General features: G+C 38.0%; 1 protein-coding gene across 1 annotated transcript; it reads left to right on the top strand.

Moving 5' to 3' along the window:
* The first annotated feature begins 17174 nt into the window (after positions 1-17174).
* Positions 17175-77688, top strand: LIPI (lipase I). The gene is made up of 9 exons (XM_088837304.1): positions 17175-17554; positions 19867-19975; positions 24899-25000; positions 36452-36541; positions 37636-37803; positions 39531-39635; positions 48211-48322; positions 53094-53270; positions 77450-77688. The coding sequence occupies exons 1-9, from the start codon at positions 17243-17245 to the stop codon at positions 77535-77537; spliced, it is 1263 nt and encodes a 420-aa protein (XP_088693430.1). The 5' UTR covers positions 17175-17242; the 3' UTR covers positions 77538-77688.
* Positions 77689-144179: the final 66491 nt, after the last annotated feature.

Genomic DNA, 144179 nt, shown 5'->3' on the forward strand with positions numbered 1-144179 from the left:
GCAGGAGAGCCAGCTGAGCCACAATGTACAGTAGTGGTACCTTAATTTGGAAAAATTCTAAAGTATAGACTCCTATTCTTTGTGTCATATCATAGTTGACATCATTCTACATCAATACCATGTTAGACTTTCTCAAATTGTTGCTTTGATTAGTAGATAGGAAGTTGTTCTCAATTGAGAAAACACAGATATGATTATAAAGTGTGTTTCTAGCTCAGTCGACGGAAATAAAATATCAGACCTTTTAGATATTAATAATAGTAAATAAAAAATAAGAAAAATTAAAAGATTTGCTGAGTCTTAGAATCATACTTAACCCATGCAAGTATTCTCTCATTTTATATAAGTTCCTACCTACCTAGGATATTTTGTTGAAATTTCTGTAATTTCAGATAAATATGTTTTTATTCAAATTATACATGCTCTTCCCTTCTCCACTAGAGGTTCTGAAATATATTTTTCAGAGAGCATTTCTTACACTCAACATGAGGATCATTACAATTCCATCTGCTTTCAGAAATGGAAAAACATCCTGAAAAACTGGGATTAGTCAGATCATTTCAAAACTTTTAAATAGAATCAAATAGAAGTAGAGAAGTAGCTGAACAAACTATATACAAATATATATGTATGGGCATATATATTTAAATTATATGCATATGTGTTCTTAGTACACTTTTGAGTCCTAGTATCTGCTGAAATGGTGGTTGTGGCTGTTACCATTATTACTATAGCTAGTGTCAGCAAATATTTCTGTAAAGGGCCAGATAGTGAATGTTTTAGGTTTTGAGGGCCCTACATTCTTGATTACATCCTTTCAACTCTGCTATCATGGCATGAAAATAGCCATAGACAGTTCGTAAACCAATGAGTCTGGCTGTGTTCTAATTAAAATTTATTAATGGACACTAAGGGCTTCCCAAGTGGCTCAGTGGGTAAAGAATTTGCCTACAATGCAGGAGATGCAGAAGGCACAGTTTTGTTCCCTGGGTTGGGAAGATACTCTGGAGGAGGGCGTGGCAACATACTGCAGTATTCTTGCCTGGAGAATTCCATGGGCAGAGGAGTCTGGCAGGCTATAGTCCACAGGGTCACAAAGAGTTGAACACGACTGAAGTGACTGAGCACGTATGCACAATGGACACTAAAAGTTGAATTAGCAAAATTTTCACGTCATAAAATATTCTTAAAAAAATTTTTTTAAGTTGTAAAATCATTCTTAGCTTGCTGGTCAGATTTAGCCCACAGGCCATAGTTTGTCAACTCCTATGCTCCAGTAACTAATAGAAGAGATGTTAAAGATAGGTTAGTTCATCTTTCTCATTTTACAGGTGAGGAAAATGAGATTTGGAAAGATGGAATCATTTTTTTAAGATGATAGAACTTAACAGTTCTGTACTCCTGGACTCCTGGGCATTGTGTTTAAAATGGAGATTCTTCTTCACAAGATGGAGGGTGAAGTCCAAGGTTCTGCAATTTTAATTCACTCCCAGTTGATGCCCATATGTATGCAGACCACACTTTTAGTAGTAAGAATATATTTGTAGAACCTTACTGAGTGGACTGTCTATAGGGCAATAGTCATTCCAAAATCTATGGAATTGTGAGCCCACTGACTCAACAAAGTCATCATTATTTTTCTCTAAACTTTATAAAAATCTTTCTGATGTGATTAGTAGTCTATTTCTATTGATTTACTAACATCAAATGTCCACAAACAACTTTGTAATTTATTATACCAAAGTTTCTTTAAAATAAGGGTGTTATGAAAGAAGCTGGGATTTACAGTTAAAAGATTCAAGTCTGGTGACTGTTCTCCCAGGCCAAATCATTTAACTTCCCTGAGCATCAGTTTCTTCATTTTTAAGTGGAAGTAAAATTTATAATACCATTTCAGTGCATTTTCAGGCTCAAAGGAGATAACATAAATGAGTGATTTGGTTCATTTTAAGCAATATAAATTAGGTTAGAATAATCTGTTTTCTTCCAGGTGCATTTTCTCTTTAATTCTCTGAGATTGATTTCCAGCTGTAAGACTTCATGCTGTAACCCTTGTACAGTTATGGAAGAATTATATGTACTACATGTATCAGAATTCCCTGAGTTGTGCCTTTAAAAATGTAGATGTACCTTCCAAATCAGAATCTCTGGGCCTGGCCCAAGAAACCACATTTGAATAAACTCTCCTTGTCATTTTTTATACCCATTTTTAAACTCATGCTTAAGAATTCCTGATCAAAGACTTATCAGTCACCTACTATATTTTGCTTGTTTGGTCAACTGTTAGTGTATTTTCAACAGCTTTTCAAATATTTGCACAGTTGAAAAGTTATTGATTGAATATTTTGATTTCTTATTACATGTTAAATAAATGCATTTTCAAAATGTGCTTTGCTCCAGAATCATAAAATTAAGCATACTATGTCACTCTCTTCTGGAAGCCTTCAGGGGTTTTAAAGTTCTGCCTAAAGTTTTGTGTCTCATCTGGCTCTATAGCCATGTAAACCTCTGTCTTCAGTTTGGTCAGTTGGCTCATAGTATCAAGTTGGTGGTCAGTTAATTTTATCTGGAATTCTAGTGGCCCCTGAAAGTCTTCATTCTTATCACCTGTGAATAAATAATCAAGCTAGTGAACTCCTGGTAGAGTTTTATTAATGTTGCGCGACAGTTTACATAATAACTTACACCATAAATAAGCTCGTGCTTTTCAGATCTCTCCCAAAAATGTTGTGTTGCTTCTGTATACTTGTATATATATACAAATATATTTGTATATATATACAAATTTATGTTTGTATATATATACAAATTTATATTTGTATATAACCTTCCACAGGTTATTTAATCTTTTAAAATTTCACTTTCTTGAGGAAAAAGATAGCAAATATAAAACAGTACAATGCCTGACATGGAGTGATTGCTTAATAACCATAAGCCATCATTAATATTATTGCTGTTAACAAGGACAGTTTTGCTTTTAGAAATGAAGAAAGAGAAGGAAGTATATTTTGCCTTTAGAAATGAAGAAAGGGAAGGAAGGAGGTTTTCATGCAGGCTTTTTGGGGTGCATGTGTGTTTCAGAGGATTATGAGAGGAAGTGAATCTTTACAGAATGTGTTAGGATTGGTGATTTTTTATGACTGGGTTTTGAGGACTCTGTTATTCACTTTGTCAGTGCTTAAAGTAGCAAGACAGACTAATTTGTGTTCAAGTGGGTTTGAAATCAAAGAATATTAGAAAAATAGAAGTCATAGGGGACGATTTATTTCAACTTCTTCCATTTAAAGAAACCGAGGCCTAGAAATGAGAGCAGAAAAAACATTTGCTCAACTTCACAAGAGAAGTTTGAAAGAAATTGGAGGCATTTGGGTCTCAGTGGTCCATGTCCAGGGTGCTGTTCACGCCTCTGAACTCTGTCAGTTTGGATCTCCTTGTTCACTTCTTCACAGACATTGCAACTATAATGGAAATATACTTCAGAGTTAGAGCTGAGCAGCCTAGAATCATTATTCCTGATGTCATATGTCTTTGATATTTTTAAAAAATTTACTGCTTCTGTAATTTGAAACCTAGGAAGATTTTCAGAATTCTTTCTCAGTGCACTGCTCTGTTGAGATTATTGCTAGAGTCATTATCTTTCTACATATTTGATAATGAAATCCCGTATTGTGCCCTTGCTACTGAATTTCTAATGAGAGTAATTTAGGCTAGTCCCCAGAACCTCAATTTGTTCAATTTTCAAACAACATCAATACTTATTTTTCTTTTCTAAATATCTTTATCTTTCAGCCAATAACATTATTTGTTATCACTTTTTTTTATCAACTCAAGTCTATTTAAACCATTTCTCCTTCTTGTAACACTCACAAATAAGTATGTTAGATTTAGAGCATTGAGAAAATATTAAAATTCAGGAGGGAGAAACACAGAGAAAATATAAAAAGATAGACAAAAAATCTAATATTATCATCACCACAAACTACAATTATGATAGTGGTTTATTTCCTACCAGTTCTGATATAATAAACATGTGTGTATGTGCACAAATGTGAGTTAGAGTTTACTGCATATATACTATGTATTATAGCTAAAATTAGGACTATATGTGTATATTTATAGACTATATAGATTTCTTCCTTGCTGCATTACTATGGATACATCATAATTTATAGACTCTGCCATGTATTTAGTTGATTCCTAAATAACCACTTTAAAAATGATGTGACATATATCGGTGTTAATGGTCATGGTATAATGGTAAAAATGATACAGTGATGTTATTTTAATTAATCTTTACTAGTTTTTAAGAATATTGAGCACATTTTGATACATTTACGTTTGAATATTTAATTTTGTAAAATGTCTGTATATTCTTCACTTGGTGTTCACTTGGGGCATTCTTTTTCTTCATTAATAGTTCTTTATGTATATTAATTCCTCTTCTACTTTGTATTGAAAATATTGTCCTAAGTTTTTTTTGTGTGTTTCATTTGGTTAGTTTATAGTGTTTATGTTGTTGTTGTTATTGTTTAGTTCCTTAGTCATGTCAAACTCTTTTGTGACCCCACAAACTATAGCCTGAGAGGCTTCTCTCTCCATGGGATTTTCCAGGCAGGAATACTGCAGTGGGTTGCCATTTTCTTCTCTAGGGGATCTTCCCTACCCAGGGGTCAAACCTGCATCTCCTCCATTGGCAGGTGGATTCTTTACCACTGAACCACCAGGGAAACCCGTAGTGTTTATGTACAGAAGTTTTAAATTCACCTGCTGTGAAATCTATTGGTCTGATACTTTATGGTTTCTTCCTTCTTTTAATGCTAAAAAGTCATTCCTCAATCTGAGATGATATTTGTATATGTTAATTGTATTCTTCTTCTAGTTCACATAATTTTACTTTTAAATGGAATGTTTTTATATAACTCAAAACAAATAATTATCATAGTAATTATTATATTTAAAAATCCATTACCTTTGACTACTGATGATGTTGAACATCAGTTTTGAGCCTAGTGGCCATTAGACCACTCTCTTGTGAAGCGCCTTCAATTCTTTTGTCATTTTGAAACACGTATGTTGTCATATGTGAAATGAATCACTAGTTCAGGGTCGATGCATGTTATAGGATGCTTGGGGCTGGCGTGCGGGGATGACCCAGAGGGAGAATAAAGGGAGGAGGGAGGTGGGAGGGGGGTTCAGGAGGGGGAACTTATGTAAACCCGAGGCGAATTCATGTCAATGTATGGCAAAACCAACCAATATAATATTGTAAAATAATTTGCCTCCAATAAAAAATAAATTACTTAAAAAAAAAATAAAAGTAACTTTTTAATTTTACGTATATGCATATGTGTACTGGAGAAGGAAATGGCAACCTACTCCAGTATTCTTTCCTGGAAAACCCCATGGATGGAGGAGCCTGGTGGGCTACAGTCCATGGGGTCGCAAAGAGTTGGACACAACTGTATATGTGTATACAGGGCTTCCTAGGCGGTGCAGTAGTAAAGAATCGGCCTGCCAATGCAGGAGACACAAGAGATGCAGTTTCGATCCTTGGGTAGGGAAAATTCCCTGGAATAGAAAATGGCAACCCACTTCAGGATTCCTGCCTGGAAAATTCCGTGGACAGAGGAGCCTGGCAAGCTACAGATCATTGGGTTGCAAAAAGTCCAAAATGACTGAGTGACTGAGCACAAGACAGCACATGTGTGTATACACACACATAAAACATATATACATAATATATATATATAATATATACACACACAGATACACATATATATTTGGGATATAGGTACTTTTTCTTATGTACATTTTGCAAACCTGAACATTCACATTCTTGCTGCTGCTGCTGCTGCTATCACTTCAGTCGTGTCCGACTCTGTGTGACCCCATAGACGGAAGCCCACCAGGCTCCCCCGTCCCTGGGATTCTCCAGGCAAGAACACTGGAGTGGGTTGCCATTTCCTTCTCCAATGTGTGAAAGTGGAAAGTGAAAAGTGAAAGTGAAGTCGCTCAGTCGTGTCCGACCCGTAGCGACCCCACGGACTGCAGCCTACCAGGCTCCTCCATCCATGGGATTTTCTAGGCAAGAGTACTGGAGTGGCTTGCCATTGCCTTCTCCGATTCACATTCTTACCAGTGTCTTTTTAGGAGCAGACATTCTTCACTATGGCAGTTTCCAATTTATTATCTTTATGTTTCATGTTTACTGTATCATATCTTGCTTACGTCAAGATTGTTAATATTGTCTCTCAATAAATCACACAAGGCTGTGGTCTGTGTGATCAGATCGACTAGTTTCTGTGATTATGATTTCAGTGTGTTTGCCCTCTGATGCCCTCTTGCAATACCTACTGTCTTACTTGGGTTTCTCTTACCTTGGTCGTGGTGTATCTCTTCACGGATGCTCCAGCAAAGCGCAGCCACTCCTCCTTACCTTGGACAAGGGCTATCTCCTCACGGACACCCTCCTGACCTTGAACGTGGAGAAGCTCCTCTCGGCCCTCCTACACGCTATACAGTTGGCAAAACAAGACCGGAGCTGACTGTGGCTCAGATCATGAACTCCTTATTGCCAAATTCAGACTGAAATTGAAGAAAGTAGGGAAAACCACTAGACCATTCAGATATGACCTAAATCAAATCCCTTATGATTATACAGTGGAAGTGAGAAATAGATTTAAGGGACTAGATCTGATAGAGTGCCTGATGAACTATGGACAGAGGTTCGTGACATTGTACAGGAGACAGGGATCACGACCATCCCCATGGAAAAGAAATGCAAAAAAGCAAAATGGCTGTCAGGGGAGGCCCTACTAATAGCTGTGAGAAGAAGGGAAGCGAAACGCAAAGGAGAAAAAAGGAAAGATATAAGCATCTGAATGCAGAGTTCCAAAGAATAGCAAGGAGAGATAAGAAAGCCTTCCTCAGCGATCAGTGCAAAGAAATAGAGGAAAACAACAGAATAGGAAAGACTAGAGATCGCTTCAAGAAAATTAGAGATACCAAGGGAACATTTCATGCAAAGATGGGCTCGATAAAGGACAGAAGTGGTATGGACCTAACAGAAGCAGAAGATATTAAGAAGAGGTGGAAAGAATACACAGAAGAACTGTACAAAAAAGATTTCCACGACCAAGATAATCACGATGGTGTGATCACTCACCTAGAGCCAGACATCTTGGAATGTGAAGTCAAGTGGGCCTTAGGAAGCATCACTAGAAACAAAGCTAGTGGAGGTGATGGAATTCCAGTGGAGCTATTTCAAATCCTGAAAGATGATGCTGTGAAAGTGCTGCACTCAATATGCCAGAAAATTTGGAAGACTCAGCAGTGGCCACAGGCCTGGAAAAGGTCAGTTTTCATTCCAATCCCAAAGAAAAGCAATGCCAAAGACTGCTCAAACTGCCACACAATTGCACTCATCTCACATGCTAGTAAAGTCATGCTCAAAACTCTCCAAGCCAGGCTTCAGCAATATGTAAACCGTGAAATTCCAGCTGTTCACGCTGGTTTTAGAAAAGGCAGAGGAACCAGAGATCAAATTGCGAACATCCACTGGATCATGGAGAAAGCAAGAGAGTTCCAGAAAAACATCTATTTCTGCTTCATTGATTTTGCCAAAGCCTTTGACTATGTGGATCACAATAAACTGTGGAAAATTCTGAAACAGATGGGAATAGCAGACCACCTGACCTGCCTCTTGAGAAACCTGTATGCAGGTCAGGAAGCAACAGTTAGAACTGGACATGGAACAACAGACTGGTTCCAAATAGGAAAAGGAGTATGTCAAGGCTGTATATTTTCACTCTGTTTATTTAACTTATATGCAGAGTACACCATGAGGACCGCTGTACTGGAAGAAGCACAAGCTGGAATCAGTATTGCCAGGAGAAATATCAATAACCTCAGATATGCAGATGACACCACCCTTATGGCAGAAAGTGAAGAGGAACTCAAAAGCCTCTTGATGAAAGTGAAAGAGGAGAGTGAAAAGGTTGGCTTAAAGCTCAACATTCAGAAAACTAAGATCACGGCTCTGGTCCCATCACTTCATGTGAAATAGATGGGGAAACAGTGGAAACAGTGACAGATTTTATTTTTTTGGGCTCCAAAATCACTGCAGATGCTGACTGCAGCCACCAAATTAAAAGACGCTTGCTCCTTGGAAGGAAAGTTATGACCAACCTAGATAGTATATTAAAGAGCAGAGACATTACTTTGCCAACCAAGGTCCATCTAGTCAAGGCTATGGTTTTTCCAGTGGTCACGTATGGATGTGAGAGTTGGACTATGAAGAAAGCTCATCGCCGAAGAATTGATGCTTCTGAACTGTGGTGCTGGAGAAGACTCTTGAGAGTCCCTTGGACTGCAAGGAGATCCAACCAGTCCATTCTAAAGGAGATCAGTCCTGGGTGTTCATTGGAAGGACTGATGCTAAAGCTGAAACTCCAATACTTTAGCCCCCTATATGAAGAGTTGACTCACTGGAAAAGACTCTGATGTTGGGAGGGATTGGGGGCGGGAGAAGAAGGGGACGACAGAAAATGAGATGGCTGGATTGCATCACCGACTCGATGGACATGAGTTTGAGTGAACTCTGGGAGTTGGTGATAGACAGGGAGGCCTGGCATGCTGTGATTCATGGCGTCTCAAAGAGTCGGACAGGACTGAGCAACTTAACTGAACTGAATATTTCACACATGTTGTCTGCCAGAGAATGAAGCCAAATCGAAGCAAGCAGAGCTGAAAGAATGAGGAGAAAAGATGGGCCGTAGTTCTTTTTTTACTCTAGAGCTAGTTTAGCACCATTGCAATAAAGTCTGACCCATCTAGAGTCTCTACTGAATGTCTTTGATGTTCATTAAGTTTTCTCTACTCTGGCTGGTCAGAACTGCTGTGCCTCTTAGCAGGCTGTGTCCTTTGAAGTTGTTGAGCTTACAGCTCTTTGTGGAGTTTCACCCTGTGCAGGCACATGTTTGTCTTCAGCAATGGATTTGAAGGGACTACTCTCAGAATTTGGAGCTCTGCCTCTGCATAGCCCCCTCCTTTGCGGTACACTTTGATACAAATTCTAGTAGATTCAACTTCTTCAAACTCCAGTCTTTGTCCCCAACTTGGCAAAACCGCCATGTTTTGTTGGGTTCAACCCTCCTGCACTGAAGTCTGGAAACTGCCTCCATGTAGAAAGGCATTAGCTATAGGGTTCAAATAATTTGTTTACCTTTTTAAAGATACCTTAGCAGTGTGCTTTTTATTGTCCAATGTGTAAACTTCGTTTTCATATATTTTGTTAAGTGTTCTAGCTGCTTAGAGAGGTAAAGTAAGTGTGGAATCAGATATCCATAATATAATGATGGGAATTCGATTCTGTAAGATGTTTGTTTTTGTTTTATTGTTGTGTGTGTGTGTGTGGTCACATAGTCATGTCCGACTCATTGTAACACCATGGTAGGTCACTCATTGTGACCCTATTGGGCTTCATTGACCCCAGTGTAGACCTCCAGGCTCCTCTGTCCATGGGATTTCCCAGGCAAGAATACTGGAATGGGTTGCCATTTCCTTCTCCAGGGAATCTTCCCAACCTAGGGATCAAACCCAGGTCTCCTACATTGGAGACAGATTCTTTACTGTCTGAGATACCATGGACGCCTTTTCTATTTTGGTAAGACATATATTAAAAATTACCATTTTAAGTGTATATTTCAGTGTTATTAAGTGCATTCACACTGTTGTGCCACCATCACCATCACCCATCTCTAGAACATTTTCATCTTCCTAAACTGAAAATCTGCACCCCATGAATGCCACATTTACGACTTTTCCCTCGGCCCTTGGCTACCATTGTTCTACTTTATGCCTTGATAAATTTCACTCCTTAGGTACTTCATTTTAATGAATCATATAGCATTTATATTAATATTTTGGTGACTATCTTATTTCATGTAATATAACATATTTAAAGTTCTTCCATGTTGTTTCATGTATAAGATTTTCCTTCCTTTTAAAGGCTGTGTAAGGAACATTCCACTGGACATACACACCGGGTTTTGTTTATCCATTCACCTTTACTGGATACTTGGGTTGCTCCCACCTTTCGGCTATTGTGAATAATGCTGCAGTGAACACAGCATCTGCACCGTTCAGCAGTGCGCACAAGTTCCAATTTCTCTACATTCTTGTCAACAATTGTTTCCTGTTTTTCTTCTTTTTTTTCTATAGTAGCCATCCAAATGGGTTTGAAGTGTCATTTCTTCCTTTGTTTTTAGTTGACTGTTTTGTTCTGACACATTTTGATCTCCTTGTCTTTTTTTGTTGTATATTCTATATATATCACGGGGATTATGTATAACATCTGAAGTTATGACAGTCTACCTTAAATTGATACTAATTTAGCTCCAATAATGGCACTAAAGACTTCAGTAAAAACTTTTACTTAAGATACTCGTTTAAGCTCCCCTTCACTCACTTTATGTTATTGATGACACAGTTATATCTTTATATATTGCATTCCCATTGACATAGATTTGTAATTATTTGTGTGCATTTGTCTTTTAAATTCTATGGAAAAAAGTGGAGTTACAAATCAAAATTTCAATATTATTTCTTATATTTGTTCATAATTTGCATTTACCAGAAAATTTTACATTTTATATGATTCTAAGTTATTGTATAACACTCTTTCATTTCAACTTGAAGGGCTCTCATTTGCACTTCATATAGAGCAGTTATAGTGTTAATGAATTCCCTCAGCTCTTGTTTGTCTCATTCACACAAAAAATGTGTTAGTTGCTCAGTTGTGTCTGACTCTTTGCAACCCCATGGGCAGTAGCCCACAAGGCTCCTCTGTCCATGGAATTCTCCAGGCAAAAATATTGGGGATCTTATTTTGGGAAGGGGATCTTTCCAACCCAGGGGTCAAACCCCCGGGTCTTCTGCATTGCTGGCAGATGCTTTAATGTCTGAGCCATCAGGGATGTGTGTCTGGGGATATCTTAATATCTCACTTTTGAAGAACAGTTTTGCCTGATATGGAATTCTAGGTTGAAAATTTTCCTCTTTAACCACTCTACATATATTATCTACTGCCTTCTGGTTTGCAAAGTTTCTGCTGAGAAATCCACTGATAATTTTATTGAAAATCCCTGTAAGTATTACCTTACTGACAAAGGTCTGTCTAGTCAAAGCTGTGGTTTTTTCCAGTAGTCATGTATGGATGTCAAGAGTTGGACCATAAAGAAAGCTGAGCACCAAAGTATTGATGCTTCTGAAATGTGGTGTTGGAGAAGACTCTTGAGAGTCGCTTGGACAGCAAAGATATCTAACCATTCCATTCTAAAGGAAATCAGTCCTTAATATCCACTGGAAGGACTGATGCTGAAGCTAAAACTCCAATACTTTGGCCACCTGATGTGAAGAACTGACTCATTGGAAAAGACCCTGATGCTGGGAAAGATTGAAGGCAGGAGAAGGGAATGACAGAGGATGAGATGGTTGGATGGCATCACTGACTCGATGGACATGAATTTAAGCAGGCTCCAGGAATTGGTGATGGCCAGGGAAGCCTGGTGTACTGCGGTCCATGGGGTCGCAAAGAGTCGGACACGACTGAGCAACTGAACTGAACTGTTAAGTATTTGATTTCTAGAACTTTTTAAAATTTTTTCCTATAATCTACCAGAGTTGAGTCAGTTTGGTATTCTTGAAGAGCTTTTCAGTACACTAGTTTGACCTTTTTGTATCATTTGAAAAGTTTTGTTTTTCTTTATCTGCTATTAATATTATTAATGAAATTGACTATGTGTGCGTACATGTTGAGTTGCTTCAGTTGTGTCTGACTCTTTATAACCTTATGGATGGTAGCTCGCCAGGATTCTCTGTCCATGGGATTCTCCAGGAAAGAATAGTGGAATGGGTTGACATGCCCTCCTCCCTGGGATCTTACCAACCCAGGGATCAAACCAGCCTGTCTTATATCTCCTGCATTGGCAAACAGGTTCTTTACCATTAGCGTCACCTGGGAAGCCCAAAATTGACTATTAGTTCAGTTCAGTTCAGTCGCTCAGTCCTGTCCGACTCTTTGCGACCCCATGAATCACAGCACGCCAGGCCTCCCTGTCCATCACCAACTCCCGGAATTCACTCAAACTCATGTCCATCGAGTCGCTGATGCCATCCAGCCATCTCATTCTCTGTTGTCCCCTTCTTCTCCTGCTCCCAATCCCTCCCAGCATCAGAATCTTTTCCAGTGAGTCAACTCTTCGCAAGAGGTGGCCAAAGTATTGGAGTTTCAGCTTTAGCATCAGTCCCTCTAATGAACACCCAGGATAGATCTCCTTTAGAATGGACTGGTTGGATCTCCTTGCAGTACAAGGGACTCTCAAGAGTCTTCTCCAACACCACAGTTCAGAGGCATCAATTCTTCGGCGATGAGCTTTCTTCACAGTCCAACTCTCACATCCATACATGACCATTGGAAAAACAATTGCCTTGACTAGACGGACCTTGGTTGGCAAAGTAACGTCTCTGCTTTTTAATATACTATCTAGGTTGATCATAACTTTCCTTCCAAGGAGTAAGCGTCTTTTAACTTCCTGGCTGCAATCAGCATCTGCAGTGATTTTGGAGCCCAAAAAACTAAAGTCTGACACTGTTTCCACTGTTTCCCCATCGATTTGCCATGATCTTCGTTTTCTGAATGTTGAGCTTCAAGCCAACCTTTTCACTCTCCTCTTTCACTTTCATCAAGAGGCTTTTTAGTTCCTCTTCACTCTCTGCCATAAGGGTGGTGTCATCCGCATATCTGAGGTTATTGATATTTCTCCCGGAAATCTTGATTCCAGCTTGTGCTTCTTCCAGCCCAGTGTTCCTCATTATGTACTCTGCATAGAAGTTAAATAAACAGGGTGACAATATACAACCTTGACGTACTCCTTTTCCTATTTGGAACCAGTCTGTTGTTCCATGTCCAGTTCTAACTGTTGCTTCCTGACCTGCATACAGGTTTCTCAAGAGGCAGGTCAGGTGGTCTGGTATTCCCATCTCTTTCAGAATTTTCCACAGTTTATTTTGATCCACACAGTCAAAGGCTTTGGCATAGACAATGAAGCAGAAATAGATGTTTTTCTGGAACTCTCTTGCTTTCTCCATGATCCAGCGGATGTTGGCAATTTGATCTCTGGTGCCTCTGCCTTTTCTAAAACCTGCTTGAACGTCTGGAATTTCACAGTTCACATATTTCTGAAGCCTGGCTTGGAGAATTTTGAGCATGACTTTACTAGCGTGTGAGATGAGTGCAATTGTGTGGTAGTTTGAACATTCTTTGGCATTGCCTTTCTTTGGGATTGGAATGAAGACTGACCTTTTCCAGGCCTGTGGCCACTGCTGAGTTTTCCAAATTTTCTGGCATATTGAGTGCAGCACTTTCACAGCATCATCTTTCAAGATTTGAAATAGCTCAACTGGGATTCCATCACCTCCACTAGCTTTGTTCGTAGTGATGCTTTCTATGGCCCACTTGACTTCACATTCCAAGATCTGTGGCTCCAAGTGAGTGATCATGCCATCGTGATTATCTTGGTCCTGAAGATATTTTTTGTACAGTTCTTCTGTGTATTCTTGCCACCTCTTCTTAATATCTTCTGCTTCTGTTAGGTCCATACTATTTCTGTCCTTTATCGAGCCCATCTTTGCATGAAATGTTCCCTTGATATCTCGAATTTTCTTGAAGAGATCTCTTGTTTTTCCTATTCTGTTGTTTTCCTCTATTTCTTTGCATTGATCACTGAGGAAGACTTTCTTACCTCTCCTTGCTATTCTTTGGAACTCTGCATTCAGATGCTTATATCTTTCCTTTTCTCCTTTGCTTTTCGCTTCTCTTTTTTTCACAGCTATTTTTCAGACAGCCATTTTGCTTTTTTGCATTTCTTTTCCGTGGGGATGCTCTTGGTGCCTGTCTCCTGTACAATGTCACGAACCTCCGTCCAGAGTTCATCAGGCACTCTTTCTATCAGATCTAGTCCCGTAATTCTATTTCTCACTTCCACTGTATAATCATAAGGGATTTGATTTAGGTCATATCTGAATGGTCTGGTGGTTTTCCCTACTTTCTTCATTTAAGTCTGAATTTGGCAATAAGGAGTTCATGATCTGAGCCACAGTCAGCTCCTGGTCTTGTTTTTGCTAACTCTATAGAGCTTCTCCCTCTGTGGCTGCAAAGAATATAATCAATCTGATTTCGGTGTTGACCATTTGGTGATGTCCATGTGTAGAGTCTTCTCTTGTGTTATTGGAAGAGGGTGTTTCCCATGACCAGTGTGTTCTCTTGCCATAACTCTATTAGCCTTTGTCCTGCTTCATTCCATGCTCCAAGGCCAAATTTGCCTGTTACTCCAGGTGTTTCTTGACTTCCTACTTTTGCATTCCAGTCCCCTAGAATGAAAAGGACATCTTTTTGGGGTGTTAGTTCTAAAAGGTCTTGTAGGTCTTCATAGAACTGTTCAACTTCGACTTCTTCAGCATTACTGGTTGGAGCATAGACTTGGATTACTGTAATATTGAATGGTTTGCCTTGGAAACGAACAGAGATCATTCTGTCGTTTTTGAGATGGCATCCAAGTACTGCATTTCGGACTCTTTTGTTGACCATGATGGGTACTCCATTTCTTCTGAGGGATTCCTGCCCACAGTAGTAGATATAATGGTCATCCTAGTTAAATTCACCCATTCCAGTCCATTTTAGTTCACTGATTCCTAGAATGTCGACGTTCACTCTTGTCATCTCCTGTTTGACTACTTCCAATATGCCTTGATTCATGGACCTAACATTCCAGGTTCCTATGCAATATTGCTCTTCACAGCATTGGACCTTGCTTCTATCACCAGTCACATCCACAACTGGGTATTGGTTTCGCTTTGGCTCCATCCCTTCATTCTTTCTGGAGTTATTTCTCCACTGATCTCCAGTAGCGTACTGGGCACCTACCGACCTGGGGAATTCCTCATTCAGTATACTATCATTTTGCCTTTTGATACTGTTCATGGGGTTCTCAAGGCAAATATACTGAAGTGGTTTGCCATTCCCTTCTCCAGTGGACCACATCTATCAGACTTCTCCACCATGACCCATCCGTCTTTCTGTGGCCCCACACGCCATGGCTTATTTTCATGGAGTTATACAGGGCTGTGATCCATATGATCAGATCAACTAGTTTTCTGTGATTATGATTTCAGTGTGTCTGCCCTCTGATTTTAACCTTAAGCTATTGTTTTTGCCTCAATAAATTTTCTCTTAATACCCTCCTGTTTTTGAGATGTGTTTTTTCCTTGCTTTCTAATGAGAATTCTAAAGAGTTTCCTGCAATTATTTCTGCATCTGGTAATAGACAATAGACTTTTCTGCTGCTTGTTTTAGGTGATTTCTTTCCCTTATTTCATCACAGGGATTTTGTTTTCATTACTCATTCCAGGGCCAGGTAAAATCTACCTTGGCTTTAGTGGACCAGCAGTTTGGATATATCAATTGCATTTGGACTTCTCAGAGTTCCAGCTGGTGGGAAGGTGGATAAGAACAATTGTCTACCCTATTTTTACTCTGTTAAGCATTGATATTGCCTTGAGGTTTAATTTATTCCTCCTCTCCACTTCCTCATTCCTTTGTACTTAGAACAAATGAAGTATGAAAGTTTTTCACTTGTCCAGGTGTCTCTCAGCTGTTAATCTGGGAATTCTATTTCACTTCCTTCCTTCTTTGTCTTCTTCTGAATAATTATGATAATATCACATATATAATTTCCCAACTAGAATGATTGCAACTAGTGCATATTATTATGTATTTTCCAAATATATTTGTGTATAAATAGATGTATAGTTTTAAATGTGTATTTATATATGTTAAAATAGATAAATTTATCAAATATAAATATATGTAATGACTTGAGCACATTATTTCTGGGCATTTAAATTACCTCTATTTCTCCAATAATCAAATAATGTATATTCATTTTTTATGTGTTTTCAGACAATTTTCTTGGTGTAAATTCTCAGAAGTGTAATTACTGCATAAACTTTACTAACACTTTTGTGAATTTTTGGTATGTATTGACAATTTTTTTCCAAACTCTTCTTACCAAGTTAAATTTCCTGAAGTAGTACAAGCATATGCTCTCATTAAAAATATTTTGAGATTGTATCCTCATTTTCAAAAAATTACAATTCTTAAAGATTATGGAAAGAAAAAACAGCCATGTTTCACTGCCTAGTAATGACCATTGCTTTGGTTTGTCTTAGATATTTCATTTTCTGCTCTGCTTTCATCTAGGATGGATGGCTGGATAGGTAGACATGTAGGTATATAGATGAGAGATAGATAGATAGGATGCTCACATTGATGAAATTACATATGATGATAACTAAGCTGTTTTAAATTTTTGTGTGATTATGCATAACCCTATAATTAATATATTTAACACAGTGCTCATTTCATTAATGTAACTCTAGAAAGAAAATCAGGAAGACTAAATATTTTTAATATTTTATATCTGTGGTATACATATATACACATATACAATTTCAAAATGATGTATCAACTTTTGCTGTCAGCATCCATATATATGAATCTTTGTTACATTTACCCTTATAAGTATTACATATTAAAAGGATTTTTTCATTGTGTTTAATTTGATAGGAAGAAATTGATATATTTTTGTTTTTATTTGATCAGGTAAAATATATTTAGTCAGGTAAAATATATTTTTCCTAATGCTTATTATCTATATCTTGATATTCTTCTGCAAAACTGTTAAAGTTCATATTCAACTTGTGGACTTTTATTGGTGTGTATAACACTGTCCTTATTAACAATATTAATGATTTCAATCACATCATTGCTATTTTATACTGATAAAACTATTCTTAATTTTTAGCTAGCCACATTCATTTCTATATTTCATTGTAAATTTTGAGTACATCTAGTACATCTAGTCTGCTTAAGTAATCAATGAATTACTTTCAACGTTGCAGTTGCTCAGTATATTATGTTAAACTGCTAACAAAATGAAACCCTCCACACCCTCCAAGTTCAATTATTTTCTTTGCAGCAGTGACAGAAATAGAATCAAATAAATACTATCCCAATACTCAGCTTGACTGACTTTTTTTTTTAATTTCAGAGAATAAGGCACCATGCCTTGAATTCTCTCAGCTAAGTTTAAAGGATTCCTTCAGAGATCTGTTTAATCCCAAAATGGAGATATCTTTGATGTTGTATACAAGGAATAACCCGACCTGTGCTAAACCACTGTTTGAGAAGAATGACTCACTTAACGTTAATTTCAACACAAGCAAGAAAGCAGTCTGGCTGATTCATGGATACAGACCACTGGGCTCCACTCCTTCGTGGCTTCAGAACTTTGTGAGGATTTTGTTGAACCAAGATGATATGAATATAATTGTAGTAGACTGGAACCGAGGAGCTACAACTTTTCTTTACGTTAGGGCAGTTAAAAATACCAGGAAAGTTGCTGTCAGTTTGAGTAGGTACATTCAGAATCTTTTGGTAAGTCTGGAATTTTATGGCTTATATATGTTATACAATAAATGGTGGCTTTATAATACTACAAAATGGTAAGAATTTGTTAATCAAGAATTACTGCACAAGTGTGAATTATTGTGTTGATGTGCTTCACATATACAGCCATTTTTCTTTTGTGTTAATGGATAATTCTATACCTAAACATGACCTATCTTAATTTTTAATGTTATCTTAAAGACTCAATTATTGTATTTTATCTTAAAATATTTTAAGATTTTTGTTTTTTTAACTCTGCTTATGCTGACTTCAGGGTTAGTTAGTGATTTTATGTGGAGAGAGGAAATAAACTATTTAATCATTAGACTTTTTAGTTGTAATTTCTAAGATATGTCTAAAATGACAAAGTGTACGTTGGTCAAAGTGAAAAACAACTTGAAAAGTAGCATACTTTGCCACCTTGGAGGCAGATCTCAGTTCCTTTTAGGCTTATCCAGTTTAAATGAAGTCCAGTTAAATAAATTCAGGCCAGTTCTAGGTTCATCTGTGTTTCAAATGATCTTTAAGTCAATGTATATGGAGATCTAGAGATCTATGTCTGTTCTAGAGAGAGGTCGTAGTAATGGTGCTTGAGAGAAAGAAAGGTGATAAAAGACTTGGGGTCATTCTTGAGCTTGAAATCCACCTTCAAGTTGTGTTATGCTGGACTTCCAAGCCTCTGCTGAAATTCAGCAAGCATCATAGGTCAAAAAAACAGTTGTACGTAGTTGTTAGAAGTCAGACTGGAAGGATTCAAAGACCACCAAATCCACACTGTCAGTGTGAGTCTGAGCAATAGCTTAACCATTCTGCCTCATTTCTGTCTATTCATTTGGGATGACAAAACTTTATAACAATATTTTATTTAAGTGTTATGGGAAGTTAATTCTTAGCCAGTGCTTGTTATGTAATAACCATTGAATGAAAGCAGCTATCATTATTATTTTTACATCCACAAATTTGGACAAAACCAAACCATCCCTCTGGAGAAACAGAAGGCTATTGATTCACTTGTTCTTACTGATAGCCTGAAAATTGCATAATTAATTTTTCCTTTTTGCAGTGGTCTTTTCTATAATTAATACATATGTATGTCAAAGTGTGGAACTTGTGAATATTAAATACAGAAGTTTAGGAAAAGTCTAATGTTAGATAAATTTCTAACAGTGTTTTTGCTTGCAATGGCTGCATATTAATAAGGAAGGATGAAAAATTCAGTAGCACTAAAATTGAAAGTGATACTCCCTGGAGATTGCAGGTACTGGTCTGAGAAATTTTGAAGAAAATTATCACCCCATGCCTGGGAAATCAGAATCTAGTTTCTCATTAAAATAAATGTTCCGTATCTTTCTATCAGCCATCAGATGTGTCTGGGTAGACTGGACCATGACCTGCTTCCTGAGAGTGTAAGAGAATATAATAAGAGAAATTCTCCCTTGTTTAAGCTCCTAATGTCCCCATACCCCTCTCCTGGGCTGTGAGTCTAGGAGGTGATCAAAACTTGGGCTTGAAAAATCAGACTCCATTGTTCTCCAGCTTGTAATCAGAGGAAGTCACTTAAAATCCCTGCATCTCATTTTATCATCTCTAAAGTTAAGGGTGGATATTCACATTGTTTAGTCTTCCTCAAGTTTTTGACACAATTTGCAGATAAAACAAGGAGGCAGGTTAGTTTATATTTTTAAGTTAGACCTGGACTTGAAGTCTATCGTTTTCCTTTATAGTAATAAGTATATATGACTTTGGGCAACCCACTATAAAACAATATTTATTAAGCATTTAATAGGTGCCTGGGAAAGTTTTAGGCAATAGACAAAAATAAGTAGCTCATAGGACTTTGTGAATATTAAATATGAGATTTATAAAGCACTCAAGTTTGAGTGAACTCCGGGAGTTTGTGATGGACAGGGATGCCTGGCGTGCTGTGATTCATGGGGTCGCAAAGAGTCAGACACGACTGAGCGACTGAAATGAACTGAACTGAACTGAACTGATCAAGGTCACTAGCACAAAGTATCCAAATATGTTTTATTTTTATTATTACAAAATATGTAAATATATTATTTTACATATGCTTTTCTAGATAAAAATTTAGTGGTATTAATATGTAAAGAAAAATAATATATTTTATGAAAAAAGTTGAACGAAGATATAGTTGTTTGAAATTATAAAATTGCCTTCCCTGTCTCCCAGAAGTGGACTAAACCAGAAAAAATAATGATTTTTAGAACACTGATGCAATGAGGCATAATTTGTGACTTTCTGAAATGAAAATTGTAACACTGCATTTTGAATTGCAGAAGCATGGAGCATCTCTTGATAATTTTCATTTCATAGGTGTGAGCTTAGGGGCTCATATTAGTGGATTTGTTGGAAAGATATTTCATGGTCAAGTTGGAAGAATAACAGGTAAAATATTTTAAAATTATATTTATTTATTTTAAATATTTTTTATAAAATTAATGTTTTAGTATACTTTTAAGTTTCAGAAATTGTTACTTTATTTAACAAGGGCAATATTAAGCAATGGAAACAATGCACAAAAAAAATGTCATCATTTTTCCATATTAAATTCAAAGGCTGGTCTTTGTTTTAGTTAGACTCTTAAGTCTTATTTATTTCTTAACCAAACTTAAGTTACCCATATATAAATGGAAGGAAAATTATTTTTGCATGTGAATTAATTGTGCATGTGAATTTTAAGGAGACCTTATTGTAACAATCCTGAGAAAGTTTTATCCATTAGAACTTTTACACATGCAAAACTTTTTTCATGTATTAACCAGTAATATAACCTGTTATCATATATTTAAATTTTAGAAACTTTGGTATAAGTTAATTCTTTTGAAATTTTTAATTGAACACCTGAAGAGAGAATCAGGAGTTGTTATTTATACCTGGGAGATACTGGCCCCCAATTCTCATTGTATTTCCTTAACAAAGTTACTGCATTCACAAAGCTTAGTAACTAAATAATGCTGACATGAATTTTCAGGCCTCCCTTTAGGAATGTCAGTGATTTTAAAACTAGAAGGATAGTATCCTTTCCCAGTTAATTTAGCTTTCTAGAATTATTGAGATCTATTCCAAGAAGAATTATAATAATTTCAAATGTTAATACTAGAGTCTTAAGCAAAGGGGGAGGGGAGAAGTGAATAAATTTTTGATATATATTTAGAGTCTTTAAAGGCCTTAAGTATACCTTACTTGCATTGATCTATCTTAATTTTATCTTCCTTATAAAGGATGTGAAAATTGAGGTTAACTGAATAAATTCAGGAGGGTCAAGAATTTAGTAACATCTAAGCCAGGATTTATACAAAGATCTCTGGCATCCAAAGCCTATTCTCTTTCAACCACCATACAACTCAGTTTGAACTGTTGGTCAGCCTAGTTTATTTTAAGATGTGTTTATTCACATATTAGTTAGAATGGCTCCATATGCCAAGCAATCATTAGGGTTTAAAAGCTAGCAAATGTGTTGGATCTACATCAGGGCAATTTACAGGAAGAGAGAAATTTCTGCTTCATTCAGTCATGTGGGATCTAACAACCATTGGATCATAGAAAAACATCTACTTCTGCTTCACTGAATATGCAAAAACCTTTGTCTGGATGGATCACAACAAACTGAAAAATTCTGAAAGAGATGGGAATACCAGACCACCTTACCTGCCTTTTGTGAAACCTGTATGCAAGTCAAGAAGTGGTAGTTAAAACAAGACATGGAACAACAGTTCAGTTCAGTCGCTCAGTAGTGTCCGACTCTCCGTGACCCCATGAATCACAGCAGGCCAGGCCTTCCTGTCCATCACCAACTCCCGGAGTTCACTCAAACTCATGTCCACAGAGTCGGTGATGCCATCCAGCCATCTCATTCTCTGTCGTCCCCTTCTCCTCCCACCCCCAACCTTTCCCAGCATCAGAGTCTTTTCCAGTGAGTCAACTCGTCGCATGAGGTGGCCAAAGTATTGGAGTTTCAGCTTTTCCTTCCAATGAACACCCAGGATTGATCTCCTTTAGAATGGACTGGTTGGATCTCCTTGCAGTCCAAGGGACTCTCAAGAGTCTTCTCCAACACCACAGTTCAAAAGCATCAATTCTTTGGCGATCAGCTTTCTTCACAGTCCAAGTCTCACATCCATACATGACCACTGGAAAAACCATAGCCTTGACTAGATGGACCTTTGTTGGCAAAGTAATGTCTCTGCTTTTTAATATACTATCAAGGTTGGTCATAATTTTCCTTCCAAGGAGTAATTGGCTGCAATCAGCATCTTCAGTGATTTTGGAGCCCCAAAAAATAAAGTCTGACACTGTTTCCACTGTTTTTCTATTTCCCATGGGACCAGATGCCATGATCTTTGTTTTCTGAATGTTGAGCTTCAAGCCAACCTTTTCACTCTCCTCTTTCACTTTCATCAAGAGGCTTTTGAGTTCCTCTTCACTCTCTGCCATAAGGGTGGTGTCATCTGCATATCTGAGGTTATTGATATTTCTCCCAGCAATCTTGATTCCAGCTTGTGCTTCTTCCAGCCCAGCGTTCCTCATGATGTAATCTGCATATAAGCTAAATAAGCAAGGTGACAATATACAGCCTTGACGTACTCCTTTTCCTATTTGGAACCAGTCTGTTGTTCCATATACAGTTCTGACTGTTGCTTCCTGACCTGCTTACAGGTTTCTCAAGAGGAAGGTCAGGTGGTCTGGTATTCCCATCTCTTTCAGAATTTTCCACAGTTTATTGTGATCCACACAGTCAAAGGCTTTGGCATAGTCAATGAAGCAGAAATAGATATTTTTCTGGAACTCTGTTGCTTTCTCCAAGATCCAGCGGATGTTGGCAATTTGATCTCTGGTTCCTCTACCTTTTCTAAAGTCTGCTTGAACATCTGGGATTTCACGGTTCACATATTGCTAAGCCTGGCTTGGAGAATTTTGAGCCTGACTTTATTAGCATGTGAGATGAGTGCAATGGAACAACAGACTGGTTAAAAATTGGGAAAGGAGTACGTCAAGGCTGCTTATGGTCACCCTGCTTATTTAACTTATATGTAGAGTACATCATGCAAAATGCCAGGCTGGATGAATCACAAGGTGGAATCAAGATTTCCATGAGAAATATCAACAACCTCAGATATGCAGATGACACCACCCTTATGGCAAAAAGCAAAGAGGAAGTAAAGAGCCACTTGATAAAGGTGAAACAAGAGTGAAAAAGCTGGCTTAAAACTCAACATTCAAAAAACTAAGGTTATCGCATCTGGTCCCATCACTTCAGTTCAGTTCAGTTGCTCAGTTATGTCTGACCCTTTGTGACCCAATGGACTGAAGCACACCAGGCCTCCCGGTCCATCACCAACTTCCGGAGTTTGCTCAAATTCATGCCCATCAAGTTGGTGATACCATCCAACCATCTCATCCTCTGTCATCCCCTTCTCCTCCTGCCTTCAATCTTTCCCAGCATCAGGGTTTTTTCCAGTGAGTCAGTTCTTCACATCAGGTGGCCAAAGTATTGGCGTTTAAGCTTTAGCATCAGTCCTTCCAATGAACACCCAGGACTGATCTCCTTTAGAATGGACTGGTTGGATCTCCTTGCAGTCCAAGGGACTCTCAAGAGTCTTCTCCAACACCACAGTTCAAAAGCATCAATTCTTTGGTGATCAGCTTTCTTCACAGTCCAACTCTCACATCCATACATGACTAGTAGTAAAACTGTAGCTTTGACTAGAGACTTTGGTCATCAAAGGGATGTCTCTGCTTTTTAAAAGGCTGTCTAGGTTGGTCATAGATTTTCTTTCAAGGAGCAAGCATCTTTTAATTTCATGGCTGCATTCCCCATCTGCAGTGATTTTTGAGCCCCCAAAATAAAATCTCTCACTGTTTCCATCGTTTCCCATCACTTCTTGTGATCTGGTCCCATTACTTCATGGCAAATAGATGGGAAAACAATGGAAACAGAGACTTTATTTTGTGGGGCTCCAAAATCACTGCAGATGGTGATTGCAGCTATGAAATTAAAAGATGTATGCTCCTTGAAAGAAAAGCTATGAGCAACCTAGACAGCGTATTAAAAAGCAGAGATATCACTTTGCCAACCAAGATCTGTATAGTTAAAAGCTATGGTTTTTCCAGTAGTCATGTATGGATGTGAGAACTGGGCCATAAAGAAGGCCTAATGCTGAAGTATTCACTGGAAGGACTGATGCTGAAGATGAAGCTCCAATACTTTGGTAACATCATGGGAAGAGCTGACTCATTAGAAAAGATCCTGATGCTGAGAAACATTGAAGCCAGGAGAAGGGGATGACAGCGGACCAGATGGTTGGATGGCATCACATCTACTCAATGAACATAAGTTTGAGCAAACTCCCAGGGATGGTGAAGGCCATGGATGCCTACTCTGCTGCAATCCATTTTGTCACATAGAGTTAGACATGACTGAGTGACTGAGCAACAACTATTCAATCATATGGGCCAAATAAACTCGGGTTAATAGAATATTGAGATAAGCAACATTATATTTTATTTTTAAAATATCTTTTAAGATAATTATTGCCCTATTGAATAGATGTTCTCAAGGCATTTCATTTCATTTCTTAGCATTTTTTGATACTCTGCAGTAGATCATGAGATTAGAATTTTATTTAGAACTCTGAATACACTAGAAATATTATCTTTTATTACACATTTAATGTATTTTTTTGTGTGCAGTAAACTTTTGTGAGAAATGAATGATAAGCTAATAATAAATATGTTTTATCCCACAGCTTAAATTGCACTTAAAATCATTTTAGACCTTTCAGTAGACCCAGGATAAGCTGGTACAGAATGAGGTTGAAGATAGGACCAGGATAATATTTATTATTTTTTCCCCCTCAGGAGTAGTAGTTCAGTTCAGTTCAGTCGCTCAGTCATGTCCGACTCTTCGCGACCCCACGAATCACAGCACGCCAGGCCTCCCTGTCCATCACCAACTCCCGGAGTTCACTCAAACTCATGTTGGAGTAGTAGTTACTTTCTATTAAATAGAATTTTACTACCAGCATATTCATAATTACTTGTTAAATGAATGTCCTAAAGAAAGCCACAATATTTTGTCAAGGTATGTGTAATGTGGCTTGATACTGAATCATTGATAAACTCAAGATTGGGAATAATGTTATTCAAATAAAACAGATACTTGCTATTCATCTAATTTAATTTATCTTTAGATATGTTTTTGGACAGGTTTAAACTTGTTATGTTTATAAATAATAATGCAAGTGTGTGATATGAACTCTGTAATATAACTTGATTAATATATTAATAATTTTCTTTCTTGAATTTCAGGTCTTGATCCTGCTGGGCCACAATTCTCTGGAAAACCATCAAATGGCAGATTAGATTACACTGATGCAAACTTTGTGGATGTCATCCATACTGATACCAATGGTAACAATGCAGGATTTATTTTTTACTTATTTGAAAATGCAAAAAGCAATGTGGACACTGGGGAAGAGAAAAAAGGAAACAGTAGTGGATGAAGTGTTAAATCTGAAATTATATGATTATTATATTTCCCACAAGCAACATTTCTTAGAGTTAGTTTATTCTCTGGTGTAAAATGACACTCTGCCCTTAGTTTTCAGGAACTGTCAGGTCATCCTAAAAACAGAAATTTGAAAAAAAAATTTACTTCATCCTTTCATTCTATTAACAGTTTTATTGATTTGATCACAGTTTCCCCATGCTTAATATTCCCGATGTGTTTAGGTTATTCTCTCTTCTCATTGTATCACTTTGTTGTATATCAACTCAAACTGGGCACCTATATTGAAGCACAGAAAAAGAATATTTTTCCCTAAAGATTTTAAATTATTTTCCTCTAAATGTCTATTTCCTCTAAATGGCCAGAGTACCTTGGACAACAACTTAAAGAAATATTTTAGATGGCCCTGATCTCCTTCCTGTATTGAAACTGAAACTGATATTGAGTACTTCCTATACATTAATCACTTTATTTATGTGGATTAATTTTGGAATGCTCCTAAGTCCCCATGAAATAAGTAAACATTTTCATCCTTTTTTTGCTGACGGAGAGGCTCGGGTCAAAGTGACAACGTCAGTAAGAGGCAGAGTCACAATTTGAAATAGTATCTTTTGATTCCGGTGTCTTCACTTCACCAATATGTTGCTCAGATTAACTGGTAATTTACATGTGTTATGGTTGGTGGCATGGGAAAGATATAGTGCCATGATACAGACAGGAGAAAGTGACCCAAAGATGGTTCCCAATTCCCTGTTTCTTCAGGTCTATTTTCTCTTTGATCCAGGTAATTTATCTGCTCCTATATTATCCTGAGTTTACTCTGTGAGAATCAGTATCAATGATTTTGTGAGATATAAATGCCATTAATGCAATAGGTGATATGTTTTCAACTTCTGTGACTACATGCCAGTTTGCTGAGCTGTAATCAGAACAATTATGCTCTTTATTTGGAATGTAAGTTAATCGGAGAAGGCAATGGCAAGCCACTCCAGTACTCTTGCCTAGAAGATCCCATGGATGGAGGAGCCTGGTAGGCTGCAGTCCGTGGGGTCGCTAAGGGTCGGACATGACTGAGCGACTTCACTTTCACTTTTCGCTTTCACACATTAGAGAAGGAAATGGCAACCCACTCCAGTGTTCTTGCCGGGAGAATCCCAGGGATGGGACAGCCTGGTAGGCCCTGTCTGTGGGGTCACACAGAGTCAGACACGACTGAAGTGACTTAGCAGCAGCAGCAGCAAGTTCATCTACATCATACAGAGTCATTGTCTGAAGTTTCATAACTCTAATATGATGCCCTCAACCTTTTATGTCTTCCTAATCTCGAGCCCTTTCTATCACCTTAACATTTCCACACATGACAATTCACCTAATGCCCAGGTACTCTGCAGTTCTTTTGAAATTCCAGCTTCAGTTCTGCTTATGGCCTTTTGAATTAGTGTTTCACACATTTTATTGCTTTTTGTTTGGATTTTTTAGTTTTCTTAATAAAATTTTTGGACTGTCTTTTATTCTTAATATCTTTTGATGACTCAGTTTATCAAATATGACTTGCCACTAGGTGCTATAAATTGGAACCTTTAATTGATCTTTTTATGACTATCACCAGTGAGGAGCACAGATTTTTGATACTGCATATTCACTGGTTTCAAGGAATCCCTGAATAAGATACTTGAGGTCAGCAAATAACCTGACAGATTTCTCTTTCCTGAAATACTAACCCACAAGTGCATTTTCTACTTGCCAGTAATTCTTGTCTTTATTCAGTTGTTTATGTTAAAGAAGCTATGTTACCTTTCATAATTGTTGATTAGATAATCTGAATAAATATTCTTTCTGGGATATCAGGAAAAAAATTATCAGTTCAATATCCAGAACATTAAAAAAAAAAAATCAACACTCCAGGGAGGTGAACTGGTCATTTGGAGTCATGGATGGTTTTCTGATGCAGAGAGTACGAAAAGTGTTTTTGAAAGCCTCATAAGATGTTGTAAAACATCTTATGCTATTTTTTTAGACCCCAAAGGGTAGCACTATAGAAGTAACAATAAGGTTGAAAAAAAAACAGACTTTTAATAGTCTTTAGCAAGCTTTCAGTAATTCAATGTTATCCAGAAAAATCTCACATATTAAGTTTTGTTTAAGGAGTTCTTACATTATCAGACCTTCTAGGTAGCTGATAGAAGAAAATGATAGTCCTTTATGTACAAGGATCATGTCATCTGTGGTTTCAAATTATTCTTACAAATATATTTTAAAAAGTCCAGCATCCATTGGAGATAGCCAGGTACACTTGAAGTAAGAAACACATATGAGAACCAAGAAACAACAGTCCACAGAAACAGACCCATAGGTCTCTGACTATTAGAAAATGGCTGAAACATGCTCATTATTTTCAAAGAGATCGATAAGATTGGAAATATCAGCAGAGAATGATATTTAAGTATAAATATGACCTATTCTATTTTATAAATATAATAGTAGTTCTTAACCTAAGAAGTGAGTTAATTGACAATTATTGAGTGAGTTTAACAAAAAATTTGAATCAAGTACAAAGAGAAAGCATGTGACTTGGAAAATCGGTGATAAGTCTGTTTCTAGAATGAAGAAAAAAGATCCAATACAGAGCAAAAAACAAATAAAATAGACAATATAGAGAGGTAAGAGGTTCATAGGATAAATAGCAAGAAGGTCAATCATATTTAATTTAGATTCCAAATAAAAAGAGAGAAAAATGGAACAGAAGTGATATTTAAGGATAATATCTCAGAAGTTCTAAAAACTCAGGAATTATAATCAATCAAAAAATTGAAGTGCACAGTTAATTCCAATGTGAAAAATAGACAAACTCATTGAGACATATGATGATAAATTTACAGAAAAGACCACATCAAAGCATATAACATAAAATTAAATGAATAAAAATGATCTTAATTACAACTAATTTCTCAAGAGAAACAATGGAAGTTAAGAAAGAATAGAGTTATATTTTCAATATGTTGAATGAAAATAGCTTCCTAGTATTGCAATGTGTTTCAGGAAAAAATGAAACTATACAGTTTCAGACAAGTATACACTGAGAGAAATTAACATCAAAAGAAGGAAAATTATCTTTTTATGGCTATTCAGGAAGGAAGAGCACTGAAAATGGTAAAACATTTTTCAGTTTAAATGGATATTGATGGCATAAAACATTGTAATTGTTGTATAGAATTTGGAATATATAGAGAATTAAAATGCATTACAAAAATAGACTGGAAAAGGTCAGTTTTCATTCCAATCCCAAAGAAAGGAAATGTCAAAGAATGCTCAAACTACTGCACAATTGCACTCATCTCACACACTAGTAAAGTCATGCTCAAGATTCCACAAGCCAGGCTTCAGCAATACATGCACCGTGAACTTCCAGATGTTCAAGCTGATTTTAGTAAAGGCAGAGGCACCAGAGATCAAATTGCCAACATCTGCTGAATCATGGAAAAAGCAAGAGAGTTCCAAAAGAACATCTATTTCTTCTTTATTGACTATGCCAAAGCTTTTGACTGTGTGGATCACAATAAACTGTGGAACATTCTGAAAGAGATGGGAATACCAGACCATCTGACCTGCCTCTTGAGAAACCTGTATGCAGGTCAGGAAGCAACGGTCAGAACTGGACATGGAACAACCGACTGGTTCCAAATAGGAAAAAGAGTAAGTCAAGGCTGTATATTGTCACCCTGCTTATTTAACTTATATGCAGAGTACATCATGAGGAACGCTGGGCTGGAAGAAGCACAAACTGGAATCAAGATTGCTGGGAGAAATATCAATAACCTCAGATATGCAGATGACACTACCCTTATGGCAGAAAGTGAAGAGGAACTAAAAAACCTCTTGATGAAAGTGAAAGAGGAGAGTGAAAAAACTGGCTTGAAGCTCAACATTCAGAAAACTAAGATCATGGCATCTGGTTCCATCACTTCATGGGAAATAGATGGGGAAACAGTATCAGACTTTATTTTTTTGGGCTCCAAAATCACTGCAGATGCTGATTGCAACCATGAAGTTAAAAGACGCTTACGCCTTGGAAGGAAAATTATGACCAACCTAGATAGCATATTAAAAAGCAGAGACATTACTTTGCCAACAAAGGTCCATCTAGTCAAGGCTATGGTTTTTCCAGTGGTCATGTATGGGTGTGAGAGTTGGACTCTGAAGAAAGGTGATCGCCAAAGAATTGATGCTTTTGAACTGTGGTGTTGGAGAAGACTCTTGAGAGTGCCTTGAACTGCAAGGAGATCCAACCAGTCCATTCTAAAGGAGATCAGTCCTGGGTGTTCATTGGAAGGACTGATGCTGAAGCTGAAACCTGAAACTCAAATACTTTGGCCACCTCATGCAAAGAATTGACTCACTGGAAAAGACTTTGATGCTGGGAGTGATTGAGGGCAGGAGGAGAAGGGGACGACAGAGAATGAGATGGCTGGATGGCATCACCGACTCGGTGGAGGTGAGTTTGAGTGAACTCCGGGAGTTGGCGATGGACAGGGAGGCCTGGCGTGCTGTGATTCATGGGGTTGCAAAGAGTAAGACTCGACTGAGTGACTGAACTGAACTTAACTGAGGGCTGTTAAATGAAGTTCAAGCATTCTTTGTTCCTTAATTATATGTAAGAAAGTTTAAAAGTAATTGTCAACATTTGGTGTTCATAAATCAAGGCTTTCTGTTAAATCTCTAGTTATTTAAAAAGATAAAAAAGTGTGTAAGAATACCTGACCTCCATGCTAATAGAAGACAAAAATGAAATAGTTGTGTTTAAGTCCAAAAGAAGGCAAGGAGAGAAAGAGTCACATAGAGCAGGCAAGTAAATAGAAATAAATAATGGGAAAATCAAACCGAGCTATACCATTAAATGTAAATATTTCATAAAGGTGGAAGTATAAACAGTAATATTCTCTATAATAAAAGAAGTTAAACTATACATAGATAAGAAAAATATAAGTTGAAAATCCATATATTTATAGAACAAACATAGTTTTAGATAACTAATGAGGGAAGAATAAATAATAATGGAGATATAAAATATTTTAATTCAATAGTATTAAATACATATTAAAATTTGTTGGAGTCATGACTAGAAGTAAATGTCTAGCTTTTAATACAAATATTTTAAAAGACCAAAAAATCAATAATCTAAGCATCTATCAAACCTAGACAATGTGTTAAAAAGCAGAGACATCACTTTGGTGACAAAGGCCCATATAGTCAAAGCTATGGTTTGTCCATTAGTCATATATGGATGTGAGAGGTGGACCATAAAGAAGGCTGAGTGCCCAAGAATTGATGCTTTCCAACAGACATGCTGGAGAAGACTCCTAAGAGTCCTTTGAACAGCAAGGAGATCAGACTAGTGGATCCTAAAGGAAATCAAGCCTTATTATTCACTGGAAGGACTGATCCTGAAGCTGGAGCTTCAATACTTTGGCCACCTGATGGGAAGAGTTGACTCACTGTAAAAGACCCTGATGCTGAGAAAGATTAAAGGCAAAAGGAGAAGGGGACAACAGAAGATGTTTAGATAGCATGACTGACTCAGTGGACATGAATCTGAGCAACTCTGGGAGATAGTGAAGGACAGAGAAGCCTGGCATGCTGCAGTCCATGGAGTTGCAGAGTTGGTCATGACTTAAAGACTGAACACCAACCACAAAAAGCATCTATCTTCAGAAATTAATCAAAAAGCACACCTATAGATATTGAGAAAGAAACTAATAAAAACGTATAAAAATGGAATAAAAAGTCAGTTAGAAGTGATTAAAAAAGCCAAAAATTTGTACTTTACTTCCAGATTAAGTGGTCCTTGTAGAGAAAAAATAGAAAGGACAAGGAGAGAAAACACAGGATCAATACAAGTAAAGGAAATAGTGTTACAGATACTATAGGTATTAAAATCATTGTAATACAATATAGTGAGCAACATTTACAGATAAATATGAAAATATATGACCATATGCTATGATATGTGAAGTAGAAAAATTCTTATGGAAAAGCAAAAGCATTTTCTGACAAATGAAAAGGGAAAATTTGAAGAGTTTTATAATTATTGATGAAGTAGACACTGCAATTTAAAGACTTCCAACTAAATACTCAGGCAAATTTTTTTTCTCTACTAAACATTTAAGTGATAAATAAGACCACTTTTACACGTACTTTCAGGTAATAAAAAGTAAACAGGAAATGGTTTGTAAATGTTTGAGAAGGCCATCACAAACTTAATGTCAAAAGACTGCAGAAAAGATAGTTTGCTGGACATTCTCTGTTAAAAACAAAGATGCAAAAATTCTGTATTAAGTATCACACTAGTAAACCAGCAACATATAAAGTTGGTATTGAATCCCATCCAATTTGGATTTATTATTAAGAAGCAAATTTAGTTTACCATTCTAAAATCAACTTCTTAATTCATCTCATCAAAGGAATAAGAGAAAATTAATTTAGTGATATCATGTAAATGCAGAAAAAGCTCTAGAGAGGAGTTACGTATGACAAAAATTGGCAAATTGGGAACAAAAGTAAAAGTCCACAATCTGGTAAAGCATATCTCTCCAAAAATCAATAGAAAATGTCACATTACCAGTGGAATATGGAAGGCTTTCTTTTTGAGACTGGGTACTGGACAAGGATACCTGTCCTTGTCATTCTGCAGCAACATTTAACTATGTCTTCAGTGCAGTAAGGGGAGAAATGTATTAAAAGATATAAGAGTATAAAATCATTTTCAGATGATATGTTTGCATAAATAGATAACCCTAAAGAATCTCCAGATAATTAATTAGAATTCACAGGAAAAATTAGCAAGGTTGTTGAATATGTTATATATACAAAATTCAGTTCTTTCTAGAAACCAGCAGTAGGACTTAGCAAATAAAATTCTAGAATTATGCCACTGTAATAAAATATAGCATACCTGTAATAACTCAATAAATTGCACAAGCATATTATGCAGAAAACCGCTAAACACTGCAGACCAAAATACTGATCAAAAGAAAGTAAACCACATATACAAATGTGAATATTATAAACATGTCAATTTTTGGCAAGCTAACTTGCAGCCCTAGTGCAATCTTTATTAAAAGCTAATCATTAAAAAAAAATAACCTCACAAGCTAATTATAAGGTTAATGTGGAATGCAAAGGGTCAAGTACCATTGAAGTATTCTTGAAGGAAAAAAGCACAAAGACATATTCTTCCAGTTATCAAATCTTATCGTAGTAATGAAGACAGTGTCATTTTAGTGTAAGGGGAGACAAAAAAGTCAGTAAAACAAACTATAGAGTTATGGAACTTATTAGATTCATTATGATTTTGATACTGCTGGACAGTGAAAATGATTCTCATTTTTTCTGGGTTTCATTTTTTAAATTGAAGAATAGTTGATTTACAATATTGTGTAAGTTTCAGATACACATCATAGTGTTTCTGTTTGTTTGTTTGTTTTACCGATTATATTCCACCATAGGTTATTACAAGATATTGGGTATCATTCCCCACGCTATGCAGTAAAGCCTTGTTGCTTATCTGTTTAATGAATTAACCCCATGCTCCTAGTTTGTCCCTTCCCCTATTTTTTCCCCTTTGGTAGCCCCTTTGGTAGTTTTGTTTTCCGTATCTGTGACTCTGTTTCTGTTATATACATTTATTTGTATTATATTTTAGATTGCACATATAAGTGATATGATATAGTATTTGTTTTTCTTTGACTTATTTCACTATGCATATTCTCTAGATCTATCCACGTTCCTGCAAAAGGCAATATTTCACTTTATGGCTGTGTAATATTCCATTCACTTCTTAATCCAGTAATCTGTTGATGGGCACTTGGGTTGCTTCCTGTCATGGCTCTTGTACATAGTACTACTGTGAACACTGGGGAGCATGTATCTTTTTAAATTAGTGTTTTAATTTACTCCAGATATATACCCAGGAGTGGAACTGCTGGATCAATGGTAGTTCTGTTTAGTTTTTTAAAGGAACTTCCATACTGTTTTCCGTAGTGGCTGCACAAATTTATATTCCCATCAATAGTGTATGAGGGTTCCCTTTTCTTAAGGTCATCTCCAACATTTGTTATTTATAGACTTTTTGGTAAGTGGTTCTATGTCAGTCAGTTGAAAACTTGAAATGAAATAATACATCTCTAATGCCCATAAAACACAGAATAGGAAAATATAGGGAATATATAGGAAAATTCTTTTCCTATGGTGAAAGGTAAAGCAATAAACATATTATGAACTATTATTTTTAAAATATTTGTAACATAACATTTTTCTAAAGTGTGCATGAAAATCCGTAACCCAAATTGAAACATTAAGATGTCTGATTGTATTAAAATTAAGAACTCATTAAAGAAACCTTCATGAAAGCTAACAGCGAACCAAAACAGGAAAACAGATAAGTAAGTCCTATACATCAGTAATAAAGAAAAATGCAACTTGATTAAATCAAGACTTGATCAGATATTTTATAAAAGGGAAATCCCAACTAGGCAATGGAAAGTTCTTAAAATCTTCAGTAAGCAGAAACATGTAAATTAAAACCTCATGTATTACCACTTGCCTACCAGAATGACTAAAATTAAAAAACCTGACAAGACCATCTATTGGAGGGTATGTAAAACAGCAGAGATACTTATATGTTGTTGGTAGTGGTATAAATTGGTACAACCTCTTTGGCAATTTATTTAGGATCATTTATTAAAATTGAATATACTCATATTCTATAACATAGCGATTCTATTCCTAGGTATGTGACCAACACATATGCTTTCAAATATGCATTAATGTGTGTGTTCAAGGATGTTCATAGTATTAACACATATTAACCTTAAATTTGAAATAACATATGTCCATCAACAGAAGAATGGATAAATAAGTTGTGGTGTGTATGTCAATGAAATACTGTATAGCAATGAATGATTACAAATGGGTGACTACATTTATACCTGACAATGTGGTCTAATATCACAAATATACTGATAATTGAAAGAAGCCAGACACAAAAACATGTTTGAAATATGAGTCAATTTATATATATTTCCAGAATGAGCTAATATAAAATGTATTGTTTTGGAAGCATCCTTATAAGGTAAAGAATAGAAATAGGAAAAAGTATGAAAAGAAAAAGTGGTTTTAATTTTTATAGAAAAGTAAGGTGCTGGTTATTGGGTTATTTCCTGACATTGGTTTGGTAGCTAAGTGGCTGTTTGCCTTATATTTATTAATTAATCTTTAGTTTTATGTCTTATATTCTTTTCTGCATGTATGTGTTATATTTTACAATAAAAAGAAAATTAAAAAACCATATCTGCTCTCCCCACCCTTCTTGAAACCAAGAGAATGAATGGCCCAAGCAGACTCAACTGCCCTGCCCCTTCCACCTGATAAAAGGGAAATGACATGCCTGAATCAAGGGCTACTTGTAAGTTAATAATAAATATCTTTTGCTTCTTCCTGATTCCTGAGCAGTCTTCTTAGTTTTGATTCTACTTCAGATGCAGATTGGAGAAAGTGATGGCTCTAAACCTGAAACCCCTAGTTTTAGAACTCTTATGATGAGTTCAAATATGAGGAATTTTTAAAGATCTCCAAAATTATTGGACTTCAAGGGGGTTATATTTAGAAGACTGTTCTTCCTTACTAAAATTCCACAAGCTAAGTGGGTGATGGAATGGAAGGAGGAGTTGGTTAGTTTATCCTCACCACTGTCACAATTAAATCCTACATGTGCATCCCTGGATTCCAGGGGATTCTGAGGAAGTCACCTAAATTGCCTTTTGTCTCTCCTTATATCCTGTATCCCCTTCCCTGTAATGCTCATGCCCAGTGTCCCCATGCCCTGGTAATGTCTCACCAGCTGATATCTTATTCTGATACTAACTAGAACTAAATCAAGTAGCTGCATCTTGATCCTTACTGTCAGACCCAAGTATTTATCTTTGCTGTGCTCAGTCTATTGCTGATCTCTCTCAAGAGTTCATTATGTTGTAGGAAATTTCTTGAAACCCAAGCAAAAACATTGTTATCTTACTTGGGAGTGAGATCACAGTCCCAAATATTCTGAGTTTGCTACCTTTTTTTTTTTTTAATTTCTATTGCTCCCCTAGGTTACAGACCCCGTATTGGTTAATGTACCTAGAAAGTGTACCTCCCCTAATGTCCCAAGGTTCTACAGATACAATTGGCTGTCTATATCCATGAATGTGGAACTTGCGGGCAAGGGGGAATGACTGTGCTGTACCATTTTATATACCGGACTTGAGCATCCTCAAATTTTCGTGTCTCTGTGGGAGAGTGGGAGATGGAGGGGAGTTCCTGGAAACAATACCCCATGGATGCCAATGGATGAGTGTATACAGAAGTTCTTAAATCATAGCTACATGGTTCATGTCACTCTGGCCCAACTTGTTCCAGTTGAAGTCGCATCTTTTGATTTTTCCAGTTAGTGAGTCTAGCATCAAATGCTATGCATTATTATCCAGAATGAGAGTGAATGATCACACCTAAAAAGTCCTAAATGACTTAGCTTCATTTCCTCCAGTGCTCTCTCTCACATGGTATACCAGATAAACTGGATTCTTTAAATAGCCCGTATGCACACAGATATCTACTTGATTCTGCCTCACTCACGTCCTTCACACTTCACATCTTTGTTCAATTCTCACCTCTTCAGTAAGAGATTTCCCAAACTATTTAAAAGTCCAACCTACCACATTCACTGTCCTTTATTCTGCTTAATTTTTCTCTGCAGCACTTATTATTATCTGACATACTGCATTTTTACTTGTTTATGATGTCTCTCTTCCACTAGGATGTAATTTCCACTGCAATGAGAATTTTTTGCTCTTCCTTTTTCAATTGTATTGATATATTCATAGCACAAAGAACTGTTATGGGCCCACAATACACTGATCACATGTAAATGTACTAAATTAATGAAATGTAATTTGCATGAGAAGTTAAATTGAGGAAATAATACCAAAAAAGTCATCTTTTAAAAAAGAATTTTATTTTCAATTCACATTTTGAGTTACTGTCAATGAATATTTTTTTTGTAATTATGTGACAATTCATTTTGCAAAACTTTACTGTTATCATAATGAAATATCCAGGAAATCCAATTTCAGTTGATTACCCTGTTTTTTTATGTCTATTTTTTAAATTTTTTATTTTAATTGAAGGCTAATTACATTATTGTATTGGTTTTGCCATACATTGACATGAATCTGTCAATGAATTTTATAGGAAACTTTGTTTTATATGTGTTGCTGAACAGATTATATATACTTTGTGATTCTTGGGTCTTTTCTTCTCAGGTTTAGGCATTAAACAACCCTTGGGACATATAGATTTTTATCCAAATGGAGGGAAAAAGCAACCTGGCTGTCCTAAATCAATTTTTTCAGGTATACAAAAAGTATTTTAGAATAAATTGTGCATGCTTCAAAAAAATGAAAGAAGATCAGTTTTTTTCCTTTTTAATCTGTGGTCAACATTTTTTTCACCACTGCTCATCATTCAGGAGTTATTGGTGGAAATGGTCTAATTTGATCCTTCTGAGTTCATAAATGTTACCCGTAGACATCTCATTTGATTATGGATGAAACTTATTATCTTATAGTCTCAACATTTTTAGTTTATCAGTTTAAACATTAGAAGTTATGTCAGTGAAGAAGCATGTGTAGCCAAAGTATCATATAATACAAGTTTTGTTTCAGGATTTAATTTTTACCATTGTTGTTGTTGTTTAGTTGCTAAGTTGTGACTGTTTTGTGACCCCATAGACTATAGCCCACCAGGCTCCTCTGTCAGTGGGATTTTCCCAGGCAAGAATACTGGAGTGGGTTGCCATTTTTTTCTCCAGCCATTACCATAGTATTGCTGTGTGTTATTCACAGATTATGAACTCTTGCACTTGGTCATTCTGTACCTAAAGAGCTGAACAACTGCTCTCTGTATGGAATTTGGCTTACTTTAGAGCCACGGTGAGAAATGTCCTGAGATCTACAGTGGGAACTGGTCAAGAACCACATCTTTAAAGGCCACAAAAACTAGAGGAGTTTACTCAAAGGGACAGGAATGTGAGAAGTTAGGAAAGGAAAGGGACATGATAAATCTTTAATGTCTCCTATTTGCACAGGTATCTTTGACATTGAGTAGGAATGTTAGGGGTGAGAGTTTAGAAGGGAGTTATATGTACACTAATCATTAAATATGGTAGCAGTGCATGTGTAATTGTCAAAGTACTGAAATTAAACATTTTGGCTACTTTAATTATTACTTTAGAAAAATTTCTTATATATCTCATGTAAAAGGCATACTATATTTAAGCTTTCAATGGTACCATTTATTAAGTTGCCTGAGATAAAACTGCATTGTAGTCAGCACTGTGATATTCATAAAGTGCACAGCATTAGGTAGAATTTAATCTTTAAATTTTTTTTCTAATTTACTTGAACTTGGCTTAATACATCTAACTGCTTGATTTTTAACACTCAAGGACTTGAATTTATTAAATGTGACCACCAGAGAGCAGTTTACTTATTCATGGCAGCTTTGGAAACGAGCTGCAATTTTATTTCATTTTCTTGTCGTTCATACAAAGATTATAAGACTGGTTTATGTGCGGATTGTGCTGACTTTAAGGAAAAATCATGTCCTAAACTAGGTAAGAGAGATTGTTATAATTACTCTAATTCTTTGTGGAACGTGAACAGCATAATTGTGTTATTATTTTCTGCTGGAACCTTTCATGTTTACTGGTTAATATACTAACATTTTTGGAAAAGTCTTCTGTGGGACAGAGAAAATAGTTCATTTTCTAGTAAATGTTTTTAAGGTTCTTAGTGAGAGGAACTTGGGCAACCTCTTCTGTGCTGCGTGTAGTGTATGCATGTGGTGGCCTCTTGATGGTCCTTGTTCTTAACACACAGAAGGATCTATCATCCATCTATATTTCCACTAAAGAAAGAAACATTCATTTTTAGTGATACTGAGGGTTTTGTTTGCTGTTAGTTTGTATTTTTAAGGGAAGTCTTAAGAAGTGAAGAGGTATGAGCCATCGTTAGCTTTGCATTTGTTAGTAGCAGGCAGATACGAATCACACATGGTTTATACTTTCTAAATCGATAAACTTGGTAAGAACAGTTAAGTATTGCAACTTTTGATTAACTGAAGTCTGACAGTGGGAAATTATAGAGAAAAAAGTATCCACGTAAAAATAGAATTTTAAAGCTGGAAATGAATCTCAGAGGCTGTTTGTTCAGTGTTTGCCAAAGACAATACCAGACCCCAAGTATGTCATGAGCATGTCAACATCTAATCGTATCATGACAGGTCTACTAGAAATGTTTCCAAAGCCAAGTGGCTTCAATTAAATGGGTAGCAATGACAAAGTCTGAATTAAACAGCCTCCTGTGATTTTCTTTCATAAGAGGTATATACTAACATACGTAGAGAATCACTAGAAGAGATAAGCACTCTGCAGGCTTTGCTAGACTTATTTCCTCATAGACCCCTCTGTCTAGAATATATTTTAGTTTATATAATATACGTTAGTGGGATTGGTTTTCTTCAGCCCTCATGTTGGGGATTGCTTTTCTGGTTCTATTGCTTTTCCAAAGTAAATCGTGACCCAATGTGAACATGTGGATTGCTTAAGGGCACAAGGGAAAACTAGAGTTAAATCTCTGAATTTTCAATTCAGTATTCTGTCTACTGCATTCAGATTTCAAATTTGGAGGTAGCAATGTAGAAATAGACACATACATGAAGTAGGAAGCATCTTAGATATGTGTGTGTATTACATATTCTATATGTACAAATAAGGTTTATATCTGAAATATATATTATACATACAATATATAGTATTGTGTGTGTATATATATATATATAGCAGAGATGATATATATTTCATATATAATTAAGGTGATATCTATACTATATACCTTGTATGTATAATGTGTACATATACATGCTGTATCAGCATGAATATGTATATAAGAGAATTGGAGGCTGTGCTCATGGAGTTAAATTTTATGTTCAAGTTTTATCTAATCAGTTTTTTCTGTTGAATTCACTAAAAGGAGTTTCAAGTAAAATTACCAATTTATAAATAAAAACTTTGGCAGATGGACTTTAACCATATGGAGTATGCAAAGATCTGATATGATTTCCAGGGTGTAGATTTATTTGTGAATCTTCAATGTAAGAGTTGTTATAGTTGAAATAAATAGGATGGGAAATTATTTGAAAAGTGATTTTAAGTTATAAAAATCCATAAATTGTAATTATTATTATAATACATTGATCCTTTAGTTCTTTTCAGTAATTAGATATTTTTGTATGCTATTTGATGCAAGTTCAATGACTAATATTCTATTTCTCAAATCTCAGGTTATCAAATTGAGCTATGGAAAGATATTTTAAAAGAAAGGATAGAAAACACAACTCTCAGGACGACTGTATTTTTGGATACTGTTGGAACAAATCCATTCTGTAGTAAGTTAATCTTTTTTAACAAATTAACTATTAGTTTTATATACTAATTTCAATTTTTATCCAAAATTCAAATTTCATAATGTGCTTTCAAGGAACTTTAAAATTTGCTAGAGGGTCAGTTGTACAAATTCAAATAAAATGAGCATATGCTTTGGGTAATATTCTTCCAAAAAACAATCGATGTCTTTTGTTTTCCCCCTCAATTTACATGATTATTCTCCTATGTTTAGTGTTATGTCAGCATATAACAACTCACAGAGTTTAAGACATCTATCTACACTGTTAGCGCCCCTTTGGAAACTGAAACTGAATTATATAAATACAAAATGTGCAAGTAAATAATAATCTTCCCAATTTATTTAGAGTTAAATAAGAAGAGAAAATATGGAGAACAGGAGAAAATCTCAGAAACTTATTAACTAGTTAGATTTATGAAGAAGTATTTAAAAAAGTAAAATTATTCTTTTTAGCAATCAGGAGCTTAAAGTGGTTTAAATAAAGCAAATCCTATTATATGAAAATATTATGAAATATATTTCCATAAGTTTGCCATTCCTGAGGAATAAATATTTGAAATAGACCCAATAAGATATTTTTGGTCAGTTATTGTAGATATTTTGCAGTCAAAGTTGTTATCAATTTTAAGATGTTCTTTAAACGTTTGTGATGCGTCCTGTCATTCAGAATTGTTGTTGTTCAGTCGCTAAATCATGTCCGACTCTGCAACCCCATGGGCTGCAGCATGCCAGGCTTCCCAATCTTTCACTATATCCTGGAGTTTGCTCAAACTCACGTCCATTGAATCAGTGATGCCATCCAACCATCTCATCCTTTGTCACCCCTTTCTCCTCCTACCCTTGATCTTTCCCAGCATCAGCATCTTTTCCAATGAGTTGGCTCTTCCCATCAGGTGGCCAAAGTACTGAAGCTTCATCTTCATCATCAGTCCTTCTATGAATATTCAGGGTTGCTCTTCATTAGGATTGACTGGTTTGATATCCTTGCTGTCCAAGGGCCTCTCAAGAGTCTTCTCCAACACTAGAGTTCAAAAGTATCAATTCTTCAGTGATCAGCCTTCTTTATGGTGCAGCTCTCTCATCCAGACATGACTACTGGAAAAACCATAGCTTTGACTATGTGGAGCTTTGTCATCAAAGTGGTCTTTGCTTTTTGATACATTGTTAGGTTTGTCATAGCTTTTCTTTCAAAGAGCAAGTGTCTTTTAATTTTGTACCTGCAGTCACTGTCAACAGTGATCTTGGAGCCCAAGAATATAAAATCTGCCACTATGTCTACTTTTCCCCCATTTATATACCATAAAGTGATGGGACCTAATGCCATGATCTTAGTTTTTCTGAATGTTGAAATTTAAGCCAGCTTTTTCACTTTCCTTTTCCACCCTCATCAAGAGGCTCTTTCAGAATTCAGAATTGGGCTCATCCATTTTTTTATTAAAATTTTTATTGAATTAAATTTAGATTCACATGCAGATGTAAGAACCAATGCAGAGGGATCCAGTGTGCACTTTATTCAGTGGTAAAATTTTGTAACACTATAGAATAAATATAATATCACTCAATTCAGTCGCTCAATTGTGTCCAGCTATCACATGATATTGCTACAATCCATCTTATGTATATTTCCTCATGTGTGTGTATGTGTGTGTTTTTAGTTCTCTATAACTTAATCATCAAATATAGAGCTCTGTATCTATCACCCTAGTGAAGATATTGAACTGTTCCATCACTATCAGACCTCTTGGGTGGCACTTTTATAGCTATATAATATTAATACCACCTTCATATCCTGCTGTTTCTAATCCTTGACATCCATTAATATATTCCTAAAAATTTGTCATTTTGAAAAATGTTATATAAAGGGAATTATTCACTGTGTTCAGAGAAGGCAATGGCAACCCACTCCAGTACTCTTGCCTGGAAAATCCCATGGATGGAGGAGCCTGGTAGGCTTCAGTCCATAGGGTCTCAAAGAGTCAGACATGACTGAGTGACTTTACTTCCACTTTTCACCCTCATGCATTGGAGAAGAAAATGGCAACCCACTCCAGTGTTCTTGCCTGGAGAATCCCAGGGATGGGGGAGCCTGATGGGCTGCCGTCCATGGGGTCGCACAGAGTTGGACACGACTGAAGCGACTTAGCAGCAGCAGCAGCATTCACTATGTTACTTTTTTACTGGACTTTTTAAACTCAGCATAATTTCTGGAGGTTCATTTGTGTTGTGCCATCTATCAATAATTCATTCCTTTTTATTGCTAAATATTATTCCATGGTATGTATGCACTAAAGTTTTTTTAATCATTCATATGTTGTAGAACATTAGGGATGTATTTAGATTGGGCTATTATATTAAAGCTGCTTTGGATATTTGTATATAAGTTTTCATGTCAATTTATCATTTCTCTGGTATAAAGTCTCAGGAATATAAATATAAAATCAGAAATTAATTTTACATTTAACCTTATAAGAAATTGAGAATTTTTTACTGTGGCTGACCATCTTATATTACCCGCAGCAAAGTATGAGTGATCTAATAAATGATTTCTTACTAGCATTTAGTGTTGTCATTATTTTTTTAAAAAATTATCCTTCCTGATAGTATATAGTGATATCTTGTTAAGGTTTTAATTTTTGTCACCCTAATAGCTTATGAGTTTGCATATCTTCTCTGTATGGTGTACTGTGTGTTTGTGTCCTTTGCTCATTTTCCAATTGGATTTTTTAAACTATTGGCTTTTGAGGGTTCTTCATATATTTTTATTGTAGTCCTTGTTTCCTTGTTGAAGATTTGGTCTGCAAATATTCTTTCCTAGTTTGAAACTTGAGTGTCTTCATCTTCTTCACAAGGGCTTTCACAAGGGCAAAAGGATTTACTTTTGATGAAGTCTAATTTATCTCTTTTCCTTTTCAAGGAACATTCCTTTGATATCTAAGAACTCTTGGATGAGCCCTCGGTCCTGAGGATTTTCACTCAAATTTTTTTCTAACAGTTTTATAATTGTATGTGTTCCTTTAAACATAGACAATCTTGTTTTAAAAGCACATATCTTAGAATATCTAAAATAATTATTCCAAAGAAGAATAAAGAAGAAACAATCGCTTTGACCTTCCTTCTGCCTTGCAACCTTTTTTCTGATTCTCTTCTTCTGTCCTCCTCTTCCACCTTTAAGGTTTTGTGATTACAATCTTTGGAACTGTGTTATGCCCACTTGGGTAATTCAAGATAACCTCTCTCTTCTAAGGGCAGCTTATTAGCAACCTTAATTCCATTTGAATTCTTAATTATTCTTTGCCATATCAGGTAACAGATTCACAGGTCCCGAAGATTAGGAGATAGACATAAATATGTATACTTAACTGCAGTTAAATATACATATGTGAGTTTTCACATTCTACTGGTATCAATATTTACCACTTCAAGTGAAATGTGAGAACTTCACTTCCATTTAGGTTATTTTACGTTCTCCACTTTTTAATATTATTGTCTTGAGTATCAGATCATGTGATAATTTTTATTTCAAGTGTCATATATGATATAAATTCAAAAGGGTAAGGATAATTTATTATGAAAGTGTTAGTCACTCAGTCCTCTGCGACCTCATAGTCTGTAGCCCGCCAGGCTCCTCTGTCCATGGAATTCTCCAGGCAAGAATACCGAAGTGGGCTGCCATTCCCTTCTTCAGGGGCTCTTCCCAACCCAGGGATCGAACCCAGGCCTCCCTCATTGCACGCAGATTCTTTACCGTCTGAGCCACCAGAGAAGCCTACTTTATTGTATGTACCCATATTTTTTCTTTTCCCATTTTCCCCTTTTTGTTTCTGATCCTCCAGAATTATTTACTTCATCAATTCCTCTTTGTTCCTTCTTACAATATGTAAGAATGAGTCTGCTAAAGAGAAATTCTTTGTTTTCTTTGAAAATGTCTCTATTCCTCCTTTATTCTCAAAGTATAGTTTTTCTGTGTATAAGAATTAGAGTTGAGTTCCTTCTTTTAGCACTTGAAAAGTGTTATCAGTTTCTTTTGGCCTCTGTGGTTTCAGATTCATTGTAACTCAATTGGTCGTTCTCCTGTAGATAACGCATCATTTCTCTTTGGCTGCTTTCAGGACATTATTCTTTTTTCTTTTAGTGTTCTGAAGCTTGATTATAATTTTTTTGCTGTAGTCTGACAGATCCCTGGGGCTCTGTCCATTTATTTCTCAGTCTGTTTTTTCTCTGTTTTCAGATTGAGTGGCAGATTGATCTGTCATCCAGTTCCCTGATTTCTGTCCTCTATCATTTCCACTCTGCTATTGAGACTACCCCATAAGTTCTGTGTCCATTGTGGTAGTTGTCATTTATGTAATGTCTACTTTATTTTCTTTTATAGTGTCTATTTCTTGGCTGAGATTTTTCCATTCCTTCATCTTTTTTCAACAGCCTCTGACTCTGAAGCATTTTTATGATGGTTCCTTTAAAATCCTCATCAGACTTTCCCAGCGTCTAATTCATCTCAGTACTGGCGTTAGTTGATTGTCTTTTCTCACCAGTTTTCTTTGTTCTTGGTATAACAGATAATTTTCAGTCACATCTGGGACATTTTCTCTATGTGACAATTCAAATGCTGTTTAAATCTTTTATTTTAGCAGGAGTTACATTGTTTAGGTTTTAGCTTTAAGTATTCTGAAGCTGTGAGTTTTAGCTATATAGTTTCAGGATTTTCATGTTTTCCTGGTGACTTGCTTATTTTTGCTTCATAATTAGAAATGCATCATTTTTTGCCTCACAGACATTTATCAGATTCTGACACAACAACAATTTGTTTCATAGAGGCTTTAAATCTTGTACCCTTTATCTTTAATATTATATTCTGTAGTATTTTATTTCATTTAACAATGAATAATTATTATGAATATTATCATTAATCAAATGCTCACTTATATTTAGCAGTTTCAGTTTTCTACATTTTAACTTGTCTTTTTTTCCCTCCTCATCTCCTTCCTTTTGGACTTAATTTTTGTCTTGCTAAAATAGATCCTTAATAACTTTTTACTAAGTAATGTCTCTCAGTTTGTTTCCCTGAAAATGTCCTTATCATTTTCTTACTCTGGAGTGCAATTTTAGTCCAGAATAGAATTCTACACTGAGAGTTATTTTCACTGAATACTTAAAAGATATTCTCTTGTTTTAATATAAATTTGTATTTTCATTTATTAGTAATCTAATGCAGATAATCTATAGTTTTATTCTTGTTAAACTTATATATGTATAGATTCATTTATTTATTAATCTGTTAATTTAAATAATCTATTGTTTTCTTCTGGTTAAACATATGTATGTGTATATATATTTATTTATTCATCTAATAATTTAGTCATGATTTATTGTTATCGTTTTCTAGTCTCAATGTTCAATCCAAATCTCTATTAAAATTAAATGAAAAATGTTTATGTTATTTCAAAATAAATATTCATGCCACATTTTATCATAGAAAACTCTCATCACTCTGCTCTTCAAAATTCTCCCTTCAGAACAAGGTGGATTTTGTTTTTTCCAGAATTTATGTACCATAACCCTGGAGGATTTTTCATGTAAATTTATGGAGGTCCTTAACCAATAGGGACTTGTAAATTTAAATTCTGTGTTACCTGGAGTTTATTTTAGTCTCAGGGAATTCTTTTTTTTCCACTTAAGACTAATACACAGCCAGTAGGAAGAATTTTCCAAGTCTCTCTGTCAGTGACAAAGCAGAGATTTAAGGTCGCTGACGCTGAGGGTTTTCATTTCGGCTCCATCACTCAGTGTTGCAGGGAAGCTGAACGTCAGTCTCTGTCCCCATTTTCAACCAGTTCTCAAGCCCTTTAGAGACGCAGGGCTTCAATTCCTAAGGCTTGCCTTTAATTTCTCTTCATTGATGCCTCCTAGTATTTGGTCTTTCTTCATCTGTGCTTGGTTGTATATCTAATTCATGAATTTTAACCCAGAATTTCTATGTAATTATACCAGGAGACAGGGTAATTATGTAACATCTCAATATATCATACTTCCAGGAATCAACTGAGCAATGTGAGCTCCCACATTTTTTGGGGTGAGGGGACCAAGATATTTTATCTAATGCTGGGCTATCACTGCAAAGTAAGAAGTGTTCCTTTATGTCTTTTGTGCTATCAGTTGATAAAGGCCAATTACTTTGAGGTGTACGAAGGATCTAAGTACTCTTGGCTGTTTAATAGAAACATTTAACAGCTAACATGCACAATTTTTGTACATGTGTATCTCAGAAGAAAAGTTAATCTATTCCACATTCTGTCTATATACATTGTATTCTAAGAGTTTTGCACAATACTTGGGAAAATTCATAGAGAGTAGGAAATTTCTGTGTAGCCCAGACAATAATGGGTAAAGGGATGAGTTCAGCATCTTTTCCTCTGAAAGATATATCAATTTTTTAATGACATTTTGAAATAGAGACACTATGATCTCACTCTATATAGGATTGTCTAATTTTGTCTGGCTTCCCTGGTGGCTCAGTGGTAAAGAATCCATCTGTCAGTGCAGGAGATGAGGGTTCCATCCCTGGCTTGGGAAGATTGCCTGGAGAATGAAATGGCACCCCACTCCAGTCTTCTTCCTTGGAAAATCCCATGGACACAGGAGCCTGGCAGGCCATGGTCCATGGAGTTGCAAAAGAATTGGACATGCTATAGTGACTAAATAACAATTTTACTGTATTCCTAAACAGCCAGTGAAATTGGGAATTATATTTGTCAAGCAAATTTCAGTTCAGTTCAGTCACTCAGTCGTATCCGACTCTTTGCAACCCCATGAATCACAGCACGCCAGGCCTCCCTGTACATCACCAACTCCTGGAGTTCACTCAAACTCATGTCCATCAAGTCAGTGATGCCATCCAGCCATCTCATTCTCTGTTGTCCCCTTCTCCTCCCACCCCCCAATCCCTCCCAGCATCAGAGTCTTTTCCAGTGAGTCACTTGTCGCATGAGGTGGCCAAGGTATTGGAGTTTCAGCTTTAGCATCAGTCCTTCCAGTGAACACCCAGGATTGATCTCCTTTAGAATGGACTGGTTGGATCTCCTTGCAGTCCAAAGGACTCTCAAGAGTCTTCTCCAGCACCACAGTTCAAAAGCATCAATTCTTCGGCGATCAGCTTTCTTCACAGTCCAACTTTCACATCCATACATGACCACTGGAAAAACCATAGCCTTGACTAGACGGACCTTGGTTGGCAAAGTAATGTCTCTGCTTTTTAATATGCTATCTAGGTTGGTCATAACTTTCCTTCCAAGGAGTAAGCGTCTCTTAATTTCATGGCTGCAATCGGCATCTGCACTGATTTTGGAGCCCAAAAAAACAAAGTCTGACACTGTTTCCACTGTTTCCCCATCTATTTCCCATGAAGTGATGGGACCAGATGCCATGATCTTTGTTTTCTGGATGTTGAGCTTCAAGCCAACCTTTTCACTGTCCTCTTTCACTTTCATCAAGAGGCTTTTTAGTTCCTCTTCACTTTCTGCCATAAGGGTGGTGTCATCTGCATATCTGAGGTTATTGATATTTCTCCCGGAAATCTTGATTCCAGCTTGTGCTTCTTCCAGTCCAGCTTTCTTCATGATGTACTCTGCATATAAGTTAAATAAGCAGGGTGACAATATACAACCTTGACGTACTCCTTTTCCTATTTGGAACCAGTCTGTTGTTCCATGTCCAGTTCCAGCTGTTGCTTCCTGACCTGCATACAGGTTTCTCAAGAGGCAGGTCAGGTGGTCTGGTATTCTCATCTCTTTCAGAATTTTCCACAGTTTATTGTGATGCACACAGTCAAAGGCTTTGGCATAGTCAATAAAGCAGAAATAGATGTTTTTCTGGAACTCTCTTGCTTTCTTCATGATCCAGCGGATTTTGGCAATTTGATCTCTGGTTCCTCTGCCTTTTCTATAACCTGCTTGAACATCTGGAATTTCATGGTTCACGTATTGCTGAAGCCTGGCTTGGAGAATTTTGAGCATGACTTTACTAGTGTGTGAGATGAGTGCAATTGTGCGGTAATTTGAGCATTCTTTGGCATTGCCTTTCTTTGGGATTGGCATGAAGACTGACCTTTTCCAGTCCTGTGGCCACTGCTGAGTTTTCCAAATTTGCTGGCATATTGAGTGCAGCACTTTCACAGCATCATCTTTCAGGATTTGAAATAGTTCAATTGGAATTCCATCACCTTCACTAGCTTTGTTCGTAGTGATGCTTTCTAAGGCCCAAATTAAGTGACCTAAATTCTGATATATTTTGGTTTTGAGACCAGTTAGTATTTACTAATTATTTGACCAACTTTTCACAATACTCATGACTGACTGGCAAGCTTTCATTCCTCATTTTTTCAAGACTAGTTAAAATTTAGCAAGAGGGAAAATCTATTACCTGTGTACCAAATGAGTGCCTCTCAATATTATTTGCAGATATAATATGTGCCTAGATTACATAAATATATATTTAAATGCATATCTTCACCAAAATAAAATTTAAAAATAACATGAATTACATTCCACATTTTTGTTTTGTAGCCTATTATTTTGTTCTCAGTATAATTGTTCTGGATAAAAATATGAAGGATGGCTATGTTACATTTAAATTATTAAACCAACTTGGAATTGTTGAAGAGCCAAGGCTCTATGAGTAAGTATAATTTAGTGTCTCTTTCTTTTGTAAGATATATTTTCTCAAGCATCCACTTTGCAGGATAATCCAAACAGTATAAATTTTCTATGCAGTGAGTCTTAAATTATTGAATATTAAATGGATCTCTGGTTGTCATATTCTAATTCACTCATTCTATGAATGGAGATGCAAAATATGGAAGAAACTAAATAATTTGTTCATGGTATGCCTCTAGCTACTGCAAGAGTTAAAAGAAAAAATTTTCCACCTAATTTTGAGCACTGCTAGGATTTGTTATAATAACTATTGATATTATTCCATAATATTGGGTTGGCCAAAAAGTTCTTCCACATTTTTCTGTAACATCTTGTGGAAAAACCCAAATGAACTTTTTTGACCAACCCAATAGTTTATTACTTTAAATTGCTTAAAACAGTGTATATATGTATATACCCATGCACACATATATGTGTGATTCATTACTTATTCTTATCAGACACATGCTTTGTTAGCTTTCAGATTTACTTATTCAACAAGTGTTATTTAGCACCAACCAAATGTATTCAGGTGTTTCACTAAATAATGGGGATCCAAACGAAATAGCAATGTTACCATTCTCGAGGTGGTCACAGAATACTGGAGGAGACTAATGCAAAATTACAGCTTTGAGTAATAAGTCTTAGAGTAACAGAACACTCATGAGCCACGGGAGTCCAGAGAGAGAAGCAAGGAAATGTTCAAAAGGATGGTATTACTGTCATTAATGGTTGAGGGTGCTTTCAAAGGCATGGAGAGAGAGAGTGGCTGAGTTCAGTAATAGCACACAGACTGCGGTCCTAGAGTGGTTGTTTCAAACTTGTTCAGAAGCACACAAATTATGAGTCTTGATTTCAAAGAATCATGTTCTGTGCAGAACACTATTTTAAATTCTGATGCATTTTATTCAAATACCTAATGAGTACATTTTTCATGAAAAATGTAAAAATATGAAGCCCATACACAAGGTAAATCTGTCCATCTAAGTCTGGACAATGGCTTTCATGTTTTTCTATTAATAATTCTCTGCTAATGAATTGAGTCATGCTTTGGGATATTAACTGTTTTAGATGCCATGGGAGTGAGAGACTTTTAAATGATCTTTTATTTCCCTTTTCAAAATTAAAATAGTATTTTCTTGCTTTAGAAAATCCGCTATACAAGTAGAAAGTGAGAATAGTCTATAATCACATCATGCAGGGATATTCCCATTTACCGGTTGGCTTACAACCATTCCTCTTTCTCCTTCTCCACCTCCTCCTCTTTCTCCTTCCCTTCCACCCCCGCCTCTTCCTTTTCCTCCTCTTTCTTCCTCTTAAACATGCCCCTGTGCATGCATACGTTATTTTTTCACTTAGCAAAATTAAGATATTTTTGCAAATGTGTTCTGCTTTCTGATTTTTATACTGAATGCTATAGCTTTTTTTTTTTTACTATGTCACTAAAAATCACTTACACATTGTAATATGATGCCAAATATATTGATATGCCAATATTGGATTTTAAACTGAGTATCAGTATTGCGTATTCAGGTTAGAATGACTCCTCACATGATGAGTAATGGGGAGATTAGGGTGAAACAGGTGCAGAGTGGTGGCTATCATAATAATTTATATGAAAGATAATGGGGGCTTAGGTCAAGTCAGTGGAAGTGGGATTTTAGGATTTAGAATAGATTTGTTTTTGCGATTAAACGTGAAAGTGAAGGAAAAAGTGATTAGGAGTGACTGAGTTTTAAACTTGGCACCTATTTGAATTATAGTGTCAGCTAGGAGATACAAGGAGAGGAACCAATTTAACCATTCAATAACATTTCTTGTACGGTACTAGAAATTAAGGACAAATTTAGGGAAAATTAGATTTCTGTTCCTCCATACTTTTAGTCTAGTGAGCAGATAGAGTTTACAAACACAGGAAGTTCCCTATGTATGGATGAGTTCTGTTCTGAGAGTGTGTTCATAAGGCCAACGAAGTTAGCTTAGGTACCCACCTAACACAATCGGCTACCTAGTACTGTACTGTAAGGTTTATAATACTTTTCACACAAATAATACATAAAACACAAACAGACACAAAAAATAAAGAAGACATTTTTAATCTTACAGTACAGTACTTTGAAAAGTACAGTAGTACCAGCTACATCACTGCAGCTTTTATACCTGCTTTTGGACATCCTGCTTGAAATAACGATGCTGTACTACCCACTCTGTACAGTGCTTTGGCGTACTTTATTGTGCACAGCTACTTGTAGAAGATTAACGCATGTGACAGTGTACACCAGGCACATGAACTGACATGCGATTGGACATGAGAACACACGTTCACATCTTTGAAACTTTACAACCTGAAGATTCGTATGTGGGGGACTTCATGTACATAATAAAAATAAAATAATGATACTCACAATTTCTGTTTGCAAACAACTTTTAATATCTATATTGAGCTCTGGAGAAGGAAACGGCAACACACACCGGTATTCTTCCCTGGAGAATCCCATGGACAGAGGAGCCTGGTGGCTGCAGTCCATGGGGTCACAAGAATTAGACATGACTTAGTGACTAAACCACCACCACCATATTGAACTAGGCACTATACTAGGAGCTGAATATACTAGGATGAGAAAAACATGATACTACCCTCATTAAAGGACATAAAATAAACGAGTAGTGATAAGATCATGTAAATAAGATCTGTCTGTGAAAAATGTCTAGAGGCAAACCATAGAACATATGGGAACATAAAATAGTGGAGTCACTAAAGCTTTTTCTAAGGATGTTTTATATTTGTTGAGACAAAACTGAGGAGCAGAAGTTGATCTGCTCTGCTGATTCCAGGCAGAGGGGCCAACAAAGGCAAAACTCCTGAAGCAGGAGGAATTGTAGTCCATTTCAGGAGCTGAAGGAACTTTGATATGTCTGAGAACAGAGGCAGGGAAAGGAGGAAAATGATGAGACAGTAGAAAGCACCTAGATTTTATAGGAATTAGAATTTGTAGGACATGTTCAAGGGTTTTTATTTTAGTCACTAGCAAGTGAAAACCAATAAAATATTTGCTTTGGGGCAGTCTGGATAGAGCCAGGACTGGGGTTTTGTTTTGGAAAAACAGTTTGACCAGAGTGGATTGGAGAGTGAAAAGACAGGATGCTGTTGCAAGAACAAAGGCACAGAACAGTGGTGCCCTGAGATAAAGTGTTTTCAGTGGAAATGAAAAAACGAGGATGAGGATGGATGCAAAGAAGATTCAAGATATTCCATAGAATGTAGGCACATAGGATAGATTAGATGTAGGAGTTGAAAGAAGGGATGATCTGAAGGGTGAAGGCTAGTTGTCTGGTATGGACAGTGCATTGTGGTTCCATGTAAGAGTATAAGGAAATTTCTAAGCTATAGGGTTTTTGGTGAGAGGTGGCTGTTGGGGAAGATGTCATTAAATTTGAACTTACTGAACTTTAGGCATTCTTGAGATATCCAAGTAGACATGGTGAATAACAGTTGTCTGAGTCTCATTAGACAGGGCTCAGCTGGAGGTGGAGACATGGTGATCAGGAGCAAACAGTTGGTATTTGGAATGAATGGAGTAGATATGAGTTTTGTGGGGAAGACAGCATGTTTCCATCTGGACACACTGACTTTGAAGTATCTCTGAGAAATCTAGATAAGTTCTTGGACAGAAGTTAGAGATGTGACCAATGACATTACGTTCTGTGAAAGAGGAGGTAGTCACTTTGACAGGGATGGGTTTTGAGGAGAATGATAACAACCTTTTTGGGGTGTAGGTGCTTTGGAGAATCCAAAGGAGAGAACAAGCCAAATATAAGATGGCACAAGTGCTGGGTGTGCCACCGGTTGCTTTTCAGCCATTCTGTGTGTGATAGTTGCCTCAAACAAAGAAATGATTAAAAGATTTTTTAAAAAATTTCCTGTCCTCTACTTTTCCTTTCCTTCCCTCTCCCCCCTTTTCCTTCTTTCCTTCATATCTCCCACGCTTCCTCTCTTCCTTCCTCCTCCCCTTTCTTTCCTCCTCCTCTTCTTATTTTTCCTCCTCCTCTGTTCTTTCCTTTAGAGGCAGGCAGACCCATGATATGATAAAGTGGCACAGAACAGGAAAGGATTATTATTTGTGGGTTCAGTCTATTCAAAGAATGGTGATAGCTGTTCAGGGGCTTATCAGTTCAGTTCAGTTCAGTCACTCAGTCGTGTCCAACTCTTTGCGACCCCATGAATCACAGCACGCCAGGCCTCCCTGTCCATCACCAACTCCCGGAGTTCACTCAAACTCATGTCCAGAGTCGGTGATGCCATCCAGCCGCCTCATTCTCTGTCGTCCCCTTCTCCTCCCGCCCCCAATCCCTCCCAGCATCAGACTCTTTTCCAGTGAGTCAACTCGTCGCATGAGGTGGCCAAAGTATTGGAGTTTCAGCTTTAGCATCAGTCCTTCAGAAGTAGCAAAATATGGATTCTCTAAATCTTAGACAAGTGTAGAATCTAGACACTGAGGCAGAAAGACAAGATGTCCCATTTTTTTCCCTAAAATATTTTCCGAAAATATTTGAGTGTGGGAGTTACATATATTTTTACTTTATCTTGTTTTTAAATAGTTTATATTATTTTAATAAATTTCACATATATTATTGTTTGGCCTTTTCACTGTAAGATTGGTATTTATACTTAACATTGATAAGATTGTATTGATTTTAAAGTTGTATTACATTTCAAATTACTAGTATGATCAGATATCAAATTTTATATTTAGGAGGCACAAAATATTTTACAAACTTCAAGAATTCAAGATTCTTGGTCAATTTTTAAATGATGTTGCAAATATTTCAAGCATTGGTTTGGCATATTTTCAAAGCTCAAATCAGCAATGTTCCACATGCAAATACACTATTCAGCTTCTCAAGGTAAAATCACTTACATATCCAGAAAGGTAAGAAAACTAAATTCTGATTCCAATGTTATCTTCTAAACTTGAAAATATTCCTTTGCTAAGGAGTGGTTTAAAAATTCGTGTACTCAAATGTTTATTGTATATTTTAGATTATATTTATAAAAACAGTAGACAATCTAAAAGGTATATAAAATTTTTTGGCTTAAATGAGATTTATTTTGGAATCACATTACCCAAGCAGAGAAAAAAGATTTGTAATTACTTTACAAGATACAGTAAACATGAAAAAAGTTAAACAAATGTCTGCCTTAGAATTTTAACAGTTATTTCAATAGGGTTCTGGATTGCTAAAAGTGGCTCTTCCTTTGTTGACTGCAACACTTTCTCTTTATTTCTCTTTATGTTCCTATATTTATATACTTGATTTCCCAATTACCTTTTTGTGAATGTTGAACATAGTAAATAAGAATTTTTGGAGAATAAAAATGATCAAAATGGTAAGTGGTAAGAATATTCATTTAGATGAAGTCTGTATTCACAGAGTGGGGCTGGAAAATTCTTTGAAATAATTTATAAATTATTTTGTAAGCTTTTGGCATAAGAATATTTAGTAATTCAAAAGTTAATGAGTGAAAAGTTATTGTGATGGAAAAAAATCAAAGGGTAATTTTATTTTTGCCGTTGACTGAAATACTTATAAAAATATCAAATATGTGGGCATCACCAGTTAGGAATATTAGCAACACCGTTCCCTGACAAGTATATCAGAGATAGAAAGAAACTTTGGTGGCGGGGAGGGCAGTCATATATACAGGACTAGAGCTGAAAGATTTTTAATCTTCCACTGATCTCCATATCTATTATTTTAACTATGTAAGTTCAGTTCAGTTCAGTTCAGTCGCTCAGTCATGTCCGACTCTCCGCGACCCCATGAATCACAGCACGCCAGGCCTCCCTGTCCATCACCAACTCCCAGAGTTCACTCAAACTCATGTCCACAGAGTCAGTGATGCCATCTAGTCGTCTCATTCTCTGTCGTCCCCTTCTCCTCCCGCCCCCAATCCCTCCCAGCATCAGAGTCTTTTCCAGTGAGTCAACTCGTCGCATGAGGTGGCCAAAGTATTGGAGTTTCAGCTTTAGCATTAGTCCTTCCAATGAACACCCAGGATTGATCTCCTCTAGAATGGACTGGTTGGATCTCCTTGCAGTCCAAGGGACTCTCAAGAGTCTTCTCCAACACCACAGTTCAAAAGCATCAATTCTTCGGTGATCAGCTTTCTTCACAGTCCAATTCTCACATCCATACATGACCACTGGAAAAACCATAGCCTTGACTAGACGGACCTTTGTTGGCAAAGTAATGTCTCTGCTTTTTAAAGTCTATACTAAATATAAGAGTAGAAACTATATTTGTCGTGCTCAAAAAATAGATCTTAGAGAGGTCAAGTTTATTGCACCATCATATTCTCCTGGTCTCCTCCATTAATACCTCTCTGAGCCTCAGGATGGTAAATATAAATAAAGAAGTGTAGTTGTTGTAGTTTTACATGCTCTGTTTCTGGCACCCTCACTGTACAGATTTCACCAAATGACTTGCTCATTAAAAATCTCCCATTCTTCAAAGGTAAAGCAAGAGGCCAGCTCCCTCCCTCTGCCCACTTTGTCTAACTAACTTATTCATTGTTGTCATCGTGGTAAGAAAACTTAAAGTGGGATCTACTTTCTTGGCAAAGTTTTAAGTGCACAGTACAGTGTTTATAATAGGCACAAGGTTTAGAGCAGGCAAAAACAAGCAAACAAAAACCTCTTACAAGGCTTTCCTGGTAGCTCAGTAGTAAAGAATCTGCCTACCAATGCAGGAGACATGGGTTCAATCCCTGATCCCTGATCCCCTGGGATTCCACATGCCCGGAGCAACTAAGTCTGTACGCCACAACTTCTGAGACTGTACCCTAGAGCCTATGAGTCACAACTACTGAGCCCATGCAACTACTGAAGCCTGAAGCCCTAGAATCCATGCTCTGCAACACGAGAAGCCACTGCAGTGAAAAGCCTGCACAGGGCAACTAGAAAACAGCCTTTGTTCGCCGCAACTGGAGAAAAGCATGTGCAGCAACAAAGACCCAGCACAGACATTAGTAAATACGATTATTTTTAAAAGGACTGCACTTCCACTGTAGGGGGTGAGGGTTAAAAAAAACAAACAAACTTACAAAAGACAGAAAATCTAACCACAAATTCCTAAAGATAAAGGGGATATGTGCATGCTGAGTTGCTTTAGTCATGTCTGACTCTGTGACCCAGTGGACTGTAGCCAGCCAGGCTCCTCTGTTCATGGGATTCTCTAGGCCAGAACACTGGAGTGGGTTGCCGTTTTCTTCTCCAGAGTATCTTCCTGACCCACGGATCAAACCTGCATCTCTTTTGTCTCCTGCATTGGCAGGTGAGTTCTTTATCACTAGGGCTACCTGGGAAGCCCAAGGGGCTATGTAGCCAGTTGTAACTGAAAATCCCATGGAAGATGTGGCTTCTGGCGTGGCTGCATTCAGTGGATGAAGGATTGTTTGCATGGTATCTCTTGGCTCAGGCATTTACACTGCTTCATTCTCAGTCTCCATGGTGTCAAGTCAGTTGCCCATACCTACTTGATTCCAAGTTCAAATCCCACAGGAAAAGAAATAAAGTTCTAAGATCCCACTGCATCTCACTGGTTTTCATTGGGCAAATTCATATCTCTGAACCTCACACTGTGTTCAGGGAATTAGATTCTTCTGATTGTCCAGGGAAATAATTTCCTTCATTGGTTTATGCTTAACTTTGAGACAAGATGGGATCAAATTTATCCAAAGTGTATAGACTGAGGGTAGAGTAAAGAAAGATGAGGGTATTATTACATGAAAGGGATAGATAGTTGGTGACAAAAATTACAGGCCACTACAGAGAGACTGAAAATATTTTGATATCAGGCAAAACATTAATTAAACATAGATTGTCTTCCTTGTAATGTATCCTGTGTGTGTGTTAGTCACTTAGCTGTGTCTCATCCTTTGCAACCGCATGGACTGTAGCCCACCAGGCTACTCTGTCCTTGGGATTTTCCAGGCAAGGATACTGTAATGGGTTGCCATTCCCTTCTCCGGGGATCTTCCCAACCCAGGGATCAAACTGAGGTCTCCTGTATTGCAGGCAGATTCTTTATCATCTGAGCCACCAGGGAAGCCCAATATATCCTACTAAAGTTAAATATTGATTTTACTAAAACCCATAATTTTGACTGGCTGACAGAGTTAACTTGTGAATGAAAGCAGTAAATGAATAGTTAAGCTAGAGAATGCAAATTAAGATCATTTAAGATCTGGGTACTGCAACCAGTTGGGGGTTCGGTTCAGTTCAGTTCAGGCGCTCAGTCGTGTCCGACTCTCCGCGACCCCATGAATCACAGCACGCCAGGCCTCCCTGTCCATCACCAACTCCCGGAGTTCACTCAAATTCATGTCCACAGAGACGGTGATGCCATCCAGCCATCTCATTCTCTGTCATCCTCTTCTCCTCTGTGGTGCTGGAGAAGACTCTTGAGAGTCCCTTGGACTGCAAGGAGATCCAACCAGTCCATTCTAAAGATCAGTCCTGGGTGTTCATTGGAAGGACTGATGCTAAAGCTGAAACTCCAATACTTTGGCCACCTCATGTGACGAGTTGACTCACTGGAAAAGTTGGGGGTTAGGTTTCTTAAATAGGTATGTTTATGTTTCTGCATGGCTATAATTTAATATTTTGACTGATAAGACAGGTGAGAATAAACACTGAAGTAGCTACTCAAATAATTTACTCAAGTGTCATAGAGGGTTTATGTACAAATTTAGACATTTTTCTTTTTTCAAATTAATTAAACGTTTAAATCTCTAATTTTGTAGCTTTGGCCTCCATGTTTTATTTACTTTAGGGTAACTTCTCTTGTTAATTCAGTATTGGTTTCATTAAATATTTTCAAGGTTCTTTTGAAAAATATAAAAATATTGAATTTATAATATTGAAAACATTATAAATGAAGCTTAGATTTAATGAGATTAAGTATTTGGCTAAGAAGAGACAAAAACTATCTTTAGAGAGTAACCTCAGAAAACCAATTCACAGTTATGCTATTTGTGCCGAAGTCATTAACCCTTCATTTTGTCTTTTAAACTTCCCAATTAAAAGTCCAAGGTACCCTGGGAGAATGTGGGAACTGAAACTCTAGAAATCTGAAGGGTGCTTAAAGGAAGCAATTTTGGCAAAACTATTTCACATTTTTAACAAAGTTTGTTCATTGATTCTGAGACTTGTCCACCATCTTCACTATCCACACCCCATTTTCTTCTGGATCCTCAAATGATGTTCTAGGTCAGTGTGATGTTGAGCGGTGATACAGATTAAGAGCTCTAAACAACGTCAGCAGTGTGAACAGCCACTGTGTGTTTCTATTTATATATGCAATGTAAGCGATGCCTCATACATGAAAAATTGTGTGGCTTTAGGATGACTGGATATGAGCTTTTCACATAACATTAGAGTATTGAACATGAAGGTTATTATACCTAAATGTTTTTAGAAATCCAGTATTTTAATTACCATATTAAGGGACAAGATATTTTCTACTTCTAAAATTGTTTTAGATTAAAGTTTTGTTGCAATTGTATATAATTTTTGAAAAAGTTTGATAATTAGGATAAGTGATTATCTTTATAAGTTGTCTAAAATTATGACATAATTTTACCTGATAATTGTATAATTGGACAATGTAAGCAGGAAGTTTCAGGTTAAAATCCTAAAAACTACAGCACATATATTTTCAATAACTATGCATCACTTCATGGGAAATAGATGGAAAAACAGTGGAAACAGTGTCAGACTTTATTTTTTTGGGCTCCAAAATCACTGCAGATGCTGACTGCAGCCATGAAATTAAAAGACGCTTACTCCTTGGAAGGAAAGTTATGACCAACCTTGATAGTATATTAAAAAGCAGAGACATTACTTTGCCAACCAAGGTCTGTCAGGTCAAGGCAATGGTTTTTCCCGTGGTCATGTATGGATGTGAGAGTTGGACTGTGAAGAAAGCTGATCGCCGAAGAATCGATGCTTTTGAACTGTGGTGTTGGAGAAGACTCTTGAGAGTCCCTTATACTGCAAGGAGATCCAACCAGTCCATTCTAAAGGAGATCAATCCTGGATGTTCATTAGAGGGACTGATGCTGAAGCTGAAACTGCAATACTTTGGCCACCTCATGCAACGAGTTGACTCACTGGAAAAGACTCTGATGCTGGGAAAGGTTGGGGGCGGGAGGAGAAGGGGACGACGGAGAATGAGATGGCTGGATGGCATCACCGACTCTGTGGACATGAGTTTGAGTGAACTCCGGGAGTTGGTGATGGACAGGGAGGCCTGGCGTGCTGTGATTCATGGGGTCGCAGAGAGTCGGACACGACTGAGCGACTGAACTGAACTGAACTGAACTGATGCTTACCCAATGGCTCAGTAGGTAAAGAATCCACTTGCAATATAGGAAACCCGGGTGACACAGGTTCAGTCCCTGGGTCAGGATGATCCCCTGGAGGAGGGAATGGCAACCCACTGCAGTATTCTTGCCTGAAAAATCCCATGAACAGAGGAGCCTAGTGGGCTATAAATCCAAAGGGTAGGAAAGGGTCAGACGCAACTGAGCAACTAAGCATGCAATGCTGTAAGATGCAATTATGCTTATATAAATACCAAGTAATCAATACACACCTTAAAAATATTTGATTAAAAGTACATTACATAAATAAATATATAAATCAAATAGTAACTAAATATAAATGTATTTTACAATCAATCCTCATTCATAAAATAGTTGCTTTTCTTTATATTTTTGCCTTGCAATATGTTCCATAGGTTTTCAGTGTCATTTGTAAAATATATATTTGACTCCTAGCAGATGCTCCATTGGGGGCTTCCCAGATGGTGCTAGGGGTAAAGAACCCACCTGGCAATACAGGAGAGATGCAGGTTCCATCCCTGGGTTGGGAAAAGCCCCTGTAGGAAGGCATGGCGATCCACTCCAGTATTCTTGCCTGGAGAATCCCATGGACAGAGGAGCCTGGTGGGCTACATCCATAGGGTTGCAAAGAGTTAGACACAACCAAAGTGACTTAGCAGTCATGCACACATGCTCAATTTATAGCAGTCCTTTCTTTTCATTTTCATTCCCTCCTCTTGTTGGTCCCCAATTTAATTTTTCTTATACTCATTTTATCTATACACATATTTTTCAAGCAACAGACTAGACAGGTCAATAATTATATGAAAAATATTGGTCTGTTTTGCTGAAATAATTCATCAATAAAATGCTTTGTTCCCCCAAATTCTGTGAAGCTGTGTCTCATTCTGCAACCTCATAAACACCTCTACCTTTTTGTAAAAGTTTCATTCATTGCTAATTTGTAAACTTCTTATCCAAACACTATATTCACTTCTACCATACTTCTCACTCTTATAATTCAGTGATCAGAATAATCCTCATCCATCAGAGTTGTTGGGGATATAGGAAGACTCTGAGCAGAGTTAAGAACTTCAGAAAAAGAAATTTGCATTGATTGCAAATTTATCTGATAAAATGGAATTTATCTTGTGAGTTATTTGCCCTAAAGTCAATTCAAGCTTCTCCTTTAGGGAACGAATATTTTAAAAAGTGTTGGAGAAGACACTTGAGAGTCCCTTGGACTGCAAGGAGATAAAATCAGTCAATCCTAAAGGAAATTAGTCCTGAATTATTCATTGGAAGGACTGATGCTGAAGCTGAAACTCCAGTACTTCGGCCACCTGATGGGAAAAACTGACTCCTTGGAAAAGACCCTGATGCTGGGAAAGACTGAAGGCAGGGGGAGAAGGAGACAACAGAGGACAAGATGGTTGGATGGCATCACCAACTTGATGGACATGACTTTGAGCAAGCTCCAGGAGTTGGTGGTAGACAGGGATGCCTGGCGTGCTACAGTCCATGGGGTTGCAAAGAGTCGGAATTGACTGAGCAACTGAACTGAACTGATATAAGAAAGATTTTTAATTTTTTTCCCAAGGTATATTTTTTTGATGATGTATATGATTTAAGGAAAAATTATTGTATGTAAAAGATTGATGACTTAACTGAAGATTTAGGCATTAAAGGGAATCCCAGAGAAGTTTGGCTTGTTTTACTATTAGTTAACTTCTTATAAGATGAGTAATAGTGGTTAAATTTATTTTTGGTTTTTGTTCAGTTGCTCATTCCTTGTGACCCCATGGACTGCAGCATGCCAGGCTTCCTTGTCTTTCATCATCTCCCAGAGCTTGCTCAAACTCATGTCCATGGAGTCAGTGATACCATCCAACCATCTTGCCTCTGTTGTCCCCTTCTCCTCCTGCCTTCAGTCTTTCCCAGCATCAGGGTCTTTTCCAGTGACTCAGCTCTTCTCTTCAGGTGGCCAAAGAATTGGAGCTTCAGCTTCAGCATTGGTCCTTCTAATGAATATTCAGAGTTGATTTCCTTTAGGATGGACTGGTTGGATCTCCTTGCAGTTCACAGGACTCTCAAGAGTCTTCTCCAACACCACAGTTCAAAATAATTAATTCTTCAGCATTCAGTTTTCTTTAAATTTATTTAGCATCTGCTGCTGCTGCTGCTGAGTCACTTCAGTCGTGTCCGACTCTGTGTGACCCCATAGACCGAAGCCCACCAGGCTCTCCCGTCCCTGGGATTCTCCAGGCAAGAACACTGGAGTGGGTTGCCATTTCCTTCTCCAATGTGTGAAAGTGAAAAGTGAAAGTGAAGTTGTTCAGTCATGTCTGACTCATAGCGACCCCACGGACTGCAGCCTACCAGGCTCCTCCATCCATGGGATTTTCTAGGCAAGAGTACTGGAGTGGCTTGCCATTGCCTTCTCCGTATTTAGCATCTACTATATCTCAAATGCTATTTTTACAATCTTTGCAACAACTCTATGAGTTAAGTATTTTCTTTGTTTTGTTAGTAAAGGAACAGAAACTCAGAGGTTTAAAATAACATGTCTAAGATCTCTTAGCTGAGATTTGCCTTCGTCATGACAGGAAGCCAAACTGTTCTTGTTTTTTTTTATTTGTTGTTTTCTTCATTTTTAGTTGCTGCTATTTTTATGGAAATAAAGCTTTTCACTAATTAATACAGTAAGTTATTCCCATTGTGGGACATTTGGAAAATTTAATTCACATGGAGTCCTGTAACTAAGAGATAACACCACTAATATTTTGTCATGTTTACTTATAATCACACATGCTACAGTTGAATCATAAATTTAATTACTTGATTCATTGTCTTCTTAATCGTGTTTTACATAGACAAGTGTTACATACAACTCCATTAATGGTTAAGTAGAAATAGGGTAAAGTCATTAGGATATGCCACAGAGGAAAAAATAAGCATGTGTGTCGTTTTAATTTTTATGTAAAAATCTAAACTATTTTTTTACATAAAATTTTAATTTTTATGTAAAATCTAAATAATTTTAATTTTTATGTAAAATCTAAAATCGACACTCTAAATAGTGTCATTTTAAGTTTTATGTAAATTCTAAACAGAAAGTCATTAGGATATGCCACAGAGGAAAAAAATAAGCATGTCTGTCATTTTAATTTTTATGTAAACTCTAAGCAGAATTTTTATGTAAAATCTATCTAAATAGATAGACTATGAAAATTTGCTAAATTTATAAAATTTAGATGCAGTTACTTGTACTCAGGGAAAAAACTAAAATACATTTTGTGGGTGGTTAACAGAACTCTTAACATTCCCTGTTGGCTGTGGATGCTAACAGATGCTTGAATGAAATGCGTGCTTTAAGTTTAATTACCTAGATAATTGTGGTAACCATTTCGTTGCTTTTCCTGTTTAGATCTGTCCATACAGATAATGTGCAATTAATGAGAATTAGCACTGCCAAACTACTGGGAGTGTTAGTGATAAAAATGTGATGCCTTATGGTCCAGAATAAACTGTGTATCTAACTCAGTCAATAATTAGCTCTCTGTAACAAACAGTGATGGAGACTACACAAACAATACAGTTCTTTTAAGCCTTTCCAGTAGACTAGCCTTTCAAACTTCGGGACTGAGAGGAATATTTGTAGTGGAGGTACCTGGGTGACTTCCTGAGAAAGGTTGAATTAAATCTACTTTATAATTTTTTCCTTAATAAGTAAAATGTAGTCTTTTTTTTTCTTTTAATTCTTTAAAAAAATTTTTTTATTGGAGGCTAATTATTTTACAATATTATATTGGTTGGTTTTGCCATATATTGACATGAATCCGCCCCAGGTGTATATGAGTTCCCCTTTCTGAACCCCCCTCCCACCTCCCTCCTCTCCTTATCCTCCCTCTGGGTCATCCCCGCACACCAACACCGAGCATCCTGTATCATGCATTGACCCTGAACTGGCGATTCGTTTCACATATGATAATATACATGTTTCAATGCCATTCTCCCAAATCATCCCACCCTCACCCTCTCCCACAGAGTCCCAAAAACTGTTCTATACATCTGTGTCTCTTTTGCTGTCTCGTATACAGGGTTATCATTTCCATCTTTCTAAATTCCATATATATGTGTTAGTATATTGTATTGGTGTTTTTCTTTCTGGCTTACTTCACTCTGTATAATAGGCTCCAGTTTCATCCACATCATTAGAACTGATTCAAATGCATTCTTTTTAATGGCTGAGTAATATTCCATTGTGTATATGTACCAAAGCTTTCTTATCCATTCGTATAATAGCAAGGACATGGAAGTAAAATGTACTCTTTTTGGCATATAGTTCTATGAGTTTTAGTAAGCACATAGAGTCATGTAACCACCACCACAATTAATATAAAGAACATTTTCACCAATCACAAAAACTGCCTTGTGCTGTCCCTTTATTTCCAACTCGCCACACCTACTCTCCGGCAACCTCTGCACCTAATGCCTTTTCCAGAACTTTATATAAAGGAAATCATATGGTATATTGCCTTTTGAATACCACTTCTTTCACTTAGCTTTAGACATTTAAAACTCACCCATGTTCTTGCTTATATCAGTGGAATGTTATTGATACATAGTATTTCATTGTATGTATATACCACAGTTCCTTTATCCTATTTGGAGGAAAAATATAATTTGTTCATAATTTTTTATATCTGTCCAGGATAAAGCCAAAATAAATATTTACCTGTAGCTTTTTATGTGAACCTAAGTTTTCATTTATCTTAAGTACCTAGAGATTGTAAGGTTATACTGTGAGTGTTGGGGCTTCCCTGGTGGCTCAGATGGTAAGAATCTGCCAGCAATGCAGGAGACGCAGGTTTGATCCCTGGGTTGGGAAGATCCCCTGGAGAAGGGAATGGCTACCCACTCCAGTATCCTTGCCTGGAGAATTCCAGGGACAAAGAAGCCTGGTGGGCTACAGTCCATGGGGTAACAAAGAACCAGACATGACGGAGGGACTAACGTGTTCACTTTTCACTTTCATTGTGAGTATATGTTTAACCTTATAAGCAACTGCCAGACTGTTTTCCAAAATGACTGTACTTTTTGCATCCCCACTGGCACTTACCAGAGTTCCATTGCTGTCTTACACCCAAAACTGTACCTTCACCAGTTTTTTGTTGTTGTTTTTGCTATTCTAACACTTGGGTAGAAAACAAAAACACTTTTGTTCACTATGTTGTTAACTTGTATTTCTCAAATGACAAATGATGTTGTTGACCTCTGCCATTTAATTGAGGGTATCTGCATCTTTCAGGATTTGAAATAGCTCAATTGGAATTCCATCACCTCCACTAGCTTTGTTCGTAGTGATGCTTTCTAAGGCCCACTTGACTTCACATTCCAAGATGTCTGGCTCTAGGTCAGTGATCACGCCATCGTGATTATCTTGGTCTTGAAGATCTTTTTTGTACAATTCTTCTGTGTATTCTTGCCACCTCTTCTTAATATCTTCTGCTTCTGTAGGTCTATACCATTTCTGTCCTTTATTGAGCCCATCTTTGCATGAAATGTTCCCTTGGAATCTCTAATTTTCTTGAAGAGATCTCTTGTTTTTCCTATTCTGTTGTTTTCCTCTATTTCTTTGCATTGATCACTGAGGAAGGCTTTCTTATCTCTCCTTGCTATTCTTTGGAACTCTGCATTCAAATGGTTATATGTTTCCTTTTCTCCTTTGCTTTTCTCTTCTCTTCTTTTCACAGCTATTTGTAAGGCCTCCTCAGACAGCCATTTTGCTCTTTTGCATTTCTTTTCCATGGGGATGGTCTTGGTCCCTGTCTCCTGTACAGTGTCACGAACCTCCGTCCATAGTTCATCAGGCACTCTATCAATTAGATCTAGTCCCTTAAATCTATTTCTCACTTCCACTGTATAATCATAAGAAATTTGATTTAGGTCATACCTGAATGGTCTAGTGGTTTTCCCTACTTTCTTCAATTTAAGTATGAATTTGGCAATAAGGAGTTCATGATCTGAGCCACAGTCAGCTCCTGGTCTTGTTTTTGCTAACTGTATAGAGCTTCTCCATCTTTGGCTGCAAAGAATACAATCAATCTGATTTCGGTGTTGACCATCTGGTGATGTCCATGTGTAGAGTCTTTCCTTGTGTTGTTGGAAGAGGGTGTTTGCTATGACCAGTGCGTTCTCTTGGCAAAACTCTATTAGCCTTTGCCCTGCTTCATTCCGTGCTCCAAGGCCAAATTTGCCTGTTACTTCAGGTGTTTCTTGACTTCCTACTTTTGCATTCCAGTCCCCTGTAATGAAAAGGACATCTTTTTTGGGTGTTAGTTCTAAAAGGTCTTGTAGGTCTTCATAGAACCGTTCAACTTCGGCTCCTTCAGTGTTACTGGTTGGGGCATAGGCTTGGATTACTGTAATATTGAATGGTTTGCCTTGGAAATGAACAGAAATCATTCTGTCGTTTTTAAGATTGCATCCAAGTACTGCATTTCGGACTCTTTTGTTGACCATGATGGCTACTCCATTTCTTCTGAGGGATTCCTGCCCATAGTAGTAGATATAATGGTCATCTGAGTTAAATTCACCCATTCCAGTCCATTTTAGTTCACTGATTCCTCGAATGTCTATGTTCACTCTTGCCATCTCCTGTTTGACCACTTCCAATTTGCCTTGATTCATGGGCCTAACATTCCAGGTTCCTATGCAATATTGCTCTTTACAGCATCAGACCTTGCTTCTATCACCAGTCACATCCACAACTGGGTATTTGTTTTGCTTTGGCTCTATCCCGTCATTCCTTCTGGAGTTATTTCTCCACTAATCCCCAGTAGCATACTGGGCACCAACAGACCTGGGGAATTCCTCATTCAGTATCCTATAATTGTGCCTTTTCATACTGTACAGGGGTTCTCAAGGCAAGAATACTAAAGTGGTTTGCCATTCCCTTCTCCAGTGGACCACATTCGGCTGTGGTCCATGTGATCAGATCGACTAGGTTTCTCTAATTATGATTTCAGTGTGTCTGCCCTCTGATGCCCCCTCGCAATACCTACCCTCTTATTTGGGTTTCCCTTACCTTGATCGTGGGATATCTCTTCACAGCTGCTCCAGCAAAGTGCAGCACCTTCCCTTGAACAAGGGGTATCTCCTCAAGGCCGCCCCTCCTGACTTTGAACGTAGGGTAGCTCCTCTCGGCCCTCCGGCGACCACGCAGCCACCGCCTCTTAGACTTGGTGTAGCTCCTCTTGGCCACCGCCCATGGCCTCGGACGTGGGGTAGCTCCACTCGGCCGCCGCCCCAAGCCTCGACCACGCGCACGGTCAGATGCTCTGGAGCCGGGGTCGTCTCTCGCGTCAGACTTTATGTTTTTGGGCTCCAAAATCACTGTGGATGCTGATTGCAGCTATGAAATTAAAAGACATTTGCTCCTTGGAAGGAAAGTTGTGACCAACCTAGACAGTATATTAAAAAGGAGAGACATTACTTTGCCAACAAAGGTCGGTCTAGTCAAGGCTATGGTTTTTCCAGTGGTCATGTATGGATGTGAGAGTTGGACTGTGAGGAAGGCTGATCACCGAAGAATTGATGCTTTTGAACTGTGGTGCTGGAGAAGACTCTTGAGAGTCCCTTGGACTGCAAGGAGATCCAACCAGTCCATTCTCAAAGAGATCAGTCATGGGTGTTCATTGGAAGGACTGATGCTAAAGCTGAAACTGCAATACTTTGGCCACCTCATGCGACGAGTTGACTCACTGGAAAAGACTCTGATGCTGGGAAGGATTGGGGGCAGGAGGAGAAGGAGACGACAGAGAATGAGATGGCTGGATGGCATCACTGACTCGATGGACATGAGTTTGAGTGAACTCCGGGAGTTGGTGATGGACAGGGAGGCCTGGCGTGCTGTGATTCATGGGGTCGCAGAGAGTCGGACACGACTGAGCGACTGAACTGAACTGAACTGAATCTGCATCTTTAAATTTAATGTAATTGTAGGTACACTTCAGTTCAGTTCAGTTCAGTTGCTCATTCTGTGCTCCAAGGCCAAATTTGCCTGTTACTCCAGGTGTTTCTTGACTTCCTACTTTTGCATTCCAGTCCCCTATAATGAAAAGGACATCTTTTTTGGGTGTTAGTTCTAAAAGGTCTTGTAGGTCTTCCTAGAACCGTTCAGCTTCTTCAGCATTACTGGTTGGGGCATAGACTTGGATTACTATAATATTGTAGGTACAGTTGGGTTTAAATCTGCCATCTTGCTATTTTGTTTTCTGTTTGTCCCATCTTTTCTTTGTTCCCATTTTCTCATTGTCTGCCTTTTGGATAAATGAGGAGTCTATGATTCCATCTAGAGTAGGACATGGCAACCCACTACAATATTCTTGCCTGGAGAATCCCAAAGACAGAGGAACCTGGCAGGCTATAGTCCACAGGGTTACTCAGAGTCGGACATGACAGAAGCAACTTAGCACGCATGCTTATGATTCCATTTAATCTTCTTTATCAATGGAAGAGGTTGATTATTAGTGGTTTCTATTGAGTTATATTATAATCTTCATTTTATCATAGTCTACCTCAAGTGAATTTACCACTTCACATATAACATGAGGACATTATAGTAGTATACTTCCATTTCTCTCTTGTGCTGTTCTTGGCATATATTTTAATTATACATATGCTAAAATCTCTATAAAGGGCATGACTTTTCTTTAAAGAGATATTTCTATTAAAATACATGAATTATTAGAAAGTCTTACATATTTTTTCCATACATTTACCATTTCTGGTGTACTTCTAACCCTTATTAGATGCATATTTTCATCTGGAACAATTTACCTTATGACAAAGGAGCTCCTTTAAGATTTTTTTGTTAAGATTTGATAGTTGTGAATGCTTTCAACTTTTGTGTTTTTATGATGTCTTTATTTTTAAAGATAATTTCTCTGGGTATAGATTTCTAGTTTGATAATTGTTTTTTTACTTTCAATACTTTAGGGATGTTACCGTGCTGTCTTAAACCATACATTGAGTTTAATGAGAAATTTATTACTATTCTTCCTTTGTTGCTATGAACAGAATAAAACTCTTTTCTGTGACTGGTTTTAAGATTTTATCCTTATCACAGATTTTAAGCAGTTTAATTCAATGTGACTTTTTGAAATTTTTTCCATACCTCTTTATGATTAGTGTTTGTTGACCTTTTTTGGATCCATGGGTTTATGGATTTAATCAGATTTTATCTAAACTTTTCACTTATTGTGAAATATCTCTTGCTGTGTCCCTACTCTATAGTATCTCCCTGGGGACTCTAATTTGAAATTTATTAGGTTATTTGAAGGTGTCCCACTGTTCACTGACACTCTGTGAATTTTTAAATTTAAATTTAATTTTCTCCCTGCATTTCATTTTGAATGTTTCTCTTGCTATGTCTTAAAGTTCATTATTCATTCCTTCTACAATGTCTAAGCTGCTATTTAACCATTATAGGGCATTTTTCATGTCAGATATTGTACTTTTCACCTATGGATGTTTCATTTTAATCTTTGAATATGTTTCATGTCTCTACTTACCTATTTGAACACATGAAATACAATTATAGTAACTCTTTCAATACCTTTACCATCGGAGCCAGCAGGGGATTGTCATCTGTTGGATCATAGAGAAAGCAAAATTCTAGAGAAATGTGTACTTCTGCTTCATTGACTATGCTAAAGCCTTTGACTGTGTGGATCACAATAAACTGGAAAATTCTTAAAGAGATGGGAATACCAGACCACCTCACCCTCATGTGAAACCTATATGCAAATCAAGAAGCGAGAGTTTGAACTGGATTTGAAACAACAGACTGCTTCCAGATTGGTAAAGGAGTATGTCAAGGCTGTAGTGAATATAATCAGATTTCACTGTTGACCATCTGGTGATGTCCATGTGTAGATTCTTCTCTTGTGCTGTTGGAAGAGGGTGTTTGCTATGACCAGTGCGTTCTCTTGGCAGAACTCTATTAGCCTTTGCACTGCTTCATTCTGTACCAAGGCCAAATTTGCCTGTTACTTCAGGTGTTTCTTGACTTCCTACTTTTGCATTCCAGTCGCCTGTGATGAAAAGGACATCTTTTTTGGGTGTTAGTTCTAAAAGGTCTTTTAGGTCTTCATAGAACCGTTCAACTTCAGCTCCTTCAGCCTTACTGGTCCAGGCATAGACTTAGATTACCATGATATTGAATGGTTTGCCATGGAAACAAACAGAGATCATTCTGTTGTTTTTGAGACTGCATCCAAGTACTTCATTTTGGACTCTTTTGTGGACTATGATGGCTACTCCATTTCTTCTAAGGGATTCTTGCCCACAGTAGTAGATGTAATGGTCATCTGAGTTAAATTCACCCATTCCAGTCCATTTTAATTCGCTGATTCCTACTATGTCAACGTTCACTCTTGCCATCTCCTGTTTGACCGCTTACAATTTGCCTTGATTCATGGACCTAACATTCCAGGTTCCTAATATGCCAGCAAATTTGGAAAACTCAGCAGTGGCCACAGGACTGGAAAAGGTGTTTTTATTCCAATCCCAAAGAAAGGCAATGCCAAAGAATGCTCAAACTACCACACAATTGCACTCATCTCACACGCTAGTAAAGTCATGCTCAAAATTCTCCAAGCCAGGCTTCAGCAATACATGAACTGTGAACTTCCAGATGTTCAAGCTGGTTTTAGAAAAGGCAGATGAATGAGAGATCAAATTGCCAACATCATGCAAAAAGCAAGAGAGTTCCAGAAAAACATCTATTTCTGCTTCATTGACTATGCCAAAGCCTTTGACTGTGTAGATCACAATAAACTGTGGAAAATTCTGAAAGAGATGGAAATACCAGACCACCTGACCTGCCTCTTGAGAAACCTGTATTCAGGTCAGGAAGCAACAGTTAGAACTGGACATGGAAAAACAGACTGGTTCCAAATAGGAAAAGGAGTACGTCAAGGCTGTATATTGTCACCCTGCTTATTTAACTTATATGCAGAGTACATCATGAGGAACACTGGGCTGGAGAAGCACAAAGTGGAATCAAGATTGCCAGGAGAAATATCAATCACCTCAGATATGCAGATGACACCACCCTTATGGCAGAAAGTGAAGAGGAACGAAAAAGCCTCTTGAGGAAAGTGAAAGAGGAGAGTGAAAAATTTGGCTTGAAGCTCAACATTCACAAAACTAAGATCATGGCATCTGGTCCCTTCCTTCATGGGAAATAGATGGGGAAACAGTGGAAGCAGTGTCAGTCTTTATTTTTTGGGGCTCCAAAATCACTGCGGATGCTGATTGCAGCCTTGAAATTAAAAGACACTTACTCCTTGGAAGGAAAGTTATGACCAGCCTAGATAGCATATTAAAAAGCAGAGACATTACTTTGCCAACCGAGGTCCGTCTAGTCAAGGCTATGGTTTTTCCTGTTTTCATGTATGGATGTGAGAGTTGGACTGTGAAGAAAGCTGATCGCCAAAGAGTTGATGCCTTTGAACTATGGTGTTGTAGAAGACTCTTGGGAATCCCTTGGACTGCAAGGAGATCCAACCAGTCAACCCTAAAGGAAATCAACTCTGAATATTTATTGGAAGGACTGATGCTGAAGCTGAAGCTCCAATACTTTTGCCACCTGAAGGGAAAAGCTGACTCACTGGAAAAGACCCTGATGCTTAGAAAGATTGAAGGCAGGAGGAGAAGGGGACAACAGAGGACGAGATGATTGGATGGCATCACTTTTTCAATGGACATGAGTTTAAGCATGCTCCAGGAGATAATGAAAGAAAGACAGGGGGGTTGCAAAGAGTCAGACACAACTTAGCAGCTGAACAATACCAGCAACAATAATGTCTTGCTGGTTTTCACATCTGTGCTGGCTTTTGGTTGATTTCAATCAGTTGCCTTCATATGGGTCAGTTTTCCTGCTTTTTTGCATGCTTGATCATTCTTGATTAAGATGCCAGACACTGTGTATTTTATCATGTTAGCTGCTCCATATTTTTGTATTCTTATAAATATTCTTTTATTTTCAAGATACTCTTTGTTACTTTTAGGAAGATTGGTTCTTTCAGGTTCTGCTTTCAAAGTTTTTTAGGTAGGACTGAAATCATGCTCACTTTATGGGTAATAATCCCCACTGCTAAGGCAAGATTATTCCATTCTCTTTACTCAGTTACCTGCAGGTTGGAACAGATTCCTTTGTTAGTGCTAGGAACCTTATTCTAAGTAAGTATTTAAAAGAACACTAGGTGCCTGGATTTATCTCTGGGCTTTCTATTTTGTTCCATTGATCTATATTTCTGTCTTTATGCCAGTACCATACTGTCTTGATGACTGTGGCTTTGTAGTAGAGCCTGAAGTCCGGCAGATTGATTCCCCCAGTTCCATTCTTCTTCCTCAAGATTGCTTTGGCTATTCGAGGTTTTTTGTATTTCCATACAAATTGTGAAATAATTTGTTCTAGCTCTGTGAAAAATATCGTTGGTAGCTTGATAGGGATGGACACCTTATCTTTGACAAAGGAGGCAAGAATATAAAATGGAGAAAAGACAGTCTCTTTAACAAGTGGTGCTGGGAAAACTGGTCAGCCACTTGTAAAAGAATGAAACTAGAACACTCCCTAACACCATACACAAAAATAAACTCAAAATGGATTAAAGATCTAAATGTAAGACCAGAAACTATAAAACTCCTAGAGGAGAACATAGGCAAAACACTCTCCAACATAAATCACAGCAGGATCCTCCAAGACCCACCTCCCAGAATATTGGAAATAAAAGCAAAAATAAACAAATGGGACCTAATTAAAATCAAAAGCTTCTGCACAGCAAAGGAAACTATAAGCAAGGTGAAAAGACAGCCTTCAGAATGGGAGAAAATAATAACAAATGAAACAACTGACAAAGAATTAATGTCCAAAATATACAAGCAGCTCCTGCAGCTCAATTCCAGAAAAATAAATGACCCAATCAAAAAATGGGCCAAAGAACTAAACAGACATTTCTCCCAAGAAGACATAAAGATGGCTAACAAACACATGAAAAAATGCTCAACATCCCTCATAATCAAGAGAAATGCAAATCAAAACCACAATGAGATACCATTTCACACCAGTCAGAATGGCTGCTATCCAAAAGTCTACATGCAATAAATGCTGGAGAGGGTGTGGAGAAAAGGGAACCCTCTTACACTGTTGGTGGGAATGCAAACTAGTACAGCCACTATGGAGAACAGTGTGGAGATTCCTCAAAAAGCTGGAAATAGAAGTGCCATATGATCCAGCAATCGCACTCCTGGGCATACACACTGAGGAAACCAGAATTGAAAGAGACACATGTACTCCAATGTTCATCGCAGCACTGTTTATAATAGCCAGGACATGGAAGCAACCTAGATGTCCATCTGCAGATGAATGGATAAGAAAGCTTTGGTACATATACACAATGGAGTATTACTCAGCCATTAAAAAGAATGCATTTGAATCAGTTCTAATGAGGTGGATGAAACTGGAGCCTATTATACAGAGTGAAGTAAGCCAGAAAGAAAAACACCAATACAGTATACTAACGCATGTATATGGAATTTAGAAAGATGGTAACCTTAACCCTGTATACAAGACAGCAAAAGAGACACAGGTGTATAGAACAGTCTTTGGGACTCTGTGGGAGAGGGTGAGGGTGGGATGATTTGGGAGAATGGCATTGAAGCATGTATATTATCATATGTGAAACGAATCACCAGTCCAGGTTCGACGCATGATACGGGGATGACCTGGAGGGAGGATAAGGAGAGGAGGGAGGTGGGAGTGGGGTTCAAGAAGGGGAACACATGTACACCTGGGGCGGATTCATGTCAATGTATGGCAAAGCCAACCAATATAATATTGTAAAGTAATTATCCTCCAATAAAAAAAATAAAATGAAAAGTAAAAGAACACTAGATGCATAAATGTAACATGTTTTACAAAAGCTTAGGGGAGACATTTAGAAGTAAAGAAGCGTGTATATTTCTTGTATTTTGTGAAATATATATGGATTAAAATTAAAAACTAATTATATTTGAATTTTAGAGACATTTTTTAATCCTTGGATTTCTTTTATATTTTTACTGAAGTTTATTCTTTATCAATGGACCATTCTCATTTCTGCTAATTTGTGGTAAACAAAGCTTTAGAAATACAACATCCAAAGCTTTTTTTATTTTAAAAAAACACTAAATATTCTTATTCCTATAATATTTCAACAAATATCACATTTTTTCTGATTATACAGTTTAAAATTTTTTTTTATCCTGGGGATAAGGAGCTATTAATCACATAGGATAAATGATCTCAATATTAGAGTCTCCTGGCAATAGAACTATATAGGCTTTCACAATATAAAAACAGAAAAATTAATTTTCTTCTTATATTTTGATAAAATTTAACATTGGAGGCTGTAATGAACCCGACCAAATTGTTTTATAATGCTTGTGGAAGCTTTGTAAAATGTGGAATATTTAATAAAAGATATGCATTTAATATATTGAAAATATGTCAATCATAATAGGATTGTGAGCTTTCATTTTATTGTAGAAAGTAAATGAAAACACACTTGCTTTAAGGTTGTATTAAAAATATGTTAGTAGGACAATTACTTGATGACAGGTACAATTTATTCAGTTCAGTTCAGTCGCTCAGTCATGTCCAACTCTTTGCGACCCCATGAATCACAGCACGCCAGGCCTCCCTGTCCATCACCAACTCCCGGAGTTCACTCAAACTCATGTCCATCGAGTCAGTGATGCCATCCAGCCATCTCATTCTCTGTCGTCCCCATCTCCTCCCACCCCCAATCCCTCCTAGCATCAGACTCTTTTCCAGTGAGTCAACTCGTTGCATGAGGTGGCCAAAGTATTGGAGTTTCAACTTTAGCATCAGTCCTTCCAATGAACACCCAGGACTGATCTCCTCTAGAATGGACTGGATGGATCTCCTTGAAGTCCAAGGGACTCTCAAGAGTCTTCTCCAGCACCACAGTTCAAAAGCATCAATTCTTCGGCGATCAGCTTTCTTCACAGTCCAACTCTCACATCCATACATGACCACTGGAAAAATCATAGCCTTGACTAGACGGAACTTTGTTGGCAAAGTAATGTTTCTGCTTTTACATATGCTATCTAGGTTGGTCATAACTTTCCTTCCAAGGAGTAAGCGTCTTTTAACAATTTATTAGGTTGGTGCAAAAAGTATTGCAGTTTTGCGTTGTTGAACTTTGCCATTTGATATTGGAATACATTCTTAAATAAATGTAATTATGTTACACATCATTTTAATGCACATTTCTCACCTTATTTATTTATATTTTTTGCTAGTGACTTAATACTTCCTGTTTATTTTATATTTATTTTAGATTAGGGAAATTATGTTAGACAGAAAGCAATTCGAGCAATTTGAGTTCAAAATGGGTCAGAAAGCAGCAACATTAATAACACGTTTGGCCCATGAACTGCTAAGGAACATACAAAGCAGTGGTGGTTCAAGAAGCTTTGCATCGTGGCCAACCATAGGAAGTTGACAACAACCAATTCAGAGCCATCATCAAAGCTGATCCACTTACAATGGCACAAGAAGTTGCTAAAGAACTCACTGTTGACCGTTCTATGGTCGTTTGGCTTTTGAAGCAAATTGGAATGGTGAAAAGGCTCAATAAATGGGTGCCTCTTGAGCTGACTGAAGATCAATAAAAAAGTCATCCTTTGAGTGTTGTCTTCTCATATTCTATGCAATAAAGAAACATTTCTCAATCAGATTTTGACGTGAAATGAAAAGTGGGTTTTATATGACAACCAGTGATGATCAGCTCAGTGTTTAGACCAAGAAGAAGCTCCAAAGCACTTCCCAAAGCCAAATTTCCACCAAAAAATGGTCTATTTGGTGGTATGCTGCCTGTCTGATCCACTAAAGATTTCTGAATCCCAGCGAAACCATTACATGTGAAAAGTATGCTCAGCAAATGGATGAGATGCAGTGACAACTGCAATGCCTGCAGCCAGTATTGGTCAACTGGAAGGGCTCAGTCCTTCTCCATGACGCCTGACCACACATCACAAAACAAATGCTTCAAAAGTTGAAGGAATTGGGTTACAGAAGTTTTGCCTCACCCACTATATGCACCTGACCTCTCACCAACCGACTGCCACTTCTTCAAGTGTCTTAACTTTTTGCAGAGAAGACACTTCCACAACCAGCAGGAGACAGAAAATGCTTTCCAAGAGTTCATCAAATACTGAAGCATGGGTTTTTAGGCTACAGGAATAAACAATCTTATTTCTCATTGGCAAAAGCGTGTTGATTTTAATGGTTCCTATTTTGTTTAATAAAGATGCGTTTGAACCTAGTTACAGTGATTTAAAATTTACAGCCTGAATCTACAGTTACATTTTCACCAACCTGATAATAAATCTGACACCCTTGTCTGACTTTGACAACTTAAAACTGAGGTGAGTCAGGGACATCCAGACCATTGAAGGCTCACTCAGTGAAGAAAGTCTTTAATTTAGCAGGCTAAATTAAAAATTGACATAAGAATATATGTATTTTTTAGGGGAAGTATTAAAGTCATTCTTCCACTTAATAATGGAGAAAGGATTATGTCTGATTTTTCAATTACATTCTGGTCTCTGACAATTTACCATAAAGCTACGTTTGCTCATATCTAAGAATCTTTTAAGATTGAAACACTGATATTTCACACTTCTATACTATTAAATTTTCAAATGCATTTATTACTTCAAGTGGAAAAATACTGTAATATTCTATATCAGCTTTTATAATTAAAGATAAATGTGTCCATATTTTATTACTTTTCAAATATTATCAGATATAGGAAGTTGATTTAAAATGGAAGAATTTAACCTGACAATATTGTTGAATATTTTAAAATGTATTTAGTCATGTCTCAAGTTAGAAGAAGATGGGGAGCAGTGTATCTCTTGATCTAGAGCAGTGCACGTGTCAATTAAGGGTGAGCTACCAGCAGAGACATCAGTTTGTCAACAAAGGTCCATCTAGTCAAGGCTATGGTTTTTCCAGTGGTCATGTATGGATGTGAGAGTTGGACTGTGAAGAAAGCTGAGCACCGAAGAATTGATGCTTTTGACCTGTGATGTTGGAGAAGACTCTTGAGAGTCCCTTGGACTGCAAGGAGATCCAATCAGTCCATCCTAAAGGAGATCAAACCTGGGTGTTCATTGGAAGGACTGATGTTGAAGCTGAAATTCCAATACTTCGGCCATCTGATGGGAAGAGTTAACTCATTTGAAAAGACCCAGATGATGGGAAAGATTGAAGGCAGGAGGAGAAGGGGATGACAGAGGATGAGATGATTAGATGGCATCACCGACTCAATGGACATGAGTTTGGGTAAACTCCAGGAGTTGATGATGGACAGGGAAGCCTGGCGTGCTGTGGTTCGTGGGGTCGCAAAGAGTCAGACAAGACTAAGCGACTGAACTGACTGACTGACTGACCAGCACCTGTGCAGTTGAATTGTCCCCTTTTCCTAGATTAAATTAGTATGGCTGATACTGGGAATTTCCATTTATTTCTACCATTTTTTCCTTTAGCTCCTTTCCTCAACTTTGATCAATCTTTGTTAATTTTAGTTGATTACCTTTTTGAGGGTTTCAAGATATTAACAAGAAGATAAATTACTGGACATGATTCACCACAGTGACTTGAAGTCTCAGAAATCTTGAAATACTGAATACACAATTTCCCCAAGATACAGAATGATTTAAATGTTATTATTTCCATTTTAGCAGGTGGCAGAGGATTAATTAAATATTTTGGCAAAATTGTCTGTGAATTCAGTCCAACTCTTCCATGGTGGCTATCATGATAGAAGTGGCCTAGCCACTAAGAGTTGAGTCAGTTTTTAGCTGTTTCAGTATCCCAAAATATTTCCCATTCCGTGTAAGTATTCCAGTGAGGCAGCAAGGAGAGAGGATGTTGAAGTACAGAGAATTTTTTTTTCTCACAAATACTATGTCTATTCATCTTTACATCGACAAATGAGATGGAGCAGAAATGATCCTATAGGTTTTTTTCAACTCCCTGCTTTTAGAGACGGAGAAGGCAATGGCAAGCCACTCCAGTAGTATTGCCTAGAAAATCCCATGGATGGAGGAGCCTGGTGGGCTGCAGTCCATGGGGTCGCTAAGGGTCGGACATGACTGAGCGACTTCACTTTCACTTTTCACTTTCACACATTGGAGAAGGAAATGGCAACCCACTCCAGTGTTCTTGCCTGGAGAATCCCAGGGACGGGGGAGCCTGGTGGGCTTCCATCTATGGGGTCACACAGAGTCGGACACGAGTGAAGTGACTTAGCAGCAGCAGCAACAGCAGCTTTTAGAGAACTCGTTAGTTATAGGCATGTGCTATGTTTAGTCCATGTCCTACTCTTTGTGACCCCATGGATTGTAGCCTGCCAGGCTCCTCTGTCCATGGGGATTCTCTAGGCAAGAATACTGGAGTGGGTTGCCCTGCCCTCCTCCAGGGGATCTTCCCAACCCAGGGATCGATCATGCATTGCAGGCAGATTCTTTACCATCTGAGCCAGTTATAGGCATAGGATATTCTAATATTTATGAGAAGAAAATAAACTTTGCTGTTTTACTAACAGTTATTTTTTCTCTTTTTTTTCTCTTTCACAGACCACCACTATGCATCTATAATTTTGTACTTAGAGAAAGCAAGGAACTATTTCTCACTCCAAGCACATGCAAACCACATGAAATGTAAAATGCCTCATCCATCAAATGTAACAGCTTGTTTGTGAATTGAAAAACTTGTAAATGGAAACAATGCAATTAGTATTTCTTTAGACTGCATTGTTCCATCTGAAATTTGTATATTTCTACTTATTGCATAAGTTTTTAAAAATCAAAGATATAGAATATTTTAAGATGCATATGGTGAAGCATTCTGAATATATTTTAAAGCTGTTTATTTCTGTTTAACTTAATCAAATATTTCTCTTTGAATGTTTCCCTTTTTTACTTATTAACAGATAAAATGTCTTTAGAAAAGAAAGAAGCTTATTGCTTCAACACACTGTCTAAATAGTATCATTCTCCACTCAGAATGCAGTAATGAAATAAATGAAATTTTAAAAAATGTGTCAATTTTGAGAAGTTCTTTGGATTCATATAAATCCTGTAAACAGAAATATACCTGTTAGTGATCCATTTGGCATTTTATAATGCTTTGTAAATAAAGCCTTTGTTTCATGGAGCACAATAATCTATGGCCCATAATTGTTAATGTCAGATCCAGGGTCTACCACTTATTCGCTTACAAATGGTGTGATCATGAATAGCAAAATTTACCTCACCGTATATCAGGCACCTAAAAATTTCTGTGAATATTGATTCAACACTTTGACTAGTGTTTGCCCATAATGATAATAAAAATAATAACAGCTAACACATGCATCACTCTATTCTTGGCCTAGTTTAAAGGAGATCAGTCTTGGGTGTTCATTGGAAGGACTGATGCTAAAGCTGAAACTCTAATACTTTGGCCACCTCATGTGAAGAGTTGACTTACTGGAAAAGAGTCTGATGCTGGGAGGGATTGGGGGTAAGAGAAGGGGTTGACAGAGAATGAGATGGCTGGATGGCATCACCGACTCGATGGACTTGAGTTTGAATGAACTCCGGGAGTTGGTGATGGACAGGGAGGCCTGGCGTGCTGTGATTCATGGAGTCGCAAAGAGTCGGACACAACTGAGCGACTGAACTGAACTGATATATATATCAATTTATTTTATCCCTACAAAAACCTTCTGAAATTGGCCTTGTTATCTCCACTAATGAATAAACTGAGACATAGAAATGTTAACTAACTTACCCAGGATTGTGTACAAAACCAAAATCGAAACCTGTCTCTTGAGTCTGTGGTTTTTAACCCCTATTCACGTTTCTCCAGGCTTCCCTGGTGGATGAGTTGGTAAAGAATGTGCCTGTAGTGTGGGAGACCTGGATTCGATCCCTGAGTTGGGAAGATCCCCTGGAGGAGGGCATAGCAACCTACTCCAGTATTATTGCCTGGAGAATCCACAGGGACAGAGCCTGGTGGGCTGCAGTCCTTGGGGTCACAGAGAGTCAGACATGACTGAGTGACTTTCACATGTTTCTCTAAAGTTCAATACATGTTAATTGTGATATTTATAAATGATCACTTTCAAAATACAGTCATCCCTAGTTATCCTTGGGGGATTGGTTACAGGACCCACCACAAATACCAAAATCCACTGATGCTCACATCCCATAGTTGGTTCTCGTTATCTGTGGTTTTACATGCATGGATTCAACCAAGCACAGATAACACTGTGCTATAGTGTATATTGGGAGAAAAAACCCACTGTAAGTGGAACCCATGCAGTTCAAACCTACGTTGCTCAAGAGTCATTGGTAATAATCTAAATGTCTTGGCATTCTCCCATTTACCCATTCAGTCCAGGAATTCCTGGTCCTCAGCTCCCTCGCACTTGTATCTGAAAGCTCCCAAGATTTGTTTTATGTGTGTTTCTAAACTAATCTGTCAACTACAGTCACAGTCTCCATGCTTTTGACTTCCTGCTATATTAGTTTGCTGGAACTTTCATTAAAAATCACTGATAGGGTGGCTTAAACAACACAATTTACTTTCTTATAGTTCTGGAGGCTAGAAGTCCAAGGTCAAGGTGTTGGCAGGGCTGGTTTCCCTGAGACCTCTCTCTTTAGTTGCAGATGGCCACTTCCTTGCTGTGTCCTAACATGGTCTTTCCTCTGTGCTTGGTGTCTCTTTTGTGTGTCTTGATTTCCTCTTCTTATAAGGATTAATAATATCACTTACATATAACACTGTATTCTTCCTGCAGTTTAATACTTTATATGTATATATAAAGTATATTTATTGATATGTATATATCAATAAATATGTATATATGTACATGTATATTTATTGATATGTATATATGTATATATCAATTCATTTAATCCCCTACAAAAATCATATGAGATTTGCCTTTTCATCTCCACTGATACAAAAATGGAGGCCATAGAAATGTTGACTTAACTTACAGGATTTCATACAAAATTAGAATTGACTGCTGTCCTTATGAGATTACAGCCTACTCTAATGGTCTCATTTTAATTTAATTGCCTCTTTAAGGACCCTGTCTCTAAATAAAGTCACATTCTGAGGTACTGGGAATTCGTCTCACAATACCGTCCATCACTCATTAGCACCACAGTGATTGTTGCTGTTGTTCAGTTGACCAGTTGTGTCCAACTCTTTGTGACCCCACAGACTGCAGCATGGCTGGCCCTCCCTGTCCCTCACCATCTCCTGGAGGAGTTTTCCCTAGTTCATGTTCATTGCATCGGCGATGCTGTCCAGCCAACTCATCATCTGATGCCCTCTTTTCCTCCTGCCCTCGATCTTTCCCAGCATCAGGGACTTTTCCAAAGAATCATCTGTGAGCAACAGATGACTAAAATGCTGGAGCTTTGGCTTCAGCATCAGTCCTTCCAGTAAATATTCAGGTTGATCTATGCAGAGAACATCATGAGGAATGCTGGGCTGGAAGAAGCACAAGCTGGAATCAAGATTGCCAGGAGAAATATCAATAACCTCAGATATGCAGATGACACCACCCTTATGGCAGAAAGTGAAGAAGAACTAAAGAGCCTCTTGATGAAAGTGAAAGAGGAGAGTTAAAAAGTTGGCTTGAAGCTCAACATTCAGAAAACTAAGATCATGGCATCTGGTCCCATCACTTCATGGGAAATAGATGGGGAAACAGTGGAAACAGTGTCAGACTTTATTTTTTGGGCTCCAAAATCACTGCGGATGCTGATTCCAGCCATGAAATTAAAAGACGCTTACCCTTGGAAGGAAAGTTATGACCAACCTAAATAGCACATTAAAAAGCAGAGACATACTTTGCCAACAAAGGTCCATCTAGTCAAGGCTATGGTTTTTCCCGTGGTCATGTATGGATGTGAGAGTTGGACTGTGAAGAAAGCTGATCACCGAAGAATTGATGCTTTTGAACTGTGGTGCTGGAGAAGACTCTTGAGAGTCCCTTGGGCTGCAAGGAGATCCAACCAGCCCATTCTAAAGATCAGTCCTGGGTGTTCATTGGGAGGACTGATGCTAAAGTTGAAACTCCAATACTTTGGCCACCTCATGCAAAGAGTTGACTCATTGGAAAAGACTCTGATGCTGGGAGAGATTGTGGGCAGGAGGAGAAGGGGTCGACAGAGGATGAGATGGTTGGATGTCATCACCGACTCGATGGACATGAGTTTGAGTGTACTCCGGGAGTTGGTGATGGACAGGGAGGCCTGGTGTGCTGTGCTTCATGGGGTCACAAAGAGCTGGACACGACTGAGCGACTGAACTGAATTGAAGATTAACTGGTTTGACTTACTTGCTGTCCAACAGACTTCAGGAGTCTTCTCCAGCACCACAGTTCAAAGGCATCAATTCTTTGGTGTTCTGCCCTCTTTAAGGTCCAGCTCTCACAACAGTACATCACTACTGGGAAGACCATAGCCTTGACTATATGGACCTTTGTCAGCAGAGTAATGTCTTTGCTTTTCAACACACTGTCTAGGTTTGTCATCGCTTTCCTGCCAAGAAGCAATTGTCTTCTGATTTCATGGCTACAGTCACCATGTGCAGTGATTTTGGAGTCCAAGAGTAAGAAATATGTCACTACTTCCACCTTTTCCCTTTCTATTTGCCATGAAGTAATGGGGCCGAATGCCATGTTAGTTTTTTTAATATTTAGTCTTAAACTGGCTCTTTCACTCTCCTTCACCATAATCAAGAGGATGTTGAGTTCCTCTTCACCTTCTGCTATTAGAGTGGTGTCATCTGCATATCTGAGGTTGTTGATGTTTCTCCCATCTATCTTGATTCCGGCTTGTAACTCATCCAGCCTGGCATTCCTCATGATGTGCTCAGGGTATAGGTTAAACAAACAGATGACAGCAGACAGCCTTGTTGTAATTTTTTCTCGATTTTGAACCAGTCAGTTGCTCCATACAGGATTCTAACTGTTGCTTCTTGACTTGCATGCAGGTTTCTCAGGAGACAGGTAAGATGGTCTGGTACTCCCATCTCTCTAAGAGTTTTCCACAGTTTTTCATGATCCACAAAGGTGCTAGCATAGTCGATGAAACTGAGATAGATGTTTTTCTGACATTCCCTTGCTTTCTCTACAATCCAGTGAATGTGGGCAATTTTTCTCTAGTTCCTCTTCCTTTTCTAAACCCAGTTTGGACATCTGGAAGTTCTTGTTTCACATAATGCTGAAGCCTAGCTTGCAAGATTTTAAGCATAACCTTACTGACCTGGGAGATGAATGCTATTGTCTGATGGTTAGCACATTCTTTAGTATTATCCTTCTTGGGAATTGGGATGAGGATTGGCCCTTTGCAGTCCTGTGGCCACTGCTGGGTCTTCTAGATTTGTTGATGTAATGAATGCAAAACCTTGATGGCATCCTCCTTTAGGGATTTGAATAGTTCTGCTGGAATTTCTTCACATCCATTAGCTTTATTAACTGCTGTGCTTCTTAAGGCCCATCTTGACTTCATACTCCAGAATGTCTGGCTCTGGGTGACTAACCACACCATTGTAGTAGTCCGGTTCAAGGTCTTTTTTATACAGTTCTTTCATGTATTCTTGGAGAAGGAAATGGCAACCAACTCCAGTACTCTTGCCTGGAAAATCCCATGGATGGAGGAGCCAGGACTACAGTCCATGGGGTCGCAAAGAGTCTGACACGACTGAGCGACTTCACATTCACCTTCCATGTATTCTTTCTATCTCTTCTTGATCTCTTCAGCATTTATCCCCTTCATGGATCACTGCACTGTCATGGAGAAGGGGCTTGCATAGAAGCTAAGAGCCATGCCATTAAGGACCACCCAGGATGGCCAGGTCATGGCAGAGAGTTCTGACAAAATATGATACACTGGAGGAGGAAATGGCAAACCACTCTAGTGTACTTGCCATGAAAACCTCATGAACTGTATGAAAGACGAATGATGACCTTTGCCTAATGTGGCATTTGAAGGTGAATTGGGACACTTATTGATACCTACCTGAAAAACTGATATGTGAAGACTCAGTATATTAGATATGTGTTCCAGGCAGAAACTTGTAGAAGGCTTTCCACATTTTGCTTAGGGATTTTAGCAGTCTCCCTGCATCTCTACTGTCGGACATTCCTTTTTCAGAGTCTGCCTCAGCTGTTTGGTCCATAGGGCTCTGACTCCAATCAATAGAAAAACATTCTTTCTCCTTTCTGTCACTTAGACATTTACTCACAAACTTCCCATATTCTAAAGCAAAACTAGAAACCCTTTTGTAATTTCACTTTTGCAACACCCCTTAGTTTTCCAGATATCCCCAGAAATTCTGAATCTTAGTTTGTGATATTAATGACATTTAAAATTAAATAAAGTGCATTAGAGATATCTTCCTAGTGGGAGAACTCTTATTCCAGTATTTGAGACTGCTTAGGGACTGTGGATAACGAGAAACAGTACCTGACCTGTCTCAGTTCAGTTCAGTCGCTCAGTTTTGTCCGACTCTTTGAGACCCCATGAATTGAAGCATCCTAGGCCTCCCTGTCCATCACCAACTCCCGGAGTTCACTCAAACTCACATCCATCGAGTTGGTGATGCCATCCAGCCATCTCATCCTCTGTCGTCCCCTTCTCTTCCTGCCCACAATCCCTCCCAGCATCAGAGTCTTTTCCAATGAGTCAACTCTTCACATGAGGTGGCCAAAGTATTGGAGACTCAGCTTTAGCATCAGTCCTTCCAATGAACACCCCAGACTGATCTCCTTTAGGATGGACTGCTTGGATCTCCTTGCAGTCCAAGGGGCTCTCAAGAGTCTTCTCCAACACAACAGTTCAAAATCATCAGTTCTTCAGTGCTCAGCTTTCTTTATGGTCCAACTCTCACATCCATACATGACCACGGGAAAAACCATAGCCTTGACTAGATGGACCTCTGTTGGCAAAATAATGTCTCTGCTTTTTAACATGCTGTCTAGGTTGGTCATAACTTTCCTTCCAGGGAGTAAGCATCTTTTAATTTCATGGCTGCAGTCAGCATCCGCAGTGGTTTTGGAGCCCAAAAAAATAAAGTCTGACACTGTTTCCACTGTCTCCCCATCGATTTCCCACGAAGTGATGAAGTGATGAGACCATATGCCGTGATCTTCGTTTTCTGAATGTTGAGCCAACATTTTCACTCTCCTCTTTCACTTTCATCAAGAGGCTTTTTAGTTCCTCTTCACTTTCTGCCTGACCTGTCCCATAGATTATTAAAGGACCCTGTAACTCTCATGACAAAATTTCCTTGTCGTAGGTGATGGGATCCATCAAGGATAACTTGAAGATATAAACTTATGAAATGTTTATAGGTTGCCATACTGCAATATCTGGGAGAAATGTCAACAGCCTCAGATATGCAGATGATACCTCCTTAATGGCAGAAAATTAAGAGGAATTAATGAGCCTCTTGATGAAGATGAAAGAGGGGAGTGAAAAAGATAGCTTAAAACTCAAGATTCAAACAACTAAGATCATGGCATCTGGTCCTATCACTTCAGGGCAAACAGATGGGGAAAATGTGGAAACAGTGTCAGATTTCATTTTCTTTAGCTCCAAAATCAACATGGATGGTGACTGCAGTCATGAAATTAAAATACAGTGCTTGGAAGAAAAGCTATGTCAAATCTATACAGCATTTTAAAAAGCAGAGACATCATTTTGCCAACAAAGGTCCATACAGTTAAAGCTGTGGTTTTCCAGCAGTCATTACGGATGTGAGAATTGGGCCACAAAGAAAGCTGAGCACTGAAGAATTGATGCTTTTGAACTGTGGTGCTGGAGAAGACTCTTGAGAGTCCCTTGGACTGCAAGGATCAAACAAGTCAATCCTAAAGGAAGTCAATACTGAATAATCATTAGAAGGTCTGATGTTGAAGCTGAGGCTCCAATACTTTGCCCACGTGATGGGAAGAGCTGACTCATTGGAAAAGACCCTGATGCTAGGAAAAATTGAGGGCAGGAGGAGAGGGGGACAGCAGAGGATGAGATGGTTGGATGGCATCATTGACTAAAAGTTTGAGCAAACCACAGGAGATAGTGAAGAACAGAGAAGCCTGGCGTGCTGCAGTTCACGGAGTTGTAAAGAGTCAGACACAGCTTAGCAACTGAACAATAACAATACTGCAATATCTTCTCCAGTGTCCTAATTCCCTCTGCTTTTTTTTTTCCATGATGAACAATGAAAGGAAGATTTTGGAACTTGTCGTGGAGATGAGAGGAAGTAAACTCCTCTACTAACAAGTTCATAGTCTTCAAACAATATTTTTAATCACATTTTTTCCAAATTTGTAGAAATCATAGATCAAAAATAGTTGTGAGAGGGAAAAGTGTACTTTTTCGAGGACTGATGAAGTACAGATATTTTATAGCAATCATGTACGACAACAGAAGGAACAGATAGCCATTATGCACAAAATGGGTTACACCAGGCTACTTTGAAGAAACTCTGTCTGGGTCAGACACAGAAAGCTGTAGAGAGGCTCAGTTATGTAGTAATGCTTATAATCAGCTATAATCATGTAAGTGTTTCTGTGGGTCATAACATCTGTGCATTAATCCTGTTTTTTCTCATAATAATGATAACAGTAACAGCAAATACATAACGAGTAATTACGATGTGCCAGTCTGTGTTTTAAATCTTTGACTTTCAATATTTCATTTAGTCCTTACAAATGCCTCATCAGGTATGTAGCGTTTTCACCTTCTGTGACAGAGGGGAGAACTGGAGAAGAAAATCTGTCAGACTATTTCTTTCAATACCTGAAAGATATGTTTGTTGTGTTTTAATAGTTAGTGGGTATATATTAGGCATTCTGTAAATGCTTGAGAATGAATCAAGGGATGGATGGGTGAACAGGAAATCAGTTCCTCTGGATAAAAAGCACAGGACAAAAGGCAGACCCTGGCCCTGAGAAACCGAAATGTGTTTAGTGAGCGCCTGCCAATAGCCATGGAGCAGTAACCTGGAAACAGCCTGGCAAGTCATCAGACACATGTGCTGGTTTTCCATTCTGGGCTGTCAGGATCTTATAACCTGCCTTTCCAGGTGGCATAAGCAACATTGTCAGAGAACATTTGGGGATGACGTTGGCACTATGAAATGTAGGACTTCGAAGCATAGACAACATTTTCATTCATGATTTCTCTTTTTCCCGATGAACATGCGTTACATGAAAAAAGAAGGAAATATGGGAGGTGAACAGCTGGTTATGCAGATGGTGTTGATGAGTTGAATTTGGATTTCTGTACCATGACTTCAGTTTCTGGAATGTGGGTCTCTTGGCTAGGGGTAGGATTATATATCTCACAGGGACATGGAAGAATGTGTTTGCATGTAGACTAGCAGTCATGATTAAAGTGCTTTCACTGGAACATAACACTGCAGGAAGTGTTTGAAGATTCAAAGCAACAGATCACTCACCCAGTTTCATCAGGACCCTATTGAATATTCTTCCAAATTTCCTACTGATCCCTGTCAGCACCTTACAGTTAACTCAGATTTGCGCTCACAGCTTCCTTCCCCCTTCGGCCCTTTCTTGGCCTTTTCCGATGTTAACTTATCTCTCCCAAACTCATTCCTCACTTTGCTTTTGCTCCTCCTCTGCTTCTTAAAGGTGATATTTCATGTCTCTGTTAAGGCACTTTGCTTACTTGTTTGTATCCACCACTAAAACATAATCTCCTTGAGAGTAAGAAATTTTGTGTTATATACATATTTTTGTATTTTCAGGGTCTAGATAAATGTCTGGACTATTCCAGGGGCTCCATAAACATTTGTTGAATGATAAATGCAAAATTTTAAAAATTAAGCAGCCTCTTTTATGGCTTAGCTGGGGAAGAGTGGGCAGATACCAGTGATTGCTGGCTATTTAGAAGAACAAAATGTTTCAAGTGGTTCTGGTTTGATATCAGAGAGCTCTCACAGTACAGCAAATTTAAGATTTTCTTTGTCTTATATTATTTTCTAAGAATGTAGTAACACCAGATATGATTTTAATGTTAGATGATTTTAGTCAAGACAGATACAGTACTAAGAATGATTTGCATTTATAATTAAATTTGAAACTTCTTTTACATATATTGTTAAAGTATTAAAGTGTTAACATTCTAAACACAGATGAATTATAAATTTCAGGTTTCTCCTTAATAATTCTCTGGGAAAATAAACAATTTGAAGATTAAAAGAATAAAGTCTACTGTAGGCATATATTCTGAAATCATTGAAACTTCGTCAGTGGAACTTGTCATCAGTTTTCAAAGCATTATTTTTTACTCTTTAATATTTAATATTATGTTTCTCCTACACTGGGTAGGAGAGATGTTGAATGAGGAAAATATGTGTGCAATGAACATGCAAATATGTGTTTGGCCATAAAACCTTGTGATGAACAAATGTATGGGAGAAAACAATGCAGTGCCTTTCTCACTGTCACTGTTTTTTCCCTGAAATCTCATCTTACAAAATAAGTCTCAGAAGGACGTTGGCCATTCTTCAGGACCTTCATGTCTTGAGCAGTTCTGAATGCATTTCGCAGAACCAGAGTATCTGGGGTTCTGACTTTGTTGGAAGATGGTTCCTGCAACAGGGATGTGGTGCTCAAGAGTGGTTTCAAATACAAGCCTGAGCAATAGTCTTCCTGAGTTCAAATCTTGGACCTACCATTTGCCGTCTGGGTGCTTTTCACCTGACTACTTAAGTCCCCAATGTGGCAGTTTCCTTAACTGAGAAGTGGTGGTATTAATTATACTTTCTTCACAGGGTTGGTGTGAGGATTAAATAAGTATAAAGCCTAGAACACAATGACAGAATTCACAGAGCTATTGTAATTATTAAAACTATTACCTGTATGCACAGTAGAGACCAGAAGCAGGACATTGGTCCTTGGTGTCAGCTCCTGCAGGAGCTATGGAGTAGTGGTCAATACATGTCAGGGTAAGATTCTGCTCAGACATCACTGAAAGCTGGTCCTTTGGCTTTGTCATAAGTGAGGTGGTCTCAATTTGAGTATTGCCTGAAAATTTTATTAAGACTTAAAATTTTAAAAGCAGTCCAAGCTTCACAGTAAAACTGAGAGGAAGGTACAGAGATTTTCCACATGCTCCATGCTCATGTACTTACAGAGCCAACGGCATTATCAACACGCCCCACCAGAGTGGAACATTTGCTACAGTTGATGAATCTACATTGACACATCATAAACACCAAAAGCCTGTAGCTTACATTGTGGCTCAATCTTAGCATTGTACATTCTATGTTTGGGAAAATTCCATAGCTGTACTTTTTCCAGAATGCTATATAGTTGGAATTATACAGTGTGTAGCCTTTTTGGATTGGCTTTTTCCCTCAGTTATATGCATTTATGTTTCCTCTGTGTGTTTTCATAGCTTGGTAGCTCATTTCCTTTTAGTGCCAAAAAAATATTCTATTGTCTGTTTATTTATCCATTCACCTACTGAGGGACATCTTGGTTGCTTCCAAGTTTTGGCAACTATGAATAAAACTGTTATAAACATCCACGTGTAGGTTTTTGTGTAGACATAAGTTTTCTGTTCTTTTGAGTAAATACCAAGGAGCACAATTGCCGGATCATATGGTAAGAGTGTGTTTAGTTTTGTAAGAAAACCATAAAACTGCCTTCTGAGGTGGCTGTACCAATTTGCATTGCTACCGGTAATGAACGGGAGTTCCTGTTGCTGCAGATCTTACCAGCATTTGGTGTTGTCAGTGTTCTGGATTTGGGCCATTCTTATAGATGTGTAGTAAAATCTCATCGTTTCAATTTAAATTTTTCTGATGACATATGATGTTGAGCATTTTCAGTACCCTTATTTGTCATCCTTGTATCTTCTTTGGTGAGGTGTCAAGGTCCTTTCCCCCTATTTTCTTATTGTGAATTTTAAGAGTTCTCTGTATATTTTGGACAAGTCTTTTATCCGATGTGTCTTTTGTAAGTACTTTCTCCCAGTCTGTGGTTTATTTTCTCATTCTCTTAGCATTGTCTTTTGAACAGCAGAGTTTTTAATTTTAGTGAAGTCCAGCCTATCAATGACTTCTTTCATGGATCATACCTTTGGAGTAATGGACATGAAAACGGTTACCTAGGTTTTCTTCTATGTATATTGGAGGAGTCTAATAGCTTTGCATTTTACATCTAGGTCTGTCATCCACTTTGAGTTAATTTTTGTGAAGAGTAAGGTTTTTGTCTAAATTAATTCTTTTGTACATTGATGTCCAGATGTTCCAGCACTGTTGTTGAAAAAATTGACCTTTGCTCATTGCATTGCCTTTGCTCCTCTGACAAAGATCTGGAGACTATATTTAAGTGGGTCTGTTTCTGGGATGTCTGTCCTGCTCCGTCAATCTCGTCGTCCATCCTTTCACTCCACCATCTTGATTACTGTAGACTTATGGTAAGTCTTTGCTTCCCTTGTGGCTCAGCTGGTAAGGAATCCGCCTGCAATGTGGGAGACCTGGGTTTGATCCCGGGGTTGGGAAGATCCCCTAGAGAAGGGAAAGGCTACCCACTCCAGTATTCTGGCCTGGAGAATTCCATGGACTATATAGTCCATGGGCCTCAAAGAGTCAGACACAACTGAGTAACTTTGACTTTCACTTTACACTTTCATAGTGAGTCTTACAGTAGAGCAGTCAGTCCTCCAATGCTGTCCATTTCCTTCAGTATTGTGCTAGCTGTTCCTTGAAACAGGTTTGAGAGAGTGTACCCCTGAAGACTTATTTTTTCAGCTTTAAAATATTTGTAGGCACTCATGTGTTCATCATGTACCTGTCCAAAAGGAATGAGATTAATGTGTATTTGACAATGAGCTGTGCTCAAGTAGGGCAGGTATTTGGAACGTAGAAAAGAGAATAATTTGAACTCTTAGACTCAGTGAAGTTATATTCTATTAGGAAAGCTACCTGTTTAAACACATGTTGTCATACCCCATGATTATTGCAGAACTAATGATGATTCTGAGGGCTGGTGTGGAACAGAGGCTGAGTATCAGCTTCAGTGGGAGTGTGTGAAGGTTTGACTGGATAAAGATGGTATTGGTTCCTGATGGATGTTTAGGGACTAGCTCATGTAAAGAGGAAGATGGAGAGGAGAATGTAGCTTTTTATAGACGTAGAATATGAGGAAGAAGGGAGAACAGATGTGACACATGTAGGTAAAATTATATGAAGTTGTGTATGTCATGGAAAGGAGTTATTCTAGTCAGGAGCTATTTCAGATTACCAAGTGAGAACAGGGCGTGAGCATACTTGTGTTTTTAAAAAGAGATATCTCTCAAATGCCTAATTGGAGAGGATGTTACCAACCCCTCTGCTGGTGTCCTGAGCATACCAAGGTAGGATAATAAGAGGAGACCCTAGGTAAACAAGTGGAGTAAGATGGAGAGACCCAGCACAGAGATGCACTGGAGTTTTGCCACAACAGTCTGGCAAAAACAAAGGAAAAGTTCATGTCAGTGTATGACAAAACCAATACAATAATGTAAAGTAATTAGCCTCCAATTAAAATAAATAAATTAAAAATAAATAAATAAAAAGAAAAGTTCATATGATGTGTAGACGTGGTCCTTTAATGTGACATAACTTTCTTCATCCCTTCTCTGAAACATGTTGAGACCCCCTTTTGAGCTCCAAAGGGAAAGCCTAGTAATGAGTAAAAACAAGAGAAATGATTAAGGATTTCTGTATACCATCCACTTGAAAATTGTATGGGTTTTAATCTGAAAGAGCACATAGGCTTTTTTTTTCTTTTCCTGACAATAGCAGAGACTTGAGGAACATGGCAGATTGAGTTGACTTACATAATAAAGTCTGGATGGGACCTGCTATTTGAAGGGCTACTAATAGTAGTGGTTTGAAAAGCCATGCCTGCCCAACGTAGAGGTCCCAAAGGAGTTAGGTCTATACTCTCTAGGTCAAAATTGCATCATATCTTTGTAATTCCTTGTCTAGAACAGGGCAACTTTCATTTGCTCAGTTTTTTAAGGAAACCCTGATAAGAGTTTTAAGCGTTATTTATATTTTCTCTTTCTTCCTATTAAAAAAATCACACACACACTCACACACACACTTATGTCCCTGTGTGGGGAAAGGGAGGGTATTAGAAGCATTAGAGATCTCCCAAAGTTTCCCACTGAGAAGATCTGATTTTTCATGTGAACAATATTGAACATGTAAATTGAATATAGAAGTTACACAGTACAGGAAAGTTAAATATCTAAGATTTATGAATAATACACATTATGTAGAATGACAAGCTGATTTAGAAATTCTCACATTTTATGAACAATTTACCCAAGCTCTTCACATGCATTTTTTATATAAATATATCTTTTAAATCAATTAGGCCCTCTTTAAAGTTACCCAGCAGGTTTTCTAGGCCATAGTTTTTCTGTCTTACCTAAGTCATCTGAGCTGCAGAACTTTTGGAACCTATATGTAGTGCTATAGGGAATTTCCCATTGCTCATTTAAGGGTTTCTCTCTCAATATGATGAAGAATAAAAGTGCGCTAGAAGGACATATATTTAGGATTCCTTGCTCCAGGGACAAAACTATTACCAATTTCTTATATATCGAGCTATCTTGTATCTGGAGTTAAAACTAATCATTTCAATAATCATAAAGTGCCGTGTTAAATTGCAATTTTGATTTACACTATTAGGATTAATTATCAAGTCTTTGGTAAAATTAATTACTCCTCTTTTGACTCTGAGGGGGCCAAAAATTTCTTCCAAATCAGGGTTAAGAAGTCACATCTTTTAGGCCTACATGACCAGTCCTTGGCTATGGACTGTCCATGGGAAGGGGCTGTGAACTTAGATGAGGTCATTTTATTTATCTAGGGGCATTATTGCAATGAGTCAGCTGTCAACACTCCCAGGAGCCAGAAGAATGGTGCCCTAGTCCTGAAGATGGCATGAGGTGGCAGAGCATAGCCTTGGGGAACAGAGCATGGGGGATGGGTGGCGGGTAGGCATTTAGTTAGCCATCTGTCCACACAGTCTGCTGGCCTTTCTTTGTCCATTCCTGCAAGTGACATTTAGGACAACCAGCTCAGTTTATCATACTTGGAGTGCAAAAATCCTGCATGAGTCACCTTATGGCCCCTTCTACCTACCCCTTCTACCTTGTTGCTGTCTTTTATTTTTTTTCTTTCTCTGGGACCTTTACATAGCCTAGTATATTTCTAGAGAGCATACTCTTATATCTCTATGGTCCATCAAGAGGCCCCTCTGTTTTCCCTCATCTGAACTATGGGGAGAGAATGTCGAGATATGGAAACTGAATTCTTTTTCCTAATCTGGGGACAATCGTTCTCCTTCCACATTTATACAAGCCTTTCTCACCCAGCAAAACACTTATCTCCACCAGTTTCCTGATGCTTCTAAATTCTCCTTAAGGCTTAGGCTTCAAGATGTCAAAAGACAGAAAGAGTTGCAGGCTTTTATTTCTTTCCATGAAATTCTTCCTTCTTTGCTATTTGTCTAAATCAGTGAGCCCAAAATAGTTTTGCTCCTAGAACTGGGGAAGAAGACCTAGGCCACGAGACAGGTACCATTCACCATTCACCATTAGTGATGTTTACTGATTAACTGATTCTTTAATCTGGAGGTGACATTTACAGTTACAGTAAAATAGATGATAAGTTATTAAGTTATATGATGTGTGCCACTGATGCATGATCTAGAGTGAAATTTATTTATTTATTTTTAAACAGAAGAGTGGTTTACCAATGTTAGAAATATATCCATTCATTTCGGTTCGGTTTGGTTCAGTCGCTCAGTCGTGTCTGACTCTTTGCGACCCCATGAATCACAGCACGCCAGGCCTCCCTGTCCATCACCAACTCCCGGGGTTCACTCAAACTCAAGTCCATCGAGTCGGTGATGCCATCCAGCCATCTCATTCTCTGTTGTCCCCTTCTCCTCCCGACCCCAATCCCTCCCAGCATCAGAGTCTTTTCCAGTGAGTCAACTTGTAGGTAAGTTAAATAATGAGAGAAGTTTAAACCTTTAGTTCCCTGGAACATCTATGTAAACAGAACTATCAATTGTCCTAAATTTCCATATAAACAAATGTTTTTAAATTATCCCAAAATACAATCAAGTTTTATTTCTTTTTAATACTATTATGAGTTGATTTCTAAAGGGTATAAGGTCAAGTTTTACCAATAAAACATACAGTACATTGTCACAAGAGGGCAGCCTTTTAACATGGATTGTTCCTCAATCTTCAGCCATTCCTTGATAATTTAAGACAGTTACTTTAATCCATGTAACTAAATAATGATAAAACAATACAAAATATTCAAGCAGATATTTTGTGTTGTGCATGTTTTTTGTATTATTACTAATAAAAATATTTAAAACCCACAAGGAAAATAAGAACTGAATTGTTTCATTTAGAAAGAAGGGTTTATATAGGTTGTATCTTTTAAATATCAACTGAAGGTCAGTGGCTGGGTTGAGTGCACCAAAATCTCATGTGATCAAATGTGAAATTCTCCTCTAAGCTATCCAAAATTCTAACCAAGAAAGGGCAAGCTGGAAGGATCCAGACTGATATATTACCCACGGGCAAATGAATGTCAGTGGATGTATGTTTCTAATTTTTAACTTAGAAACTGCCTAAAGACACAGTGATATTTGGACGTATTGATAATGAGTACATTTTCTTGGTGGATGACTGGTCTTGTCTGTAAGACACAGAGAGGGCACCCTCAGATTAGCACTGTCGCTCTCTCAGGCTGTCTATCTGCTCCTGTCTGAAGCTGAAAAGTTACTTCTCTCAAAGTCACTGTTCTTTTCAGGAGCAGCCCACAGTGCTATAAATGTCCATCTTGCCCTGACTTTCTCAAATTTAGGCTTCTTACAGAGCTGAAAACTCTCTCAGCCAACTGTGGTTTCACAAGCCCTCCAGGTAACTCTGATCAAGAACTACTGGTAGCTGCTGGCAGACAGCAACAAAGACCAAATAGCCCCATGGGGCTTAAAGACTGCTGAGGTTTTAGCCTTAATACCTTTCTCCTATCCTTAGCCTCAATTCTTTAGCAAATTCTTTGCCAAAAGATTGAATCTTTTGAAATGTAGTGTTGGAGAAGACTCTTGAGAGTCCCTTGGACTGTAAGGAGATCAAACCAGCCCATCCTAAAGGAGATCAGTCCTGAATATTCTTTGGAAGGACTGATGCTGAAATGGAAGTTATAGTACTTTGGCCACCTGATACAAAGAACTGACTCATTGGAAAAGACCCTGGTGATGGGAAAGACTGAAGGCAGGAGGAGAAGGGGACAACAGAGAATGAGATGGTTGCATGGCATCACTGACTTGATGGACAAGAGTTTGAACAAGCTCCAGGAGTTGGTGATCGACAGGGAAGCCTGGCATGCTGCAGTTCATGGGGTCGCAGAGAGTCTGACACGGTTGAGCTACTAAACTGAACGGATCCATAGCCTGGTCTCTGCTGCTAATACACACTTGTCGGAAGGTTTTCTCTCTTTCCCCGTCTCTAGGACAAATCCAGGGATTTTATTTCTGCATCACCTCTGCCAGTTATGGAGTTTTCCAATGATGTTCTTAGGCTGTCCAATTTATTTCCAGTCTTCTGCTCTTCCTATCACTTTCTACCTTATAATTATCTGAATAATTTGGCAAGTAAGTTTCTGTCCCCAGAGAATCTATATTCCTGTACTCCTATTTTGATAATTGGCTTAGTAGTCCAGTCATTCTCACTACCTGGAGGCCCAACAGAAAGCCTTCTGCCTTGGCTGCCTCTAAATTTTTGAATTATACATCTTTGTAGGGTCTAATTTTATTCTAAAACTGGATCTCTGTTTTTTTTCTGCATGTTTCACTCAACCTAAAGGTCTAAACTCTTTCTAAATTTCAAGTACTGACTACTTTAAATGTCTTTTTGTGGGAGATAGACTTTTTCATCTGAGACACTGTTGCTAATCCACTTTTCTTGGATGTAATTGATTAGTTTAATCTGTATCATTTTCCAGTAGAGAGGACCTTCTTTCCCAAACCCTGAAAGTGTACATGCTGAGTCAGTCAATTGTGTCTGACTCTTTGCGACCCTATGGACTGTAGCCCACCAGGCTCCTCTGTTCATGGAATTTTGCAGGCAAGAATACTGGAGTAGGTTGTCATTTTCTCCTTCAAGGGGATCTTCCTGATGCAGGGATTGAACTCAAATCTCTTATATCTCCTGCATTGGCAAACAGATTCTTTCCCACCTTGTCCCCTGGGAATCCAGCTCTGAAGGTGGGGAGGGTTGGGGGGGGGTGTCTATCTAATAGCATGTGACCTAATCCTTGTGTGAACTTTGTGTTAGAGCAAGGCCTTTCCCTCCTTACCTAGCTTATCTCCCAGTAACTAGATCTGCCCCACAAAATTCCAAGATAATGCCCATGAGTCTGCACAGTTCCTGGGGTTAATACAAACTGAAATAAGCCTGCCTTACATATGAAATTGTAGTGTAAAGGGGAGGGAAATAATTATTTTTTTCTTTCCTGATAGATCTTTAATTGCTGAACTATACTCACTGGCTTGTGAGTTTTGAAAGTGTTTTTTCTTTTTTCCTTTAATTAGTGAAGAACTATTCTTCCTCTTAATGTTCCTTTTTTGGATTGCAAGTGGAAATTGTAGATGACCTTGATACCAACTAAGCCAGTTTGAAAGAATTTGGGTATTACTCTAGGATTTCAGATAAAATATCCATTCCTTGAGAGGAAACTAAATTTTATCACCATTTATACTCAGATGATAACGATTCTGCCTGCAATGCAGAAGACCAGAGTTTGACCCCTGGGTTGGGAAGATCCCCTGGAGATGGCTACCCACTCCAATATTCTTGCCTGGAGAATCCCACTGACAGAGGAGCCTAGCAGGTTACAGTTCATGGAGTCACAAAGAGTCAGATAGGACTGAGTGACTAACACAATGTATTTAAATATATATCATGAGAAAAAAGCACTAACTCTTTCCAAAATAGGAGACAGAAATACACTACAACCACCAATTGTTTGGTGATGTGGCATAACTGTGAAGGCAAATGTTATTTAATTTGAATATGGATGACACTGTATAGGGCAAAATAAGAGGGAAAAATAAAACAGTCAAGTTTTTGTCAGGCTCTTGGGTTTTAAAACCTGAGTCAGGACTCAAATATTTTGGTGTGATAGATGTCTTCCCCTTGATTCCCTGGATGCTGAAGCTGAAACTCCAATTCTTTGGCCACCTCATGCGAAGAGCTGACTCCCTGGAAAAGAGTCTGATGCTGGGAGGGATTGGGGGCAGGAGGAGAAGGGGACGACAGAGAATGAGATGGCTGGATGGCATCACCGACTTGATGGACATGAGTTTGAGTGAACTCCGGGAGTTGGTGATGGACAGGGAGGCCTGGCGTGCTGTGATTCAGGGGGTCGCAGAGTCGGACACGACTGAGCAACTGAACTGAACTAAAGGAAGAGAAAAGACAGAAGAGAAGCCACATAGAAAGTGGTTTCTAAGATAGCTTAGAAATGGGTGGTGAGAACCTCTCTTCACTTCAGATTGAAACTGGTATTCGGGAGTGATTGTTTGAAACGGACTTGGAGAATTCAAGAAGAGTGGTTTAAAAACAAGTTCCTGAAGTTCCCCTGTACCAACTCTTATACGAGCAGGAGACATGACTGCCATGTGGCGGAATCAGATTGGCCTGAGGACACTCTGTGCCCTTATTCTGGACACTGGCTCTCAAGAAAAGTGAGGCATCTCAGTCAAAATAGTGCACTTGGTGGAGTCAGTGGAGTGACAAGGGGGCTTCATCATGAGCCCGTGGACCTGATCGCAGAAATATGTGTTCCACTGACCTGGCAGGTCTGAAGAGGTCTTGTGGTTGTGTTTGGAACAAAGTGGACACAGCAGTGATCCTCATGGACTAATGACTAAAAATCCAGTAAGAATAAGTCTATCTCATTGGTTAACACTTTGTACTACTTCCCACCGACTGCAAAATCTCAGCAATATAGAAAAACCTTCCATGGTCCTTGGAATCTATGTTCAATTCTGGGGAGAGGGTGAAGGAGAACATGAATTGACAAATTTTCCTATCTAGTGGCTGTGCACATAACTGTACATAAATCAGCCACTGTCACCATTTGGTGGCAATTTATAGCAATTCTCAGCCTTATCACCAGGAGAAAACAACTTTCTGAGTATAATGTGACCCTCCACCTTTATAAATTTAAAAATGATGGGAAACTTTACATACTTGTCAAGGCAGATGTAAGCATAAAGCACAGGATGTTTTTACTCCTAAAGATTGATGCCATGTACACAGCTAATCTTTATGTGAGATAGAGTGGAACTTATTTAAACTAGTAAGATTTAAAAATCTGCATTTTATCTCCTGATGATAAAAACCATAGTAACTCATCAATTTTCAATCAAAAATATAAATATTTCAATGCATTTTGAGCTTCATTAAACTTATTTTATATCGGGGGGAAAACTCACTAAATTCTGGAAGAACTAAAAGTGAAAGTTTGAAATATAATTTATGAGGGATCTTGGATAGTACATCTGTGAAATATGTAAAGTATTTAATCTAATCACTACAGTCAACTTTGGTCTCAAACTAGAAAAAGTTTGATTAAAGCAGAAGAGAATTATTAATGATAATAATTTAAAATATGTATGTATCATGTATGTTATGAACTTCACTAATTTTTATAAATCCCTATTTTTTCATCCGAGTCTGTGCCCCATTAATCAGCATTTCACAAATTGAAATTAGATAAACATTTATCAACTTATGATTGAAGGATTTTTAGACAAGCAAACTCCAAAAAAGAATCTATAAATAAAATATCTTTAAAAGGCATTGATAGTAAGTTTTTAATGCTTGAAGAGTATTTACCTAAAAGTTAAACCATTTCTATGTGACATGGTCGGAGAAGGCAATGGCAAGCCACTCCAGTACTCTTGCCTAGAAAATCCCATGGATGGAGGAGCCTGGTGGGCTGCAGTCTGTGGGGTCGCTAAGGGTCGGACACGACTGAGCGACTTCACTTTCACTTTTCACTTTCACACATTGGAGAAGGAAATGGCAACCCACTCCAGTGTTCTTGCCTGGAGAATCCCAGGGACGGGGGAGCCTGGTGGGCTTCCGTCTATGGGGTCACACAGAGTCGGACACGACTGAAGTGACTTAGCAGCAGCAGCAGCATGTGACATGGTGTAGTCGTAATCTCATATTAGCAGAACTTCAGCCCATATTATAAAAGCAGTTGAGAATTTCATGAAATATTGTAGTTCTATTCTTGGAATTTTACATTTCTTTTTGATAAACTGAGTATACTTCTCTTTTTGTCTTTAAACCAACACAAAATAACTTAGATAATTTTCAACTACATTTCTGGTTCTAGCATATAACTGAAAATATAGTCAGTTGTCAATATTGGTTGAATAAATGGATGCACTGTAGTTGCAAAATAACTAAAGTCAAGTTTATGGTCAAAACTGGTTTTCACATAGAAAAGAAAATTGAATTTGGAAAAAATTAATGAGGTACATATGGTTGAATAAGGCAGAACTAGACTGCATAGTGGAATTACTGGGGAATTGACAACAACAAAAATTTAGAAGCCTGGGTGTTACCCTCAAAGAGACTAATTCAGTTCTTACAGATATATTAAAATTTTCAAGAAAATCTGCTGTGATTTGAAAAGCACTGGATTTCAAGTGAAGAGAGTTTCAAATTATATGAAAATGAACATTCCAGTCGATTTAAGAAATTGCATTCCACCAGAGGGAGGATAAGGGGAGGAGGGAGGTGGGACGGGGGTTCAGGAAAGGGAACTCATGTACACCCAGGGCGGATTCATGTCAATGTATGACAAAACCAACCAATATAATATTGAAAAAAAAAAAAAAGAGCGCCCTGGTGTTCCAGGCAGCCCCTGCTGATCAGCTGTTTGTTCTGCACCAGATGAATCTGATTTGCCATTTTCTGTTTTAAAGTATTAAAGCTTTACTGCTATCTTAAACGGAGAAGGCAATGGCAAGCCACTCCAGTACTCTTGCCTGGAAAATCCCATGGATGGAGGAGCCTGGCAGGCTGCAGTCCGTGGGGTCGCTAAGGGTCGGACACGACTGAGCGACTTCACTTTCACTTTTCACTTTCACACATTGGAGAAGGAAATGGCAACCCACTCCAGTGTTCTTGCCTGGAGAATCCCAGGGACGGGGGAACCTGGTGGGCTGCCGTCTATGGGGTCACACAGAGTCGGACACGACTGAAGTGACTTAGCAGCAGCAGAAGCAGCTATCTTAAAAAAAAAAGTGTAGAATTTAATCGGTATTTTTTCCTCTGTATTCTTCATGTTGGAAAATTCTTCTTGACCTGTCTTCAAGTTTACTGATATTTTCTTCTGACATCTCTGGTAAGCCCATCAAGTAAAATTTTTATTTCATATATTGTATTCTCAGTTTTAGAATTTCTATTTCCTTATTTCTCCACAGTTTTTATTTCTTGCCTGAAATTGCCCATATATGTATATGTATGACAACACATTCCTTTAATCTTGAACATACTTATAATAGTTAATTTAAAGTTCTTGTGTTCAAATTCCAACATGTACACAATCTCAGTGTCTCTTTCTACTGTCTACTTTTGTTAAAATATCACATTTTCCAATTTCTTTTTACATTTGGTTATTTTAAATAATATACTAGATTTTGTGGCTCATACATTGTAGAGACTCTGGGTTCTGTTATTTTCCTTGAAGAGTGATCCTTTTCTAGTATTATCCATCTATCTGTACTCAAACATCAGAATTTCATTCCTTTGTAGTGGGTAGTATTGAAATCTCTGCTCTAATTCCCAAGCTATTGGTTTCTGCTGGGGCCTAATGGCATTTCCTTTATGGGTCTGTAATTTACAAGTTACTCATAATTTGAATGGTACTTATATACATAATTCAAATTTTCATTCTCCTTTGTGACTTTCATTTGCATGGTAGCCTCTCCCAACCCAATCAATTTCCCAGCTCTTCTGTTCTTTTAATGTGGAACTATGTACTTATTCCTCAAACTGGAAAAATTTGCTTCTTCATATAGTCATTCAGTTCTCCAGAGATTGCAGAGCATCATTAGATGTAAAACTGAATTAATGCAAACTTATCCAACACAGTTATCACCCTTTGTACTCTGAGAAGTTCTATACAGTCAGCAAAAACAAGACCGGGAGCTGACTGTGGCTCAGATCATGAACTCCTAATTGCCAAATTCAGACTTAAATTGAAGAAAATAGGGGAAACCACTAGACCACTCAGGTGTTACCTAAATTAAAACCCTTACAATTATACAGTGGAAGTGAGAAATAGATTTAAGGGACTAGATCTGATAGACAGAGTGCCTGATAAACTGTGGACTGAGGTTCATGACACTGTATAGGAGATAGGGATCAAGACCACCCTCAAGAAAAAGAAATGCAAAAAAGCAAAATGGCTGTCTGAGGAGGCCTTACAAATAGCTGTGAAAAGAAGAGAAGTGAAAAGCAAAGGAGAAAAGAAAAGATATACCCATTTGAATGCAGAGTTCCAAAGAATAGCCAGGAGAGATAAGGAAGCTTTTCTTAGTGATCAGTGCAAAGAAATAGAGGAAAACAATAGAATGGGAAAGACTAGAGATCTCTTCAAGAAAATTAGAGATACCAAGGGAACATTTCATGCAAAGATGGGCTTGATAAAGGACAGAAATGGTATGGACCTAACAGAAGCAGAAGATATTAAGAAGAGGTGGCAAGAATACACAGAAGAACTCTGCAAAAAAGATCTTCATGATCCAGATAATCACGATGGTGTGATCACTCACCTAGAGCCAGACATCTTGGAATGTGAAGTCAAGTGGGCCTTAGAAAGCATCACTGCGAACAAAGCTAGTGGAGGTGATAGAATTCCAGTTGAGCTATTTCAAATCCTAAAAGACGATGCTGTGAAAGTGCTGCACTCAGTATGCCAGCAAATTTGGAAAACTCAGCAGTGGCCACAGGACTGGAAAAGGTCAGTTTTCATTCCAAGCCCTAAGAAAGGCAATGACAAAGAATGCTCAAACTACCATACAATTGCATTTATCGCACACGCCAGTAAAGTAATGCTCAAAATTCTCCAAGCCAGGCTTCAACAATATGTGGACTTCCAGATGTTCAAGCTGGATTTAGAAAAGGCAGAGGAACCAGAGATTAAATTGCCAACATCTGTTGGATCATCAAAAAAACAGGAGAGTTCCAGAAAAACATCTATTTCTCTTTATTGACTATGCCAAAGCTGTGTGACTATGTGGGCCACAATAAAATCTGGAAAATTCTGAAAGAGATGGGAATACCAGACCACCTGACCTGCCTCTTGAGAAATCTGAATGCAAGTCAGGAAGCAACAGTTAGAACTGGACATGGAGCAACAGCCTGGTTCCCAATAGGGAAAGGAGTTCGTCAAGCCTGCACATTGTCACTCTGCTTATTTAACTTATATGCAGAGTACATCATGTGAAATGCTGGGCTGGATGAATCACAAACTGGAATCAAGATTGCCGGGAGAAGTATCAATAACCTCAGAATGCAAATAACACCACCCTTATGGCAGAAAGTGAAGAAGAACTAAAGAGCCTTTTGATGAAATTGAAAGAGGAGAGTGAAAACTTGGCTTAAAGCTCAGCATTCAGAAAACTTAGATCATGGCATCTGGTCCCATCATTTCATGGGAAATAGATGGGGAAACAGTGGAAACAGTGTCAGACTTTATATTTCTGGGCTCCAAAATCACTGCAGCCATGAAATCAAAAGACACTTACTCCTTGGAAGAAAAGCTAGGACCAAACTAGACAGCATATTAAAAAGCAGAGACATTATATTGCCAACAAAGGTCCATTTAATCAAGGCTGTGGTTTTACCAGTAGTCATGTATGGAAGAGAGAATTGGACTATAAAGAAAGCTGAGCACTGAAGAATTGATGCTTTTGAACTGTTGTGTTGAAGAAGACTCTGGCGAGTCCCTTGTACTGCAAGGAGATCCAGTCCATCCTAAAGAAATCAGTCCTGAATATTCATTGGAGGTGCTGATGTTGAAGCTGAAACTTCAATACTTTGGCCACCTGGTGCAAAGAGCTGACTCATTCAAAAACACTCATGCTGGGAAATATTGAAGGTGGGAAGAGAAAGGGATGAGATGGTTGGATGGCATCCAACTAATGGACATGAGTTTGAGTAAACTCCAGGAGTTGTTAATGGACAGGGAGGCCTGTTGTGCTGCAGTCCATGGGGTAGCAAAGAGTCAGACACGACTGAGTGACTGAACTGAACTGACTAAACTGATCTCTACCTATTTTCTTTTTCATTCTGTTACACCAAATGTGTTTTTTAAATGGTTTGATCAGAGTTTATCATTTTTTCTCTGCACTCGAGTTAGTCATATATGAGCTACTACCACATCATTGCATATTTTGTAAAACTTTTCTAAAATTTAAAAGTTTCCAGGTAGTCAATCCTTCTGTAAATAGAATCAAGGTTTGAATTACCAACATCCCTAGTAGGCAGATGTGCACACAAAACAGGCTCAGCTAGTCAGATATGCCCATACATTTGAAAGTAAGAAAAGTGATAAAAGATATTGTTCATAGATATTGTTTTACTTGATACCCAGAATGACAACAATAATCAACTTTCACCAAAGAATTCTGTCTTCTGTGGCTGTGAATAAGAGGTTAACTTCATGGTACAGAAGTGAAATTGTTTTTGTGGTAATGATTGATTTTGGTAACTTTCTGGTTTTTTCTTTGTATTCTTGCTACTTATTATATAATCAATCCCTCACATATGATTCAATTCCAGCTTTTTGTTCCCCAGTTTACTCTAGATATTTATGGGCAAACTTCTCACTTTTGAATGAAAAAAATGGTTTTGGTTGATATTAGAAATGATAAAGGGAAATAAGGAAATATGGCATCTTATTATGTTAGTGCAACACTGAAAATTCAACAATCCTCTTATATAAAAAATAGAAAGTTTCTGTTTCTCATCTTAAAATCTCTATCATTAAATTAAATTTCCACTCCATGAAGAATTTTCAGAAATGAGTCATACTTAGTAGCATCCAGATCACTGAGGGGGAAATGAAGAGAAATTTGAAAGAAGTAGCACTGTGCAGTAATCAAGTTTGGACACAGGTGTGCATGGAGCCGTAATACTTCCCATCATGGCATTTGTAAAATTAAAGTTATGTTCCCATGAACTTGCTAATTAGTATGACTTTCACAGACATTTCATTAACCTAAATAGTTTAGATTTCCTGTAGATAGACTGCATGTATTCTCATCTTTAACCTTTTCATAATGGTCCCTAATTATAGATTTCATTGATTTTTAATAGCAAAGGAACAGCAGTAGTTTATAAAGTTATATTCCAATTTGTTTTTTTACTAATATGTGAAGTGATTTTTATCTTTTTTTTCATCTCTAGAGCTAATTAAGCATTCTAGGTTAATGAAATTTCCTGATCATGCTAGCATTGATTTAAACTTTACAATGAAATCATTATTTCCATGTATTAGTCGCTTACATTATGGTGATATTTGGCTAATGAGTTCTCAAAATGTTGTCTGAGAGGTTAAACAGTCCTCAAATGAATGCCAACATTAATTTATTTGTGTGAATTTTCAAAAACAAGTTTTCTTTTTAACTCTAAAGGACACTAATGAAGTTAGGGTATAAGCACTCTCTAGTTAATGAAATTCAAAAAGTTAAAGTAGATTATTTCATTTTTTCCCTCATCCTCTGATGGTTATATAATTTCTTAAAATAGTTAAAATATTTAATTTTAAAGGCTGTCCAGTATTTTTATTCAAAGGGATAAGCTTTTCAGTTTGGCTGGTTGTTGAAATTTGAGCAATCTTTCTTTCTTTTGTTTAATATAATTATTGACTAGCTCATGCCTCCAGAGTTACTGGTATATATAAAATTATATAAACAGTCATTAGGCACATGTATATGGAAGACAGCTTCCTGTAGCAACCTTTGTGCTTATACTATAAATCCTATGCAACTGGACATTGACTCCTTCAATTTCTAAACTTTGAAATACAAGTTGAAGCACTCTATAGTAACAATAGCAGGCAATTTAAATTTTGCAAAAATTTTGATGTTGAAGGAAATTCTTCCAAAATGCATATAAATAGCACACGGAATCTATAAATAGTTATCTATAGGTGAGCATGTCAAGACATCCATGAATAAAGCAGAGTTTAATAAAGTACATTTTTTCCTGTATCTACTATGTTTATGTTGAAGGGTTTCCAGAGTATTTAAGTCTATAAGGCACAGATCTTGAAGTAAAGGCAGGAGGCAAAAGATGGGGTGGAGATGAAAATGAGGAAAAACAGAAATAGGCCTTCAAGTGGATATGTTCTTATGAAAAAGTATCAGAGGAAAGGTAACTTCAAAACTTTGACTTTACCAGGTAGGACTTTCTGAATATACCACACAAGACGGCTCATCTTTCTATGTAGATCATGCCAGTGCAACAAGCTATAAGCAGTGTTTATTGGACTCTTCAAAGTGGTTGATAGTGAATGAAGTATTTATATTTATCTTAAAAGCAGTAACCTTGATTTATAGGTGGTGTGATGACCTCCTGAAAATATCCCCAACAGATTTTCGATGGGTATCTAATTTGCAAAAGCTCAACTCGAAACAGCTACCTCTATCAAAGTGTATATCACACTTATAGTTGGATTTTCAGCAAGTTTCAAGTTCTACTATTTTGACAGGTTTTTAAGAGGAATGCCTACCAGAATAAAATATTAAATGGCAAATTTAATTGGATCTTACAAGTGAAAAGCTAGGTTACAAAAGTTCTTCCTTTGTAGTTATTAATTCATTCATGGCCTTGTAGGTGGAGCAACACTCATGAGACCTTTTTGAGAGACCCTTGGCCACCAATATAACTGCGATGTACACCAACTAGCCCACCTCCAGGGGACTGGTTAAATTAAATTTAAAGCAGTCTCCCAATTAGCATACCCTAATATGCCATAAAAATCTAATAGTATTTGTAAGAGTACAAATTTAAAAATGAATGCATTTGCGCAAACCACGGGAGACAGTGAAGGACAGCGAAGCCTGGCATGTTGCAGTCCACGGGGTCTAAAGATTTGGACACAACTTAGCAACTGAACAACGACAACAAAGCTTAAAAATATTTTTACCAAATTTTATAAGACACAAAATATACATTTTGGTCTCTTGTTTTGACATCTGATGGTGTGAATGTACAACAGTTGTTTAATAAGCAAATTTATGCAAAAGCTTTGGGACAGGTCCAGCTCTATGTAAGTTGATTCTTGTGTTCAGAGTTTTTCTTCCTTAGAAGTAGCTCACATATCAAAAGATATATGCACTGTGGGTAAAACTTCTCAAAATTGCTGGTGGGAAATGTGCCTTGCATAAGCAAACCTCTGTAGCCAGCATTTCGATCTCATAGGCAACAAACACAACATTGCAGGATATCTATCTCTGCACACTTATGTACAAAGCAAGACCAAGGAATATGCCTGGTTAAGATGTGCCCAGCTTATAAGACATATTTATTTCTTACAAAAGAAATGTCTTATTCTCACTGTTGAATTCAGTAAATCAAGTATTGATCTAACAAGAATAAATAAATAAGCAGAATCTTAACAAATGTTCCTTATCAAGGCAAGTAAAGTTTAGGGTTTAAACCTAACTTAGATAATTGGAACACACAACTATAGATAAGGGCAGTCAAAAGTACCCAATGAGGTTATCACTATTCAGTAGTATTTTCTCTACATTTAGTAACGTTAGCAGTGGAAAGTGTAGTCCAGATATATCTGAAACTGTTGACGAAGCATAAATAACAACAGCACTTTTAATCTATTTAGCTTTGGATTAAGCAGGAGGCCAGGAAGCCTATTTATCCTGCACCAACCCTCTATTATTTTATTATTATTATTATTATTTTGTCTTTTTTAAATTTTTTAAATTTATTTATTTTAATTGGAGGATAATTTCTTTACATTATTGTATTGGTTTTGCCATACACTGACATGAATGGATTCTCCCATTTCAGTGTTCCCTAGATGGTTGTAGGTATGGCTGCCTTTGGCATTGGTAGAATATGGTGTCATATATAAGCAAGACTTCACTGGCCAGCGCCTACATCACATCAATAAGTGAGACCCATTTTTTGTTGCTCAAGATGGTGACATTATATGAATCAGTAGTTAGAACATTAATGTAAGAAGCTTCTATAACAACTCACAGAACATCAAATGTGAACAGATGAACATACAAGAAAGCTGATCAGACAATTCATTATCAGTGGAGGTAACAAGTGAATTATCTGGGAGATGTGATCTTACAACTGTGCTTTTATGGGGATTCTTATCGTAAACAAGACCTTGTTTCTATTTGTGATGGAGCTCTAGTGACCATTTCCTAAGGTGGCTCAGAGGTTAACGCGTCTGCCTCCAATGCGGGAGACCCGGGTTCGATCCCTGGGTTGGGAAGATCCCCTGGAGAAGGAAATGGTAACCCACTCCAGTATTCTTGCCTGGGGAATCCCATGGATGGAGAAGCCTGGTAGGCTACAGTCCACGGGGTCGCAAAGACTCGGACACGACTGAGCAACAGAACAGAACAGAACCCACAGTATTATCTTATAATGAAATAATTGATGATAGCACTGAAGTGCCCATTGCAAATTCAACAAAGGAAGGGTGCTTGCTAAGTTCTGATTACCTGAAATGAGAGTTGACTTTCTTTCTTCCCTCATGGCTTCCTCTTGAAATGTCAGCGTCCTGAGAAACTGGAATCTCACACATTCTAGAATTCTCTATTGCTGCCTAATGGTTACCTGTTATTAGATAAAATTTTGCATTTTAAGAGTGTGCAGTTTCTTTATAATCACTGCACAGAGGAGGCATTGATCTCTCTTGTGTTTTGGCAGTCATTATAGACTAAGTTGGGTCATGACTTTGTGGCTATTTATCATGAAAGACAATGTTTGATCTGAGGAATGTTGTTTTGATATATGATGTGGATAGTAACTACCATTTGTGAGCATCTTTCAGTCATTTTAATTGTGAAATTTGGTGTAACCAAGAGGCATGGTTAGAGGCCTTTACTAGCAAGACTATAGCATAGAGATCTCTATCTATGATTGGGCAGGGTTTTAGCCTTTCTCCTAGATTTCTGGGTTGGGGAGCTGGGGATATGTATTTCTTTTACATCTTTCCAAATAACGCTTATGTATGTTTTCCATGGGTTTGCATTTGGAAACAACTGATGAAAGAAATAATTAGAATTTATATGTTCAGGAAGATTTCTACACATTTTCATATATACAATGGTAATTTTCCCAGACCAATGTCCAGTTTTTGAACCTGTAAATTTTGGGTATTGACTGAAGAGTGTAATTCCCTAAGGTAATAATGTTTGACTCAGGTGAACTGTGTTTTATGCTAAAGTTGTACAGGCTCTGAATCACCATTTACTCATTTGCTGGTCCTTTGTTTCTTAAGTTTCAGGGCAATATTAAGTCTCTCCCCTGTAGACAGTCATAAATCAGATAATTTGTGTAATCATTCTATTTATTAGAAATACATACTCCAAACTCAGTGTCTAAGGTGTGGGAGCCATTAAAAAAAGTATCAATTTAGTCTTTACAGTATTTACAACTAAATTTATACTCATGTTATTGTTGTTCATAATATTTAAATACATCTCTACTTACAGTGACAAGAGAAAATACCACATATATTAGAGAACAAGATAGGCATCCTTGGCAAACCTACACTTCAGCTGGTATTAGCAGGAATATGTGGCTATAATAATAGCAAACTTGCTAGCCAAAAGTGTTAAGTTTTTCAGACTGAAATGCATGTTAATTCAGGAGCTATATAAGCAAAGATGAGTTAAAAGATCAAGTATTTGGCCTTGTTAAAGAGTAAAAGTTTTACTTAGATTTCCACTAAAAAGGAATTATAACACTCCAATAATTTTCTCCTTACTTCTCTGGCTGTTACCTCTCTATCTTTTGTGAAAGTTACCGCTAGCCATGGGTCATACTCAGCACTTTTTCCTCTTCTCCTATGCACTTCCTCCATAGCCCATCTCTTTCAACTCTTTAGCTTCTATGACTCTTTCTTTCCATCTCCACTGAGGGTACCTGATTTTAGAACCTCATGTCATTGGAAGTTTTTCCTCCTTCCTCAACATCTTCCACGCTGCTGTGTGAGTGCTCTAAGACACACGGCTAAGCTTGGCTTTCTTGTATATCAAGTTCTTCTAGGTCTTATTACAGCCATAAAGAAGTCCAAATAGCTTGGCATTTTATGTAAACCCTGTTGTCATAAAATTTATTATCTGTTTATCCTCCTCTCATGATTTTCCTTTCACAAGCTTTTCTCCAGCCATATCATGCTAATGAACTTTTCTATACGCTCTCACACCTGCTCTCATCTCCAAGATTCTTTGGCCTACATGGATGTCCTTTCCCTACACTCATGTCCATATAATCCTCTATTTCCATTTACTTCTGTCTTTATTGTTCTTCTGGTCACAGCACATTATCATCACTTTTGAGAATTTTTCCTTAATATTCTCAGTCTCAATTGGGTACATGCTTATCAGCTTCTGGAGACTTACCATCTTGCATTTTCATTTCTTGTCAGTATTTTAGACTGGAAACTAGATGCTTATAGGCAGAGGCTAGGATTTATTCTTACTTTATAATGTCTAATATAGGGTCTATTGTCATAAATACATTGTGGGAATACATAAATATATAATTCCTGAGGAAATATACACATTGTAGGGGCACATGGCTTGGAGTAAATTAAAAAAATGTGGTAAGTTAGAGGGTCAATATATTTTGCATTTGTTAAAAGCAGGAGTAGAAGAGGTAATAGGTAATATGTGGAACATTGGGGAAGAAAATATGGTCAGAGAGCAAGAAATTGATTCTAGGGGCTTAGAGGTAAAGTTCAGAGAGAAATACTTAAAGACATGCTCAGGAAATGGAGTGGGAAACAGAACCAAGTAACCGCAGTCACTACTAGAAATGTAGTCAAGAACACGCATTGGGGGAGAGGACTGGCAGGACAAACAGAATTCAGGACTAGACGGAAGGCTAAGCAAGAGGCTGACGGTCTGTGGATGACAGACCGAAAAGGTGTAGAGACGCCATGATCGTCACAGAAGGTGTTTTGCCCAGGAAGCAAGAATGTCTGGAATGCGACAGAAGATAAATAGTTACATTGTTACGCACTGTGATGTGATCTGAGAGGTCTTTCCGGGTGGTGCTAGTGGTAAAGAACCCCCCTGCCAATGCAGGAGACTTAGATGTGGGTTCCATCCCTGGGTCAGAAAGATCCCCTGGAAGAGGGCATGGCAACCCTCTCTAGTATTCTTGCCTGGAGAAGCCCATGGACAAAGAAACCTGGCAGGCTTCAGTTCATAGGGTCTCAAAGAGTTGGACACGACTGAAGCCACTTAGCATGAGAACCCACTAAAGGTAAAGGTGTTGGTGGTAATCCCCACTTTACTCACTGACAACATATTTTTAAATCTTAAAAGTGGCATTTAAAGACTATTTCACCTGAGCTGTAAGGGTCTCCTCAGCCCTGGACTGATATTACTGATAGCTCTGATTAGATGTTATTGGTATTCTGAGGCATAGGCAATTGATCTCACATGGCTAGGTGACATAGCTGTAGCTGTATCAGCCAGGAAATGATCCTATAATCATAATAACTTTCATGTAACAGGTTTTACATGCGTTACCCTTTAGAAAGCACTTCAAGTATGTTATTACTTGTTTCCCTTTACTGCATTTGCCTTGCTTGTTATTGAACTGTCATATCTGCTGACTTCAGAAATGTCCTTTCCCAACACTGTTCCATCATCTCTTTTCCTCTGTCAAAACTTTTAAGTCTCAGGGTCTCTAAGAGATTATTCCAGACAAGCCTGGTCAGTTTCCAGTCACTGATTCCCAACCGTGATCTCATCTTTAGAGGCTTTCCCTTCCCCTTCTCGATTTAACAAGCTTTCAATAGCCTTTCCAGTAAAATGTAGTTGTTTATCTGGTTTTATATTTCCTCCTGTTGCCTTTATAAGCATTTATCCATATTGACATTGATTTCTATCAGGCCATAAACTATTCAAGGTAAAGAAAATGGTACAAGATGGATAATCTTTATCAAGAGCCAGGCACACAGTCTGAGTGTCCCGTAAGCATCAGTTAGTATAATACCCACCAACTCACAGGAGAGGCACAAACTGATGTATATATAAAGCTAAGACATAGAGAGGTAAGGGAACTTCCCCCCAAATCACTCAGATACTAAGGGAGATGGTCTAGAATTTGAATCCAGAGCCCACACTTTTATCCATCATTTGTATTTCTTTCCTAAATTAATCTCTAATAGTTGATGACTTCAGGCTTCAACTATGCCACTTGCAACGTACTCTGTATAAAGTCAGTGTATACAGCAGAGCTTTATTGTAATTATTGCCTGAAATAACATGTACAGGATTTACAAGGAACTGGAAGATAGTAATCTTTTGTTTTCTCAGTAGTATATCATTGTTGTCTATGGCTGGTGTTGTGTATGTTTTGGCTCAGAGAATGAAATGTTAATGCTTAATAATGCTAACATATTATTAACATAAAAGTAATAAATGTAATTGGTTGTTGACTAATACTTAATTTCTATTTCTTTTTATTTGCTTATTTGCCAGGCTATGCAATTCTTAAGTTTGGTAGAAGAATTCTTAGAGAATCTAATTTTAGACTTTCCTACAGTTCAGTTCAGCCAGCAGATTTGGAAAACTCAGCAGTGGCCACAGGACTGGAAGAGGTCAGTCTTCATTCCAATCCCAAAGAAAGGGAATGCCAAAGAATGCTCAAACTACCGCACAATTGCACTCATCTCACACGCTAGTAAAGTCATGCTCAAAATTCTCCAAGCCAGGCTTCAGCAGTATGTAAACCGTGAACTCCCAGATGTTCAAGCAGGTTTTAGAAAAGGCAGAGGCACCAGAGATCAAATTGCTAACATCCGCTGGATCATGGAGAAAGCAAGAGAGTTTCAGAAAAATATCTATTTCTGCTTCATTGACTATGCCAAAGCCTTTGACTGTGTGGATCACAATAAACTGTGGAACATTCTGAAAGAGATGGGAATCCCAGACCACCTGACCTGCCTCTTGAGAAACCTGTATGCAGGTCAGGAAGCAACAGTTAGAACCAGTCATGGAACAACAGACTGGTTCCAAATAGGAAAAGGTGTACGTCAAGGTTGTATATTGTCACCTTGCTTATTTAACTTATATGCAGAGTACATCATGAGGAACGCTGGGCTGGAAGAAGCACAAGCTGGAATCAAGATTGCTGGGAGAAATATCAATAACCTCAGATATGCAGATGACACTACCCTTATGGCAGAAAGTGAAGAGGAACTCAAAAGCCTCTTGATGAAAGTGAAAGAGGAGAGTGAAAAGGTTGGCTTGAAGCTCAACATTCAGAAAACAAAGATCATGGCATCTGGTCCCATCACTTCATGGGAAATAGATGGAAAAACAGTGGAAACAGTGTCAGACTTTGTTTTTTTGGGCTCCAAAATCACTGCAGATGCTGATTGCAGCCATGAAATTAAAAGACGCTTGCTCCTTGGAAGGAAAGTTATGACCAACCTTGATAGTATATTAAAAAGCAGAGACATTACTTTGCCGACCAAGGTCCGTCTAGTCAAGGCAATGGTTTTTCCCGTGGTCATGTATGGATGTGAGAGTTGGACTGTGAAGAAAGCTGATCGCCGAAGAATCGATGCTTTTGAACTGTGGTGTTGGAGAAGACTCTTGAGAGTCCCTTATACTGCAAGGAGATCCAACCAGTCCATTCTAAAGGAGATCGATCCTGGATGTTCATTGGAGGGACTGATGCTAAAGCTGAAACTCCAGTACTTTGGCCACCTCATGAGACGAGTTGACTCACTGGAAAAGACTCTGATGCTGGGAAAGGTTGGGGGCGGGAGGAGAAGGGGACGACGGAGAATGAGATGGCTGGATGGCATCACCGATTCTGTGGACATGAGTTTGAGTGAACTCCGGGAGTTGGTGATGGACAGGGAGGCCTGGCGTGCTGTGATTCATGGGGTCGCGGAGAGTCGGACACGACTGAGCGACTGAACTGAACTGAATTGACAGTTCAGTTCAGTCGCTCAGTCGTGTCCGATTCTTTGCGACCCCATGAATCACAGCACGCCAGGCCTCCCTGTCCATCACCAACTCCCGGAGTTCACTCAAACTCATGTCCATCGAGTTGGTGATGCCATCTAGCCATCTCATTCTCCGTCGTCCCCATCTCCTCCTGCCCCCAATCCCTCCCAGCATCAGAGTCTTTTCCAGTGAATCAACTCGTTGCATGAGGTGGCCAAAATATTGCAGTTTCAGCTTTAGCATCAGTCCCTCTAATGAACACCCAGGACTGATCTCCTTTAGAATCGACTGGTTGGATCTCCTTGCAGCCCAAGGGACTCTCAAGAGTCTTCTCCAGCACTACACTTCAAAAGCATCCATTCTTTGGTGATCAGCTTTCTTCACAGTCCAACTCTCACATCCATACATGACCACGGGAAAAACCATAGCCTTGACTAGACGGACCTTTGTTGGCAAAGTAATGTCTCTGCTTTTTAATATACTATCTAGGTTGATCATAACTTTCCTTCCAAGGAGTAAGCGTCTTTTAATTTCATGGCTGCAATCAGCATCCACAGTGATTTTGGAGCCCCAAAAAATAAAGTCTGACACTGTTTCCACTGTTTCCCCATCTATTTCACATGAAGTGATGGGACCAGATGCCATGATCTTTGTTTTCTGAATGTTGAGCTTCAAGCCAACCTTTTCACTCTCCTCTTTCACTTTTATCAAGAGGTTTTTTAGTTCCTCTTCATTTTCTGCCATAAGGGTGGTGTCATCTGCATATCTGAGGTTATTGATATTTCTCCCGGCAGTCTTGATTCCAGCTTGTGCTTCTTCCAGCCCAGCGTTCCTCATGATGTACTCTGCATATAAGTTAAATAATCAGGGTGACAATATACAACCTTGACGTACTCCTTTTCCTATTTGGAACCAGTCTGTTGTTCCATGTCCAGTTCTAACTGTTGCTTCCTGACCTGCATACAGGTTTCTCAAGAGGCAGGTCAGGTGGTCTGGTATTTCCATCTCTTTCAGAATTTTCCACAGTTTATTGTGATCCACACAGTCAAAGGCTTTGGCATAGTCAATGAAGCAGAAATAGATGTTTTTCTGGAAATCTTTTGCTTTCTCCATGATCCAGCAGATGTTGGCAATTTGATCTCTGATGCCTCTGCCTTTTCTAAAACCTACTTGAACATCTGGAATTTCACAGTTCACATATTGCTGAAGCCTGGCTTGGAGAATTTTGAGCATGACTTTACTAGCGTGTGAGATGAGTGCAATTGTGCAGTAGTTTGAGAATTCTTTGGCATTGCCTTTCTCTGGGATAGGAATGAAGACTGACCATTTCCAGTCCTGTGGCCACTGCTGAGTTTTCCAAATTTGCTGGCATATTGAGTGTAGACTTTCCTTAGTAAATGCTAAATTCCATCATGTAGGAGAAAGTTTCATTATTGTTGGTACAGTGGTTTAGTATTCACTTTTATTCCCTGTGTGGTGGTTCTGATTTAATTGGTATTTAAAATAAAGCCTGCTACGTATTATATGTTTTTATAATTGCAAATTTATGTATTAACCACACCTATATATATTGTGCTTTCCTTTATTTCCTTAAATCTTTTACTGTCTCATAATCATGGCATTTGAAATCTCATAAAACATTATTTGGGGATATGCTAGAAATGTAATCTACATAGTAATGGCTCAAGTTTGCAGCATTCTTAAAGCATAATAGGAGACAGAATTCATAGCAGAGTAATCTCTCTTTTAGGGTCTATATTTGTGGCCGGTATGAATTTGTTCCCAGAGGGCAGTTAGCAAAACAGCATTATGACTGTGTGCAGAAGCATAAAACAGACAAGAAAAAAGTCTTTGAACTGCATAGAATTATTTTTTGTTAGATTTGAAGTCTGTGAATGTTACACTTGTAACTTCTTAGTTTAGGTTTATAAACAGGATTTTCAGGGTATGCTTGGATGAATAAATGAATCTGAAAGAACATTTTTTGGACACATCTTTAGAGACTGCTCTAGCTTGGCTGTATCAAACAAAGTATCCCTGTTGGGTGCTGGGTTTTCCATTCCTTCCTATGGAAGTAGCTCTACTTGTACAGGTAGAAAGTTTATTACACATCACCTGCAAAGGAAGAGAGTTTAGAAGAAAGTGCTAAATTTAATCCAGAGGAATGCCAAATCAAAGAACAATTAGCTTTCCATATGTCATTTTCCCCAGGGGTCCTACTTTCAAGCTGGCTTGTGTTTCTTGCTCAGTCATGTTCAATTCTTTACAACCCCATGGACTGTAGCCTCTGTCCATGGAATTCTCCAGGCAAGGATACTTGAATTAGTAGCCATTCCCTTCTCTAAGGGATCTTCCCAACCTAAGGACTGAATCCAGGTCTTCCACATTTTAGGTAGATTCTTTAAGGTCTGAACCTCCGGTGAAGCTCAAGATAGCTTAAATGTATTCGAATTCTATGAATAGTTACAAAAAAATCTTCATTAGTGACATCCTAAAGAAATCTCTTGCTTTGTGAGCCCAAGCACATGGATACATAGTTTCCCTTGGATATCATGAAGTCTACAAAATAATCAGTTGATTTTCCTCTTTATGTTTATATGCCCATGCTATAATTTAGAAATGAGTTTCTCTCATATCTCAGTTAGTAAAGAATCTGCCTGCAATGCAGGAGACCTAGATTCTATTCCTGGGTCAGGACTATCCCCTGGAGAAGGAAATGACAACCCATTCTAGTATTCTTGCCTGGGAAATCTCATCCAACAGAGGAGCGTGGTGGGCTATAGTCCATGGGATCACAAGAGCTTGACATGACTTAGCAACTAAACCACAACCACATACTTTAGAAACTAGAACTACTCAAAGCCAAATTGTTGCAGCAAGTTTTTTAGGATCTTGAATAATTGACTATGGATTTTTTGCATGAAAAATCAGGATCTTCGCCTAGTTACGAGAAAAGAAAAAAAAATCCTATTCTCAAATTAATCTAATCAGAAGATTTGGAACGTTTTAGTCTTAACATATTATATAATTCTCATAATAGCAGAATACAAGTAAAGGTAAAGGATTTTGATTAAATTCACAGAGAAGCCAGAAATTATTTCCAAGACAAAAATTTATAAAAGAAGTGCTGTACTTAGTTGTTTAGTTGTGTTTGACTTTTTTCAACCTCATGGACTGTAGCCCACCTAGCTTCTCCATCCATGGGGATTCTCCAGGCAAGAATACTCGAGTGGGTTGCCATGCCCTCTTCCAGGGAATCTTCCCAACTCAAGGATCAAATCCAGGTCTCCCATACTGCAGCAGATTCTTTACAATCTGAGCCACCAGGGAAACCCGTGAATAGTGGAGTGGGTGGCCTGTCCCTTCTCCAGGTGATTGAACGGGGGTTTCAGGCATTGCAAGCATATTGTTTACCAGCTGAGCTAAGACAAGGTGTCTGGTATTTAGGATAAGGTCTTCAATGATGATACAAACTGTGTAATTGTGAATTTAGATTGGGGAAAGATAGTGTTCTATTTTCTTTGCTATAAAAGAATTCAAATGGAAGATAAATACACTATCAAGAAGTCTTCTAAGAATCATACTGGAAAAAGTGTTGGCGATTTTGAGAGACTCAAGGAGAGGGTTTAGGCTATTAGAACCCTGAAGATACGTAAGTATCCCAGGTTTAGTGACGAAGCAAATGGTGAACTCCAAAAATGCTCTATCAGTGAGCTTCATATTGTGAGCACAATTTCAGGAAGGTCCATTAAACAGGTGTTTTGTGAGCACTTATGATTAAAAAGCTGGCAGCAGAGGTTCACTAAGAATAAGTCACACCAAGCTTACCTCATTTACATCACTACCTAACTGATAGAAAAAGGTAGACTTCAGATATTGACAATCTGAATATTTTCAGAGTAAAGTTATTATGGGGCTGCAATTGCCTTCTGCCCCTGTCCATAGCTTCTCTAGAGCTGATTTCAGAGGAAAGAATAGTTGACTTTTTTGATCTAGAAATCTATGTTGACAGGCAAATAAGTACAATAATAAACTATCCTTTAAGCTGTTCTATGCTGTTATTAGGTCGTATAAATGTGCCTTAACAGGAAGCAAAAAAAGTTCACATGGCAGACAAGATTTTCTTACGTTCTCTTTTGGTACTGTTTGTCAAAAGATCTTTTATTTTGCTTCAGCAATCAGACTGCCAATTGCTTGAAAACACAGATTATATTTTTTGTTTCAAAGTACTTATTAAATGTCTTTCATGTTATGAGGCTCTATCTTTTAATTATTTGGTTATTAGACATGCATAGATTATAAGTCACAGAGGATGAAAGTATTAGCTGTTCCTTCTTCTCTGACTCTGTGATCCCATGGACTGTCCATGGAATTCTCCAGATAAGAATACTGAAGTGGATAGTCATTCTCTTCTCCAGGGGATCTTCCTGACCTAGGGATTGAACCTGGATCTCCCACAATGCAGGCAGATTCATTACTGCCTGAGCTACCAGGGAAGGCCAAAAATACTGGCTGTGCTTTGCTTAATGGCTCAGTCATGTCTGACTCTTTGCGACCCCATGGACTGTAGCCCACCGGGCTCCTCTGTCCATGAGGATTCTTCAGGCAAGAATACTGGGGTGGGTAGCCATTCCCTTCTCCAGGGGATCTTCCTGACCCAGGGATTGAACCCATGTTGACTGCATTACAGGCAGACTCTTTACCGTCTGAGCCACCAGGGGGAGGCTCAATGAAGATATACTTGTTACTTTCATAAGAGATATTCTCTATTCCTCTGGTTAATAGAACTCCTATTTTGTATAAGATTTGGACACCATCGGCTTCAGTGGGCACTCTTCGGCCTATACCCATATATGGAATCCCTGTGAATGCAATACAATATAGTGATGCATCTAAGCTTCATTGGAGAACTCAAAAACTGAAATGTCCGTCTGCGTTTTTGACATGGTGGATCTGGACTGGCACCTGTGAGATATTCTATGTGCTCCTTATGCTGAGTGGTACTTCACACTTTACTCCATTTCCATCCGAGTAGAATGACCTGTATTGAATATATCAGTGAGCTCCCTTGCTTTTTGGCTTCTATCTGTGTTCAAGGCATTAGTGAGAAGGAAGAGAGAAGGGTCAGGGGTTATCCCACAAGCTCTCTGCCTACTAGGTCTCCTTGGCCAATCTGTGTATCCTATGAAGGTCATGTTCCCTTTCTGTCTTAAGGTGGCTTCTTCCCCAGGATTCTCTGCTGTGAGTAAAACTCAGAGTCATACTACTGTGGTGCCTCTTCTCCTATCTTCCCACACCTTTGTAAGCAGTCTCTTTGTAAATAAAGGTTTGCTTCATCCCTTCTCCAGTGGCTCTATCCCGACCCAGGAATTGAACAAGGGTCTCCTGCATTGCAGACAGATTCTTTACCAACTGAGCTATCAGTTGTGCCTTAAAGGCTTGCTAAGATATCTTAATTGGAGAATGCTCTTCTTTTTGTACGCATGCAATACAGATATTTATTTGAGATAATTATTTTGTTAGGAATCATGTAAATAGAACAGACATTCTGCCTTAACTTGCAATGACATTTCTTCTCTTTTACCTGCAAAATTACCATGAGAATAGCTTTAATAATCACTTTGCATGTTTATAAAACTTTTTGTATGTCACATTATACACCCAATATTGGATTATATTAGCTATACATATATTGTTTAAATCTATGATGATCTTAAGTATCGATTGTGAAACAAAACACATTTATCTGTAATAGGCTCCTATTGATTTTTAATTTTACAAAGATTATATGTATGAATATATTCAACCTCTTCTGAATTTTCAGCTTTTGATATTAAGATTATGGAATCTTATGAATCTGATTACCCATCCAACAATGTGTGTGAACTTTTCTCTACATTGAGCATGTATGTAATATTACACTGTGTCCTGTTAGAAAAAGTGAATCTTTTGCAACCTGTTTATGAAATTGCCAATCTCATTACACCTTGGTATTTTCTTTTTAAACCTTGTCTCTCCTAAGAGAATTATTGATGGCAGACAATAAAGAAAGGTTTAAAAAGAGAAAAATTTCCTAAGAGGGAGCAAGCAGTGAAAAGGGGAACAGAACATTAATCTAAGTAACTAGCTCCCCTATCTCAAGAACTTTTGTTTTCAAATAACTAGTTTTCCTTTTTTTCAAGTTTTGTTTTTCTTTATCCTTTCCAACACGAGACTTTCCCATTTGTTTTCTATACCTTTTGAAAAAACGCCTACAGTAAAGAAAAAAATATACTGGCATTTCCAATGCAGCTGCAAATTTTACACGGCTACAGAAAAGCATTATCTGCTTAAAAGGGAGAAAAAAAAGAAATAAAACAATAAAAACATGAACCAAGAAAGCACAGAAGGTAGTGATCACATTTAGTTGTTTATCATGGAATCATCTTTATAATCCATCTGTTTTGATTTCACAGAGCAAGTTGTGAGTAATTATAAAGTTTCTCATTTTATAGATTTGGGCTTGGAAGCTTGTAAAGTCAAGACAACACAAATTTTGCTTTTTTTTTTTTTTGGTATTTGAATTTCAACTTGGCTAAATGGCCAACAGGTGCGTGATGGAGCCTTATGGAATATACAGATAGCCTACCTATCGCTTTGATGATATAAACACTATAGTATATTCTCCATTCTCTTTTTATTTAAAAAGGGATATTTCATTAAAAAAAAGATAGCATCATATCAGCATCTCACAAAATTTAAGGCACAAGTGTTACTGAATCAGGTTCCTTCTGCCCAACCCAGAGGAAGCCAAAATGGCGAGCCAGTGAGGTTTGCAGCAAAGATAGGACTTATTCGCAAAGCAGCCAAGAGAGGAAATCTCAAAACTGCCTCCCTGAAGGCTAGGGGTTCTGAGTTTTCAGGATATAATGCAAAAGCAGAAGGGCTGTCTGAGGTTTGGGGAGTGCTAAAGCCTGATTGGAAAAGGTGTGGTAATTGCCCTCTAGGCTAGAGGGTCCTATGCGTGGAGGTCTGGGCCCTCTGAAGTCAAGAGGTCATTGAGCAGACACTCACGTATGCCCAGTAGAAGGTTTGGGGGGTTCCTGTCTGCTTTTAACCAGCTCCACTCAAACTAGATGCAGCTGATTGTTTAACATCTTATTGTTTAAGCTAGGTGAGGCTCAGAGGGTTTCCAGGTCTTTAAAATGACCTTGATTAGTGTGCACATATGAAGTGTGCTCAGTTGCTCAGTCATGTCTGTCTGACTCTCTGTAACCCCATGGACTGTAGCTCACCAGGCTCCTCTATCCGTGGGATTCTTCAGGCAAGAATATTGGAATGGATTGCCATTTCCTCCTCCAGGGGATCTTCCTGACCCAGAGATCAAACCTCCTGGTCTCCTGCATTGCAGGCTGATTCTTTACCCACTGAGCCAAGGCAGGTGAAATGGATTTAACCCACAGTATCACAAGAAGAGCAAGGTGTTAAAAGATATGTTTCTGTGTAAAATTAGTTACCATTGTTGTCTTCAAAAATTTTTAGCCTCTTTAAATGTTAGACTGGTTTTACCCCAGGTATGTGGACCTGATGATATTATACATTTGAAACATAAAAATCTCTTTTGGGCATTGTCTACATATCTTTCTCCAGAAGCCAAATTCGTATTTTTAGTCATTGTGATGGTAGAAAATCAGGGAGTCAGGAACTCCAGCTCCTGGTTGGGCTTGATTGGTCCTAATTACATTTGGCAGTGATGAGAGCTCTGGCAGGATGCATGAAGGGTAAGATGGGTCTGAAACTGACCTGCAGAGAGGTTGCCTGGAGGTGTGGCCTGGCAAAATGGCAATGATTTTGAACTCTGGGTTGTCATAAGTCAAGCTTCCAACACCATGAGGCGCCACCGTAAGACAAATAAAAAAGGGTGGTGCGTTGAGCACTGTACTATTTTTGTCTTGGAAGTTAGGTTAGGGAAGTTTGGGTAAAGAATTTCCAGTCTTTATTCCTCTGTCTAGACATTGAAACATGTATGTTGTCATATGTGAAACGAATCAGCAGTTCAGGGTCAATGCATGTTACAGGATACTCGGGGCTGGTGTGCGGGGATGACCCAGAGGGAGGATAAAGGGAGGAGGGAGGTGAGAGGGGGGCTCAGGAGGGGGAACTCATGTACACCTGGGGCGAATTCATGTCAATGTATGGCAAAACCAACCAATATAATATTGTAAAATAAAAATAATAATAATAATAATAAAAAAAAAGAAAGTAAAAGCATTAGTCACTCAGTCGTGTCTGACTCTGCAATCCTATGGACAGAAGCCTGCCAGGCTTTTCTGTCCATGGGATTCTCCAGGCAAGAATACTTGAGTGAGTTGTCATTTCCTTCTCCAGGGGATCTTCCTGACCCATGGATCGAACCCAGGTCTCCTGCATTGCCGGCAGATTTCCTGACCATCTGAGCCACCAGGAAAGGAAGTTTGGGTAAAGAATTTTCCAGTCTTTATTCCTCTCTGTCTAACTTGGGGCCAATTTGGGATGTGGGCTCAATGGAAAACAGTGTTGAGAGTCAGCAGAAATGCTTGGTCGAGCTTAGGAGACAGTATGGTGGCCCAAGTGCTTATTTTCTGAAACTTTGTCATCTAGAGTGGGATTTCTTCATGCTTCCCCTCACCCCACCCCAAGAGTTGGAGAGAAGTGAAGCTGGCTGTATTGGAGAATGTTAAAGAGGGTCTAGCAGAAGTGGAAATGAGCTGAGAGCCACAAAGCTGTCCCTTTGTGGACCAGGGGAGAGGGCTGTGGAAGTCAGAGGAAGAGGCCAAGGGAATCTCAGCATTTTCTCTACCTTGTGAGAGTGAAGCTATCAGCAATATATATATATATATCAATAATTAATTAGAGGCTTTTTAGAAAGTAAGACTACTAATAGATACTTTAATAGCTGAAGTCCGCCTCAGTATTACACATGACCTGTGGACAGGTTTTAGTCACCATTAATTATTCATTTATTCAACAAATAGATATTAAATTCAAAGTCCTAAAGCATGCAGGGAATTAAATTTAAAAGAAAAATTGAAGGCTCTCCGTGGCTCTGAGGATATTAAAATCCTAGGTGATAACTGAGAAAAACAGGGATCCCAAGTCATATACTTGGGCTCTGATTATAACTGGAACTCTGTGGTGATCTGTCCCCTTGCTCTTATAACCTGCCTGTTGTTTGGCTCACTCCCTACCCCTCACATGACCACCTCACTTGTAGATTCACGTCCCTCTCTGTAACTACCTATCTAGATATTTGTTTTTAAATTTCTAGTTAACTTAAAGCCGCGATACTACGTATTTTGGAACATGAGATTTAAGGATAAGTAATGGCTGAAGTTCCGAGAAGGTGATGGCACCCCACTCCAGTACTCTTGCCTGAAAACTCCCATGGACGGAGGAACCTGGTAGGCTGCAGTCCATGGGGTCGCTAAGAGTCGGACTCGACTGAACGACTTCACTTTCACTTTTTACTTTCATACATTGGAGGAGGAAATGGCAACCCACTCCAGTGTTCTTGCCTGGAGAATCCCAGGGATGGCAGAGCCTGGTGGGCTGCCGTCTATGGGGTTGCACAGAGTCGGACAGGACTGAAGTGACTTAGCAGCAGCAGCAGTGGCTGAAGTTGTCTCAAGTCAAGGTCCTGTGAGAGAAGGAAATTAGTAGCCACATTGCTTTGGAATTTTCTGTCTTTCATGCACCTGGAGCTGAAAAATTAATTTCTACATCAGTGATACTTTAATAGGCATTCATGCAGGTGGGAGTTTATCATCCTCCTCCAGTAACAAGTGTACATTCGTTACTTAAATTCAATGTAAGGATAAATTCCAGATGATATATAAAGTTATCTTTTTGAGTTACAGCTATAGAGTGTTCCAGACTGTCCAGGTTTTGGGACAATCCAGGTGATTTTCATGCCCTTTAACCTTTTCAGGAAAGTGTTCCTTTCATTCCAGTTTAAATGACTTTAAATCTTGTTTAAGTTGCCATCTACTAGCTGGAACACTGACTTGATTCATCATGCCAGAGTTTATTTTCCTGTTTATCAATTTATCTAGATGCTTTCCTGTGTCCCTCTATGGCTTTTTGAAAATCATAGAGGAGTAATGTAAGAATTGTGTTTAAAACCAGAATCGTATAGTGGGAGAGGGTGTATATATTTTTTCAGGTTTTCATAATGGATACATTACATTTTCAGTGTAATAATTTGTCAATAAAAGAAGTCACTCAATGCATTTTCATCTAAAATTGTTATATAAAGTGAATGTAGGCAGTGAGAGGGCATATGGCACCACCTATATTTTACTAGAATATGTCAGTCATCAAAGCTCAATGTCTATCCCTAAACACAGATATTTTCTTTAGTTGCCAGGAGTTATCCCAGATTTTGAGGTTATATCAAGAGCTAATTTTGGTATTTGTTCATAATGATAAACTACCTGGCATTTGAATGTATTAATAAGACATCTAGAGTAGTTCAAGAATGATAATTTCTGCTCTCTCAAAAATGTGTATCATTTCCATGATATTTCAGAGTAAACTACCTTAAAATCTCAAACAGTAAATTGAGTCTCCAAGATGGCCTTAGAACTACCCATCTCAATGGAAACATCTCTAGAAAAAGAACCATCTTTCAATCTTTAAATGATAATTGGTAAATTTCTGGTTTAAATGTGCATGGCATTGCACATCAGTTTTTCTCTCTACCACATGCCTTTGTGAGTAAAACATGATGGCAGGAATGGTGGCCTTCATGGGGCAAGTGGCTAATTAGACTTTTTAGTATCAAAAGTCCTTTCATTACTAGAATATCTGCATAGTCTTACAATAGAGAGTTGGACTATAAAGAAAGCTGAGCACAGAAGAACTGATGCTTTTGAACTGTGGTGTTGGAGAAGACTCTTGAGAGTCCCTTGGACTGCAAGGAGATCCAACCAGTGCATCCTAAAGGCAATCAGTCCTGAATCTTCATTGGAAGGACTACTGCTGAAGCTGAAAATCCAATACTTTCGCCACCTGATGCAAAGAGTTGACTCATTTGAAAAGACCCTGATGCTGGGAAAGATTGAAGGCAGGAGGAGGAGGGGATGGCAGAGGATGAGATGGTTGGATGGCATCACTGACTCAATGGACATGAGTTTGAGTAAACTCCGGGAGTTGGTGATGGACAGGGAGGCCTGGCTTGTTGTGATTCATGGGGTCGCAAAGAGTTTTACACAACTGAGCAACTGAACTGAATTGAATAATAGTAAACATATTCTGTTACACACTTGTCTATTTTGATTCCTTTTTGTAAGTTAATTTTAAATGTAGAAGTTTTATGCCCTTGTTTCACACACATGGCTTATTTATAAAATCATGTTTTGAATCGGAGAAGGATATGGCAACTCTATTATTCTTGCCTGGAAAATCCCACAGACAGAGGAGCCTTGCAGGCTACAGTCCATGGGGTCGCAAAGTCAGACATGACTAAGAGACTAAACAACAATATCTTTTTTGAAAACGTAGCTATCAAGCTATTCGTGTTTTGTTTTGTTGTTTTGTCAGAAAAATAATATTCAAATATATCTCTATATCAAGAAATGCTTGACATAACTTTTATTCTTGTGACCCTTGAATGTTTTATCAATCTATGTTTATTTCTGAATACTTGTAAATAATAGCTGTTTCTACTAGTCAGACATGTGTGTGGTTAACATTTAAAAGTGCATTGTAAATGGAAATATACTTCAGTAGAAACAGTATTCTGCAAGTATTGCCCTAATTAGAATTACTGATTTTCCAAGGATTGGAGATCCTAGTTCTGTTGTTTTCTTTCAATTTTGGATTATAGGAACATTATAATGAGCTAAGGGCCTGCTGGATAATGATAATATTAATGCTTCTGAATAACTGCTTAGGACACAGCTAATTTGGAATAGGATTTTGAAATGAAAATTATGTATTTCTCTTTAAATAATTGGAGTAAAATATGGACAGTACCCACTTACACAACTAACTTAAATCTGTCTCTAGAAGAAAGCTTTTTCAGGTCCAGTTCACAAAACAAGGTGTTACCTAGCTTCATATTTATTCTCACTTTTAATTAACTTCTCTTTAATCATAGTACAACATCACTACAGTTTGCATGGAAACAACTTTTCATGGTTCCTTAAGGGGGTCATTTACTTCAGTCATTTTCAGGAGATATATATATATATATGTACTTTAACAATAATGATAGGAATTCATAGCCATTAATTACATTACACTGGCCTTCCTGAAGATGTCTCTAAAATTATGTTTTCCTTATTACATAGCTAGTTTTCATGTATTTACAAATGAGGAACATTGTAATTATTAACATAAAAGCATAGCATAAAGTTTAGAGTATAAATAGTTTCACTTGGATAAAGAACGTACTGAATGAATTATCAAAGCAATTTTATTGGTTCTTAGATTTACCATAGAAGAAATAAAACACCCTTATTAAAATTTCCCAGCACTTAAGTCCATTTAAGGTCTATTTCATATGCCCTTAAGCTCTTCAGTTGTTATTGCCAGTAAAAGGAGAGTACCTGATGAAAAAGCCATTCTTCTCTCATAATCTTCTCCTAATGAGTACACAGAATACTGTCTCCAATCTGATGGAAACACTGCCTCTCTGTCTCTTTAGAGTTTGTGTGGATATGAGGAAACAATATTGGTTAATTTTGCTTCCTATGATGGTCTCAGTAGTTGAAGATCAGTCAACAAACTTTTAGCGATGGACAGGGAGGCCTGGCGTGCTGTGATTCATGGGGTTGTGAAGAGTCGGAGATGACCGAGTGACTGAACTGAAATGAATGTCTTAAAATTGCTAACTGGCTTCTATTTAGCTGTCGTGATATTGTGATTTATTATATGTATATGTATATGTGTGTGTGTGTGTGTGTGTGTGTATAGGTCTTTGTCTATCATTCCTGGCTCACAGCTCCCCCGAACCCTTGGAATTTCCTGAGCAGTCAGTTCAGTTCAGTTCAGTCGCTCAGTCGTGTCCGACTCTTTGCAACCCCATGAATCACAGCACGCCAGGCCTCCCTGTCCATCACCAGCTCCTGGAGTTCACTCAAACTCATGTCCATGGAGTCGGTGATGCCATTCAGCCATCTCATTCTCTGTCGTCCCTTTCTCCTCCTGCCCCCAATCCCTCCCAGCATCAGAGTCTTTTCCAGTGAGTCAACTTGTCGCATGAGGTAGCCAAAGTATTGGAGTTTCAGCTTTAGCATCAGTCCTTCCAATGAACACCCAGGATTGATCTCCTTTAGAATGGACTGGTTGGATCTCCTAGCGGTCCAAGGGACTCTCAAAGAGTCTTCTCCAGCACCACAGTTCAAAGCAGTAAGAACATGTTTTACATTTGGTCCCTTGTCTTCAGTTCCTGAAATTGCTTTAACTGCACCTGAGTTTGTTAATGAAGTGACTTCTGGAAATCCCCTTAAAGATGCCAGGGGATTTAAAGTTAAATTTAAAGTTACCAGGAGAACCCAATCAGGAACAGAGGTTGAAACCTTCAGCCCCATACCCTGATTTCTGGATTTGATTCAATCACCAAAAATGGCCACTAGAATGTCTATGTAATGAAGCCTTATTTAAAAAAAAAATTAATAAAGGAGAAGGTCAGAGAGATTCTGGGTTGACAAACACATGGAAATTTGGAGAGAGTAGTATACTTGAAGAACGTGGAAGTTCCAAGCTTTTTGCCATAACTTCCCATAACTTCTGCATCTCTTCATCTGGCTATTGATCCACATCCTTTGATATTATTTGTAATAAGCCCATTATATAGTGATTGGTTTCCTGAGTTTTGTGAGCTTTTCTAGCAAATTAAGTGAAACCAAGGAAGGGGTCATGGGAACCTTTGCCTTAAAGTGAGTTGGTCAGAAACATGGGTGACAATGTCCACTTGAAGTTGAAGCTAGGGGATAGTTTTGTGGGACTGAGCCCTTAACTGGTGAGATCTGAATCTCTCCGGGTAAGCAGTGTCAGATTTGAGTTGAATTGTAGGACACCTAGCTGGTATCGGGCTTCTGTGATAGTTCAGTTGGTAAAGAATCTATAATGCAGGAGACCCCGGTTTGATTCCTGGGTTGGGAAGATCCACTGGAAAAGGGATAGGCTATTCACTCTCTATTCTTGGGCTTCCCTGTGGCTCCGCTGGTAAAGAATCTGCCTGCAATGCAAGAGACCTGGGTTCAATCCCTGGGGTGGGAAGATCCCCTGGAGATGGGAACAGCTAGCCACTCCAGTATTCTGGGCTGGAGAATTCCATGGACTGTATAGTCTATGGAGTTGCAAAAAGTCAGACATGACTGCGTGACTTTCACTACTACTAGGTGGTATCAGAATTGCTTGGCCTGAGGGGAAAAGCTCACATTTTAGGGTTGGGTACAGAATCCTTAGATGTTAAAACATAAAATAAGAAAGCTAAGGCTTCTAAGGACTGACATATATTCCAGAAATTGTACTGATACTATTTCTTTTAATTAACAAACTCTTTTCCAATTAGCATAATTTTTTCTATGCTTTGAAAGGTTCACTAACTAGTTATAGATTTCATAGCTCACAAGAGGAAGAAATTGCAGTGAACTCTGGTTTGTGGAACTCTGGCTGTTGGACTCTAAAATTCACTTTTGTATCTCCACTGATCACAGAACAGAGAAACAGCTCTCCTGCAAGTAGAGAACCAAAATCTCCAATCTGAAAAATGGAAATCCTATTTAAACTTTTAATTTAAATCCTCTTCAAACTCTGAAGATAAAATCTCAAGTCATGACTAGATTTCAAAGTAGTGACATGGGTAGCTGGGCGTATGTCTAGAGATGTGGAATCATAAGGTTGGTATGAATACCTGATGAAAATCTCCCTCATGATTCCCAAATCATATGTACAGCTGCACTTAATAGTTACATGAATCATTAATATTGGGCTATCAGGCCCTGGAAGCTGAATTGTCAAAGATTAAGATTTTCAACAACAAAGATCTTGTCTAAATAGTAAGAAACATACATTAATCAGGGAATTCTCCCGGCAAGTTGGCTAATAATCCATCTTGCTCAATATTATAAAATATGGCAACAGAGAAAATTATGAAAGGTCTCCAGAGGGCTCAGTGTAGTTGGCCATACTTCCTCTTGGGAATTAAAAGGGCAAATTTTCTGTCAAAGCTTTTTGCTATTTTCTTCCCATTTCTACTTCTGAGGAGATCTGGATTGAGGATGACTTAGATAAAATAGCAATTTAAAATTTAAAGTCAAAATGGAAGCAACTTAAGAAATTTTTAAAACTCCAGATCCTAAAACCACTGAACCCTAACTGTCAAATCCAATCATCTCTCTCTCATATACTAACAATTTTTAATCCTGGCTCAGTGTAGCCCTCTCCCACATATTCCTGTCTTAATTCTAGTTTTACGCACTTTGTCATGGAGGACCTCTCAGATTCAGTTCCTCCACCCTAATAACAGTGTTATTCACTTACATTCTTCTGATACCAGAGATATGTTTTGTTTTTCTCACAACAGCCAATTCTCTGTTCTGGACGTCAACAGGATGTCCTCCATTTCAATTCAGTTGAAGCTATTTACTTGTGATTAGTGTCATTTCCACAAAACTGCCCTCTATTTCAGACACCAATGGTGAGTTCAGAGCCTCTGTACTTTGGCACACCTGCTAAAGATCAGGGGTTCCTACAACTCCCTCCACAAATTTGATAATGCCCAGTTTTCATGTATTAACAACCCAGAAGCTCTCCAAACTCCATTGTTTAGGGGTTTTCATAGTTTTCAGTACATAGTTTTGTTTGATTACATCATTGGCCACATGTAAATAACTTAATTTTTAGCCCCTCCTCTCTCGAGAAGACAGCGGGCAGGAGTGAAAATTCCATCCATGTTAAATTGTGCCTTGGCCTTTCTGGTGACCATCACCTATCCTGAAACTGTCTAGAGGCCCCACAGTTAAACTACTCATCACATTAGATGTAAACCTAGGATAAATTCATTTACAGTTGAAACACTCTTCTCATCCTTATCACTCAGGAAGCCACAAGGTTTTAGGGTCTCTGTGCTAGGATCTAAGGACAGAATCCAAAGATATATTTCCTATTATATCACACCACCCTATCTTGTTCACTGTCCCTTACAGGACCAACCCTAGACCTGTGGTTCTAATTACTCTGTGTGTGTCCCTGGAACTGTTTTGAAATAGAGACTCCTGGACCCTGTGTGTGGACTTTCTGGGTCAATGGATGTTCTTTTGGGGGGTTTCCTGAGAATATGCAATTCTAACAAGTTCCTAGATGATGTTGATACCATAGGTCCAAAAGTCACACTTTTCAGAATGACTAGCTGAGACACTGTTCCCTCAGCAACTCACCACGCTCATAATTTCATACCCCATTTCGTAAAGTCTTCCTTTAATCAATTTAAAAAATGTTTATTTATTTATTTGGCTGTGTCTGGTCTTAATTGCGGCACACAGGATCTTTGATGCTGCCTGCTGGATCTTTTGCTGTGGCACATGAATTCTCTATTTGTGGTGGGTAAGCTTCAGAGTGTGTGGGCTTCAGAGTAGTCCTGGCAGCTTAGCTGCTCTGTACCTTGTGGGACTCCTGTTCCCTGACCAGGATCAAACCAGCCTGCCCTGAATTGCAAGTCCTCCCAGCCCCACCCCCGCCAAAAAAGCCTCAGTTTTCAGAATGACTAGCTGAAAAATTGTCTCAGTAGTAACTCACCATGCTCACAATTTTATATGCCCCAGTCTCTGAATCATTTCTTTTAATACTAACTTTGCCATCTTTCAGTCTCTCTGGGAATTCCAAATTACTGTTAACATCTTAACACAAGACCCTCATTCCTTTGATGTCCTCTCTAGCTTCTTTTCCTGCCTAAATTCCATGATCAAGCATTGCTTTGCCTACACCGCCAACTTCCTTGTTTCTTTTTCACTTTGCTGAACCAGCTTGGGAAATAATGGATCCTAGTTAGTTACAGATTTCCAGCTAATCTTCAGTTATTCCTGAGAAATTGGATGCATCAAGTAAAGCTTGCTGTCATCATCCATTTAAATTTATAACTTAGAACCTCAGTGCTGACTCTCTCAATCATCTCGGTTCAGTTCAGTCGCTCAGTCGTGTCTGACTTTTTTCGACCCCATGCACTGCAGCATGCCAGGCTTCTCTGTCCGTCACCAACACCCCAGAGTTTATTCAAAATCATGTCCATTGAGTCAGTGATGCCATCCAACCATCTCATTCTCTGTCATCCCCTTCTCCTCCTGCCTTCAATCTTTCCCAGCATCAGGGTCTTTTCCAATGAGTTAATTCTTCACATCAGGTGGCCAAAGTATAGGAGCTTCAGCATCAGTCCTTCCAATGAATATTGAGGGTTGATTTCCTTTAAGATTGACTGGTTTGATCTCCTTGCAGTCCAAGGGACTCTCAAGAGTCTTCTCCAACACCACAGTTCAAAAGCATCAATTCTTCAGTGCCCAGCTTTCTTTACGGTCCAACTCTCACATCCACACATGAGTACTAGAAAAACCATAGCTTTGATTAGATGAAACTTTCTTGGCAAAGTAATGTCTCTGCTTTTTATTTATTTATTTTTATTATTTTTTTTGTAATTTATTTTTTATTGGAGGCAAATTATTTTACAATATTATATTGGTTGGTTTTGCCATACATTGACATGAATTCGCCCCGGATTTACATAAGTTCCCCCTCCTGAACCCCTCTCCCACCTCCCTCCTCCCTTTATCCTCCCTCTGGGTCATCCCCACATGCCAGCCCCGAGCATCCTATAACATGCATCAACCCTGAACTAGTGATTCATTTCACATATGACAACATACGTGTTTCAATGCCATTCTCCCAAATCATCCCACCCTCACCCTCTCCCATAGAGTCCCAAAGACTGATCTATACATCTGTGTCTCTTTTGCTGTCTCGTATACAGGGTAATATGCTGCCTAGGTTGGTCATAGCTTTTCTTCCAGGGAACAAGTGTCTTTTAATTTCTCAGTCATCTAGATATGCCCCAATCCATTCCCTCTCTAATTCACCTAGGTAATAGTTTTGTATATTTTCCTATTTCTTATACTTGACACCTCCCCAGGAATTATTCTTTTTGGTTCCTACGTCCCTAGGAACATTGAATCAAGCAGAAAATAACTTCCATGGGCTCCTGACGCCATTTATATCTACTTTACTGTGTCTGCACCTATATTAAAACTGCCTTCTCCTCATTATTACACATGAACTACAAGGCCCTTACCTGCCCCTAATTTACAGATAAAAGCAGTGAGAGTGGAGTTAATTGTTTTCTTATAACACAGCTTAAATGTGTTATGTTTCTAGAGCTGGGGCTCAAAATCAGTGTATTTGAAAGGGCTGAACCTATTAGAAAACCAGTGGTGGAAAAATTCTAGAAATTTTTCTCAATCTGGCGACTGAGAAAACACTTTTACTACTATGATAGTCTTGAAATAGACCTTCAGCATTCTCATCTGGATCAAATTCAGTCACTCCAGAGAGCTCACTAGGGTTTGAGATTTCTGAGGTCAGTGAGCAAATACCCTCACTCAGAAAGTAGAAAAGACTTGCCAGGTACATCATCGTAAGGACATTTAATTTAAAGCACACTTCCTGGGAGTGACATGCACTATTGATACCCTGTATAAAATAAATAACTAGAGAGAACCTACAGTATAGCACAAGGACCTCTACCCCGTGCTCTGCGGTGGTTTAAATGAGAAGGAAATCCAAAGAATTGGGCTATATATAAATAAGTAGCTGATTCACTTTGCTGTACAGTAGAAACTAGCACAACGTTATAAAGCAATTATCCTCCAATAAAAGCTGAAGAAAATATTAAAGCACTGCCTGATTAGGTCAGGCTCACCCAGAAAAATAAATACATATAACCTACTTCCTTAGTCAAAGGCAGTCTTAGTAACTATCTGCTACCCGATTATTTCCACTCTATATCAGTGGGAAGAGTGGAAAGAACCCAGAACTTCCTCAGATGCTTGAAGTTAGGGAAAATTTTGTATCCTTAGAAGAAAACAGCTCAGAAAGGTAAGCTTGAAGATATAGAAGGTAAACCTAAAAAAATGTTATCTTTTTGAGAAAATGTTGCTTCTCTGCAAGAACAACTGATCGTGTGAAAATAACTGTCATTTATATCTGTCAATGTGTTTGGCAATAATTTATATAATGTATATGTTCTTTTATAACACTAGCTGAAGAGAAAGCTTTGTTTCTGAGAAATTTATCAAAATCTTTAAAAACATCTTTCATCCTTAAAATGCACAAACTGTCAAATATTGTCAGAGAGCTCTGCATATAAATAACTTTATATAAATGTACATAATAGGTGACAACAATGCCACTGGTGGCTGGTGTTTTTGCTTTTATTTCATTTTATAATGATAAATCCAGTTAAAATCCAGCTTCTTAACTGAATTTCAGAATGAGTGTCTCAGAGATCAATATATATGTAGTCTAATCTTTAGAATAAATCTTTTCTAGTTTCTTAAAATATCACATAGGCTCTGACTTTGGTTATACTCTGAAAAAGTACCTAGATTTATCTACGATTAATGCAAGTTGGACATTTTGAATGTCTACTCTGTTTTGGTGGCTCTTTAATTACAATAAAATACTTATAAAAATATTTTGGTTAATGAATGGATAATTTGAACATTATATAGTTAAATTTTTACTTTGTGTTTTCAATTCTTTAGATTTGTACATATACTTGGAATGATATGCAGTTTACTATATCATATTTCAGGCTTTATATCTTCAGCTACAAAATTTTTTCCATCCTTTTAATTCTGTTAACAGCCTTGAGTCACCCAGCATTGCCCATCCACCTCCACTAATTCACAACTCTATTATATTTCTCCAGAGAATGCATTTCCATAGTTCTGCCTTGTTATAAGGCTTATTTTTTTCTTTCCTTTTTTTTTTTTTTTGATTGCCATCCAAATTTTTTTGGCTTCCTCTGGGATTTTCACTTTATTGTTTGTCACTTCCTTTTTTTTTCCCCTAGCTTTTCGTAATGTACTGCCGCTATATCTGCCTCGGCTTTTAGTTCCTTACAGATTTGTTTTTAAGACTTCAAAAATTTTCACTTTATTTTTAGCTCCTGAAACTTGCAAAAGTCTGTACCCTTTTGATTTTCACTTGCTTCATTGACACATTCTTGTATTTTGTTTTCATTTTAAAATACCAGAAAGTAAAATGTCTCTGCAGCTTGATGAGTGGAATAGTTTATTTATAATTCCAAAAAATTTTTACTTTTTGTGAGATATTTGCTTATAGGTTAAAATATTGTGCATAAATTTCTTTTCTTTTTTTAACAACCTCAAGCAGTTTATTTGGAATTAAGGTTTATCATAAATTTTATGATATTTAAAACATATTTTACAACTGGCCATATATTATTTCTGCTCCCTATTTTGAAGTTTATCTCATTTCTTTTTTTTTTTTACGTTTATTTTTTAAATCATTTATTTATTGGAGGCTAATTATTTTACAATATTATATTGGTTGGTTTTGCCATACATTGACATGAATCCGCCCCGGGTGTACATGAGTTCCTGAACCCCCCTCCAACCTCCCTCCTCCCTTTATCCTCCCTCTGGGTCATCCCCGCACAAGAGCCCCGAGCATCCTGTAACATGCATTGACCCTGAACTGGTGATTTGTTTTACATATGACAACATACATGTTTCAATGCCATTCTCCCAAATCATCCCACCCTCACCCTCTCCCACAGAGTCCCATAGACTGATCTATACATCTGTGTCTCTTTTGCTGTCTCGCTCTTTAAAAAATAAATTTCTGTGGAATTGTCTGACTCACTTTTACTGTACAATACAGCCATTGATGCAATATTTTTATTCTCCCACTTGGGGAATAACTAACAAAGATGTGTTGCTATCAGTTGCATCCTCTTATGAGTGTATTCAATTAGATATTATTAAAACTCCTTTGAACTTAAGGGGATGTGGAAAAGTATTAAAAACAAGGGAAGTATATATTTTAACTTTATTCATATTAGACTGCATTTCTCTCCTGGAAATAAAGAGCAATTAGTGTGTACTGGTAAATTGGCCAGGAGAGGAGGAAGTGAAAAGCCACAAAGCTAGCCCATTTCTGTGGTGTGAATACTATTCAGTTCAGTTCAGTTGCTCAGTCGTGTCCGACTCTTTGCGACCACATGAATCACAGCACGCGAGGCCTCCCTGTCCATCACCAACTCCCGGAGTTCACTCAAACTCATGTCCATCGAGTTGGTGATGCCATCCAGCCATCTCATTCTCTGTCGTCCCCTTCTCCTCCTGCCCTCAATCCTTCCCAGCATCAGAGTCTTTTCCAGTGAGTCAACTCGTCACATGAGGTGGTCAAAGTATTGGAGTTTCAGCTTCAACATCAGTCCTTCCAATGAACACCCAGGACTGATCTCCTTTAGAATGGACTAGTTGGATCTCCTTGCAGTCCAAGGGACTCTCAAGAGTCTTCTCCAGCACCACAGTTCAAAAGCATCAATTCTTCAGCGAGCAACCTTCTTCACAGTCCAACTCTCACATCCATACATGACCACGGGAAAAACCATAGCCTTGACTAGACGGAACTTTGTTGGCAAAGTAATGTCTCTGCTTTTTAATATACTATCTAGGTTGGTATAACTTTCCTTCCAAGGAGTAAGCGTCTTTTAATTTCATGGCTGCAATCCTCATCCACAGTGATTTTGGAACCCAAAAAAACTATTACCACACCCAATTTGAAACTACTGTCAATTTAACAACCAGCTCACAAAATTTCTGAAAATTTAATATCAGCTGACACAAGTGGGTATAGGCCAGCACAATCCAGCTCCAACACAAAACTGTTATTAACTTTTACTAGGGCACAGATATCTTTGAACAGACACTGAAGTCTGTGACCCTCAAATAATAAAAATGGTTGTAAACAGATTTTGACAAAACTTTGTTCTACAAATGAATCCCTGTATAAAAGTTCCTTTTCTAAGTGTATTTGTAATTTAAAGGGTTTAATCATTATGATTTATAAATGATAATTTACTATTTAATCTCAACAGTTTGCTTTCCATATTTTGGGAGCCAGATATTTAACTGCGCAGTGAACAACTGTACTTCTGCAGAGAAACTAAGGAACTGTAAAAAGAAAGGGGCCTTCCTCTCCAAATAGTATATTCCTATTCTTCCTGAAGCTCATCATGTAAAAATTAATTTTCTTTCAAGGATTATATGTGATTTTTGTACTTCCAATTTCGGGACTCCTTTTGACTATTTTCTATCCGATAATGTGACTAAGAGAGCAACTGCTGGCATATTGGAAAAGCAGTTTTTTCTTTTCATATTTTGATAATTTTGTCAAAGTACAAAATTTTAAGTTAAATTAAGTGAACACAAGAAAATTTCAGCTCTACTGTTCTAAAAGTAAATTTTAGATGTCTTCCATGTAAGAAATAGCCAAAAAGAATAAAATACTTCTCAAATGCCACTTCAATGATTCTTTGCTTACAGTGTATCTAATTAAAAGGCAAAATTCTCCATTTCAAGTTTTATATACATCAGTTAATTGATTAGAAAGTAAGTTCTCATTAACCATATACATCTGGAGTCAATAAACTTGTAAAGAAAACACTTTAATTTCATTGCTGATAAGTTTGAGAATTTAAATCTCAACTTACTCTGATGCATTTATTTACTTTGTGCTGACAGGACAGTATCTTGGGGCTTTGTTTTCCAAGTCATTTCTAAATCTGCAGTGTATCAAAGTCTCCTCATTATGCTTTGGATGTTATCTTAGAAAAATGATATCTTCACAAAGATGCATTCATTCTCCTATTGAAAATGCCTACTTAAAATTCTGTGTGGATAGTTTTATTGAAAAAATATGTAGGCAAGCCATTAATTATACGCAAAGACTTGGAACAAATTCTTATAAGAAACATAGCATGCCTTCCATTAAATATATACATTTTTTACAAAGTTACTGAAAGTTTTCCTGAGATTATACAATAAATCTTAGAAATTTAACCACTCTGTTCCCCAAAGGTAATTTGTTTGTCTCTATGACAGACCCACAGGGCATACACTCAGATATCAGCCTAGTTTAACTCGACAGTATTTTTCAGTGCATTTTTGTTTCCTAAAAATCTAGTTGCTGAGACTAAGTTATTCAGTTATTGTGCTCAATTTCTTTTTGTTTTATTTTGTAATTATTGTTCTATTTTGGTTCTCCTTTAGAATTGTGAAAAGATCTTGTAACAGGAAATGCAGAGAATATATAAATGAGTGAAAATGTATCCTGCCATAAAGCTGAATCTGGAAAATGTGTCTTGTTATAGATTATACCTTGAATTTTAAGCACCATTGTATTCAAGGCACATGAAACATTTTCCAGCTCATATATTTTGCAACAGTATAGAATTTACTGCTCTTTTTTTTTTTTTTTTTGGAAAAGAGATTCAGCAGATAAATCATCACTTTATTTCTTACATTTATAACTTTGATATTCTAAACTCATCAATTTATATGGGATTAATGAAGAGTCTTTGCATGTAAAATCGACATATCATTTTTTTTCAGTTTAAAAATGCAAATGGTAACTATATGGGGATAAATAAGTTTAAAAGAGACTAAAAAGCATGATTAATTGGTCAAAACTAAACCTATAAACATGCTTTGAAATTCTTAATATCTTGAGGACCAAAATTGATTGAAACAAACATTTCAGTGTGGAGAGTTGCTAAATAGCTGAACTATATGACAAATAAATGTATCACTGTCATCAGATAGAAGACTTAGCATGGCATTTTAATAAATGCTGTATTTCTCTGAAAATGTACCAGATGGTAGAATTTCAAATGTCATTCATATGATTGGTGTGAAAGAATTGTCCTCCTCATTTATTGTCGTGGGCTCCAGAAATCAGAGTTCAATTCTTACCAAGAAGTCTTAGAGAAGTTCTGTATAAATATATGAGCCTTATTGCTTATTCAAATTCTAATTAGACAATTCTCTTTATTCCCTCTGTCACATGAAACATGCAGAAGCACTTCACTTTCTAGGCAAGTAAATCTCACATCACTTGAGAACCCTAGGACCAGGAATATGTGATTCCTTAGCTGAAATTTCCAAAAAAGATTTCTCAGGATGAAAGAATGAACCTAACATTAACTGCTCACGGGGCTAACACTTTGGATCTATGGTTTTGGCCATTTCACTCTGCCACTAAAGAATATGTTACAGAGATGTATTAATCACTCACCATATGCCATATGTTGTGGTATATATTGAGAGAATGTTATTGTGTAGTGGCTAAGTCATATCTGACTCTTTTCCTAACCCGTGGACTGTAGCCCACAAGGTTCCTCTGTCCATGGGATTTCCCAGGCAAGAATAATGGATTGGGATGCCAGTTCCTTCCCCAGGGGTTCTTTCAATCCAGAGATCTCTTGACCTCTGAGTCACCAGGGAAGCTCACTGAAGGCATAGGAAGGAAAAAAGAGTGCTGAAAAATCACTGACATCAGTTTGCTTGATCTCATGTGTCCTGTAGTTGAATTCCTGGTAAATCAGGAGAGAGTTTCAACTGATATGAATATTGTCCCTCCCAGGATGCCTAATGCTGGCCTTGAACTGTTAGCCAAACTTGATTCCTGGCTTCATCTGTTTACAAACTCAAAGTTTTGTTTTGTAAGTAAATAAATGGATGTTGGCTGCTCATTTAAATTTCCTCACCTTTAAGCTCCTGTGAAGCCCCTTTGGCTTGGCTTCCTTTTGCCTCTGAATTTACACAGTATTCTTTCTAGCTTTCTCTTCCCGCATCTAGTCTTTAATTTCTGATGCCCTGAACCCTCCTCTCCCAGCCCTCCTCGTCATATGCTGCCCAAAGTTGGTTGCTCCTTTCTTACTCTTAGTGACACGTCCTCCCCTTGAGTGAGGTAATGTACATCCTGCTTCCACACCCTGTGATCCACTGGCTTCCCTTCCTTCTTTCCTTGGACTGGCTACTGAGATCACACACCTGGTCACCGACACACGGCACTCCAGTTTTCAAGGTCATCTCCTATTGTTTGTCTCACTCCCTGCCTCACTGCATTCAACGCACCACCAAATACTCTTGATTTCACCTGTGGGATCTATCACCCTGTCTGTCCTCATTACCCTGAGATCATGGCCTCTCACCTGGACCCTGTCATATACTCTTAACAGATCTGACTCCTTTATTCATTTTTACTCCTCTCCAGATGTTCAAGCTAGATTTAGAAAATGCAGAGGAACCAGAGATCAAATTGCCAGTGTCAGAAAAGCGAGAGAGTTCCAGAAAAGCATATACTTCTGCTTTATTGACTATGCCAAAGCCTTTGACTGTGTGGATCACAACAAACTGTGGAAAATCCTTAAAGAGATGGGAATACCAGACCACCTGACCTGCGTCTTGAGAAACCTATATGCAGGTCAGGAAGCAACAGTTAGAACTGGACATGGAACAACAACAGACTGGTTCCATATTGGGAAAGGAGTATGTCAAGGCTGTATATTGTCACCCTGCTTATTTAACTTATATGCAGAGTACATCATGAGGAACGCTGGGCTGGAAGAAGCACAAGCTGGAATCAAGATTGCCAGGAGAAATATCAGTAACCTCAGATATGCAGATGACACTACCCTTATGGCAGAAAGTGAAGAAGAACTAAAGAGCCTCTTGACGAAAGTGAAAGAGACTGAAAAAGTTGGATTAAAGCTCAACATTCAGAAAACTAAGTTCATGGCATCCAGTCCCATCACTTCATGGCAAATAGATGGGGAAACAATGGAAACAGTGAGAGACTTTATTCTGGGGGGCTCCAAAATCACTGAAGATGGTGACTGCAGCCATGAAATTAAAAGACACTTGCTCCTTGGAAGAAAAGTTATGACCAACCTAGACAGCATATTAAAAAGCAGAGACGTTACATTGCCAACAAAGGTCTGTCTAATCAAAGCTATGGTTTTTCCAGTGGTCATGCATGGATGTGAGAGTTGGACTATAAAGAAAGCTGAGCAGTGAAGAATTGATGCTTTTGACCTGTGGTGTTGGAGAAGATTCTTGAGAGTCCCTTGGACTTCACGGAGATGAAACTAGTTCATCCTAAAGGAAATCAGTCCTGAATATTCTTTGGAAGCACTGATGCTGAAGTTGAAACTCCAGTACTTTGCCCACCTGATGCAAAGAATTGATTCATTTGAAAAGACCCTGATGCTGGGAAAGACTGAAAGCAGGTGGAGAAGGGGACGACAGAGGATGAGATGGTTGGGTGGCATCACTGACTCAATGGACATGAGTTTGAGCAGGCTCCGGGAGTTGGTGATGGACAGGGAGGCCTGTTGTGCTGCAGTCCATGGGGTCTCAAAGAGTCGGACATGACAGAGTGACTGAACTGAACTGAACTCCTCTACAATCTGCCATTTTTTTTACAATGTATATTTTCCTACAAAACTTCATAATAAAACCAAGGCTCTTATTCTCAAATTCATATTTTGGAGCTGGCAGTTAGCAGCCTTGGCTTTGCATACAAATAACCTGAATTTTTTTTTTAGAATTGCAGGTTCCCAGGTCGCTCTTCTTAAGATTCTGGTTTAACTGGTTTGGGGTGGTTCTGTGCACCAGTATTTCTAAAACACATGAGAGATCCAAATGAGCATAGAAAGCCAAGCACTTCGGATTCAGTCCTTTCTACCTTTGTCACCCGCCTCCCTTTACCTGGGGCCCGCCATGCTCCTCCTTCACTCACTCAGGCTGCTGTGACTGTGCCCACTTGATGCTTGGCCAAAACGCCCTTTCTCCTTTCTTAACCCACTTGTCCTCTTCCTCAGTAACCTGCTTAAAAAGTGAATTGAAAGTTGTTCCGTTGTGCCTAACTCTTTGTGACCCTATGAGTTGTATCCTGCCAGGCTTCTCTATCCATGGGATTCTCTAGGCGAGAATACTGGAGTGGGTTGCCATTATCTTCTCCAGGGGATCTTCCCAGCTCAGGGATCTAACCCAGGTCTCCTGCACTGCAGGTAGATTCTTTACCATCTGAGCCACCAGGGAAGCTGCTTAAACTGTACTCAAAACAGCTGGAGAGTCATATTAACACAGCTCCAAATGAGACTATAGAATGCCCTCGACTTTTCAAATATTGAAGAATGCATGCTTTATTGTATTTGTTATGTCTCTCTTCTGCTGGGCTGTGAGCTCCTCTTTAAGAAAGAGGCCTATTTGTGATTTATTTTGCTCTCAGGTCCTCATTATATCCTATTGACTGGAATGGAATAGATACTCATTAAAAGATTTTTAAGCTGATTTTAAGGTATTACATCTGTATCTGATCTTACTTAGGGTCTTCTTATTTCCCCTGCTCCCTTTTAGTCTGCCTGTAGACTCCTGACTGATCTATCTGTTTTCAATTCCTTGTTCTGCAGTCTTTTCTTGACACCATGGCAGAGTTATCTTTTATGATGAAGCATTCCAGTGATTTCCGATCAAGATGGCAAGGCTCTATTTTGGCTCTACCCTTGCTCCCTGAGCTGCAGCCACGCTAGCTTCTGATTCTTCTTCATACTTCTTGTGCTGAAGATGCTCCACTATCCTCTCTCCTGTACATTACAGTTTTCTCTCTTCTTTCACCTGTAGGCTGTACTTTGTGGTTTAGTCACCTTTGCCTTCTGGCTTTCTGTTAAGTTCAACAAATAGAAGCCCAGAGCAGAATACTGAAGGCCTAGACAGGAGGGAGTCTGGGGTGTTTGTCCCCATTCTTTTCCTCCGTTACCTCACTCTAGCTTGGATGTGTTTCTTCATAGCTAAAACTCTTGGACAGAATTCTTCTTCCAAGGCATTGACTCTTGCCAGATTCCAGTGAACCTGTTTCTCCTTTTGTTCCCCATTATATGTAGAGGTATTAAGTATTTCCCGTGCTTGCTAATCCCTTGGTGTCCCTCACCAAACCATATTTGTCTGTCATAGCTCTTTCATTAAATTCTTTAAAACCTTTCATGTGTGCTGCCTGCTTCCTACAGCATATTGATCATATACATATGGAGCATGTGTCTTTCTCAAGGTCTTTGCATTTGCTGTTCACAAAATCTGACAGGTGCTTTTCCTAAATATTCTAATGGCTCATTCATGTTCATTCATATTGTTTACATCTCTGTTCAAATGAAATCTTCTCAGGGGGGTCTTCCCTGGTCACATTTAAAATAGCCCTTCTACCTAATCTCTGTCCTTACTCTGTTTTCCCCATGGAATATGTTACAATGTTAAACTGCCTTATTTATATTCAGTTACTTGCTCATTCATTCTGCTCTGTAATGTAAATTTCTTGAGAATGATGCTGATCCTAAAGTAGGTGCTCAAAAATTAAAAAATAAATAACTTTCATACCTGAAATCTGAATCCAATAGAGTTCTGACTCACTTTTAATCATATACATTGGTTAGATTAACAAGTTCTTTGCTCATTTTTATTTGCACTATGTTCATCATAGATTATTTTACTCATTGGCAAGATTTACGTATTAATGCTTTGAAGCAAACAACAGTCATGTAAATATCAATTACCTATAGCTCTTTTTTTCTTCCCCAAATCTATTTCAGTGTATTTTATTATACTTCACATGGACTTAATTGCCTTTAACTTCTGGTACATGTCCTTGGGAGGAGATCAACATTGCTTCTTCCACAGAGTAGAAGAAATATCAGGCAGACAGAAAATGATTTATGTCATGTGCTTGGTGTGCCTAACCTTTCCATTCTTTCAGGAATCCTTAACCTCTGCTTCCTTGGTATTGCATTTTTCTTGTTCTACTGCTGGTCTCATGTTCTCTTCCTTTTTTCTGATTGAATCCTAAATTGTCATGTTTTGTCACCACTGAGGATGCTATTGCATTTACTGTCATCATTTTACAAGATTCTGGTCTCAGCTTGCTGATAAATTCAGTGTCACTCACTCCTTGGCAATTTGGACAGTGAGAGACTGACTTCTTCAGGTTCACCTTTAGACTCTCCCTCTTACCAGTTCTCAGACACTATTTACTTGAACCTATGAGTTCTAACCCTGGATATCAAACAAGGAAGTTATGTCTCTCTGACCCCTTGTTAGAGGCACCACTGCTTTGAATTTTTTCCCCCCTGCTTGGTTACTTGGATTTTATGTGCTTGTTTTATTGTTTCCAACTTTTTTCTCTCTAAGCCTCAACTTTCAATCAATCACTTTTCTTGTTTTTCTTAGTGTCTATTCTAATCATCTGAGCTTTTTCCATTATCACTATTCACATGTAAATCTTGGTCACCTGTTTCCTAAAAAACTACAGTGATGGTAAGGAAAACTAGTACTCTGTTACGTACTCTGTGCCATGCAGTATCCTAAGCATTTTGGGTGTCGTTTCAGACTCAAAAACATAAAACTTTCCTGACCCTCTTAACCTAGAAAGATCTGTCGGTCCTTATTCGGCCTTTAGTTGATACTGAATAAAATTAGTCAACTGCAGCAGCAGCAATGTGAAGGTATAATAAAAGTTGAGACCTGATGATTGAAATAGTTTTTATAATGTCAGTTGAGAGTCAGTCTCACACTGTATCTCAGCTAGTTTGCACTTCCTTCCCCACATGGGTTGCACACGTCAATGTAATACTACAGTACACTATTATCCCAGTGCCTTGTTCAGAATGTTCAGTCACAAAACAGTGGCTTCCCTGGTGGTCTAGTGGTTAAGACTTCACCATTCAATGCAAGGGGTACAGGTTCGATCCCTGGCCAGGAAGCTAAGATCCTACATGCCTTGCAGCCAAAAAATCAAAACACTGGGGTGGGGATACATGAGTCTTTTTGAATTGTGTTTTTCTCAGGGTCTATGCCTAGTAGTTACTCCAAAGATTACTGCAGCACTATTTACAATAGCCAGGAAATGGAATTAACCTACATGTCCATCAACAGATGAATAGGTAAAGAAGTTATGGTTCATGTATATATAGAGAGATATAGATATATAACGGAATGTTCAGTTCAGTCGCTCAGTCGTGTCCGACTCTCTGCGACCTCATGAGTCACAGCACGCCAGGCCTCCCTGTCCATCACCAACTCCCAGAGTTCACTCAAACTCATGACCATAGGCTGTAGAATGAATGAATTAGGATTCTATATGTTAATACTTATTCAGATCATGAAATAACACAACCTTGAATATAGAATTGAAAGGACCTAAAAGTCATTTTGTAGAAAACAGATCTCCTCTGTGATATTAGTGAAAGGTAGTCTGTTTGAATTCTATTAAAACTATGCAACTTTGTTGAAATAGTGGATATAATTGCTACTAATATTATCTATGAATTGACTTCGATATTTTGAGATTAATTGACTTGAATCTACAACACTCTAAAGCTTTGTGGTTGAAATGTGCCAAGACCAATTGCCTTTACATATGTGTGGACCAATTTCTTATTTTTTACTTTGAATTAAACATAAATACCTTAAAGTTATGTATACCTTTTATTAATTTCAAAGCACTCATAATAGTTTGAAGTGTATTCACTCTCTGCATTGTGTTAGCATATCCCTTGTTAGGGGGCCAAAAACCAATCATAATATTTGGTTTGGGGTCTATGTATTAACTTTGTAATCACTATTTTAAAATAAAATACTTCTAATTTTCTCACTACAATTTTATCTTTTAATATTAAGTTTAGTGTATTAGTAGAAATTTAGCTTATAGTGAACCAATTCACTGTGGTCTTTGCAAAATAAAATATTTTACATTCTATATTAATCTATTCATGAATGCATTAACCTATCTGATATTTATAGTTGAACAAACTCTAGGCAATAATTTTTATTATAGCTTCTAGGTATACTGAGAAAAATATAAAAACCTTATACTAACTGTATAGACAAAAGAACCAAAACCTATACAATACAGTGACATGTGTTTCAACTTTGGGTATCTTAAATACTTACATTTGTTAAACCTAAATATAGAACTCAATGATTGTTGCTACTAAATTTAGTTTTATATACTTAGGCATATTATTTTTGAAACTTGGATTAAATAATCTACATATGTTAATCTATAAACATAGCTTTATACATTCTACTGATAGCAATAATGAATAAGAAAAGTTGAAAGGAAAGTGACATCCTGATATGTTACTAGAAACCTCTCTCCAAGCTGAAAAAGGAATAAGCACAAGGATTTAAGACATAGGTTCCCAATAAGGCAGGTGCATTAGTCTGGGTTCTCCAGAGAAACAGAACCAATAAAATATATAAAATATATTAAAAGTTTATTTTGAAGATGACTCCCTTGATCATGAAGGTGAGAAGTCCCACCATGCATTACCTGCAAGCTGAAGATTCAGGAAAAATGAAAGTGGGGTATTTACTGTCTTGAGTCTCAGGACCTTAGAATCAGGGAAGCTGATAGTATAAATCCCCACCCAAGGGCAGGAAAAGAATGAGAACAGTGGTGGTCCAGCCCAGTCAGACAGGCAGAAAGGGAGTGAATCCTTCCTTCCTCTGCCTTTTCTTTTACTTAGTCCTTCAGTGGATTAGATGATGCCCACTCACAACTGGGAGGGCAGTGCACTTAGTCCCCAGATTCAAATGTTACTCTCATGCAGGAACACTCTCACAGACACACACAACACACATAATCTGGGGAACCCCATAGCCCCATCAAATTGACACACAAATTAGCGATCATAGTAGGTAAAACCAATATGTACTTGAAACCCTTTCTCTATAGTCTACTTTTTTACTCTGCCTTACAGACAAAATTAAAATATTCCTTTAGCAACAGTATTTACCAAACTTTCTTTTATCATGCCTATTGTGATGACAGTATGCTATCTCTCTCATATCCTGACCAATATT

The sequence above is a fragment of the Moschus berezovskii genome, chromosome 1, assembly GCF_049115385.1.
Source record: "Moschus berezovskii isolate FMDL1 chromosome 1, NW_MosBer_1.0, whole genome shotgun sequence".
Lineage (NCBI taxonomy): Eukaryota > Metazoa > Chordata > Mammalia > Artiodactyla > Moschidae > Moschus > Moschus berezovskii.

What these genes read in the sequence shown, in the direction of transcription:
- LIPI (XM_088837304.1), top strand. Translation starts at nt 17,243, where the DNA reads ATGGAGATATCTTTGATGTTGTATACAAGGAATAACCCGACCTGTGCT. An exon ending in AAAATCATGTCCTAAACTAG is followed by an intron (nt 37,804 to 39,530) that starts GTAAGAGAGATT and finishes CTCAAATCTCAG; the next exon opens with GTTATCAAATTGAGCTATGG. An exon ending in TCACTTACATATCCAGAAAG is followed by an intron (nt 53,271 to 77,449) that starts GTAAGAAAACTA and finishes TCTCTTTCACAG; the next exon opens with ACCACCACTATGCATCTATA.